The sequence below is a fragment of the Lynx canadensis genome, chromosome B2 (assembly GCF_007474595.2).
Source record: "Lynx canadensis isolate LIC74 chromosome B2, mLynCan4.pri.v2, whole genome shotgun sequence".
In the NCBI taxonomy this organism is placed as follows: Eukaryota; Metazoa; Chordata; class Mammalia; order Carnivora; family Felidae; genus Lynx; species Lynx canadensis.
This window is the reverse complement of record NC_044307.1, coordinates 55660967-55805145: the sequence shown is the minus strand read 5'-3', so window position 1 is coordinate 55805145 and position 144179 is coordinate 55660967.

Genomic DNA, 144179 nt, shown 5'->3' with positions numbered 1-144179 from the left:
GGTTAAAATTTTTACTCCTATGCTGGTGTGTGAAAGCACATGAATACCATTATTTCCCTCGGTAATAAACTGACACTTTTATTTCTTGTTCCATCAACTATAGACAGTATCTCTCATAATGATGTGCTGCCTGCCTTTCACCTTTTCCCCACTTTCCATCTCACCCCTTCTGCCACCTATACTTTTACTTTATCAGGGATGACAATATTTATGTCCTGTTTTATAACTACAATCAATTATTTTACATTTTGTGTTTACTGAGGAACAATAGTGTTTGTGTTATTATGTGCTTTGTAATTACAGACTCTGCTGTGAACAATAATTCAAACGCCAAAACTGCAAACGCTGTATTATCGTTCTTCCTGGAGTAACTAATACCTTTTTAAATTGCCTCCTTTTCCCCTACTTATCCTTTGTTTCCTGTGAAAACAGTCCTTCACATCAAGGGTTTTAGAAACCCTCTTCCACCCCTCCCCACACAGAATTCAACTCCCTGTTGGCATCTTTAGAACTTGCACTCGACCCTGAGCAGATATTTTCTGGATGTGCCAAACCACGCTTTACCTGGAAATTCAGGTCTCTGCTCTTATGGGTTATATCTCTCTCCTCTTTCTGGGTGTCCTATCTTTCCCTTTCTTCCTTACTTTTTGTTATATGTCTTCATTTAACTTCCTAAGAAAAGGTGCTTAGGAAGTAAAGTTAATGATTCCTTGAATTTATTCTTTGGGTATACTTTTTCATGTATTTTTTCATTCCTTCATAATTTTGAAAGCAATTTTATTGAGAAACTGAATCTACAAAAGGACAATGGCCACATCATATATAAAAATAGAACTCTGACCAACAATCTGCAGCAACCAGACTAGGAAACCAACTTATTATCTACAGTAATCATTCCAAGAAGCCAATCTACGTGTAGGAAGTCAGATCACAATCTCCAACAAACAATAAACCCTGAAAAAATTGGCCCCGAATGGCCAAAACTTGATTAGTAACTGACGGCTTCTTTAATTTTTGTTATCCCTTTCAGTTTAGTACCAACCAGAGAAAGCCAAATATACACTCCCAACCATTTAGCCTACCTACACCTTCCCTATACCAATAGCCTCCAATCAGAGAACACCTAAAGCCTCTCCTTTTTTCCACTATAGAACTTTCCTTTGCCTGCCTTTGAGTTTCTGCCAAGATCAGGTGATAGTGGCTAACTCCCTTCTTATAAAAAGCTCTGTATAAATACTATTTGCATATTCTCATCTGGGTGGTCTTTGTTTTTTTCCACATTGTATACAGACTTCTAGAATCCAATGCTGCTAAGGGGCCTGATGAGAATATGCCTTTAAAAAAATTAGCTTTATTGGGATATAATTTGCACATAACATACAATTCATCCACCTAGAGTGTACAAGTTGATGGCTTTTAGTATAGTCACAGAGCAATGCAAGCATCTCCATAAAACTGTAGAATATTTTCATATCCTATACCTACTAAACAGTCACTCCTCATTTTCCCCCAACCCCACATCCCTATGCAACCACTAATCTACTTTCTATCTCTATAGATATGCTTATTCTGGTCACATCTGGTTATATCATTTAAAAGGATTTTTTTTCTTTTTTATATATAGAGAGAGCACACAAGCAGGAGAGAGGGACAGAGGAGAGAGAGAGAAAATCTAAAGCAGGCACCATGCAGTGTGGAGCCCGACACAGAGCTTGATCTCATTACTGTAAGATCATGACCTGAGCCAAAATCAAGAGTCGGGACTCTCAATTTACTGAGGCACCTATTATCTAGGCACCTAGGCACCTATTATCTAGTTGCCCCTAAAAGATCAAATATGTGATCTTCTGTGACTGACTTCTTCCACTTAGCATGCTATTGCCAAACTTCATCCATATTGGGACATGTATCAGTCCTTCATTCCTTTTCATGGCCAGGTAATATTTCATTGTATGCATATACTACATTTTATCCATTTATCAGTTGGTTTGTTTCCACTTTGGGGTTATTACGAACAGTATCATTATGAACATTTATACAAAATGTTTTGTGTAGATATTTTTTTTCATTTCTCTTGACTACATACCTAGGAGTGGAAATGTTGGGTCATATATATGATAACTCTGTTTAACCTTTTGAGAAACTATCAGACTGTTTTCTAAAGTGGTATACTATTCCACACTCCCACCAGCAACATATGAGGGTTTCAGGTCATCCATATTCTCACCAACACTTGTTATTATCTGTCTTTTTGATCACAGACATATGCTGAGTATCTTCTCATGTTCTTGTTGGTCATTTGTTTATCTTTTTGGGAGGTTTGCACAAATCCTTTGTCCATTTTTTATTTGGGTTGTCTTATTGTTGAATTGTAAGGTAACCTTTGTTGTTTTCTTTTCTGAAACTTTAGCATCTTCTTTTTATCTTTGGTATTCTGAATTTCCACAATAACACATCTAAACAATTATCTTTTCTTCATTTTGAGGGGCACATGGAAAATCCTTCCAACATGAAGACACATAATTTGCACAAGTTGCCTCCTTTATTATTTCTTTGATCATATATTGTCCTCTGTTTTCTCTTTCAGGAACTTCCACTATTTAGGTAGCAAACCTTGGATTGATCCTAATGTCTTTAATTTTTATTCTCATATTTCCCTTTCCTGTTTTCTATTCTTTTTATTCTATTTCCAAGAGATTTACTTGTTTTTTTTTTTCTTTATCCTATACCGATTTTTTTCATTGGTTACATGACGTTCCTTCTTTCATAGCATACTGTTATTAAGTTAATAAATGTAACATCCTCTAAAATATCTCTAAAGATACTAGGAAAAAAGACAATTTTAAATTATAGTAGTTATTCTGTTACCTGGAATAACTATTCCCTCTCTGGCCATTGTTGCAAATTATTAATCTGGCTCTTTCTCTTTGACATTCTTCATTTGTCTGGTCCTCCTCAACTGTCTGCCTGAATTTAAGGTTAAGACAACAGAAGATCTAGCTGAGTACCCTGTATTGATGATCAAGTGTGCTAACTTGAGGATTTCATCTCATGTGGAGCCAGTGGCATATCAACCACTATGAATGGCTGAAGTGTTGAAGACTTCACTCTAGGATGCCAATTCCCACAGAAACTATCCTAGTTTCAGTGGTCTTCTTCATTTCTATAGATAAGACATCTCCTTTCTTTTTTTTTACTATAGTAAATATACACACCATAAAATTTACAGTTTTAACCATTTCTAACTGTACAGTTCAGCGGTATTAAGTACATTCACACTGTTGTACAACCATCACCACTATCCATCTACAAAACTTTTTCATCATCCCATACCAAAACTCTGTACCCATTAACAATAAGCTCCCATCCTCCCATCTCTCAAGCCCCTGTTAACCACTGTTTCATTTTCTGGGTCCATTTTTATTTAATTTTTACCTTTAGTTTAAAGGTAATTTTTGGCTTTGAGTTTTGTGTCCAAAGGAAAGGAAAATGTGTAAGAAGTATTATCCAGCTATAAGCTTTCCAATACAATTTACCCCCTTCTTTTCAAGGTTACACTCACTTTTGACTACTCTACCTGTAGATTACAAATTGCATACAGCTCCCAGGGTTTGTAAGGTACCCCTCTTTGGGCATTTTCTAAGCTGTGGTTTCATCTACCCTTTTGAACCAGTATCTTTCACCCATTCTCTACTTTTCATTAGATTTGATAAAACTTTCACAAACCATTGACTTTCCCTCCCTATTTCCACATTTTTATTCCTATTACTATGAGTTTTGGAGCAAAGTAGTAGATATCAGCATATATTCAACCTACCATATTAAAACATAATCCTGTACTAAAATTTCTAACCTCTTAAATATACCAGGTATACTTAACAGAAATGTAACAGTTTTATAACTGAAATCAGTACCAAAAGTCAAAGAAGTATTTTAAAAATAAGAGAAAAATTCTAAGAAGTATTAAGAATCAGTATATGAAACATATTTTAATGTAGATTTCACAAATAAATTTAAATCCTAAATGATTATACATAGTCTTTATAGCACAGATTCAAGTTAGTTTAAAATTATCTATTTTTGTGACCACCACATTTAATTCTTTAGTGATTTTTTATTATTAAGGTATCAGCAGAGTAACATCTTGTCATTAAATGGGCATTTGCTATGTATTCATGAAAGATAACGAAAAACTGGATTTCCTTGCTCATGGTGATCACATATCCAGTCCAAGACAGTGATCATATAGAGCAGTGACTGGAATACAGTCTATGAAGTTCAGAAGACCCATTTTTAAGTCCAGGTTTGGGCATCTATTAACTTGAATAATTTTCTCAGCATCTCAAGCTCTTCTTCACCTACAAAATGGGTTTAAAATAGTATCTATTCTTAGGACATCTGTGAAGAATAGATGAAGCAAGTATAATTCTGGGCTCATCAGAGATGTTAAATAAAAATTAGCTGTTACTATCCAAAGTTGGAGTCCAGTGTCACTCTATATGAGTCAGGATCCTGGGTCTAACACCAACTTCCTAACCTTGGCCATGCTACTCAACCTCTCTGTGCCTTGTTCCCTTATCTTGAAAATGGAGATGATAGTGAGCCTACACTGAAGGGTCACTTTAAGGATTAAATTCAACAATACAGATATAGGGTTTAAAACAGTACTCTTATTATCAGCACCTGCATCATCGTTATATAATTGCTCTCTCTAAAGCAGACTATATTATTGAACCTAATGCCTACAGAGTCACTGTGAGAAGCTGGATATAAACATCATTTTTTTATTGTGCCACCTTTTCCTACATTCTCTTCCCTAGCTTCTCTTTTCTCCATCCCACCTCAAAATATTTGAAATCACTTTTATCTTTACTTTTTGAACTAATATTGTATGTAGAATATTCCACGCTTGAATCATCACCAATGACACACAGAATCAATAGGTAGACTTGTCATCCTTAAAAACTGCAATCTATAAAAAAAAAGTTTCGGGGCGCCTGGGTGGCTTGGTCTGTTAAGCGTCCGACTTCGGCTCAGGTCATGATCTCACAGTCTGTGAGTTCGAGCCCCGTGTCGGGCTCTGTGCTGACAGCTCAGAGCCTGGAGCCTGTTTCAGATTCTGTGTCTCCTTCTCTCTCTGCCCCTCCCCTGTTCACGCTCTGTCTCTCTCTGTCTCAAAAATAAATAAATGTTAAAAAAAAAATTAAAAAAAAAGTTTCAATTTTAACTTCTACTGCTTCTACATTTTACTGAATTTTAAGCATGGCTTTTCTAAATTGCTGCCATATTATTTTTTTTCCTTCAGTAAGAAGTAAAGTGTTAAACTTCACTGCAATTGCCTTTAAGAGCTTTCTAACATTTAATCTTAACAACTTGATCTAAAAAAAATCTTTATTTCCACTATAGGGTTTTCTTACAAGTGGAAGCACAGTTCAGTTTAACAGAAATTGAGTTATCTAGTGTAAGTTGCACTGGCTCTCAGCCAAAATGGACAAACAACTCAAATTTTACCAAGCCAGGATTTTTTTTTCAATTCGCTTGTTTGGAAAGTCAATTTTGATTATAATATAAATGCTAGCTATCATACGAGATGATACTCTTACTTTCCTTTTCAAAGTACGTGTCTTTGTACCTGCAGTTCCTTCTTCCTGGGCTGCCTTTCCCACTTCATCTACTTTAAGGCCCCCACTCATTCTCCAGATCCAGTTGCCACCTCTACTGTTTTCTCTTTAATTAACTGAATCCCACTTAGTTACACACTCCTCTCGGCTCCCTCAGAACTTCACTGTTTCCTCACCATAGTCCTTTCCACTATATGTAGCAATGGTTAAAGATAATCCCATCTACTGGACTGAGCCTAAGATGTGGAAGTCAGCATGGGGTCCCCTCTGTATCTCCAATACTTTATGATTAATAAATATCAGTTGAAAGAAGGACATCAGCTATTTTCTTTTGCTCAGCATCACCTCCTTTGGGGGAACCATTCCCAGACTAACACATATCTTCACATACCCATAGGGTGATACAAACCTTGGTTCCAAAGTTGGATGTACGGCCCAGGAACTGACAAATTGAGCACTCCCTGTATTTCATCCCACTGGTCACTGTGATGAAATCAAGAATAGGAGTGTGACTCAGTCTGGGCCAAGGAAGGTCATCCCTAGGACTCTTGGATGGAGAATTTAGAGAATTTAGAGAAATGCGCTTTCTTTTCTCCTGGACTACAAGATGTAAGAATGATATAAGCTTAGATTTGATGCTAGCCACTTTGTCACCACATAGGAAATGCTTACCAGAATGAAGCTAATCCAGAAAAACAGAAAAAAAAATCAGAGCGAAGTGATGGTTAGAGACAAACTTCTGCTGATACCATTTGAGCCTCAGCTCCAGACATGCCTAGAGTTCATTCTTATCCTTTCCAGTTACCTGAAGTTTTGTTTTCTAGTTGAGTGTTATAATTTATGTCACTGGCTATTGTCTGTATACGTATACATATAAAAGTCCTGGGAAAACACAGCTATTTCTTCACACAAGGGCATGAATTTTTTAAATCATGGAACAAAACAACACTATTATTGACCACATAGGTATACAACTTATATCTTTGAATTAAGTAGCATGGTGTTGTGGATAATAAGCTAATCCACCACCAACTTTTTTACAGGAACAATGAAAAATTTTTCCTTCTTTCTGAAATCCTCTGGCACAGTTCTCCTATTATATTAAAATAATATGAACATATGCAAAAATGAGTATGTTATGGTTTCTCTTACAGTTAAGTTTATGAATTAAACTAAGCAATGGAGAAGACTACATCAAGAAAAGTATTTTTAAAAATGTTTCTAATGTTTATTTTATCATTGAGAAAGAGAGACACAGCATGAGCAGGGGAGGGGCAGAGAGAGAGAGAGAGGGAGATACAGAATCCGAAGCAGGCTCCAGACTCTGAGCTGTCAGCACAGAGCCCGATGTGGGGCTAGACCCCACGAACTGTGAGATCATGACCTGAGCCAAAATCGGACGCGTCACTGACTAAATCACCCAGGCACCCCAAGTAATGTATTTTTATAACATGTATTGGCAAGGATGTGGAGAAAAAGACATGCTATGTGCTATTTGTAGGAATGCCAGTTGGTATAGCCACTGTGGAAGACAGTATCAAGGTACATTAAAAACAGAATTACCATATGATCCAGTAATTTTATTGCTGGATATTTACCCAAAGTAAACAAAAACACTAATTTGACAAGAAATATGTACCCCTATGTTTATTGCAATATTATTCACAATTGTCAAGATAAGGAAGCAACATAACTGTCCATCAATAGATGAATGGATAAGGAAGATGTGGCATAAACACACACACAAACACACACACACACACACACACACACACACACACACAGTGAGATATTATGCAGCCATAGAAAGGATGAGATCATGCCATTTGCAACAACATGGATTGAGCTTGACAGTATTATGTTAAGTAAAATAAGTCAGAGAAGGACAAATACCATATGATTTCACTCATGTGTGAAATCTAAAAAACAAAACAAATGAATAAACAAAAGGCGGAATCAGACCTATAAATACAGAGAACAAACTGATAATTGCCAGAGGTGAGGGGGAGAGGAAATGGACAAATGGGTAAAAGGGAGTAGGAGACACAGGCTTTCAGTTATGGAATGAACAAGTCACAGAAATAAAAGGCACAGCGTTGGGACATAGGCACTGATATTGTAACAGCATTCTATGGTGACAGATGGTAGCTTAGGCTTGTGGTGAGCATAGCATAATGTAAAGAGAATTTGAATCACTATGCTGCAAACCTGAAACTAATGTAACATTGTATGTCAACTGTACCTAAATTTTAATTTTTTTTAAATGAAAAATTTTTAAAGAAAAAGATTGCTAGAGGATAAGTATTCTTGTCAAAGTTTTGCCCCAGGTATTGCACAAGAAGAGGAGGGTTTGCGTGTGTGTGTGTGTGTGTGTGTGTGTGTGTTTGATATTTGATAGTATGAAAATAAACCACGTTTATGTACTAAAACCCATCACGAAGATCTACTGAATACATCCTTGAACTTTAATATGCACAGGAATCACGTAAATGTGTTTGTGAAATATAAGGACTCAAAGGGTACATCCCAAAGATTCCAATCAGTCATGCCAGAGTAAGATAGGAATCCCATTTTGTTTTTAATGTTTGTTTATTTTTGAAGGAGAGAGAGACAGAGTGTGAGTGGGGGAGGGACATAGAAAAAGGGAAACACAGAATCCAAAGAAGGCTCCAGCCTCTGAGCTGTCAGCACAGAGCCTGACATGGGGCTTGAACACGTGAGCTATCAGATCATGACCTGAGCCAAAGTCAGACACCGACTGAGCCACCCAGGCACCCTAGCAATCCAAATTCTAAACAAGTACCACAGGTTAGTCTGAATTAAATGTTGCCTTGATCTCTGAGGTAAAGCAATCATAAAAGATGGTAAGCCTCAGAGCTGACTCCTTCTTTGCAAGGTAAGAAATTAAACTAGCGGGGCGCCTGGGTGGCGCAGTCGGTTAAGCGTCCGACTTCAGCCAGGTCACGATCTCGCGGTCTGGGAGTTCGAGCCCCGCATCAGGCTCTGGGCTGATGGCTCAGAGCCTGGAGCCTGTTTCCGATTCTGTGTCTCCCTCTCTCTCTGCCCCTCCCCCGTTCATGCTCTGTCTCTCTCTGTCCCAAAAATAAATAAACGTTGAAAAAAAAAATTAAAAAAAAAAAAAAAGAAATTAAACTAGCTTTCACAAAAGGAAATATTAAAAAGAGAAAGTGTTAAAATTTAGTGCATTATTTTCTTAGGTTCCATAGAACAAAATATATTGAAGGCCTCTTTTATCCAGAAAAACATAAGGTCTCAGTTCTATTCCTTTCTTATTCCAGAACTAGTTTGTTTCTTTAGTTTTTACTAAGTGGGACATGAGAAACTGCCTAGAAATAATATGGCTTCCTGAACCTTATATCTAAAGCATAAAATCTGGTACATTCTTAAAAACATAAAATGTTAGATTTCAGAGGAACCTTACAGGTCATTTAACCCAACCATTATTAGTTGTTGGACTCTTTTCTGTACTACTCCCTAAAAGTGGTCATTCAATCTCTGCTTGAACACCTCCAATGACCCAAAACTCATTACTTCATGAAAAAGCAATTTTTTTCTCTTGTGGTAAAATTTTGTGTTTACTTGTTGGCTGGCAGCTGATTGACTGGTTTTCCCTTCGACCAAGCTAAAATCTACCTTCTCGTTTAGGATTTTCATTAATCTTAGGTCTGCTTGCTCTGTTGACACACACAAAATATATAGATGTCCTATATGAAGGTTTTATAATTTGAAAAGTTATCAAGACACCCCCTAAGTCCTCTCTTTTCCAGATTAAACAACCAGTTTATTCAGCTATTTCTTTTCTGTCACAGTTTCTAGAGATGTTCTCTACCCAATAACCCTCTGTCCCTTCTTCTCCTACTTGTTCAATCTGGCCCCTGAATTAGAAGATTTAAAGAATGGGGTAAAAAGTTTATTTAATCAATCCATGAGGATTAAAGTTACTCATAAAGAGCGCTCTTAGTACATGATACTCTCAATAGAGAATGAAGCAAGCTCTGTTTAACTGAGAGCAATAAACAAAAGGGAAAACAATAATCCTAGTTGTTCCTCCCCTAAACTTTAGGTTTAAACTCTACTGCTGGGTGTTCTCTCATTTGAGGTGATAATGTGTGTGCTCTTACTAACTCCCCTTGACACACAATTTGTCTCCTCTTGGGCCTGACTTCCAGGAGCTTGCTTAAAAGGCAGAAGCAAGGAGGTGGAGCTGAGTGCTGACACATTCATAGTCCCATAGTCAGGGCCCATTCCTCTTGCATGCATTGTTACCCTTGCCCACCACTGCAATCTCAAGCACATTCCACCTATTCCTCATTGCTGAAGGCTCACCAAGATGATGGCTCCAGAAGTACTTACTTCCCACTAGCTTATTCAATTTCTCATTTCACGTGGGTCTGTATCAATTCGTATCTTGCCAGGGAATATCATTTTTTTAATAATAGGAAGAGAGCATTTGGGGGATCCACAGTTGCTATCTTGAAACTAGGTTGTTTTTGTTTTGCTTTGTTTAGTACTTGTCATACGAAAGCCTATTTGACATTTTGTTATCCTTTATTCATCCCCCAAGTTACAGAACTTAGAAAGAATCCCTGACTCACTTATATTAACAATTCATGCCTTAGATTTGCTTTACAGGCTGCAAAGAACTTCCATGAGCCTTAGAGTAGACCCTCAGGCAAAATTGATAGCATCTAGTATATAAATATAGTTTGGCCTTTACCACCAAAAACATATACAGGATATAAAGTGATAAGTGCTACAAGAAAAATACAAAGAAAGTATTTGGGAAGTACAAAAAAAAAAAAAAAGAATAAACTGTTTCAGAATAAAGTAATTAAGGAAATGTTTAAGGTTACAGAGAAGAAAGGGCAGGACACGCCAGGAAAAGGGGACTCAGTGAGAGAAAAATGGGGTAAGGAAACTCAGTTTTGGTGGCTTTATTCATGAATTAATAATAGAGATCAAAAAATAAAGTATCAGAGCTAAAATAAAATTAGTCAAGAAATAGTCCACAGATCCTGAATATTCTGTTTTCTAAAACGACTACCTAGCAATACTGTTAAAATATGTAATTAACTATTTTTATTCTTTGTGATAAAATCAATGAAATAAGTTCATAATGCAAATGAGCCTTTTTTTTCAACTTAAGGGATCTAAAAAGAAAAATACTACTGCACTACTTTTAGGAGCCATATAATGCTACCACTAACTTGATCTTACCAAAACAGTCTGATTTTGAGTAGGCAGATAAAATGCCAAAAAAATATAAAACTACCAAGTACATATTATATGACTCCAATAAAGTTTACAAGCACAGGCTTATGACTTAATTACTAATATTTCTCAAATTTTATTTTATGTGAAAAATTCTTGAGAATATTATGTATATAATCATTATCATCACTTACTACACTGCTGGCTTAGTAACCAAATATATGTCTGTACTTTTATGTACATGTACAGGTGTGAACCCATACAATATATATGTAGAATATTTGACTAACTGATAAGAGCATGATAATGCCTAGTGGAATAATTGCTAACAAACTAGACATTGGTTGTTTAAGATTTACTGGTCTAAAAATAATGATTTACTTTTTCTTACCATATCTCCATTCAAAGTTCCTTGCATTAGTTCCAATAATGGATAGAAAATCACAGACTTGTTTTTTCTTGTGCTTTTCCATCTACTCTTTTCTTTATTGTGGCCATAAAATTCACTGACTTGAAATCTAGGACTTAATATGAAATAAGATTGTGGGCCACAGGTAATGGTAAGAGTTAACCTTTATTGAATACTAACTATGTGCAAGGCACTGTTCAAGGTAATGTTTTTACTCATTAGTCCTCTTAATAATTTTTTTAATGTCTATTTATTTTGGGGAGACAGAGAGACAGAGTTGGGGAGGGGCATAGAGAGAGGGAGACACAGAATCTGAAGCAAGCTCCAGACTCTGAGCTGTCAGCACAGAGCACGATGCGGGACTCGAACCCACAAAGCACAGGATCATGACCTGGGTCGAAGTCAGATGCTCAACTGACTGAGCCACCCAGGTGCCCCACTCATTAGTCCTCTTAACAGTCCTTCAAGGTAGGCATTTTTATTATCCCTATTTTGGGGGAAACTGAAATATGGAAAGTCCAGTCAATTTTCACACAGTCATGTAGCTAGTAAGTGTTAAAGAATTAGGCTATATAATAGTAACTATTATATTATGCTGCTATCAATATATGTATGTATAAAGTAATAAAATAGGTTAGGATTAGTAATTCTGATCAGTACTATATATCTGCCATCAATAAGATCCAGAAACAAAATCATACTAAAGAGAAGACATTTTAGAATGATTTACATTTTTGAGGGACACCACTATTGAGTTCTTCATTACTTAGGAATTGCAAAAATAATCTTTCATCTTTTTATCGCCAACATTGAGCATAAGCATGGGCACATAGTTAGCACTCATTAAATGCATGTTGAGGGGCACCTGGGTGACTCCGTTGGCTAAGCTTCCAACTCTTGATTTCAGCTCAGGTCATGATCTCACGGCTTGTGGGCTCCAGCCCCGCATAGGGCTCTGCAACGAGAGTAGGGAGCCTGTTTGGGATCCTCTCTCCCTTTCTGCACTCCACCCTGCTCACATACTCTGTCTCTTTGTCTCTCAAAGTAAATTAAAAAAAATACTTTAAATATGTGTTGAATAAATGAAAGATAATGAAATCAGATCCAGAGAATACTCACTTAAATTGCTGTTATCTCAAACTGGGAACACCATAGTTTATGTCCTGGCTGGAAGAAGGCCATATAATACAGCAAAAACAGCATGGGCTATAGAATCAGACTTAAATTTGAAATCCACATACAAATACCTGAGGCAACTCATTTAAACTCTTTAAACAGCTTTATCCTTAATATTGTAATAATGACAACTGTCACAAACATGTTGTTTAGGGCATTAAATTTTGGTAAAGCACTTAGGAGATTCTGGCATACAGGAAACAGTTTAACAAACAGTGGTTCTCATTCCCCTTGGTCACTGGCTTAACATGAAAATCATCTTAGAATTTTCCTTTTCTAATTCTATACCCTCTATTTAACTAATATCACTATTTATATAGCCTATTTCTGCCAGTTTTTCCATTGGTCCCCTTCTTGTCTTTCTCACTGTCACCATTCAGCTTCCTCCCATTCTCTGTTCAAAGACTGTTTGAATTGTTCATTAGACAGTCTCCCTGTCTTCACACTGTATCCTGAAAGACAATTCTTAAAGATTATTAGCCACGTCCAGATCAAGTTTGAAGGGTATGAGACCTATACAATTGCATAGGACATGTTGCTGAGAAGGGCCATATTTTGTTTAATTTTCTGCGGTCACCCTCTTGAAATTCTTAACTTATAAACAAGGAGTTACACACGTTTATTTTTCAGTGAACTCCACAAATTATGTAGACAGTCCTAACCATATGCTCCCTTGTTTGGAAAATGAACAGCACATTTTCATTTTCTATTAATCCAATGATACTCATTCTAGACCAGCATTCAGGGTTTTTTGGCCTCCACATGCTTCTCTAGACATGGCTACCGTGGCACATTCAATAAATCTTTAAACTTTCATTTCTTCATCCATTCAACAAATCTTGATAAAATATTATGACGGCCTACCTAGATATGCAGTATACTTGTATATATATGTAGTATAGTTCTGCCTGCCTCTTTAACTCTCTTAAGTCCCTGCCCTAATTGCTCCAGCCAAACAAGTCAATATTCATTTCCTATAATCTCCCTTAAAACGTTCTGCCTTGTGGCATTTACTCCTCGATTCTTTATACTGAATCACTCTCCCTCCCCTGCCCCACAGCAATTATTTGCATGGCTTGGTTTCTTATCTTATATCAAGTTAATAAATACCACTTTAGCAGAAAAACTTTTTTTTTTAACTCCTGTATTTAAAGTTGACAGTCCCTATTATTATTTGTAATACACTTTGTTTACTTATTTCTTAATAATATTTTTTAAATGATCATGAAAGTAATAATGGTAGGACACCAGGTACTTTACATATATTAGCACATATAATCTATACAACAACTCTATAAGATCAGCATTATTCCTTCACAGAGCATGAGGTACAAAGTGCACTCATTTTGTGTGTTTACTCCTTTGGTGTACTTTGTGTGATAGTGAGTTTGGTAAGAGCAGTGACCATGTTATTTTGGTTCACTGTTACATCCATCAATTCTTCTACACGGTAGTGACTAAATAATTCCTTACCGAATGATTGCCTACTCTATGTAAGACACACTGATTTTTTTATGTTGTGCATTTTCCAAGTGATCAAGAAACCTGGATATCCCTCTCTTTCCTGAATATGTTTGTGGTTTATTACTGCTTTTATTTTTCCCTCAGACTGGAATACACTACCTTCTGTTAAAAACCTATCCATCTATGTCCATCAACTGATGAACAGATAAAGAAATTGTGGTTTATATACACAATGGAGTACTACGTGGCAATGAGAAAGAATGAAATATGGCCTTTTGTAGCAACACGGATGGAACTGGAGAGTGTTAGGCTAAGTGAAATAAGCCATACAGAGAAAGACAGATACCATATGTTTTCACTCTTATGTGGATCCTGAGAAACTTCACAGAAACCCATGGGGGAGGGGAAGAAAAAAAAAAAGGAGGTTAGAGTGGGAGAGAGCCAAAGCATAAGAGACTCTTAAAAACTGAGAACAAACTGAGGGCTGATGGGGGGTGGGAGGGAGGGAAGGGTGGGTGATGGGTATTGAGGAGGGCACCTTTTGGGATGAGCACTGGGCGTTGTATGGAAACCAATTTGACAATAAACTTCATATATTTAAAAGAAAAACCTATCCATCTAAAAAAGCTTATTTCAAAATCTTCTCTACAAAGCCTTTCATAAATATTCTTCTTCTATTCTCCATCCTATCCTTTGGTGACCCTTGCTTATCCCCTCCTTCTTTAATTTCCATAGCATATTATGCTTTTCTTATACTGCTTGTATCTTTTTTCCATTATGATTATTTTTATATTTATCTTTCTTTTAAAAAATGACAAAGATTATATCTTGCTCATCTTTGTACTTAGTATAGCACCTGGTATAATGTTTCACCCATAGGAAGTATTTGATACATACTGATTAATTAGGGCATCTGTAACAATATTTACATTTTGAGGGGATCTGGACAGTCATCTCGAAATCTAAAATAAGTCTAAACCAGGGTGGCTCAGTTGGTTAAGCTTCTGACTCTTGATTTTGGCCGAGGTCATTTCACAGCTGTGAGATCAAGCCCTGTGTCCAGCTCTGTGCCGAGCATGGAGCCTGCTTAGGATTGTCTCCCTCCTTCTCTCTCTGCTCCTCCCCCAAGCACGCATGTGCTCTCGTGCTCTCTTTCTCTCTCAAAATAAATAAATATTTAAAAAAAATAAAAACTAAAAAAATAATTCTAAACCATCGTGATGCAACAATGCATCCAACTATATTCTAACTGTCCTTAATCTACCTGAGGAATTGAAATTTGTGTGAAGGTGATCAAGGGTTTTTGCTTTGCTTTCTCTTTCCCACTTGGAGAAATCTGTGCTGATGCAACATATATTTCTTAAAGGGTTCCCAGAGGCAAATTTAGTTACTAATATAAGAACAGCATAAGAACCTGTGAGGCAGAGTGAATGAGCATGGTATTTAGAATCAGGGACTCCTAAATTTGTAAATATCACCCACCACTACCAGAGAAAGAAACCTGAGCAAATTATATAACCTATCCATTCCCCAGTTTCCACATCTAATATCTGAGGAAAATATTTCAGAGTTGTTCTGAGGTTTAAAGATAAAAATATAAAACAATATACTACTCGTTAAATATTAATAGTAAAATCTTAAAATTTAAGTGTTTAAAAATCTAGATAGAGATTTGGGGTTCAAGATGGATGAATAAATATATATGTTTATTTCTTCTTTCCTGCCCAAAATGATAGTAAATGATTTTTTTTAAGGCTGAAACTCCCAAGAGAAAATAAGATGAGAGGGGAGTTGTCAGTTTTGAGGTTTCTAAATATAGAAAGTAAATGGAAGAAGATTGACAGAATAAGCTGAAGAGAGGAAACTATGGGCTATTTGTAACACACAAAGAAGAGGATAAGGGTGGGGAGGAGGGTGGAGCCAGCTTCACCTACAGATCCTTACAGAGGGCTTAGATTCAGAGGAAAGAAATGATGAAGGGTAAAGGGGGCGGGGACAGGGTGAGCAATGGAGAGATTCTGTCCACATTTTGAGGGAGGATGCTTCTGGCTTTCAAATCCCTTTAGCTACTGAATCTATTTAGTGCAACTTAAACTAAAGACATTTTCAAATACACATGACTTCAGAATTCCTTTTGATGAAGTTCTTGAGAATGCCCTCAGGCAAAACAAGGAAGTGAAACATAAGAGGAAAATATGGGATTCAGAAAACAGAGGAGGCAAACTAGATGAGCAGCAAAGGACAGAACCGAAATGACAGCTAGCAGCACCATGGTCCAGACAAGGGCATGAAAGCAAAAGACTCTGGAGGAAGATGTGCAAAAAGGGGAAAACGAAGATTATATGGTATGAATGATAACGTGGAAACTGAAAGATATTTTAAAAAGCACGAAATGCTAGGGGAAAAACTCAATTATGAGAAAACCAAACACTGAAATAAAATTACATCTGAAAGAGGTATCTGGGTGGCTCAGTCTGTTAAACATCATGACTCTTGATTTCACTCAGGTTATGATCTCACGGTGAGTTTGAGCCCCGCGTCAGGCTCTGTGCTGACAGCTCAGAGCCTGGAGCCTGCTTCTGATTCTGTGTCACCTTCTCTCTCTGCTCCTCCAGAGCTCACTCTCTCTCTCTCTCTCAAAAATAAATAAACATCAAAAAAAATTATAAAATTACATTTGAAATATGAAGCAGCAGTTAATACAAATTCCAAGAAAATCAATGTGTTTCACGAATAAAATTGCCCTGGATTTTAAGCAAGAGCCAAAATGAGCAAGAAACTGAAGGCATTAAGTTTTGGTGAACAGAACTTATAAACCCCAGCCTAGGCTTCCAGGGCAAAAGGGACTGTAAAAGTAGACACAGTCCACATACTGGGTAAACTATAATGTGGAATGGTGCATGGAGTATGGAAAAGATCCCATCTGAACAATCATCTTTAAGTGAAACAGAAGTCACAATACCAGAACCATATAAGAAACTAAAGGAAACCTAGCACACCACTTGGTTTTGCAATGAGGAATATTCTCATAGTCATAATAAGATAAATGTCCACTACCAGCTTTCAACTTTGAGAAGCAACCAACAACAAAACATGGAAATATTAATGGTGATTCCAAAACAGCAAATGTTTTCAAACTTGTCAATTTAAAAATAAAACTAGATTGACAGGAGTGGAAAGTGGAAGGAGGAAAACAGGCCAAAGTACAGGTAAAGGCACTAATTTTCTCTTCCAACAAACTGAGGAGTCAATAGTTAATGGAACAAAAGATTGAAGTTAAGTGTATATTATATGTATTATTGATTGCACAGGTAAACAACTGAGGAACTAGCATTACAATATTAAGCAAGGTAGATAAATAAAGTTGGAGGGATTGGAAAATGAACTAAATCTAATGTATTATTATAGGAAGATGACAATGTCTATAGCTGATAAGAAAGAATGGTGTGAGTAAACTACATGGGGAACAGGGGAAATCAAGTCTTTGACTCCTTGGGAGAAGACCTAGATGGGAATGGGTGGAAATGGGTATATTCAGGAATTACTGATGTTCATAACCAACCCTTCTGTGTTCTGTTAAAAAGCCTACATGTCTCATTTAGGTGCCTACGTGGCTCATTTGGTTAAGCACCTGACTTTGGCTCAGGTCATGATCTCACAGTTCATGGGTTTGAACCCCATGTCGGGCTCTGTGCTGACAGCTCAGAGTCTGGAGCCTGCTTGGGATTCTGTGTCTCCCTCTCTCTCTGCCCCTCCCCCCACTCATGCTCTGTCTCTCTCCCTCAAAAATAAATAAACAGGTGCATCTGGGTGGCCTCTGACTTTGGCTCAGATCATGATCTTGCAGCTGGAGAGTTCGAGCCCCACATAGGGCTCTGTGCTGACAGCTCAGAGCCTGGAGCCTGCCTCTCCCTCACTCATGCTGGCATGCATGAGCTCTCTCTCTCTCAAAAATAAACATTAAAAAATTTAAAAAAATTAAAAAGCACACCATTCATGTGATTTTTAATTTAGATAAAAGAATGAACATAAATAATGAAGGCAGTGAAATGTGCTATGTGGATCCAATGTTTCTTAGGAACAAAAGTAAAATGATTTATAAAATTGTTTACATTGCTGAAAATAGCAACAAACGCACAAGCTAATGTTTTGTGCATTTCCGATTTATTTTTTAAAGCATTCTTCAAGTGTGGCTGTTTTTCCCCTGGAAGTTTGGATCTGAATAAAATATAAAATGGATTTAATAGCCATAGTTGAGGTAAAGAGGTTATGTCTCAAGGGGTCCATGGTTTCTTGATTTTTTTTTTTTAACTGTTCAGTCTTGGCTTAACATCAGTCTTTTTTCTGATGGGTTGTCACTGGAATAGATTCACAGAATAGCTATGCTTATAAAAGTACCTAAGGGAAGTTACCTGGTTACAAAGAAGAAAGATAACTGTTCCAAACAAGCAATGTACAGAAAAGAATGCACAAAAGTGAGATTAGGGCATTCCAAAGGGAAATTCCTGCTAGGTGTCTGGAATAAGCAAAAGCAAAGATGATTTCTGTTATCAAGCTGAACAGAGAACCACACTTAAGATTGGTTGAGCATTAAAAAAGGAGTCTTAATGCTTCTTACCTCTGATTTTTATTCTTTTTTGGCTCAAGCCACTGAAGCAAGTAGACTTTAGAAGCTTAAAATCTGTTTCACCTCAGTTACTGCACACAGATTTTCTTTAAAACACTGGACTTTCCACAAAAGCCCCTTTTCACTTCTTTCCATATTAAACCATTCTTTAAATAAAGCCATTATACTTTACAATACTCTAGTTTTCTGTATATATGTACACAATGTAAGCACTGAAGCAAGTATCCAATAAACTGTCACTAAATGCCAGTATTCACATGAATTTACCTTAGTAATTTAAAAAGAAACATTTGAGGGTTCCAATTTTCAGGATATTTGAATCAATTTTTCATTTTAAATGATATATGCAATTATGCAACTAAAGTCAGAATCACAGTTGAATTTTAAAATCTATAATGATTTTCCCCGTTGGATAATATTACCTCATTTTATCAGAGATAATTTAGTCATCTCTACAGTTATGGATTTGCTTCCCAGTCTTTCTTAACAGGAATCTCATTATGAATAAGGATCTAGCCATTTAGTTGGTATAATTAGCAGGTAAGGTTAAGCAGGCTGGAGAAACTACTTCCTTCTACCTACACCAATGTGACCAAATATATTTGTCCTCAGTCAACTGCTCATAAAATCTGCAAACTCTCAGAATGTTCCACAGTCCTTATGATTTTTGTTACATATATTTTCTTTTTAGGATACAGCTTTTATGGTGACTGTGTGTTTATGAGAAATACTAATGCACTGAATAATACAATAATATCAGTTGTTAGAAAAATATCTCCAAATATATGTAATAGAGAAATAAATGAGAATTGACACCTGAGATAATGAACAGAAAAGTGGACTGGCAGAGTCTGAGCAATTATTTTTGTAAAATGGTGCCAGACTCTTATTCTTGTATGGGAATTTTCATTTCAATATTTTATAGATATCACTTTATTCAAAATTATATTATCTTTATCAGCACAGTATGAGATTCCAAATTTTCATTTTAAGCATTTTTTCATTATCGTATAGTATAGTAACCAGTTGGAAGATAATCTCCATCTCATTTTGAAGTTGTCTATTCTTTTAACTTAGTAATGGAAGCATACTTAGCTTAAATTACATACCTTTGTCCTTGGCAGAGATATTGTTAGTTCAACTTGGTTTAGCAAACATTCATCCTTAGCTACTGCAAATCAGAGCTATATAAGTGTGGAAGTTTCAAACATGAAGCAAAGAAATGAAAGAAAGTTGAGAAATATTTTTCTCATCCATACTGATGGGAACTTTACATCAAAGTCTCTCAGGAGGACAAATTTGAGGTTATGTATTAAAAACCTTAATACCCTTTGATCCAGCAATTCCACAAGTCTAGCTAAGATAAGCTTGAGTTTAGCTTAATAGGAAGGGCAATGCATGCACAAAATATTCACTATATGGCACATTTTTAATTTCTCCTTTAAATGCACATATCAATATATATATTTTTACTTTGTTACTCTTTTCACTTTGGAGTCATATACATACCATGGCCATGAAACAAATTTACTGAGGGACAGTGTGGTTTAGAGGACTATTTGAAAGAGGCCCTCAGAAAATCACTGGGGAGAAATTCTGAAAGTCTCTATAAAGGAAAGGAAAAAGTCATAGAAGAAAAGAAGAAAATATCACTATCATTAGAAAATAAGAACAGAAGTCTTCCCCATATCCTCTACTGACAGATGAACTCTAGGATTCACAGTATATAAGAACCACACGCATCTGAGGTAGCTATGTCTGAATTGCAACTCACAGGTCACTAAATCACATAAAATATAGCAGCTTCAGGGATACTATAAACATTAAGAAGAAATGCTACTGTTTCCAACAAATCCAAAGGAAAGCCTCCACATATTCAAGACTAATAATCAAGTTTTAAGTTCACAGCTGGGATCTTTATGTCTACCAAGGAACATTTTATTTTCATATTGAGTATAATGCTATGAAATTTGTAAGAACACCTATCCATTTACTTCAAATATTCTCAAAAGTGTTGGGTAGGGTAAGGAAGGGTAATAGGTAGGAGGAAAAAGGATGGGAATAAGACAACTCCACAAACCAAGTATGTTTGTCAAAACCCACAAAACTGTATACAAAAAGGGTGAATTTTGTAGTTCATAAGTTATACTTCAATAAACCTGACTTACAAAATAAAAGAAATAAACTGTCCAAGAAAAATTTGGTTTAAAAATCCATCAAATTCCTTAAAATTCCGGTTGTTCAAATGACTAAGATTTAAGTTAAATTCACAGTAAGTGTGATGGAAATATTTTAAACTTTGATTTTGAAAATCCAAATTTCTAACCAAAATATTCTATTTTGGATTATGGGGTATGTTGAGCTAAAGCTTAACTTTAGCTTACATTTAGATTATAAATGTCAATTGTTAAATGTTACGAAGGCAAACTTGATCACTGGAGTCAGTCAACTAATTAAGCACTGCATAATAATTAATTTAAACAAGTACCTAGACTGAAAGGCAAAAGAAGAAGAGTTCTTCCATCCAAGAATAACGTGAAAAAATTGTGTCACTAGTATTCAAGAGAAATATTAGACATAACTTTGGTGGTGGTGGTGGTTTGTTAGTTTTTTTTACTCTCACAAAAGCAACATGCACTCCCCCATTCACTTTTCTTTCTTCCTCATACAAAAGACATTAGAAGCCCATCTGGTGGGATAGAACTGAAATAGACAATACCTTTATAAACTAAAGAAGAAGTGACTGAGAGAACAATTCCTTAGCTGAAAATTCCACTGCCATAATTGAGAGATAAGAAAATATCAGCTGCTTTGACACTTTGTGAATCTTGGTAGTCTAGGCACAAAAAATTTACAAAAGAAAATTCTATTGAATATAGTATTAAAATATACTTTTAAAGGAAAAGTTAAAAATTTGTAAGAATAATACTTAATTTTATTCTAGAGTTTATTCTAGAGTTTTATCTAGAGTTGTTTCCCTTTAAAAACGTCCATAAAGTACCAATTCCTTGAAAGACAAAATTGTTAAAACTCAAGATGAAATACATAATACAAATAGTCATATATCTATTAAAAAATTAAATATGTAGTTAAAAATCTTACATCAAATAAAACTCTAGGCTAAGATGGCTTCACTGGTGAATTCTACCACATATTTAAGGAAGAAATGGCTTCAATTCTACATTCTTTTCCCGAAAACTACAAGTGGATGTAAGATTCATTTTCTGAGGTCAATATTACTCTAATACCAAAACCAGACACATTATAAGAAAAGAAAAATATAGACTACTATCTCTCAAGAGACAAAAACATGTATCATGAACATATTCCAGAATCATTAAACATTCTTCAAAAGTTCAGTTTTAGTAACTGCATAATAATCTATTATATTAGGTATACCTTAATCCTTTTTCCTACTATTGGAGGAAACTATTGACGTCTTGTCCTAAAGACATCACTCATTTCCTCTTCTTTTCCATTCAGAAGTCTATGTACTCCTTGTGTAGTAAGGCAGATCCCAATTTGATCCTCTCTCCAGGGAATTTGTAACTGAGAGACTAAGAAAAATAAATTACTTACCTTGGTTGCTAGGCCTTTCAGGAGCCTTAGGGAGCAGCCATTTTAGAGCTCCATGTGCTGATAAGCAAAGGTGCAGAGAGAACCTGGAGAATGGATCAAAAAAGGTCTTAAGTTTTTAATATCCATATTTATTGATATTACTTTGAATACACATACAAGTTTGTGGAGCAGAGTAGTAAAATTATCATTTCCTTTACAACAAATAACCTTGTGATTCTTTGTGCCTCAATTTCTTACAGCAATGCAATAGAAGCTAGACATTATCCAACACAAACATGAGGTATATATCATAGGCAAGAAAGCCAAAAAAAATGAGTCCAAGTGTTAAAACACACTATCCCTTTCCCTTCAGTAGAAAAAAAAGACTTGCTTCTTGGGAAGGATCCTGGGTTCCCATTCTAAAGTTCTGGAATGCAAATACATTTATTTAGAGGAAAGATAAAAACCATTGTCCTCAGCTTTACAATCTAAGGATGTCTCCACATTCCAGATCTCACCTCATGCCCTGAAATCCAAATGTGTATCTCTGAGGTAGTAAATCTCTCTGAAGTTCTCACAGTTTTAAATTACCTTCTACTTTTGTAGCCAGGTCCCAGGTTACCGTCCACTTTTTTAGCCAGGTCCCAGCTTTCAGTAAAATTTGTTCAGAAAAATCCTTAATTGTAGAAACACAAAAAATATTTTCGCTACAGCCCCACAAAAACCAAGCATAGACAAGAGATCATGAAGCATCAAAGACCAAAATAAAGAACATAGCTGTCCTGGATACTGATGGCTTTTTTTTTTTTTTTTTTTTTTTTAGTTTTCTGTTTGGGCTTTCATGGAAGCAGTTGCACTTCCTACTCTTAGGTCCATAAAATACCTGTGAATGCCTGTTCAAATCACGTTTCCCCATTTCTTCAGCTAGCTGCAGTGGGTTTAAGATGCATGAAGCAAAATGACCCAAAATGAGAAGAGATATTTAGGTTGTTTCTAATTTTTCATTCACCTAAAAATATATGTAATGTATATATGTGTGTGTGTGTGTGTGTGTGTGTGTGTGTGTGTGTGTGTGTATGAGGATGGACTATACATTAAGCGTATATATTCTTTAAAGTTCTTGATATCTATTAATAAATGGATTTCCAGGAAGGTTAAAAAAATTATAACCATATATAATGTAGAAGTGCTCATTTTACCACATCATCTCTTAACATCAGTTACAAAAGTCATACCTCATTGTATGAGTTTGTAGTTCTACAACTAAAAGTAGCTAGATATTATCACACAGTGATTTTTTACATATGCTAGAATCTGTTCCTTGCCTATTGTGAGCCGTGAATCTGTTTATTTTTGTGCCCACACACATCATTTCTTACTGTAGTTTATAACATACTTTCCTATATAATACTGCATCCTGCTCATTACTTTTTTCTAGCTTCAAAAAACATACTAATGAAGCTCAGAGTGTAATTACATTAAACATACAAATTAAATTGGTAGTAATTCAGTTGTGTTTTAGAAACAGCTCTTATCAACTTGGGAAAAGCCAATTATTTAATAATTTAAGAATTTTTCCAGGTGGTTTTAAACTCTTGGTATCTTGAAATCAGACATGGTGGGGTTTTTTACACCATAGAAATCAGCAAATGCTACAAATCATGGCTCCCACACTCTGACTTCACAGAAAGTCAATTTGCCAGTGTACCACTGGAATAATTTATGATATTTAGTCATGCCATCCAATATTATGTATTTTATATCTTCCTTTTTAAAAATACCAGCAGAGTTGTGTAGCTGAATTTATTTTGACCTTATATATTATTCTTAGGTAGTTTATGATTTATTAGCTATTGGGATAGCTTTTTTCCTTCCATTAAAATTGCCAAATAACAAATTGAACTTTTTTAGTTTTTTCCTATCTGGGTAATGTATTCATCTTTCTTATTACTTCTAACAGGTTTTCCAATAATTCTCTTGGGTTTCCTAGATAGATTATTTAATCATATGAAAATTATGACAATTAAATGTTTCTTTTCCAAAAGATATACTTCTTTGTGTAATGGTTTCATTTCTTATTCAATTGCCTAGAATTTATGGAAGTGTGTAAAATAATATGAGTAGAGGCATTACTTGCCCTTATTTTGGTGTTTCATCGCTTACCAAAATGTTCACTTTTAGGTTGAAAGAGATCCTCTTAAATATGATAAATTTCTACTCTGAATTTTATGTTGTGGTATGTAGTGAGTGGTGGTGGGATTCATTGGTAATGGTTGTTGTTTTATGATTTTCATAGTTGTTTTTAATCAGAAATAAGTTCTATGAATCTGTATGCCAGTGAATAAGAGCACAGTTCTAGAGTCGTATCTCCCGGGTTCATGTTCTGGCTTTGCTATTTCTTAGTTGTGCAGTCTTGGGTAAGTTATTTAAAGTATCTATGCCTTGATTTTCTTTTTTGTCAAACTGGTAAAATGAGATAACAGTTCTTATTTTTTTGTAGGTTTGAGAATTCAGTGAGGTAAGGTGTACAGAGAACTTGGAACAGTGGTGGCAGTTTAAGCATTCAATATTTAGAAATTATTATAACTTAATAAGGCTAGTAATTATTATTAATATCTTCAAGAAAACCTTTTAAAATTATAATTTTTATTTCTTTTAACATATTCAAATATATATTTTTTAGTACTTGCATTCCTGGGACAAAACATACTAAGTTGTGTCCATTTCTTTTAATAGCTAGTTGAAGTTAATTTGCTAGTAAGCTTTTAGTCTTCTTTGCAAACATAGATTATTCTATAGTTGGGGGAAGGTCTATAGGAGATATTAGTATTAGTATTCTTTTGTCATTATAAAATGTATCTGGATAACTTATAGACTTGTTTATACTCTGAAACCACTTACATGGCATACATCTTTTTCATTCTAATATTCTATAATTTTTTATAATATTTAAAATTTTGTCCTTTTTCTTGATCAAACATATTAAAGTTGTATGCTATAGGATTCACTCCAAGTAAAAATATCTTTAAATTATTTATTATTTCTACTATTTTGTATTTCCCAACTTATTAATGTCTATGTTTGTTTTTATCATCCCTTTTTTTCATCTTTCTATTGGCTTGTGTATTTCTCTATTTCTAATTTCTTTACCTGAGTGTTCAGTTCCTTTATTTTCATACTTCCTTATTTAGTAACAAAGGATGATTTATTGCATCTTTAAAATGCATACTAAATGACCTGAGTCATTTTTCATTTATAATTTAAAATATTAAATACACCCAGTGATAGATAGTATATTATGACAAGTCCTGTCATATCTTCAACTTAGCACCTATAAATGTGAACATTCACTATTAACCTTTCAAAATCAGGATACACCCAAAACTGGAAGCAACCAGGATGGCCTTCAATGGACAAATGAATAAACATACTGTGGCACATTCATACTATGGAATATTGTTACTATGGAATAAATTGTTAATCTACGTGACAACATGAATAAATGTTATATGCTATTGCTTAAACAGATGCTGTCTAAAAGAAAGCAGGAAGTTTCAGAAAGATATATACTATATGATATCATGTCTATGAAATTCTGACAAAGACAAAAGTATGAAGGCAGAAAACATCAGTGGTTGTCATGGCTTGAGGAGGTGGGAAGTTAAACAGGTGAAGCACGGGGGACTTTTTAGGGCTACAAAACTTTTGTGTATGGTACTATAGTGAGGGATACATGACACTGTTTATCTATCAAACCTAGAAGTTTACAGTACAAAGAATAACTGTGACAAAAGAATCTAGCTGTATTAGCACTTCACTGAGCTGGAAGTTTGACACATGTATCTTTCAAATCAAACAAACATCATTCACAATCCCTATGTTATTGAGTTTTTTTTGCTTCCTCTATAAAAGGGAGTGAAAGAAGGCAAAATGCAGATTAGAACCCCAGACACCAGAATCAGATAAACCTGCATTTGAAATCTAATTCTACTACATACTTCCTAGTTATTTAACCTCTGGAACATTACTTAAAATATCTAACACCGTTTGCTTCCATATAAAATGAGGGAAAATAGTATCTGCCTCAGCATTGTTGTAGGATTAAATATTAATGCATATAAAACTCTTAGCCTGGACTATAGTTGTACGATCAAAAAAGCTACATGTTGTTTTCCACAAAAACTGTGTTTTCTATTTCTCCTTTTATATATATATTTTAGACATATGCACCTTTTCCTGTGCATATAAATACACGATCATGGCTTTATTATGTATTATGCTCTTCCTAAATATTATATTTTAACTCTATTTTGTTTGAAATTAATAGTATCATAAAATTGCTTTTTTGTTTGTTTGATTTTCTAATGTATCTTTGCCTGTCTTTACTTTTAATCTTACAATTTTTTTTTTTTTACTGTTTTTGAGTTTTACTCTAGGGATCATTCAACTTTTCACCAAGAGGTATCCAGAAATAGTAAATAGAATAAAAGGAAAAAATAGGAAAAGGCTAAAGGAAGAGATGATAAAAGAGTTAAAGACCTGCCATCTACAAGTTTTAGACTCAAAACTCTCCAGAGCAATTAATGATCTTATATGACTAGATATGACCATATCTAGTCCTTATAACAATTTTGAACCTCAAAGATAAAGTTCTAAATGTTTTCAAGAAGGAAAAAAAAAGCTGTGACAAAGAAATGGGCATCATTTTAACATAATGTATCTCAGTAAACTGCATCTCAGAAAGCAATGGAAAAATAGTTTTCAAGTTCTGAGAGAAAATATATTGGAACCTAAAATTCAATATGCAGGTATATCCATGAAAATTAAGCGAAAAATAAAAACATCTCAAGTATTTATAAACTCCAGAATGTTAACCTTCTCCTCTAATCCCCATCCTCATCCTTTCTTAGGCAACTACTTGAAGTCTTTAGAAGCCAAGGAAGGAGTAAAGCAAAAAAACAGTAGAAGTGCAATTCAGGAAAGGGTAAACTCAATGCTGGGAGCAGCAAGTAGAAGTTCTGAACGACCAGAAGCCAGGGAACCACACAGACTGAGCATGAGATTAAAAGGCCCTGGTGAGGCGTCTGCAAAAATCAAAAGGGGCATCCTTGCAATTGCCAGTATGACTGAAATGGTTAAAAGAACTAGGGTTTAAATATACTTGAAAGTTGCTGAGTAGATACAGGCATTACCACACACAAACACAAAAGGAGTTAACTATGGGGGCACCTGGGTGGCTCAGTCAGTTAAACATCTCACTATGGACTTTGGCTCAGGTCATGATCTAACAGTTTGTCAGTTTGAGCTTGAGATTCTCTCTCTCCTCTCTCTGAGCTCCCACCACTTCAACATGAATCAATAAACTTAAAAAAAAGAATAAACTATGTTAATTATGTGAGGTGACAGATGTATTAATTACCTTGATCTCAGTAATCATTGTACAATATAAACAGGTATTGAAACATCTCACTATAGGGGCGCCTGGGTGGCGCAGTCGGTTAGGCGTCCGACTTCAGCCAGGTCACGATCTCGCGGTCCGTGAGTTCGAGCCCCGCGTCGGGCTCTGGGCTGATGGCTCAGAGCCTGGAGCCTGTTTCCGGTTCTGTGTCTCCCTCTCTCTCTGCCCCTCCCCCATTCGTGCTCTGTCTCTCTCTGTCCCAAAAATAAATAAACGTTGAAAAAAAAAAAATTTAAAAAAAAAAAAAAAAAAAAAGAAAGAAACATCTCACTATACGCTTTAAATATACAAAATTATATTCGTCAATTATTACTCAGTAAAGTTTATAAAACAATGAAAAATCTAAATAAATAAAATAAAAGTCTTTGAGAATATAATGAAGGCTCATTTTACCTCCATGCGAGCAATGTTATTCTTCAAGGGTTAGGACGTGAGTCACTTTAAGAAGAAAAATAGTTCTCCAGTAAATAATATTTACTGTCTACATACTGTAGTAACTGTTTACTGTTATCAGCTTTTAAAAATAAGTCTATGAGTAAAGTGTAGTAGACTTATTTTCAACATTATCTCTTTTAGATTCCTACTGGATAGATAAAAGACTGCCTGGATCAGCCACTGTGTGATCTGTTTTGTTTCACTTTTATTGTCGCTGTCTTTTTGCTCTACTTTCTGGGAGAATTCTTCCAACCTCACTGCCCAGCCCTTCAAATGAACTGTTTTCTTTTTTAAGTTTTATTTATTTATTTTGAGAGAGAAAGTGAGAATGTGCACACAAGCAGGGGAGGAGCAGAGAGGGAGAGAGAGAGAATCCCAAGCAGGCCCTGAACTGTTTCTACTCAATTATATTTTTTCAATTCCTAAAAGACAGAGGAGAGCTCACTGACAAAGTAAAAATGTAGCTAACAAGCTGGAAGGTGAAAGTGGAGAGATAAGGTAGAGGGAAGGTTGTGACACTCAGATTCTCATCTCTTCTAAAAGGGTATGGAATATTTGCCTACATATATTGGAACAGAAAATAGAAGTACAGTAAAACCTTGGTTTGTGAGCATAATTTGTTCCAGAAACATGCTTGTAATCCAAAGCACTTGTACATCAAAGTGAATTTCCCCATAAGACATAATGGAAACTCAGATGATTCATTCTACAACCCCAAAATATTCATATAAAAATGATTACAACACTGTAATGTAATACAAAATAATAAATAAAATACAAAAAAGAAAGAAAAGTAAACAAATGAACCTGAATTCACCTTTGAAAACCTTCATGGCTGGTATGAGGGAAATGAGAGAGGAGGGTTGTTGTGTAGATGACTTTCACTATCACTAATGGAATCACTGTGATCTACTAGCTCAATGGAATCTTTTTCTGAATGGGGGCCATTGTATACACTCACACAGATGTTGACTACAGTACAGTATTAATAAACTCTTGTCATATACTGGATTTAATGTAATTGGCAATACAGCAGCAGAGTAAAGGGTCTATATCTGCAGGCAGCCTGACCTAGAATGAAACAAAGCATTCCTAAGCTTACTCTTGTATGGAAAAGCAAAGGACTGTCCAGAGATGCTTTGAAGTGACAAAAAATACACTAGTACCAGTTGTGGGCACCTTCTAATGTTCTGAAAAATCACTTATTTCTGCCAAACACTGCAGCCTGAGACTGAGTGTGGGAGATGATCACCCATAATCCCACAGCGAGAGACAGAAAAGAACCATTGGCTCAGTTGTGATCATGTGACATTCGGCATCATGTATTAGTCATATTGCAAGACATTGTAAAACTCAAATTGCAATTACCAAGTTAAAACTTATTAGAAATGTTTGCTTGTCTTATGGAACACTCTCAGAAGAAGTTACTCACAATCCAAGGTTTTACTGTATAAGCAAATGATTTAAAATTGGGAAGTTAACAATCTGCATCTTTCACAGTATATGACCAATAAATAAAGCCTAAGGTTGATTAATCAATCCATGGACTTCAAGGCACATTATTAAGCTATATGAAGGCAACAACCTAAGAACCTAAAAGCAAAATAGTTCAAAAAGTGCCTTCTGAGCATAGAGCTGCAGGGTACATATGCAGGTTGGAGGACTGTCCCATTTCAGTATAACTTACATTGGATTCAAAATTATTTCTACAATATTCATTATTACTTTGATATAAGTGAGAATGAAAAATTGAAAACTTTGATTCTTTCACTTAGTAATATGAATTTAAGATTTGTCCATGTACTCTCATGGCTTGATAGATCATTTCTTTTTAACACTAAATAATATTCCATCACCTAGATGTACCATAGTTTATACATTTGCCCGTTGTAGGACAACTTGGTTGCCTCTAAGTTTTAGCAATTGTGAATAAAACTGCTATAAACATCCATGTGCAGGTGTACATTAGTTTTCAACACCTTTGGGTAAATATTAGGGAGTGCAATTGCTGAAATGGTTAATTACTATATGATTCCGCTCGTAGCACAGTGAATTTTTAGGACCTGTGAAAAACTCTGCATGCTACTATAATGAAAGTTATGTGTCATTACACATTTGTTCAAATCCATAGAATGTACAACACTAAGAGTGAACCCTAATATAAACTATGGGCTTTGGAAGATTGCAATGTGTCAAAATAGGTTCATCAATTGTGACAAATGTACCACTGTGGCGGAGGATGTTCATTAAAGCCATACTTGTGAGGGCACAGAGAATATATAAGAAATCTTTGTATCTGCTTAATTTTTCTATAACCTAAAACTGCTCTAAAAACATTGTCTTTTTTTTTTAATTTGAGTATAGTTGACATACAATGTTACATTAGTTTCAGGTGTACATAAAAATAAATTCTTTAAAAACCTCAGCTACATAAAGTTGTAAAGATTAAATAAAATATGTGTAAAATACCTTATCCTAACAAACGTTTAAATAATAACAACTATTATTGTACCTTTGTTAAACTCTAAGGAAAATAGAGATGAGTTAGGAAGATTGACACTAACAAGTAATTAAAATGTGGCAATAGTAAGAGCTGTAATATAGGCATATACAACATACATCAGAAACACAAAATTGGGAGCCTTACAGAAAAGGTTACATTTCAAAAGAGTTCCCAAGAGCATGAGAAAGAAACAGCAATCCAGAAGTAGTCATGACAGATACTAAGATAAGATAAAGAATGTAAAAGTCTTCCTATGCCTTAATGATAATTTAATACCAGCAAAAATTAAGCTATTATATATCTATTTCGTAGTAATGCTGAACCTCTATGGTACAGTTAAAATGCATAATTCTATATTTTATGAGACACAGATACACTTACATGTATATCCTCAAAAATAAAAAGCTTTTGACTTCTGGGGAAGATGGCAGAGTAGGAGGATCCTAGGTTCACTGCATCTCATAGATACACCTAGATAACACCTGTATCAGTGTAAAAAAACTCAGAACATGACACAAAGACTGGCATAAGAGACTCTCCAGAGCTAATAGTACAGAAGAGGCCACATCAAAGGGGGTAGGAAGGGTAGGGACACAGTCAGGAGCCAAACAGACCCCAAGACTGTCATACAAATGAAGGGCACTGCAGGTGAGAAGAGGAAGAAAAGCAGACCCCATGCCAGTTACCCCAGGCATGGAGGAACCCACACTGGGAAGATGAATCCCTGTAACACTTGGTTTGAAAACCAGAGGGCCTAACTTTGTGAGTTCTTACAATCAGTAGGGCTAAATACCTAGAAATTTAAATATCAGCATTGGCTCTGGGAGATCTGAAGGGCAATAGAAAACCGAGTCCCTGCCCCTAAAGAAACAACCCCAATGAGAAACAGAAGCAGCAGTTTCAAAACCACCTGGGGTGTATGGAAAGATCTATTTACTAATCTCAGTACATGTGCTTGAGGGGCAAGTATCTTTGGGAGACTTCTCCCAGACCAGAAGAGATAAATGGTACCATTTCCCTCCCCTGCCTCCCAACATAGATACATGGACACCTATTGGAACCAGCACAGCACCAACACTCTCCATCTAGCTTGCTACCCATGTGCCCTTCTGCAAAGCTCGCACTCCACCTGATACTCAGCAAGAGTGTTCCACCTCGCTTGTGAACATCTCATACCTCACCCAGGCATTGTCCCGCTAAACCCACTACCTCCAACCCGGCCTTCACAGGAGTTAAGCCAAAGTGGCAGTCACAAGTTTGGCAGTGTTCAAGTAGCTCTGACGGAGGTCAGCACCACTCCAAAGTGTCTCTGGCCTCTGGGAAAAGAAAATCACACACACCCATCCAATTGTGGCCCCAGCAGTGGGCTGAGGGCATAAATCTGGTCTGACTGCAGGTCCCATACAACAACGAAAGCTTTTCAGAGGAGAACACAAGGAAAGAACTCTATAATTTGGTGCTACCACAGCTGTGGCAAATTCCTGGTCTGGCCGGATACAAGCCAAAAGTGGTCCAAGATTGGCTCACCAACAAGACAGGAACCAAAAACTCTGGCCACAGCAGGCAAAGGAGCCATTGCAGATGACAGGACTGAAGGTAAATGTGGCTCAGTGACAACAGCAGGGTGCATGCAACACACATAGGAGACATTCCTGAAGCACCAGATTTTGATGAACAGGGGACACTGCACTGCAGGTTATTATAGGACCTCTTCTTCATAAGGCCACTACTTTTCAGAGCAGGAGTCATAGCTGACTTTCCTAACACATACAAACAGACACAGATTGGGTGGGGGGGGGAGAGTCTCTTATGTTTGGCCCCCTCCCTGTTTTTATATTATTTTTGCTTCCCTTCCCCTCTTTTCATCTGTTTTGTATCTTAAATTCCACATATGAGTGAAGTCATGATATTTGTCTTTCTCTGACTAATTTCACTTAGCATAATTCCCTCTAATTCCATCCATGTTGTTTTGCAAATGGCTACATATTCTTTCCAAGTGCACATGGAAAATTCTCCAGAACAGATGGAATTTAAGTATATGCTACTAAACAATGAATGAGTCAATGAAGAAATCAAAGACGAAATGAAAAAATACACAGAGACCAATGAAAATGAAAACACAACAAACCAAAATTTTCAGGATGCAGCAAAAACTGTTCTAAGAGGGAAGTTTATAGCAATGCAGGCTTACCTCAAGAAGCAAGAAACATCTTCAAAAACCACCTAAACTTAAACCTAGAGGAGTTGGAAAGAGAACAAATGAAAACCAAAAGCAGTAGAAGGAAGAAAATAATAAAGATAAGAATAGAAATAAATGAAATAGAATCTAAAAGAAACAACAGAACAGATCAATGAAACCAGGAGCTGGTTCTTTGAAAAGATCAACAAAATTTATGACACTTTAGCCAGATCATCAATAAAGAGACAGAGAGAGAGAGAGAGAGAGAGAGAGAGAGAGAGAGAGAGACATACAGAGAAAAAGAGAAAGAATGAGGACTCAAATAAAATTAGAAATGAAAGAGAATAAATCACAACCACACCACAGAAATATAAAGGATCATAAGGGAATATTATGAAAAATTATATGCCAACAAACTGGACAACCTAGGAGAAATGGATAAATTCCCAGAAACATAACCTCCCACAAGTGAACCAGGAAAAAATAGAAATTTTGAACACACTGGTTATCAGCAATGAAATTTAATCAATAATCAAAAAATTCCCAAGAAGCAAAAGTCCATGACCAGATGGATTCACAGGTAAATTCTACCAAACATTTAAAGAAGAATTAAGACCTATGCTTATCAAACTATTCCAAAAAATAGAAGAGGAAGGAATACTTCCAAATTTATTCTATAAGGTCAGCATTACCATGATAAAACAAGATAAAGACACTACAAAAAACAAGAACTACAGGCCAATATCTCTGATGAACATAAGTGCAAAAATCATCAACAAAATTAGCAAACTGAATCCAACAACATACTTAAAAAATCATTCATCACAATCAAGTGGCATTTATTCCTGGGATACAAGGGTGGTTCAGTATTCACAAATCAAAGTGATACATCATATCAACAAGAGAAAGATGAAAACCATATGATCATTTCCATAGATGAAGAAAACGCATTTGACAAAGTACATCATCCATTCATAATAAAAACCCTCAAAAAAAGTAGTTTTACAAGGACATATCTTAACATAGTAAAGACCATATATAAAAAAATCTACAGTTAATAGCATACTTAATGATAAAATTGAGAGATTTTCCCCAAAGGTCAGGAATAAGACAAGGATTTCCACTCTCACCAATTTCATTCAACATACTACTAGAAGTCCTAACCGCAACTATCAGACAACAAAAAGAAAGGGCATCCAAATCTGTCAGGAAGAAGTAAAACTCTCACCATTTGTAGTTGACATGATACTATATATAAAAAAACCTAAAGGCTCCACCAGAAAAGTATTAGAACTGATAAATGAATTCAGTAAGGTCGCAGGATACATTTAGGATGTAATCCACTACTGGATGGATACATACATACATACATACATACATACATACATATATACATACATACGCAAGCTTCACTTTGGCATTATAAGAAAGCCCAAATATCTTCTACCATCTTTCCCAAATCCACTTTCCCTACTGTTGTATGATTCTTATATATAAACAACCAAGGCACTCACCCGTTTCTTCCAAAATACATCTCATATTTTTCCTACAAATAAAAATTTTCTTCATCATTCTCCCACACGTTTAGAGACTTCGTTTTATTTTCAATGAAGTCTATGGGGCGCCTGGGTGGCGCAGTTGGTTAAGCGTCCGACTTCAGCCAGGTCACGATCTCGCGGTCGTGAGTTTGAGCCCCGCGTCAGGCTCTGGGCTGATGGCTCAGAGCCTGGAGCCTGCTTCCGATTCTGTGTCTCCCTCTCTCTCTGCCCCTCCCCCGTTCATGCTCTATCTCTCTCTGTCCCAAAAATAAATAAACGTTGAAAAAAAATTAAAAAAAAAATGAAGTCTACATATCCTTCTAATTCTGTTTTAATCTGTTTCCTACAAAATCTCCTCCATCCAAGATCTACATGATCTCAAAAAAAAATGTGCTCTTTTTAATTACTCAGTGGATAATCAGAGACTTGATCATTTGAACATATTGCTATTCAAATTGCTACTTTACCTTTGTATTTGTAACTTACTATGCATTTAATAACACGGATTACATTTGTTTTTCATGGCTTCAATAACAAATCATTATAAACTTTACAGCTTAAAACAACACAAATTTCTTATTTTATAGTCCTATCATTCAGAAGTATGACACAGGTCTCATAAGGCAAAAATCAAAGTGTTACCAGGGCTGTATTCTCTTGTGTACACTATGGAGAAGAACCTATTTCCTCGTTCATTAAGTTGGTTGACAGAATTCATTTCCTCGTTGGTTGTGGGACTGAAATCCTTGCTATCTTTCAGGTGAAGCCCATTCTCCATTTCTAGAGGCCACCTACATTCCTTGACTCAGCCTCCTTACTCCATCTTCAAACCAGCCATGATGAGTTGAATCTCTCTCATGCTTCAAACTCTCCTATCTCATCTCTCTGATCCAACCACAGAAGTTTTCTCCTTTAAAGTACAGATTTAATTAGACTGGGCCCACCCAAATAATTTGGGATAGCTCCCCATCTCAAATTTCATACTCTTAATCACATCTACAAAGTCCCTTTTGCAATGTAAGGTAATATATTCCTATGTTCCAGGAATTAGAGTTTTAATTTACTATAGTGAGGACATGGGTGTTATCATTCTATCACATAAAACATACTATAGGGGCGCCTGGGTGGCGCAGTCGGTTGAGCGTCCGACTTCAGCCAGGTCACGATCTCACGGTCCGTGAGTTCGAGCCCCGCGTCGGGCTCTGGGCTGATGGCTCAGAGCCTGGAGCCTGTTTCCGATTCTGTGTCTCCCTCTCTCTCTGCCCCTCCCCCATTCATGCTCTGTCTCTCTCTGTCCCACAAATAAATAAACGTTGAAAAAAAAAAATAAAAAAAAAAAAAAACATACTATATTTATAGATGAGAGTATACTATAGACTCAAGCCATCCAGTAATCCATGGGTCTTATACTTTGTACAAAACCTATTACATCACACATTGTGTACAGACTATACCATAGAGTATACTATTCTCTACTATAGACTCTTCAAGGTCCATGTAGTTATTAACACAGAGTCAAAAACGTTGTGAACGTTAACATTTATCTATTATTTAGCATGTTATCATGAAAAAATTCTTCATCATCTTTTTAGGTCAAATATTCCCCATTGTTTTTCTCATTGTCTCTGGCAAAAATACTATTGACATTAGAGAAAATGTAAATAGTCCTGTAATTGTTACAGCACTTGTCAATCTGATATTGTCACAACTCCTCTAACCCTCTATAGTTTGCCATTTAAAAATCACTTCTTCTTCTTGCTTTCTACTTTTTCTGCTTGGAGCAATATTTGCAGTCTCTTCTTCAGTTTCTTTTTCTAATAAAATTATTATCCTTGTCATTCATCCTCCTCATTACCCTTTAGAACTTACCCTTTATAAGAGATCTCAATTCCTTGTAGAAAAATCATACGGATTGCAAGGAGTTAAAAATGCAGTACCATTTGCTGTATCACTTTCATCAGAAATGCGAGGATAATGTTCCCAGCTGTGGCATCTGGCTCCTTGGCAATTTCATCAGACAGTGCCAGCCATTATTGTAGTGTTCTGGGCTTGTCACAAGGATTAAGCTGGTATGCAGCTGTTTCTTCTATCTCAGTGCTATATAGTACAAGTTGTCTTTCAATTTTTCCTCTGAGTAATTCCTGTTTTCTCTGTATTCATATTTTGCTTAAATACCTAGGAGATTTGTGTCTAGATAGTCTGCATTCCAATGCATGCCTTCAGAGATGGTAAACAAGTACCATATTCACATTCAATAGAATTTCAATATGATTTCAACATAATTTCTTCTGCAGGTAAAAGTAAAATTTAAAATTTTTAGTGCTTTTGTTCTAAGCATTTTTGTTTATGTGCAAGCATAGCTTTTTAATAATAGCAAGGAAATGAAATCTATAATCAGTGCATTCCTCTGTTAAATAACTTTTTTTAAATACACGAGTTACTTCTTTAAGTAACTTTTCTCATCTATTGTTACTGTCAGCACATAAAACAGAAAGTGTTTCTTAATAGAGTGTATTTGGTGAATGTTCTCTTTATCTTTTTCACGAATTCATTTGCTAACTATGGTTGTTAAATTGCTAACTAACCATCAGTGTCAAATGGATTGATCTAGAGTGCTCATTTTCAACTTAATTCTAATGTTCTCTGAGCAGCTTCATTCCTTTTTGACAGTATTATGGCTCAGAATAAGAAATACCATAGAATCACAGATTTTACAATTGTGATGGAACTTAGAAACTACATGGTACTTCCATTCATTTTACAGATGACAAAATGGAAAACCAGTAAAGTTAAAAGATATACCTAAAGTCATATAAATAATTTGTCACAAGACCAAGCCCAGAACTAGGTCCTTGGGTCCCAGTCCAGTGCATCTTCTGAAATCCTACAGTGCTCACCCTAGTACAAGTCTACAGTCCATGATTCTTGCTTCTACTCGTGTCTGAAACTGACCTTTTATCTGTGACCCACTCCCACCTCCAATCCTCTACCTCCCCAAGCCACCTTCTTTACCAAGACTTGCACTTCCTCTATCCTATTTCTGTCTCTTAGCCTTCAGTTCCCCTACCTGACTCTACGAGAACTCTACAGACACATTGCAGAGTGCTCTCCTGTCATTGGGGAGCTGAAACAAGTAACAGATGTCCACCTACTAATAATGAGAAAAAAAGCCCTTATAGGTCCCAGAAAGTTCAGGAATTATGATAAAATTTAGTGTTTTAGACCATTGCATCTTGAGACACAGGCTCTCTTAAAACAAAGAAAGGATGAAATATATATAGAATTTCTCATCCCTTTCTGCATCCCACACAGGAAAAGCTGTATATGAAAAACTTCTCACACTATTCTCCATTCCACCCTGATGATTCAAGTCCAGCTTTACTCTGAATGCCAGCTTGATTCCTCTCTTTGAAACATTATTATCACCAATGCCTACGCAATGAGTTTGACTACATCTATACCTCACTCCCTTTCCTACTCAGGATATAGCACCCATAACTTCTATTTCTTCAGCCTTGTTAATTGAAAGTTTTGCATTTGATTGGAAAGGTGATTAAATGTTTCATTAGGTAGCTGCACTCAAAGAAAAAGAACAAAAATATTTCTCTGAAAATTGGTCGTCACTGAAGAAATCAGAACAAACTTCATCAAAGTGTGGCACAGCCCCACAAACGGGATATACACACTGATAAACTTATTATGTTATGAAATTTCAGGGCAACGGTATTCATATTCTTCAATTCTCTCAGGCACTGAGTTGTAAGGTAAGGACTGTGCACTTCTGAAGGAGAGGAATGGTATTTCTTGAGATGACTATAAACAAAGAAGCTAACAACCAAAAGGCAAACTGAGAGAGAATTCTGCTGAAGAAAATGAAGCAGTGTCCTTGCTACTGGAGAAAATATTTGTCTTTGCCTAAGAATGAAAAAAGAGAGGGCAAATACTGATAAAATCAGAATTCTCCAAAAATTAAGTGCAAGAAAAAATGTTTTCCTTTTGAATCCTACTTGTTTCCTATTATACATAATCTGATATATTAAGGAGATTAAAAAGAAAATAATGCATCTGAGTAAACAAAATTATGTTAATGGGTAAAAATAGTCAACATATATTAAGGTTTAATCACATGGCACTTGACAAAAGTTAACCACACCTTACACCACCCTTGCTTGCAAAGTGTTTATGATCTAAAATAATAGCGCCAAAGGCATAAACTTTAAAAAGTCTGATTTTTGCAAGGGAGATTTTTTTTGTAATAGTTTTGTTAGTTTACTATTTGGGAATATTTTCAAGTCACAATACAGTGCTATTGAATGCCCTTAGGGAAAGAGAGTGTAAAGGAGAGGACAATTGGGAGTAACAAGTTATACACCGATCAGATTCCAAAAAAAGAAAAGGACAGAAAGTCAATCATGATACTGTATCTTTCTTAGAGTTAAGGCCTAACAAAATAAGGCAAATACATCCAAGAATGCAGGCCTTGAGGCCAATTCAAAACTTTCTCCCTCCTGAACCTGTATCACACTCTTACAACTGAGGCTAAAATGTGAGGCCAGTATAAAATCCCCATGTGTCCCACGAGGCATAAACCAGAAGAGGTCTAACAGCCCAAACTGGTCCATATATTCTCAGACTCCCAAATATCTCACAAATATGGACTCCTTCTGGGCCAGATCTGCTCTCTGTAATTTAAACCAAAATCAGTCTAATTTTCTGGAGGCCAAGGACAGAGCAATTTTTACCTTACAATAAGGTTTCTCTATAAATTTCTACAGAGGGACTTGTTTTATCCATATTTTAGTATCAAGAAAGAATAAAAGACAATGAAATTTTGTAGCCTGAATATAAACATATACTTAATTGCTTTTTATTAAATCAAACTTTACTAGGATTTTAAAAATTATGGTGAACCTCTCGTTCCAGTCAATACATCTGCATCTATCAGGCAGCACTAAACTGTGATGATCAGATAACTGGGCCCTCACCTGTCAGCATACAGGCTGCATTTCATAAAAGTCTACTTTTATATGAAAACAAATAAGAACACAATGTTAGGAAGGCTGACCTAGAAATTGTTAAATAAATGCAAGAAACCTACAACTGAAAAGAAAATGGAAAAAAATGGAAACTCCTCTACTGAAAAGGACAAAATTTAAGCCAAGATATATCAATGTCCTCTTTTTTCTTCCTGTATAAAGTATTAAAGAAAATAAAATACCACTTTTGCTTTGTTACTTGTGGCTGAAGAATGAATTTTTTTTAAGAATGACCTTTTAACAAATATACAAGCCACCCTTAGGTTTTTATTTTCTTTCTAGCAAATCCAATCCTTTTTTTTTCCTTTTTACAAATGCAAGGTATTTAAATTGTACATTGTAATGATTTGATACATACATACATGTGAAAGAATTCCCACTATTTGGTTGATTAACATCCTCTACCTCACATATTTTATCTTTTATTTTTGTGAAACAGAATTTAAGTTGTATTCTTTAAGCAAATTTCAATTATATAACACAGTGTTAATTGCATTTTACATCAAATCTTCAGACCTTATTCATTTTATAGCTGAATATTACCAATGTCTTTACCAACCTCTCTCTTACCCACTCACCCCCAGTCTCTGGCAGCCACTTTTCTACTCTGTTTCTACTGAACATTGTTTTTCAGATTCCACATATAATTGATACCATGCAGTATTTGTTTTTCTCTGACTCATTTCACTTAGTATAATGCCCTCCAGGTCCATTCATGTTGTTGCAAATGGCAGGATTTCCTTCTTTGTCATGGCTAAATAATATTCCTGTGTGTGTGTGTGTGTGTGTGTGTGTGTGTGTGTGTGTGTGTATCACATCTTCTTTATCCATTCATCTACTGATGGACACTTAGGTTGTTTTTATAGTTTGGCTACTGTGAATAATGCTACAATGAACATGGGAGTGCAGAATTCCTTCAAAATCCCCTTTTCATTTCCTTTAGATATATCCCCAGAAGTAAGACTGCTGAATAATATAGTAGTTTTAGTTTTAATTTTTTGAGAAACTTCCATACTCTTTTTCATAATGGATGCACCAATTTCCCCTGCCCCTGATGGTACACACAAGGCTTTCCTCTCCATATCCTCGTAACACTTGTTGTCTCTCGTCTTTTTGATGATAGCTGTTCTAACAGGTATGAGGTGATTATCTCATTGTGGTTTTGATTTGCATTTCTCTGATGAGTAGTAATATTGCATATCTTTTCATGTACCAGTTAGCCATTTGTACAACTTCTTTGGAAAAGTGTCTATTCAGATCCTCTGTCCATTTTTTAACTGGATTGTTTCTGTTTGCTTGTTTGTTTGTTTTGGGGGTGTGTGTGTGTGTTACGGAATTATAGCAGTTCTCGATATAGTTTGGATATTAACCCCTTATGAGACAAATGATTTGTAAATATCTTCTGCTATTCAGTTAGGGTGCCTTTTCATTTTATCAGTTGTTTCCTTTGCTGTGCAGAAGGTTTTTAGTTTGATGTAGTCCCATTTGTGTTTATATTTGTTTTTGTTACTTTGCTTTTAAGGTCACTCCAAAAAAAATCACCACCAAGATCAATATCAATGAGCTTACTACTCAAGTTTTCTTCTAGGAATTTTAAGGTTTCAGGTCTTATGCTAAAGTCTTTAATCCATTTGGAGTTGTGTTTTGTGCAAGGTGTTAGGTAGTGGTCTGGTTTCATTCTTTTGTGTGTGGTTGTCCAGTTTTCCCAACATTCTTTTTTGAAGAGACTATCCCTTCCCTATTGTATATGTTTGGTTCTTTTGTTATAAATTAATTAGGTTTACTTACGGGCATTCTATTTTGTTCTATTGATCTGTATGTCTGTTTTTATGCAGATACTAGCTGATTTAACTACTATAGCTTTGTAGTAGACTTTGAAATCAGGAAGCATGATGCCTCCAGCTTTGTTTTTTCTTAAGATTGCTTTGGCTACTTGGGGTCTTTTGTGGTTCCATACAAATTTTAGAATTGTTTATTTTATTTCTGTGAAAAATGCTGTTGGAAGTTCTAAAGGGATTGCACTGAATCTGTAAACTTCTTTGGGTAGAATGGACATTTTAACAATGGTAATTCTTCCAATCCATGGGTATGAAATGTTTCCATTTTTTGACTCTTACATTTCTTTTGACAACGTCTTATAGTTTTAAGTGTAGAGGTCTTCTATCTCTTTGGTTAAATTTATTCCTAAATATTTCATTCTTTTTGATGTAATTATAAATGAGTTTTTATTAATTTCTCTTTCTGCTGCTTCATTATTGGTGTATAGAAATTCAACTGACCTTGGTACATTAATTTTGTATCCTGCAACTTTACTGAATTTATTAGTTCTAACAGTGTTTTGGCAGAGTTTGTAGGGTTTTCTATATATAATACCATATCATCTGCAGATAGAACATTTTCACTTCTTTCTTTCCAATTTGGATGTCTTTTATTCTTTTTCTTGCCTAATTGTTCTGGCTAGGACTTCCAGTTCTATGTTGAGTAACAGTGGTGAGAGTGGGCATTTGTGTCTTATAAATCCAATCCTTCTTAAACTGAATATCCATCCCACTTTAACTCATCTGATAGGCCTACTCCCTGAATATGAAATACTCTCAGAATATGAAAATACACACAGTATTTGAGTAATGGACAGTCTAGACAGCAACTAACAACAGATCCTCTGAGTAACACAAACAAATGCTTATGAGACCAAAACAGAAATATACCATAACTTCTAGTGGGTCCTAGGGAGTTATGTACATTCTCTACTTAGTGTTTTTCAAGAGTCACAACACTACAAAAATACATCCTTGCAATATGAACTTCATAAAATGAATTATTTTTGGGCTAAGAGTCAAAGCCATTTGCTTAGGTTGAGCAAAACTATTTCATGAGCCAAGAGACAGTTTGTCCAACCATTTTCAGAAGCACATTTAAATGCCCTAATGTCCCTATGGATTTTTTTCCCCTCCAGTGAATTAGATCCAAGTTAATGGGAACCATTAAATCTACTTTAGTCAAATCTCTTAACTGAGTTTCTTCAAGCTGTTTCTTTTTCAGATGTCTTTTGAGATTTTTTTTTGTTCCACCAGAGTCACTTTGAATTAAAACCTTTGCTGCCCTATGAATGTGTGATAAACCAAAAACACTTAACAATATTTAGAGATTAAATGGATATGATCTGTGGGCTGACCGTGTACAGCATTGTATGAAAATACAGCTTGATGCAATGTCTAATCTGCTGTGACATTCAAGTTTTAAGTGATGCTCAAGGAGATGGAAGGATTGGCTCTACATATATCCCAATGTACACTGGTCTTCTGTCTGTTAACTTGCTAATGAACCATGATTGAGTAAAGTAATGAAGAGTTTACAGAGAGCCCCAGGAAACCAATTTCCAATTTTGCAACCAGCAGGCTTTAACTTCACTGCAGCCTTTGCTAATTCTGTCTAGAAGTGGACTTGGATACTAAATGCCATCTCTGCCTTGTGATTCAGGCAGACTTTTCTAATCCCCATATACTTGCTCATTAATGATTGTTTCTTCATTAGATTCATTTTATTTCTCTCATTGATTATTATAAATAGGTTGAGTAGTTAAAAATTATTACACTGAAATATGAAATTTTAACCACTTTGAAATTTAGAAACACTGAAAAGAACTGATCTCCTGTCTGGTCTATGTAAGGCAGGAAAACAAATGTAAGAGAATTATCTCAAATTAATTTATGACAAAATTAAGCAAAAACTGTAAAACAATTATGTAGTGTTTGTTTCTATTTTTAAAGGAGATTATTTTAAATTTCTTTTAACGTGTACCAATTCACTCATTATAATTTTTTACTTGTAGTAAGCAACAATCTAATTATGTTAAAAAAATACATTTTATGAGGTTAGAGTGGGAGAGAGCCAAAGCACAAGAAACTCTTAAAAACTGAGAACAAACTGAGGGTGGATGGGGGGGGGGGGGGGGGGAGTGAGGGAAGGGTAGGTGATGGGCATTGAAGAGGGCATCTTTTGGGATGAGCACTGGGTGTTGTATGGAAACCAATTTGACAATAAATTTCATATATTAAAAAAATACATTTTATATATTCATCAAGTCTTCTGATAAATATACATGAAAATTTGTACAAATCGGAGCTGCTGACAAGCAAAATTGTGTAACTGATAGTAATGCCTTCACACGGTGACACAGACAGGAGTACCTGGCCATGATTTCAGATAAAGTGGATATGCTTATAGGTCACTGACTAGTATTAATCTATTTAAGAATCATTAGGTTCCATATAAATATTGGTAAATGTGAGCACATCTCTCTTTAATTCCAAGGACACTGTCCCATTTTTTTTTCTTTTGGTTATTAGAGAAATACCAAAGTACAATTTATTTCTACACACACTCCTCAAAATCGACTATGCTTTTATTTAAAGTAGAGTGGGAGAAAACCCTTTTAGATCTGACTTTAATGACTCAAAGAAGGAAGTATTCTCAAGATAAAGAAAAAACAGGACACGTTAATGCTGGTGTGGTAAAGATGTAAGTCAGTATTCATCGATAATCACCAGGCAGGTGAATGAGGCAGGTTTCCTTCCGACAAGACTAAAAATCTTTTAACTGGAAGACACAGTAAAGAATAGGAATAATTTCTCCCTTTATTCTCACTTCCATTATCTCCTGCCTTTAAAAGTACCTGTAAATGATCGCTCATCATCAAGAGCTCCTTCTGGTTAAATATATCAGAGAAATTGGAGTCTGTCAATAGCTTTTCAAGATGTGAGCTATGCTACTCAGTTACAAAAAAAAAAAAAAAGAAAGAAAGAAAAAAAAGAACGAGGCTCTTTTTTCTATTTTAAAGATGTAGAAGGTAAAATGCATCATCCAGATGAAAATGACTCTAGACATTCTAGCTATAACATTGTTATCTCTGAGATCCTTTTCCACTTGTTCCAGCTGAGTGAAGACTGCAGACCTCTTGGGGATAAAAATCTAAATGCTTCAATGACACTAAAAGATCCAGACGTTCATCAGCATTAGCAAAGCTGGACATTTCTTTTGCATTTTCCTTGTTTGGGTACAGATGCCTATTTTAAATTATAATATACAAGAAGGCAAGGAATGTAAATCTAAAACCTATATAGTTTCAATAACCTTTCTCAAATTTTAAATTCTTTTTTGCTTTCACAGTTCCATGCTTGTCCAGAGTCTAGCCTAATAAATGCTGACACTCTTGGCTCAGTTTAATTAACAATGAGCAAGCTTTGTGAAAACACAGTGGGAGCACTGAAGCAGGGCCATGTAGTGCTCCAAGCATGCTACTGCCAATCAAGGATCTGAGTCCAGCTTTCAAAGAAGCTCTGGGTAAAGATATTCTGGCAAAGTCCCTGCTGGCATGACATTTTCATTGAAAGTGCTTTTCATTTGCTCCGTAGTAATACCTGCCTACATATTTTATAATAATTCCAACATTTTAAATTTACGAGCCTCTCTAGAGTTTACAAATGCTTTCATGAATTATCTCACACAAGTTGCCTATTTTTGACATAAGGAGAAATTGAGGCTCAAGAAAGAAAATGGGATTAATCAAAACTATAAAGCCATAAAGAGTCAAAGCCTAGATTTGAACTCAAGTTTCCTAGCTCCAAGCCTACATCTCCTCCTCATTAACGAGAACTGCCTAGAAAGTTCAAGCACAGGTACACATGATTGTGACCATGTACATGAAGGTGGTAGCCACAGGGCACACTTAAACTTTGGCAGCTCTAGCCATGGTTTTATCATCTTACACAAAACTTAAGCAGCACAAAGAAATGTTATAATAAGTTTTTACTGAATGAACTAAAGTCTATGAATACAGCAAACTGTCTTCATATTATATAACATTCTTTCTCACATCATGCAACATGAAACTCCAAATAGATGTCAATGAAAACATTTCATTTCTACTCTTAACTGTTCTCTAACTTGCCCACATATAACCATAAATGCATTGTGTACAACTTAGTTTTCCTAAAGGAGGCTGATTGGGTGCTAACAATCAATACTGCTTATTACAAAACATTATTGCAGTCCAAAAAAAATAAAGGAATGATCTCTAAATGAAAAGTGACCCCAAAATAGAACAATATACTAAGAGTGATGATGCTAATTCAGCGATATTTCCTGCTGAGGACAAATTCAACCCCCAATAAGAATGCCATAGCTTTTTCCATCAATTCCATAAGACTGTATCTCCATCTCTCATTCCACAAAACATGGATAAGTAAGGAAGAGATGTTGATCTAGTTCAGTAATAAAAATGGCAGTGGAATCAAGGGGATTCTTACACTTTTACTAGCAACAACAACATGCACACTGTGTGGCTGGTGCTCTTTTAGAATTTCTTGCATGAAGACAAGCAAAGAGAGTTGAATTCAAAACATGTGGTGTTCAAAACACATTTAACAAGCATTGACAAGCACATTCCCTATGCCAGCCAGGAGGGGAGAATGAAGATTCATGAAGAATGACTATAATCACCTGAAGACACTATCTTATATGATTTCCAAAGTTAAGCATAGTTGTGTTCATGGCAAAATAGGGAGTGAAAGAAATATATGGTGAATGAAAACATGATCCTTTGTCCTGTCTTTCTGCAACACTGATACAGAAGTTCAGTGTCAGGTTGAAATAGTGGCATCTTGAGTTATAGCCCTCCTCCACATATCCATGGAATGTATATGCTTAGGGCAAGTATTAAAAGTCTTTTCACTTTTACTCAATTAAAGCACCAAAAATACAAGTTCTTGCAAGAGGTCACATGATGATTCAGTCATGGAGAGGGAATACAGCCACGGTTTCTTTCTTAACTCTGAGTGAAGAATTACTTTAAAAAATTATTATGCTAATACAGGATTAGGAAAATCATTTCAATCAATGCTCTCAGATATTTGCATATAAAATATGTTTAACTCATCGGTAAAATTAACAGAAATTACTTTTAAAATGTATCCTATGGTAAGCGAAAGGTCAAGTAACTGAGAGGTACAGTGCATTTCTATGTAAACACAAAATATTATAAGAAAGTGAAGTTTGTAATAGCAAGTTGACACAAACATTTGGCCCACTAAACTTGAACAAAAATACAAATATTCATGATTTTAGGCTTTCATTTTTTTCATATGATGGTTTATTTTTTATGTAATTTTTAAAAGAGCATGTTTTGTACACAAATCCTCTGCTACTAATTGAAAATGTATTTTGAAGGAAATGCATCAGTGAAACACTTTATTCATTTTCAGTAACACATTCAATGACATTTGTAGAAATAGTTCTCCATTATCTACATTGTATTACTTGGTAAATTTAGCAGAAAGAAGGGGACAGAAAAATATGAAAACACGAAATGTGAAAATAATGAAACTTTAATGTAGCACAAAAACTGTGACAGATGTAAAGCCACAAAGAGTCATTAAATTCTTCCCAGTCCATCTCTTTTTATCTCCCTCATCCCTTCACTATCAATTATTCTTAATGTTTTTCCTTTTTGCTGCTAAACTTGTAGGAGCAATAATAACTTAAGCAACTTGCTTGTTATCTCTCCACCTAAACCAATCTCTGGCACTATAAGTATAACCCCAAAATCACATGGCATGGGATTTCTCTAAGTGAAGAAAATTACAGTAATTCTATCAGAGATCTTTTTAGTCATTATAGGAGCTATAGTGTTCATTGTTACATTCATCACAAAAAAGGGCTAATGTATTTTGCTATAGTTAGGTAACTGACTCATCATAAATTTGTCTATTGTTTCTCAGACTCACAACATATTGCAGTAAGAGCTGTATTGGTCTTTTTAGGATGGATCAATGCATATGAAAAGAGCCTTAAGCTATACTCATTTGTCACTGTCAACTATAGATAGCCACCTAAACATACTTAAAATAAAATTATACTAGAATCATCTGATGCTATCAGCTTCATTTAAAGTAATAAGAACTATTGGGTCTTTAGGGCCCAATTTTAAATTGTGATAGCTGACAGAGGTGGTCATTCACCTACAGTAATACTTAAAGCCATTACTTAGTATATAAAGAAGCAAATATCTTCCAGTGGAGGCCTATTTTCTTTGGAAGATTCTCCATGCCAATATCCTGCATTATAAGATCTCAGATATGACTCCTAATCCTACAAAATCACAAGAAAAGTCCAGGCAGGGGCAGTAAAGATGGGTTATTGGTGGGTGCATGCTACTAAATAATAGTAATATCCAAGCATTTTAACCTCTCTTGTGGGCTTGGGCCTGAAAATGGGCAGAGCTAGGTAGAAGATGAACATCTAGAAGGAGTAAGGGATGTAGATAAGGAGTATGATTTTGTTTTGTACATCTCACTAGTTGCAAAATGTACCTCCTGGAAGAGTTAAGCTTGGCACCTCTGAATTTTAGCATCACCTCAGGAAGCAGAACAGCAGAGTAGCTGAGAACATTTGTCTTGGAACTGATCTCAGTTCTGACATACATCTACTATGACTTTAGGAGAATTACTAAATTTTCTCTGATAATACATACAGTGGACGGAGTAAGAGTGTAAATCAGAGGCAAAAATTCCTGACTGTAAAAATTACTCTTGGAAATCCCTGGGTAGTTTTCGATTCATGCTTTATAAATTATTGCTCAAAGATGCTGAAGAAGCATTACTGGCCTAGGAAGTAATCATGTTTTACTTTTTGTCATTGGATAAGAATTCCTAAAATTACACATGCTTTTCATATCTTATGCTGCTGATGATTTTCAATGCTTTAACAAGGTGTATATATTCAGACTTGTACAATTTCATAGGAAAAGAATTCCACCACCATGACCATCACTTTTTTCCCTACATAAGGCCACAGATTGGAATTACCTCCTTAGTAGAGTAGAGGTTCTTTGGTTGCAAAGAACAAAAGCTCACACAAACTACTTCAACAAAGTAAAAATTTTTATAAGGACACAAGAAAATCTTATGAAACTCCTTGATAAGTGGTTCTCATGAGGGTCTGGAACTAGCAACTGAAAAGTATTAGAAAACAAAATTTCTCTCTTTGATTTATAGGGACGTCATGAACTTGAGCTTGCTTCTCTCTGCATAATCTGTCCACTGTTTCTCCCTCTCTGAAAAAATATCTCTTTTTAAGGATGTTATAGACCAGTGCTTCCCCAAAATGAAACACTCAGCCAATGAAGACTGCAACTGGCTACTGGCTCAGAAACTCAAATAATTGGAAAGAGAATCTTATTAGCGGAAACTTGATTCAGAGGGTGGGGATCATGTGATAAAAAATGGCTGTTAAGTGTTCAATCACATAGAGAAGGAAGATTTTTCAAAGAAAAAATTGTGGGTGAGGCATGTGGCCCCTATAACTATACAATGGTTCTTTCAATATACCATCAATAGCAGGTACTTGTATATGGAATACATAGGAATGCTTAGAAGAACTTCTCTAGGATTCATTAGCAAAGAGAAGGTAAACCAGATGATCACAAGGGGCACACTGTGAGGTTCTTACAAATTAAGGGATTAAGATTTAGCTTTAAGATTCTTTTAAAAATAATAACCCAAGGGCAATTAAACTTTATATGTAGAATATCAGACATCAGAGAAAAAAATACATTTTAAATTACTTAAATGACTTCTTGAGAAACTTCTTCTGAGGTGCTGTTCAAATATGGCTTGATTTTTGTTTTTGCTTATGTAACCTGGTATGCTTCTTTGCTAATGACAATATTGGTTTTAAAACCCAAAGCAGTCAGTCAGAAATAATAGTCTTTTGGAAAACAAAATATGAATCTTTAAAATCCCCAAATGTATAATAATAAGTTGCTTATCGTGCCTACAGAAAAATATTTCATTTTGATAAATAGTCACAAAAATGTAAAATTGCATTTTTGGGGGGATTTATGACAACAGTTTTTTACCCTCAAAATGGGCTGCTGAATGTCTAGAAATTACATTTTCATATAAATTGCACTTTTCAAAAAAATTACATGATTTCTCCCATTTGAACAAATCAAGGAAATACTAGGATATTCTATTTAATGTATGCATTAGTTTTATTCCCTCTAGTCACTAGCTTTTGCTGAATTTGCCTAAACAGTTAATATTTTCCCAGGAATAAACTATATCTGAATATAAGAAAAGGTCATACAATATGCCATTAACACTTCTCCATCCAAGGCTATCATAGTGGGGAGAATACTGAAAATGTTTTAATAGGGTGGATAATCTTTCATTGAAGTTTATAATGATGCTTTAGTGGTGAATTTCAAAATAATGTTTTCCCTAAAATTGTCTATCTCTGAGAATCTTAGTTTTGTAGAACATTCACTATATTTGTATAATTGGCATAATACTCTACAAAAATTTTTCATTCTTTTGTTTCTGTCTGTGATGAAAACTAAATAAAGATCATAAATAATCTGAAAAGCCTCCTAATAAGAGCAGTTGCTACAACTTTTTATTTATTATGTGCCACTCACTGTACCAAGTCCTTTATATTTATGAGATCATTTCTTCCCCTCAATAATTGTATGACATAAATAGTATTATTACCCCCTTTTTATTTTTTTTATTTTTTTAATAATTTTTTTAATGTTTTATTTTTCATTTTTTTTAATATATGAAATTTATTGTCAAATTGGTTTCCATACAACACCCAGTGCTCATCCCAAAAGATGCCCTCTTAAATGCCCATCACCTACCCCCCCTTCCTCCCACCCCCCATCAACCCTCAGTTTGTTCTCAGTTTTTAAGAGTCTCTTATGCTTTGGCTTTCTCCCACTCTAACCTCTTTTTTTTTTTACTTCCCCTCCCCCATGGGTTTCTGTTAAGTTTCTCAGGATCCACATAAGAGTGAAACCATATGGTATCTGTCTTTCTCTGTATGGCTTATTTCACTTAGCATCACACTCTCCAGTTCCATCCACGTTGCTACAAAGGGCCATATTTCATTCTTTCTCATTGCCACACAGTACTCCATTGTGTATATAAACCACAATTTCTTTATCCATTCATCAGTTGATGGACATTTAGGCTCTTTCCACAATTTGGCTATTGTTGAGAGTGCTGCTATGAACATTGGGGTACAAGTGCCCCTATGCATCAGTACTCCTGTATCCCTTGGGTAATTTCCTAGCAGTGCTATTCCTGGGTCATAGGGTAGGTCTATTTTTAATTTTTTGAGGAACCGCCACACTCTTTTCCAGAGTGGCTGCACCAGTTTGCTTTCCCACCAACAGTGCAAGAGGGTTCTACTTTCTCCACATCCTCTCCAGCATCTATAGTCTCCTGATTTGTTCATTTTGGCCACTCTGACTGGAGTGAGGTGATATCTGAGTGTGGTTTTGATTTGTATTTCCCTGATGAGGAGCAATGTTGAGCATCTTTTCATGTGCCTGTTGGCCATCTGGATGTCTTCTTTAGAGAAGTGTCCATTTGTGTTTTCCATCCATTTCTTCACTGGATTATTTGTTTTTTGGGTGTGGAGTTTGGTGAGCTCTTTATAGATTTTGGATACTAGCCCTTTGTCTGATATGTCATTTGCAATTATCTTTTCCCATTCTGTTGGTTGCCTTTTAGTTTTGTTGATCGTTTCCTTTACCATGCATAAGCTTTTTATCTTCATGAGGTCCCAATAGTTCATTTTTGCTTTTAATTCCCTTGCCTTTGGGGATGTGTCAAGTAAGAAATTGCTGTGGCCGAGGTCAGAGAGGTCTTTTCCTGCTTTCTCCTCTAGGGTTTTGATGGTTTCCTGTCTCACATTCAGGTCCTTTATCCATTTTGAGTTTATTTTTGTGAATGGTGTAAGAAAGTGGTCTAGTTTCATTCTTCTGCATGCTGCTGTCCAGTTCTCCCAGCACCATTTGTTAAAGAGACTGTCTTTTTTCCATTGGATGTTCTTTCCTGCTTTGTCAAAGATTAGTTGGCCATACTTTTGTGAGTCCACTTCTGGAGTCTCTATTCTATTCCGTTGGTCTATGTGTCTGTTTTTGTGCCAATACCATGCTGTCTTGATGAATACAGCCTTGTAGTAGAGGCTAAAGTCTGGGATTATGATACCTCCTGCTTTGGTTTTCTTCTTCAACTTGACTTTGGCTATTCGGGGTCTTTTGTGGTTCCATACAAATTTTAGGATTACTTGTTCTAGCTTTGAGAAGAATGCTGGTGCAATTTTGATTGGGATTGCATTGAATGTGTAGATAGCTTTGGGTAGTATTGACATTTTAACAATATTTATTCTTCCAATCCATGAGCATGGAATCCATAATCCTTCATAAGTTTTCTATAGTTTTCAGCATACAGATCTTTTACATCTTTGGTTAGGTTTATTCCTAGGTATTTTATGATTCTTGGTGCAATTGTGAATGGGATCAGCTTCTTTATTTGTCTTTCTGTTGCTTCATTATTAGTGTATAAGAATGCAACTGATTTCTGTACATTGATTTTGTATCCTGTGACTTTGCTGAATTCATGTATCAGTTCTAGCAGACTTTTGGTGGAGTCTATCGGATTTTCCATGTATAATATCATGTCATCTGCAAAAAGTGAAAGCTTGACTTCATCTTTGCCAATTTTGATGCCTTTGATTTCCTTTTGTTGTCTGATAGCTGATGCTAGCACTTCCAACACTATGTTAAACAACAGCGATGAGAGTGGACATCCCTGTCCTGTTCCTGATCTCAGCGGGAAAGCTCTCAGTTTTTCCCGATTGAGGATGATATTAGCTGTGGGCTTCTCATAAATGGCTTTTATGATGTTTAAGTATGTTCCTTCTATCCCAACTTTCTCGAGGGTTTTTATTAAGAAAGGATGCTGACTTTTGTCAAATGCTTTTTCTGCATCGATTCATAGGATCATATGGTTCTTATATTTTCTTTTATTAATGTGATGTATCACGTTAATTGATTTGTGAATGTTGAACGAGCCCTGCATCCCAGGAATGAATCCCACTTGATCATGGTGAATAATTTTTTTTATAAGCTGTTGAATTCGATTTGCTAGCATCTTATTGAGAATTTTTGCATCCATATTCATCAGGGAAATTGTCCTGTAGTTCTCTTTTCTTACTGGGTCTCTGTCTGGTTTAGGAATCAAAGTAATACTGGCTTCATTGAATGAGTATGGAAGTTTTCCTTCCCTTTCTGTGTTTTGGAGTAGCTTGAGAAGGATAGGTATTTATCTCTGCTTTAAATGTGTGGTAGAATTCCCCAGGGAAGCCATCTGGTCCTGGACTCTTATTTGTTGGGAGATTTTTGATAACTGATTCAATTTCTTCACTGTTGATGGGTCTGTTCAAGCTTTCTATTTCCTCCTGATTGAGTTTTGGAAGTGTGTAGGTGTTTAGGAATTTGTCCATTTCTTCCAGGTTGTCCAGTTTGTTGGCATATAAGTTTTTATAGTATTCCCTGATAATTGCTTGTATTTCTGAGGGATTGGTTGTCATAATTCCATTTTCATTCATGATTTTATCTATTTGGGGCATCTCCCTTTTCTTTTTGAGAAGCATGGCTAGAGGTTTATCAATTTTGTTTATTTTTTTCAAAAAACCAACTCTTGGTTTCACTGATCTGCTCTACAGTTTTTTTTTTTTTTTTAGATTTTATATTGTTTATTTCTGCTCTGATCTTTATTATTTCTCTTCTTCTGCTGGGTTTGGGGTGTCTTTGATGCTCTGCTTCTATTTCCTTTAGGTGTGCTGTTAGATTTTGTATTTGGGATTTTTCTTGTTTCTGGAGATAGGCCTGGATTGCAATGTATTTTCCTCTCAGGACTGCCTTTGCTGCATCCCAAAGCGTTTGGATTGTTGTATTGTCATTTTCATTTGTTTCCATATATTTTTTAATTTCTTCTCTAATTGCCTGGTTGACCCATTCATCCTTTAGTAGGGTGTTCTTTAACCTCCATGCTTTTGGAGGTTGTCCAGACTTTTTCCTGTGGTTGATTTCAAGCTTCATAGCATTGTGGTCCAAAAGTATGCATGGTATGATCTCAATTCTTGTATATTTAGGAAAGTCTGTTTTGTGACCCAGTATGTGATCTATCTTGGAGAATGCTCCATGTGCACTCAAGAAGAAAGTATATTCTGTTGCTTTGGGATGCAAAGGTCTAAATATATCTGTCAAGTCCATCTGATCCAATGTATCACTCAGGGCCCTTGTTTCCTTATTGATCCTGTGTCTAGATGATCTATCCATTGTTGTAAGTGGGGTATTAAAGTCCCCTGCAATTACCACATCTTGTCAATAGGGTTGCTTATGTTTGTGAGTAATTGTTTTATATATTTGGGAGCTCCCGTATTCGGTGCATAGACATTTATAATTGTTAGTTCTTCTTGATGGATAGACCCTGTAATTATTATATAATGCCCTTCTTCATCTCTTGTTACAACCTTTAATTTAAAGTCTAGTTTGTCTGATATAAGTATGGCTACTCCAGCTTTCTTTTGACTTCCAGTGGCATGATAAATAGTTCTCCATCCCCTCATTTCAATCTGAAAGTGTTTTCAGGTCTAAAATGAGTCTCTTGTAGACAGCAAATAGATGGGTCTTGTTTTTTTATCCGTTCTGATACCCTATGTCTTTTGGTTGGTGCATTTAGTCCATTTACATTCAGTGTTATTATAGAAAGATATGGGTTTAGAGTCATTGTGATGTCTGTAGGTTTCATGCTTGTAGCGATGTCTCTGGTACTTTGTCTCACAGGATCCCCCTTAGGATCTCTTGTAGGGCTGGTTTAGTGGTGACGAATTCCTTCAGTTTTTGCTTGTTTGGGAAGACCTTTATCTCTCCTTACATTCTAAATGACAGATTTGCTGGATAGAGGATTCTCGGCTGCATATTTTTTTGTTCATCAAATTGAAGATCTCCTGCCATTCCTTTCTGGCCTGCCAAGGTTCAGTAGAGAGATCCGTCACTAGTCTTATCGGTCTCCCTTTATATGTTAGAGCGAGCACGTTTATCCCTAGCTGCTTTCAGAATTTTCTCTTTATCCCTGTATTTTGCCACTTTCACTATGATATGTTGTGCAGAAGATCAATTCAAGTTACGTCTGAAGGGAGTTCTCTGTGCCTCTTGGATTTCAATGCCTTTTTCCTTTCCCAGATCAGGGAAGTTCTCAGCTATGATTTCTTCAAGTACACCTTCAACACCTTTCCCTCTCTCTTCCTCCTCTGGAATCCCAATTATGCGTAGATTATTTCTCTTTAGTGCGTCACTTAGTTCTCTAATTTTCCCCTCATACTCCTGGATTTTTTTATCTCTCTTTTTCTCAGCTTCTTCTTTTTCCATAATTTTATCTTCTAGTTAACCTGTTCTCTCCTCTGCCTCTTCAATCCAAGCTGTGGTCGTCTCCATTTTATTTTGCAGCTCATTAATAGCATTTTTTAGCTCTCCTGCTGTTCTTTAGTCCCTTGATCTCTGTAGCAAGAGATTCTCTGCTGTCCTTTATACTGTTTTCAAGCCCAGCGATTAATTTTATGACTATTATTCTAAATTCACTTTCTGTTATATTGTTTAAATCATTTTTGATCAGTTTGTTAGCTGTTGTTATTTCCTGGAGGTTTTTTTGAGGGGAATTCTTCCGTTTTGTCATTTTGGATAGTCCCTGGAGTGGTGCGGAAGTACAGGGTACTTCCCCTGTGCTGTCTTGAATAACTCGTGTTGGTGGGTGGGGCCGCAGTCAGACCTGTTGTCTGCCCCCAGCCCACTGCTGGGGCCACAGTCAGAATGGTGTGTACCTTCTCTTCTCTGTCCTAGGGGCAGGATTCACTGTGGGGTGGCGTGGCCCGTCTGGACTACTTGCACACTGCCAGGCTTGTGGTGCTGAGGATCTGGTGTATTAGCTGGGGTGGATCAGCAAGGTGCACAGGGGTGGGAGGGGCAGGCTCAGCTCACTTTTCCTTTGGAGATCCATTTCAGGAGGGGCCCTGCGGCACCGGGAGGGAGTCAGACGCGCTGGAGGGATGTATCTGCAGAAGCATAGCCTTGGGTGTTTGCGCAGTGCAAGCAAGTTCCCTGATAGGAACTGGTTCCCTTTGGGATTTTGACTGGGAGATGGGCGAGGGAGATGGCGCTGGCGAGCGCCTTTATTCCCCGCCAAGCTGCACCCTGTTGTCTGGGGCTTAAAAACTCCCTCCCGTTGTCCTCCAGCCCTCCTGTTCTCCAAGCAGATCTGTTAACTTATAACCTTCCAGATGATAAGTCCCACTTGCTGTCCAAACACACTCCATCTGGCCCCTCCATTTTTGCAAGCCAGACTCGGGGATCTGTTTTGCCGGTGGGCTGCCCCTCCGTCCCGGCTCCCTCCTGCCAGTCCGTGTAGCACGCACCACCTCTCTGTCCTTCCTACCCTCTTCCGTGGACCTCTTGTCTACGCTTGGCTCCAGAGACTCCGTTCTGCTAGTCTTCTGGCAATTTTCTGGGTTATTTAGGCAGGTGTGGGTGGAATCTAAGTGATCCGCAGGATGTGGTGAGCCCAGCATCCTCCTACGCCATCTTCCCCTTTCTCCCCCCCCCTTTTTAGAGATAAGAAAATACACGCCTAGACAAGTTAAGTACTTTGACCAAGGTCTCATGGCAAATTAACTGGTGGAACCAGGATCTGACCCATATGTGTAGGACTCCAAAACATGTATATTAATCTATGACATTACAATTTTGTGGGTCCTACAAATGGGTTTTAGTAAGAGGAATAATTATTCTTGAATAACTGGACCCCAGAAATAATGCCCTGGGTATTATTTGCCAAGTTATCTCCTTTCTCAACAAGGTTAGAGGAATTCCACTGTGAAGCACAGAATTTGTACTGGGTGAGGCAAAGTGGCTCTTTAATCAATAAAAATCTATGTCATCAGATTATCCTTTCACTTCAGGTTATGCTTTTTTTGGGGGGTGGTTCTTATTTTATTTTTTTTATTTGATCATTTTCCTAATTTAAATACAAGTTAGTTAACATAGTGTAATAATGGTTTCAGGACTTTAGGACTAGAATGTAGTGATTCATCACTTATATATAACACCCGGCGCTCATCCCAACAAGTGCCCTCCTTAATGCCCTTCACCCATTTAGCCCATCCCCCCACCTACCAGCCCTCCAAAAACCCTCAGTTTGTTCTCTGTATTTAAAAGTCTCTTATGGTTTGCCTCTCTCTGTGTTTTTATCTTATTTTCCCTTCCCTTCTCCTATGTTTATCTGCTCACCAAATGGTGCTGGGAAAACTGGACAGCAACACGCAGAAGAATGAAAATAGACCAGTTTCTTACACCATACACAAAAATAAATGATCAAAGACCTAACACTAAGGCTAAAACCCAAGATTAGGATGAAACACCTAAATGTAAGACAGGAAACCATCAGGGACACCTGGATGGCTCAGTAGGTTAAGTGTCCAACTTCGGTTCAGGTCATGATCTCACAGTTCACAATTGGAGCCCCGCCTCGGGGTCTGTGCTGACAGCTCAGAGCCTGGAGCCTGCTTCGGATTCTGTCTCTCCCTCACTCTCTGCCCCTCCCCGACTCATGCTCTCTCCCTCTTTTTGTCTCTCTCTTAAGAATTAATAAACGTTAAAAGAATTTAAAACAAAAAGATAGGAAACCATCAAAATCCTAGAGAAGAATACAGGAAGCAACCACTTTGACCTCAGCCAGAGCAACTTCTTACTAGATATGTCTCTGGAGGCAATGGAAATAAAAGCAAAAATCAACTATTGGAACCTCAATAAGACAAAAAAAATTCTCTGCACAGTGAACAAAACAATTAACAAAGATAAAAGGCAACTGACATAATGGGAGAAGATATTTGCAAATGACATACTGGATTAAGGAGTTATTATCCAAAATTTATAAAGAACTTATCAAGCTCAAGACCCAAAAAACAAATATTCCAGTGAAGAAATGGGCAGAAGACATGAACAGAGACTTTTCCAAAGAAGACATCCAGATGGCTAACAGACGCATGAAAAGATGCTCAAAATCACTCATGAATAGGGAAATACAAGTCAAAACCACAATGAAATACCACCTCACACCTGTCAGAATGGCTAAAATGAATAACTCAGGAAACAACAGATGTTGACAAGGATGTGGAGAAGGGAATACTTTTGCACTGTTGGTGGGAATGCAAACTGGTGCAGCTCCTCTGGAAAACCGTATGGAGATTCCTCAAAAGATTAAAAATAGAGTTACCCTACAACCCAGCAATTGCACTACTTGGTATTTATCCAAAGTATACAAAAATGCTAATTCAAAGGGACTCATGCACTCCAATGTTTATAGCAGCACTATCAACAATAGCCAAATTATGGAAACAGCCCACATGACTGTCGACTGATAAATGGATAGAGAAGATGTGTTGTGTGTGTGTGTGTGTGTGTGTGTGTATGTGTATATATATATATATATATATATATATATATATATATATAAAATGGAATATTACTTGGTGATCAAAGAATGAAATCTTGCCATTTACAAGGATGTGGATGGAACTAGAATGTATTATGCTAGGTGAAATAAAGCAGTCAGAGAAAGACAAGTATCATATGATTTCACTCATATGTGGAATTTAAGAAACAAAGGTTGTGTTTTTAATCTTTTATTCTAGAACCTAAAATCTACTTCTCCAGGTAAATAAACTTAGGCTCTGTATCTGATCTCTGAAAATAATTTTTTTTTCAAAAAGAAAAATACTAGTTTCCTGTAGAAGCCAATTAATGCAGGCCCTTGCTGTGCTGCTGCAATAGATTTGGCCTTCATTGAGAGGGGATACACTAGAGCTTTTGACTGAGACACCCAGACCTCATTAAGCCCAACTCATGAAATCAACTGAGAACATTTTCAAAGTCTCAATGCCTCAACTTTATTTTAACTCATAATATTTTAAATACTTTTGGTGTAAATTTGAGAGAATTTACAGCAGAAATATTTACTTCACATTATTGTGGCTATTAGTTCAACTCCTGGATGGACATCAAGCACTTGCAATTTAGAATGTCTCTTTGTAATTCCTGGATTTCTTTTTCTAAAGCCTGACATATTTAGAATATCTTCATTTTAATAGAATATTTGAGTCTTAATGAAGCAGTTAGAATGACCTCTTCTTATAAGCTCAGACAAAATATTCACACCATATTGTCAAGTGACCTAGTTATCATCTTCTTATCCTTCAAAGACTAATTTCCTGCCAATTTGGATTAAATTTCTATTGCATAATTACCAAGAACCTCAGGAATCTCAATACCCTTTGCAGTCTTAATCAGACCTTTAATTTTGCTTAATAACTTTCTGGTCCACAAGGATTAAAATATGGGATGTCTGCCCTATATCCCTAGAACTCCTCTAACTTCTTTCCCTAATGCACAAATGAATGATTTGTTATATTTAGAACATTTTGATCTCTGTATTTTCATGATGCTATAAAACTTTCAAGTTTTTCAAATTGAGCATGTGAATCAGTGATAAACAACAAACAAACAGCATAGCGTCTTCGAGTTTTTCTCCTACACCAAGCCATAGCTGAATTTATTCATTCATAAATCTTTTACTGTTCTTTAAGCAAATATATAGTGATCCAAGCACAATGCTGAAAAACAGAAAAGGACAAAATCAAAGAATATGGAAGAAGAGAATGACTCATTTTCATCTCTATTTTTACAGTAGTCTTCTCACATCCATTCTTACTTTCCTATAAACTCATCTCTACACAGTATAGTATCCTTTTTAAAACATAAACCTGATCACATATACTTTTGCTTAGAGTATCCAATAATTTCCTATAATTTTCTGGCAAGATTAAATCTCTAACACGCCTAAAACACATCATCTGATTCTAACCTATCCTACCAATAGTACTGCACACGACATGACTTCCTATTTCAACTTCATTGGTCTTACTTAAATCCCTTCAACATGCCATACTCCCCCTTACCATAGGACATATGCACATGTGCTTTTGCATAGAATGTTCTCTCCTCATCCCCACCATCCCATGCTGCTAATTTCCCATTCATTCCTCAATACCAATAAAATATATTGCTAGTTGGTAGAAACCTTCTTTGAGTGCCTCCCTTCAACTAGGTTGAGTAACTAGTTACATGCTCTAACTTTTCCTAGAATAGGTCTTTTATCATTCAAAATGACCTACCAAAGGTGACTTGTTTTTCACAGTCAGCATGTTGAGTATTTCTTGCCACTCCTTTCTGGCCTGCCAAGTTTCTGTAGACAGATCTGCAGTGAACCTAATCTGCCTTACCTTGTAAGTTAAGTACTTTTCCCCTTTTTCAGGATTCTTTCCTTATCTGTTTATTTTGTGATTTAACTATGATATGTCTTGGAGATGGCTAGTTTTTGTTGAAGTTGATGGGAGTTCTCTGTGCTTCTTGGATTATGATGTCTCTGTATCTTTCCCCAAATTAGGGGAGTTTTTAGCTATAATTTGGTTACATAAACCTTCTTCCCCTTTTTCTCTCCACTTCTGGGACTCCTATGATATGAATGTCATTATGTTTTAATAAGTCACTGAGTTCTCTAAATCTGCCTTCATGATCCATGACCTGTGATTCCCTCTTCTTTTCAGCTTCATTATTTTCCATGATTTTATTTTCTATATCCCTAATTGGCTCCTCTGTCTCCTCCATCCTTGTTTTCATGGCCTCCATTTCAGTTTCCATCTTGGTTATAGCATTTTTAAATTCAGTCTGACTGGATTTTAGTTCTTTTACCTCTGCAGAAAGGGATTCTGTTGTGTCTTCTATGCTTTTTTCAAGTCTAGCTAGTATCCTTATAATCACTGTTTTAAATTCTGGTTCAGACATCTTACTTATATCTGTATTGATTAAATCTTTGGCTGTCATTTTTTCTTGTTCTTTCTTTTGAGGTGAATTCATCTGTCTTGTCATTTTGGAGGAAGAACAAAATAATAATAATAGTAATAATAATAATAATAATAATAATAATAAAATGAAATAAAAATTAAAAATAAGAAAAAATCAGGGGCACCTGGGTGGCTCAGTTGGTTAAGCATCCGACTTTAGCTCAGGTCTTAAGCTCACAGTTCATGAGTTCAAGCCCTGCGTCAGACTCTGTGCTGACAGCTCAGAGACTGGATCCTGCTTCGAATTCTGTGACTCCCTCTCTCTCTGTCCCTCCCCTGCTCATGCACTCTCTCTCTCAAAACTAAATAGACATTAAAAAATTTTTGTTTTTAAAATAAATAAAAATCAAAAAAAGGATTATAGGTGTGTTTTGGTCTACTTGTTAAGAGAAGCTTGACAGAATAAAGGGAAAAGAAAAAAATTAAAAACTAAAAATAAATTAATAAAATAAAAATTTTTGCTTTTTCTGTAGCCAAGAAACAAAACAACAACAAAAATTAGAAGTGAAAGAAAACAAACAAACAAACAACAAAACACCTAAATGAAGCTAGAGTCAGTTTCTCCTAGAACTGAAACTTTGCACCACTCTATGATCAGTAGACTAAGTGAGTGGAAGGGATTCGTGCTGCTCCTCTGTGAGAAGGGCTTGCTGCTGTGATTTTCAAGCCAACTTGCCTTGGTGGAGATGTGCCTGGAGGGCCCAGGTAGGGGGGCTTGGTGTAACAGCTCTATTCTCCACTTGGTGGCACTTTTTAGCTCACTGAGGCCAATCGGTGTTGAGCTAATGGTGAAAATGGCTTCACCCTGCACTGTAGTCTCAGGAGTTTGAAGTTTGCACACTCACAGATGTATGATCAGTCACCTCCCCTGTGTCTCCCACTTCTGTCAGCTCCCCACCTTCCCCAAGTCTGAGCTGTCTATCTTCCAGGCACCACCTCCCTCCAGAGTTTTATCTCAGATGGGGCTGTGTTTCAAGGCCTCACTCTTCAGAAATCCCTGAAGGTTAGACCCATACTGATCCTCTGAGTTAGGGTCTTAACTCAGTGTGGCTGGTGCCAATTTGTCCTAGAAAGTGGTTGTGTGACCAGCCGGTGGCAGTGGATCAGAGTACGGTAAATCTCAATACACAGGTAGTGCCAGGGTTGCTGCCCTTAGCCAGCATCTTTGTCCTGTATGGATGGAACCTGATGGCTTGATGGTGTCCAGCAGGTCTTCTCTTTGGCAGAGTCTGTGTTGGATCTACCAAATGCACTCCATGCAGGGGAACCACTTCTCCCTGTGTGACCCAGGGAGTCCTCAGACCATGCTGGTCACTCCCTGGGGCTCCACCCTGCATCCTTGCTGGAGCACTGCCAGCCAATGAGCTCTGAAACTTCGGATTCTGTACTCCACTATTTATACAAAATTGGTATTGAAATCTTCTTTTTCTCTGTCAGTGGTTTTAGACAACAGTTTTCTTGTGCAGTCCCCTGCACATGTGTTCACTCTTTTTCTCTAGCTGCTTTCAGGGGGTAGTGCTTTCTTGTGCAAACCATACACACTGCTCAATCTTTGTCTCTTTCTCCTCTCTGTGAAAACAGCTCCCTTTCCTCTGTGGCACTGTGGCTCTTCTCCCCCAGTTCACCTCTCTGCACTGTGTACCTGCTGCATTCTCTCCCTCAAATTATGCAGATTGTTCTGTTAATCCTCAGATCAATTTTGCAGGTGTTCAAAATGGTTTGATGTTGATCTAGCTATTTTCAAGGGATGAGACAAACCCAGGGTCCTCTTACTGTTCTGCCATCTTAACTCCTCCCTGCATGTTTCATTTCTAATTGTGTTTTGATACTCTGGTTCATAAGCTAAGTTGTTCCCATATTTGCCACTTTAAATTCTCTATATTCTTAGAGAAAAATATTGCTAATTCCTGAAAACCATTGTTAGTAATTTATATCATGTTATTTATGTATTAAATATTAAATATCCTGGTAACACTTAAGTGACAGGCTGAATAATGGATTCCCAAAAGACATCTGCATTTTAATCCTTAGAACCTGTGTTATATGACAAAAAGGGGGGGGGGGTCTGAAAATGTGAACAAGTTAAAGATCTTGAGATGGGGAAATTATCTTGGATTATTAGAGTGGGTCATAAACGCAATAATTATATTCTTATGAGAGAGAAGCAAAGGGAGATTTTACTAAACGCAGAAGAGAAGGCAGTGGGACCAAAGAGGTAGAGATGGGAATGATGCAGCCACAAACCAAGGAATGCCAGCAGCTACCAGAAATTGGATTCCAAGGCAAGATATAGACTCTCCCCTGGAGCCTCATGAGGAAGTACAGCCCTGATTTGACCATATGAAACTCATCTCAGACTTCTGTCCTTCAGTAATATGAGGGAATAAATTTATGTTGTTTTAAATCACAAATTTGTGTTGATTTTTATAGCAACCACAGGAAGCTACTGCAACTTATTAAAGTTGTACTATAATTCCCCATGAGGCAAGAATCACCCAGTTGCATTTAGGCCACCAGTTTTTTAAATACAAAGGAAAGCATTCTCTCTTTTAGGCAATGAGTCAACTTCCTCAGAAACCTAGGTCAGGACACCTAAGAAATCTTTGTATGTTTATTCATACTTTTGTATTAAGTTTCATTAAACAACAATAACAATTATTTGAGAGGTCAAACCATCCTTTCAAGAAAGTATTTATATACTATGATTTAAAGCAAACTATTGCCCAAATTGTCTAATAGTATATTATAATACAGCATGCTCATTCATCAGAGTACCTGAGAAACCATGAGTATAAAAAATATAAAGGGATTTTAAGTTTTCCACAAACATTTCATAAACAGATATTAGGACCAAAAAGGCCAATTAAAGATAAGTCCCCTGCTCTCACATTAATAGAAGTGAATGGGAAACAATAGGCCTGTGAGGCACTAGCCCTACTGAGGTAAATGGCATCTGTGGGGAGACATAATGAAAGGCTTGAACACTCTTCACAGACTGATGCTGCTGGTATTGTGTTACATATATCTTGTACTTGATATATGTATGACTTGATGACTTGAAATTCAATCCTATTCCTATCCTCAGGATGGAAGTGATGATCCATAGTCTTGAAAATCATTGTCACTAAAAGTTAGATCCATCAGAATAAATAAAACCTACATTGAAAGACATCTTCCCTGGACCCACAGTTGGAAAGGGGAATCAGCAAATTGGTATCACCTCATTCACTGATTTTTACAAGACAAATAGGCCTTGTCTTCTTTAAAGTGCCTAATATAAAGCTTGTTCCATTTAATTTCAAAGTAATGGTTTACTAAGAACAACTAAGTTGATCCAGAAACCAATCTGTGACATCAAAATATCTTACCACCTAAGGTATCCTGGTTGCTTCCAGGACTGGAAGCTGTAATATCACATCCTTCTCTTCATTATTTTCACTTTGACAGCCTATTGTTCAAAGTAATACTTACCACAGATCTGTCCACAGAAACTTGGCAGGCCAGAAAGAAATGGTAGAAAATACTCAACATGCTGAATGGGAAAAAATATGCAGCTAAGAACACTGTATCCAGCAAGGCTTCCATTCAAAATAGAAGGAGAGATAAAGAGTTTCCCAGACAAATAAAAATTAAAGGAGTTTGTGACCACTAAACCAGACCTACAAGAAATTTGAATGGGGGGAAAAAAAGACCAAAAGCAACAAAGAGTAGGAAGAACCAGAGAGCATCACCAGAAACACCAACTCTACAGGTAACACAATGGCACTAAATTCATGTCTTTCAATAATCACTCTGAAGGTAAATGGACTAAATGCTCCACCCAAAACACACAGGGTATCAGAATACATTAAAAAACAAGATCCATCTATGCTGCCTACAAGAGACTCTTTAGACCTAAAGACACTTGCAAATTGAAAGTGAGAAGATAGAGAACCATCTATCATGCTAATGGACATCAAAGAAAGCCAGAATAGCCATACTTTTATCATACAAACTAGATTTTAAAACAAAGACTGTAACAAGAGATGAAGAAAGGCATTATATCATAATGAAGGGGTCTATCCACACAGAAGATCTAGCCATTGCAAATATTTATGCTCCCAACCCATAAATCATTTAACAAAAAACATAAACTTATTGATAATAATACAATAATGATAGTAGGGACTTTAACACTCCACAACCAATGGACAAATCATTTAAGCAGAAAATCAACAAGGAAATAATAGCTTTGAATGACACATTGGGCCAGATGGATAGACTTAACAGATATATTCATAACATTTCATTCTAAAGCAGCAGAGTAGACATTCTTTTCAAGTGCACATGGAACATTCTCCAGAATAAATCACACACTGGTTCACAAATCAGCTCTCAGCTAGTACAAAAAGATCAACATCATACCATGCATATTTTCAGATCACAATGCTATGAAACTTGAGGTCAACCACAAAACAAAATTTGGAAAGCCCTCAAATACATGGAGATGAGGAAATATCCTACTAAAGAATGAATGGCTTAACCAAGAAATTAAAAAGCAAATAAAAAAAATACATGGAAGCCAATGAAAATGAAAACATGACATTCCAAAGCCTTTGGAATACAGCAACGGCAATCCTAAGAGGGAAATACACTGCAATCCAGGCCTATCTCAAGAAGAAAGAAAGGTCTCAAATACACAACCTTGTACCTAAAGGAGCAAGAAAAATAACACCAAGTAAAGCCTAAAGCCAGCAGAATAAGGAAAATAATAAGGATTAGAGCAGAAATAAACTAGACAGAAACAAAACAAACAAACAAAAACCCAGTAGAACAGATCAAGTGCAACTAAGAGCTGGTCCTTTGAAAGAATAAACAAAATTGATAACTCCCTAGTCAGACTTATCAACAAGAAAAGAGAAAGGATCCATATAGATAAAATCATGAATGAAAGAGGAGAGATCACAACCAACATCACAGAAGTACAATTATAACAGAATACTATGAAAAATTATATGCCATCAAACTGAGCAATATGGAAGAAATGGACAAATTCTTAGAAACACACAAACCACCGAAACTGAAACAGGAAGAAATAGAAAATATGAACAGACCCATAACGAGCAAAGGAAGTGAATCAGTAATCAAAAATCTCCCAACAAATAAGAGGCCTGGGCTGGAAGGCTTCCCAGGGGAATTCTACGAGACATTTAAAGAAGAGCTAATACCTATTCTTCTCAAAGTGTTAAAAAAATAGAAATGGAAGGAAAGCTTCCAAACTAATTCTATGAACCAGCATTAACTTGATTCCAAAACCAGACAAAGACCCCACTAAAATGGAGAATTACAGGACACTATTCCTGATGAAACTATATGTAAAAACTCTCAACAAGATATTAGCAAATCAAATTCAACAGTACACTGAAAGAATTATTCACATGATTGAGTGGGATTTATTCCTGGGATGCAGGGCTGGTTCAATATTTGCAAATCAATCAACATGATACAACATATTCACAAAAGAAAGGATAGGAACCATATGATCTTGTCAATAGATGCAGAAAAAGCATCTGACAAAATAACAGCATCCATTCTTTATCAAAACCCTCAACAAAGTAGAGATAGAGGGAACATACCTCAATATCATAAAGTTCATATACAAAAGATCCACAGCTAATACCATCATCAATGGGGAAAAAAAACAGAGGCTTTCCTTATGGTCAGGAGCAAGACAAGAATGTCTGCTCTCACCATTACAATTTAACATAGTACTGGAAATCTCAGCCTCAGCAGTCAGACAACAAAAAGAAAATAAAAGGCACCCAAATTGTCAAGGAAGAAGTCATACTTTCACTGTTTGCAGATGATATGATACCCTATCTAGAAAACCCAAAGACCCCCACCAAAAAATTTGTAGAACTAATACATGAATTCAGCAAAGTCACGGGATATAAAGTCAATGTGCAGAAATCTGTTGCATTTCAATACACCCATAATGAAGCAGCAGAAACAGAAATCAAGGAATTGATCTCACTTGCAATCACACCAAAGACAATAAGATAACTAGGAATAAACCTAACTAAAGAGGTGATGGTCTGTACTCTGAAAACTACAGAACACTTATGAAAGAAATTGAGGAGAACACAAAGAAATGGAAAATCATTCCATGCTCATGGATTCAAAGAACAAATATTATTAAAATGTTGATACTACCCAAAACAATCTACACATTTAATGCAATCCCTAACAAAATACTGCCAACATTTTTTCACAGAGCTAGAACAAAAAATCCTAAAATCTGTATAGAACCACAACAGACTCTGGATAGCTGAAGCAATCCTAAAAAAGTAAAACAAAACTGGAGGCATCATGATTCCAGATTTCAAGCTGTATTACAAAGCTGTAGTCATCAAGATAATCTGGTACTGGCACGAACACAGACACATAGATCAATGGAACAGGATAGAAACCAGAAATGGACTCACAATTATAGCGTCAACTAATCTTTGACAAAGCAGGAAAGAATATCCAATGGAAAAATACAGTCTCTTCAATAAATGGTGTTGGGAAAACTGGATGCGACATGCAGAAGAATGAAACTGGACCGCTTATACACAAAAATAAATTCATAATGGATGAAAGACCTAAATGTGTGACAGGAAACAATCAAAATTCTAGAGGAGAACACAGGAAGCAACCTCTTTGACCTCAACTGGAGCAGCTTTACGAGACACATCACTGAAGGCAAGGGGGAATAAAGCAAACCTGAATTATTGGGACTTCATCAAGATAAAAAGTGAAGGAAACAATCAACAAAAGTAAAAGGCAGCCTACAGTATGGGAGAAGATATTTGCAAATGACATATCAGATAAAAGGTTAGTATCCAAAATCCATAAAGAGCTTATCAAACTCAACACCGAGAACACAAGCAACCCAGTTAAGAAATGGGCAGAATATATGAATAAATACTTTTCCAAAGAAGGTATCCAGATGGCTAACAGACACATGAAAAGATGGTCAACATCACTCAACATCAGGGAAATACAAATCAAAACCACCTCACACCTATCAAAATGGCTAAAATCAACAACACAGGGAACAACAGGTGTTGGCGAGGATGCAGAGAAAGGAGAACACTCTCACACTGTTGGTGGGAATGCAAACTAGTACAGTCACTCTGGATAACAGTATGGAGGTTCCCCAAAAATCTAAAAATAGAACTACCCTATCATCCAGCAATTGCACTATTAGGTATTTACCCAAAGGATAAAAATACAGATTCAAAAGGGTACATGCATCCCAATGTTTATAAGCAGAACTATCAACAATAGCCAAATTATGGAGAGAGCCTAAATGTCCATCAACTGGTGAATGGATAAAGAAGATGTGATAGATACACATACACACACACACACACATACGGAATATATATATATATACACACACACACACACACACACACACAAATAATGGAATATTACTTGGCTCATCAAAAGAATGAAATCTTGCCATTTGAAATGACGTGGATGGAGCTAGAATATACTATGCTAAGCAAAATAAATCAGTTGGAGAAAGACATATACCATATGATTTAATTCATATGTGAAATTTAAGAAACAAAACAGATGAACATATGGGAAGCAGGGAGGAAGAGGAGAAAATGAAACAAACCACAAGAGACTCAACAATAAAGAATAAACTGAGGGTTGACAGAGGGCGCTGAGTGGGAGATGGGCTATATAGGTGATGGCTATTCAGAAAGGCACTTGTGATGAGCACTGGGTGTTGTACATAAGTGATGAATCACTAAATTCTACTCCTGAAAACAATATTGCACTGTATGTTAACTAAAATTTAAATTAAAAACACAAAGTAATGCTCACCATGAAACATCTTTTCCAAATTCCTACCATAGCTAACACATTCCTCAACTCAAAAGACAAGGCAGTGACTATTAAGGTAACTGATATCCAATACCTACTTTTCACCAGTAGAAGTAAGTTCAAAAAAGGCTTAGAAAGGCAAGGACAATGTATGTCTGGCAGAGTTGAAACCCTAATACCCAACATAGTTCTTCCTTGTATATAATTACTTCAGATCAAACACAGTATAATTAACAGCAAAATCACTTCTTCTTGGTCCCTTTTGCTTCCCCTCCAAATAGCTGCATCTAGTTATTCTGATAGATGACTCATCAATTGTTTCATTTTTTTCTCCTTCTTGCTAAAGTGATAGCAAGAACCAGTGGAAATTACAACTTGAATTACTTACAAGCTATCAGCAGGAAAAAATATCCTTCAAAGCAGCTGAAAACTCTTCTTCAAAGTTTATTAGCACTAGGGCAAGGACATTTTACTGGTTGCCTATTCATCCAAATATTCAACTTGTTTCAAAAGGCAATAATAAAACAATTCTTGAACATGAGAAATGTTTCCAAGGAGAAATACCATAGCTGACTATTAATCTTACTTATCAAGAACATAAAACACATGAGAATTTATTTATACACCTATTACTAGCCTCTCTGTGTTATAGTCTATATTCAGGTTTAGGCCTAACAAGGAAATTATTTTAAATTTAACTGTTATAGATACAATGGCTGTGGAACTGCAAAATCTAGTTTGGCTATTTCTTTTTTTTTTTTTTTTTTTAATTTTTTTTTTCAACGTTTATTTATTTTTGGGACAGAGAGAGACAGAGCATGAACAGGGGAGGGGCAGAGAGAGAGGGAGACACAGAATCGGAAACAGGCTCCAGGCTCTGAGCCATCAGCCCAGAGCCCGACGCAGGGCTCGAACTCACGGACCGCGAGATCGTGACCTGGCTGAAGTCGGACGCTTAACCGACTGCGCCACCCAGGCGCCCCTAGTTTGGCTATTTCATTAGTAGGTTAAAGGCTTCATTCACATACTCTTGTCCAATGAAGGTCCTCCTCTGTGACAAAAGACCATCCTTCTTTGAGTGAACTGTTTCAGGTAAGACATGAATGGTATAAAGAAGAAAAAAAACCTACCCCAACAATCAGGTTAGTAGAAAGAATGGAATCTGGAGCCCTGTGAGGTGATATATGTCAGTAGCATTTTAGCACTTGTAAACATGGCGAGCATCACAGTTATAATGATAATTCTAGTTACCATTTATTTTGTTTAAAATGTATCAGGGCCTAGTGGATCCAAAGCATCAAAGGGAAACACACCTTTGAATATAAACTACTAATAATTGAAGTCTGGAGCACTGATGACAGACCAGGGAAGGTGGATCTTCCTACTGATTGAAGAGTTCTGCTGTGGCAAAGGCAAGAGAAATTGAAACTCCTTAATTAGAGCTGGTATTAGAGACAGATAACAACAAAAGAAAACTACAAAACGAACTGAGGTGATGGTTAACAATTAAACTGGCTGAGGGCACCTGAGTGGCTCAGTCAGTGAAGCATCATTTCAGCTCAGGTCACAATCCCATAGTTTTTGGGTTCGAGCCCAGAATCAGACTCTGTGCTGATGGTATACAGCCTGCTTGGGATTCTCTCTCTCCCTCTCTCTCTGCACCTCCCCTGCTTGTACTCTGTCTCTCTCAAAATAAATAAATGAATATTTAAAAAAAAGAATTAAACTGCCTGAGAGAAGGTTCTAGCTAAGGGAATACCCATTTACAGCAGTTCTGTCTCTGTGTCAAACATTACTTGTATAAGAAGCAGTTGTACAGTGTTGTGAAAGCAGGTCTTGGGGAAATTGTTAAAACAGAAGAATCAGGACAACTATTTTGGTTCAGATACTTATGGCTTATATAACAGTGAAGAGATCTCTGTAAACCAAAAGACCAGGTATATAAAAGCTCTTATGGTCTGCGGCCAAGATCAGCTTCACCACACCCCACCCCCCTACCCATACATACATATTTTGCAGCAGAATAAGAAGCCTGGACAGAGGTTCAAATACTAACAAAAGGGAAGAATGACAGAATACATGTTTGTATTAGAAAGAAAGCCTATTAAAAGTTCTGCTTCATTCATTGTCTTTTATTTCTCATGACCACACTATGAGATTATTATAATGCTCATTTTACAAAGTAAAAACCACAAATGACGTGCCCAAGTTCACCTACGCAATGATCTGCTACTAGGCTCTGAATCTAGGTCTAGGATACTGCATGTGACTCCTCAGCAAGGACACACTATGATTAAGCTTGCCATATTTTTTGACATCACTGCCATATTTAGTTTACACAGTTAATGGTAAATGGGTTCCACAAAACCTATTTCTGGGTTAGAATAGCTCTAACCTGTCTCTGTCCTAGAATAGCTGAATGCTGGCATAGGATTTCTCACTCTTAATTTGCTAAGAAGATTTAAATTTAAAATATCAAGACCCTATTATCAATTATCAGGCTGAAAATTAAAAGAATTGTATTAGTGAGAATTTTTTACTTTCACGTGCTAAACAACTCAATACAGCTTACGCCTAAACAGAATATCTGCAGGGTACAAAGACAAGGAGTGGATCTGGCTTCATGCAGTGGCTCCAAGGACCGAAATTCCATTCAGATGTTCTATCTTCCTCTATAAATTTCATCTCTGCTTCTCTTGGGACCAGCTGTCACCAGGGGACCAAGAAGTATGACTGAAGGCAGCTCTAAGCTAACATCTTACTGCTATTGTTAAGGGAAATTAAAAAAAAAAAAACAACTAAAAGTTATTTCTCATGTTTGCAAAGTTCCCAGGCAAGAATGATCTGATTTGGATGTTATCACTACCTCTTGGATAGTATAATTACTTGTGGGCCATGAGGATGCACTGTGATTGGCCTAAGTTGATTAACTGTAGCCAGGAGTAGAGTCTATAACCTGAACAAAACAGCAGCATATTCATGACCACCTGGGAAGTTACCATGAGCAAGGCAACCAAAATAAGTTGGGTCTACCACAAAGACATTTAATAATAGCATTATTTTGGAAATGCATACCAGATATGCTAATGGGGGTTCAGAGACCAGGGCTCAGTAAATAAATATGGATGTATCTGGAAGAAGAGCAAGTATGATGACTTTTAAAAAATAAATAACTCAAAAGTAGTCCATGAAAGAACTGGTTGGAGGATGCCTTTTTTTTTTAAATATTTTTTAAAGTTTATTTATTTATTTTAAGAGAGAACATAAGCAGGGTAGGATCAGAGAGAGAATCCCAAGCAGGCTCCACACCATCAACACAGAGCCTGTGAGATCATGAGCAGAGCCAAAATCAAGAGCTGATGCCTAACCGACTAAGCCACTCAGGTGCTCCTGGAGGATGTCTCTTGTAAAGCTACTTTGGTGAAAATAAAAGATGAGTGTACTTGTGAGAGTATTTGAGACACTTTGCATGTGAAAGTCAGAAGAAAAGAATTGCTGGACAACTGAAAATCCAGCCTGTGCGTTTGTCTCCACTTCCATCTCTTTTTTTTTTTTTTTTTTTTAAACGTTTATTTATTTTTGGGACAGAGAGAGACAGAGCATGAACGGGGGAGGGGCAGAGAGAGAGGGAGACACAGAATCAGAAACAGGCTCCAGGCTCCGAGCCATCAGCCCAGAGCCTGACGCGGGGCTCGAACTCCCGGACCGCGAGATCGTGACCTGGCTGAAGTCGGACGCCCAACCGACTGCGCCACCCAGGCGCCCCACCACTTCCATCTCTTAACAAAAATAGGATCAACAAAATAACTGAAACACAAAACACATCTGCACAACGTCATCAAATTAAGAATCCACTGGTAGTAAGTTCTCTGAAAGGTCAAGTAATTCACTGGAACCAATAAATCCAGAAAACAGCTATCATACACCAGATTGTGAAAAGAGTAAGAAAATACTGCAGCAAATAGCCGTCGAAAATGTTTGCAATAATACCTAAGGGGATATTAAACAACTATATTTTGAAGTTAAGTGAAATCATAAAGGAAAATTATTAAGCTTGAATATAATTAATAGCCATCATTATTCCACAAACTGTGCTAAATGCTGTCCATATACTTTCTTACTTAATCCTCAAAATTACCTTCTGAGGTTGATGCTGTTATTATTCCCCACTTTAGAAGCAATATTTAGAGGGGCTTCAGACTACAACGAGGCTACTCTGTTCAAGGTCACACTGTAAGTAAGGGGCACAGCCAGGAATTGAAACTAGGCTGCCTAAGTGTACACTTTCAACACTATCCTACAGAGAAGTATAATTAATTAAAAATTTAAGGAGACAGTAGGGGCACCTGGGAGGCTCAGTCGGTTAAGCAACTGACTTTGTCTCAGGTCATGATCTCATGGCTTGTGGGTTCAAGCCCCGTGTCAGGCTCTGTGCTGACAGCTCAGAGCCTGGAGCCAGCTTCAGATTCTGTCTCCCTCTCTCTCTGCTCCTCCCCTGCTCATGCTGTCTCTGTCTCTCAAAATAAATAAACATTAAATTTTTTTTTAATTTAAGGATATAGTAAAATGAGCAAAAACGTATTACTCTTCACTTTCCACAGAATGCGTCTACCACTCACCCTTGATTCTGAAAAGACTAAAACCTTGTTGAGTCTGATATTCTAAGTGATTTCTTTTAGCCTGAACTAGCACATGCTGGAAGTCTAGCCAACCTAATAAAGAAGTCAGACCACATATTTCTCTCTTCCCTGAGATAACTCCCAACATGAAGTTAGAACCACAGTTCTAACAACAGCTCCCTAAACCAACCACAGGATATGCTGGGATCATCCATTCTGGATGGCCTGGCTACCCCAGAATTCCCCCCACAGTAATGCTTCCTTCCTTACTGAAGATGTATTCTTCCTCAAACAGGCCAGAATCTTTAAGCTTTGTACACCTTCTCATCATTAAAACTTGCTCTCCTGAAAGTACAGACCAACTCATACTAACACGCAATGGAATAACAGGCTTAAGTTTTTAGTAAAAAAATTCTAGTTAAATAAATGATTGCAAGGCAACAAAATAATCACACTCATGAGCTGCTAAGAGAAGTGTTTAGAGACTGGTGAAGAGAAGGAAAAATGAGGGTGGGGCAGGAAGGAAGTCAGAGACCTTTATAATACTCCTAATATCTATCTAATTGCTGTGAATGTGTGGTTCACTCCAGTGATACAGCTACACAGAAGGACTTAGGCAAAGAATTAGGACTGAAATAACATTTGTACAGACTTCCAAAAAGCATGTAAAAAGCCAAGGACTGAAATATTTGAATACAAACCTAGCAGTATATATGGCAATAGAAGAGACTTATATTTAGGCAAGTGTTCAAGCATATTTGTTGAGTAGAAGAATGAAGACAAATTAAATCTTAGAGATATAATACTGCTGAGGACATTGCTAAATGGCAAGGAGCTGAAGGGGGATAACTGGTGGTCACAATTTCCCAAGCTTTCCTGACACACCCAGAGTTGCAGCAAATAAAAACTGACCCCTCTGTAGAGGGTACAGTGCATCCCTGGCAAGGACTCATTGAGGTGGAATTCACAGAAGCTCTGATAGATATGGAGCCATTTCACTTCGTGTACATGTATCAACAGAATTAAAAGCTCTGTAATCACCTTCTGTAAGTATGGGTGCTCTCTACTGGGCTCTTGCACTAGTGATACACACACACACACACACACACACACACGAATACATACATATATCTCACTCGTGTATACTAGGAATCTACTCTGCCTGGGAAAAAATAACAAGAAATACAGTGGAGCTTGCATACAAACCTACACAGAGCAATAAATAATGATGCACTAATTTTGAGAACTACCAATAAAAAGCCATTAGAACTTAACAACAATGCCAACGTGTTTTGAGAGAGGAATGATAAGAATGTGATTCTGAGGTTGCCTATAAAAACAGAAGTAGAGAAAAATCTAATCTTTTAGATGAGCTGTATTTTCCACATGTAAGAGAAGCAGAGAGCAAATGGATGGAAAGCAGGTATCTCAGAAGTCTGTGAGACATGACAGCTATCTCAACATTAAAGTTGGAGTAGAGGCTATGATTTCAGGGGATGCTGAAGAACTGTGGAGTTGTGAGAGAATTTATAAAAATGCTAATACAACTGAATTTAGAAGCCTATGTGAATTTCAGAGGAAAAATATATTTGGATACTAACTTTTCACACAAATCCCTCATGATTCACCTATGATTGCTTTGAACTATTCTACAAGTAGGACTTTCTGATATTTTTCAAACTTGAGATCTTTGAAGTATTCCTTTGATTCTCCTAAGCTGAAGCAGGGTGAGGTGTTTTGAGACCTTTAAACTCTCAGCAAGAAGTCCCAACATACTTCAAAATTTTGGAATGGAATTTGCATTATTATAACAAAGGGAATTTTAAGAACAACTAATGTTTTTCAGTTATTAATGGTCTTTAAGTATCCTGTATCATTCAACTGAGTGTGTGTGGTGGGGGCTGTACTCAAATTGCTGATTGACACAGAAATCAAAGCCAGTTTTCCCAAGAACCTTAATACTTAAATGAAGCAGAAGATTTGTAGAAGAGCACTGTATTAAGAGTTAGGAAGTAAGGTTCAAACCTCATCTCTTCAAATAACCAGCTGCAAAATTTGTATAGATTTACATAGCAATCACAGCTCTCTGGGCTGCAACCCTCTCCATAAAAAGGGGCTAGACACGGGGCACCTGGGTGGCTCAGTTGGTTAAGCATCTGATTTTGGCTCAGGTCATGATCTCGCAGTTCATGAGTTTGAGCCCCACACCGGGCTCTGTGCTGACAGCTCAGAGTCTGGAGCCCCCATTGAGTTCTGTGTCTCCCTCTCTCTCTCTCCCGCATTCACACTCTGTCTCTCTCTCTCCGCCCCCCTCAAAAATAAACAAACATTTAAAAAAGGGAGGGCTAGACTGAAAAACTGAGTCATGGTTCTCAAACAGAGGCAACACTTCTCCCAGAGCACATCTGGAAAACCTATGGGGAGTGTTTCAGTTGACATCATGATTGTCAAGTATTACTGCCATTTGGACAAGCAGGGATACTAGATAGCCCACAATGCTCAGAACAGTTCTACATGATAAGCAGTATTTCCACATCCTACAAGATTTTCAAATGCCCACCAGGAATTCACATAGGAGTAAAACCTGTTTGCTTGTGATCATGTTTATTGAATCCTAGAAATTGTTTCATATAATAGTAATAATACATATATACATGGGTGTGTGTGTGTGTGTGTGTGTGTGTGTGTGTGTGTTGGGCATGGTTCTCTGGTAAAGTTCTACATCTTTTCTTCTATTTTCTTGATTTAATTATTTTATTTTAAAATGTGTGTCTAATATCTGTATCACTTATAAGTATGTTTCCATTGTTTATTTTTTCTTTTGGTTCCATTTGTCAGTATGCCAGGTAATTTTTTATTGAATGTTGGACATTAGGTTGAAAGTTTGTAGAAACTCAGAATATTATTTTTCTTCAGAGAGAATTTATTTTAGCATTTGGCTGGGATTTAAATTAGGTATTCAGTTACTTCAAAGCTGAGTTTCACTTCTTTATAAGATCTGGTGTATTTCTGTTATTTCTCTCCAATAGTGCTTCAGGGTCTCAGCTGAGGGCCTGCAGAACTCCAATTTTTGTCCCTCAATTACCATAAGAATCCCCAAAATCCTGCTTAGTTCCCCAAATCCCCCAAATCCTACCTCAGCCTGTTGGTAGCCAGTTTGTGCTCAGCTTTGTAGCCTCTCACTCTTCTCTGCTCATGAGTTAACCAGTAATATCTTAAGGGGGAAGATGGTGCAGAGTGTGTTCTCTTCTCTCCAGGATCTTGGCTCCTTCAGTTCTGGCTCCCTTGGTGACTTCTGAGATGGTTTTGAACAGTTTTTTTCTCATTATCTGGCTTTTGGTAGGAGATGTCAACTGCCACAATTCAATCAACCATAGCTGGACGTAAAAATCTGACATGGTTTTGAAATGTACCTAATTTTCTAGGAATGCAACTCTTATGTAAATGAAGAATCACCACACTTTGTTTTGTTCAGAAATTTATTAAAATAGAAAAATCATATTACTGATGACATCAGCAGTACTGGAGTCACCACTACAAAACCTTTTTGCATCAGTCTGCATTTACTACTTGTGTATTTGTAATGATTCTGTGTGTACGTGTATAAATACTTAATCAGTGTTCATTTCTAAATGCTAAATAGAAAGAAAATTTTCCTCCCTTAAATCCAAAGTCATCCATTGTAAATAGGTGTCAGTATCTAAACACATTGTTTTATATTCTAGCATATTAGTGCCTAAGCCACTATGAATTCAAAAGGAGATGACATCCTAAACCCCTTCTTCCCACCCTCTCTGCCCCCAGCTCATGTGCTTATTCAGATATAAAAACTCAGAGGTTCATATAATGTTAGTACTGAATCTGAATATTAAGGAGAATTCTCTTGAGACCTTCACCTACATTTTCTCACCTAAAAAAAGCAGGGCAACTCTAATTGTGATAGCAAATATTAAAGACAGAGCTAGAGCAGCATACACTCCATGTCCAAGATTAGGATGAAAGGACAAAGGTTCTGAGTTTCCTTTGTGGCTGAGAGAAACTATCTGTGCTTCAGACTTTTGAATACTACTAGGCTCAGGGAAACCACCTACCAGGACAAGGATGTACAGAGTATACAAGGAGCAAGAATTGAGGGGTGTATGTTCACTCAGGACAGCCAGAACATATGCCATCCACCTCAGAGAACTACAGAGCTGAGGTCCCAGGAGAAGGTTGGGGGAGGGTGGTGGGAGGGACTCCATAAAGTCCACCAAAGCATCCTTTAAGAAGAATCAGTGTTCAAATATCTGCCACAGTAAGGGCCTTGATGTCAGATTCTAATGGTAATAATCAATTAGGATCTTGCCCTTTTTTTCTAGCTCCTCCCCACTGCCCACCCACAGAACCAGAAGCAATAGTTAATAAGTGGAGAGAAAAGCAGAACAAACTCAGTGATGAAACAGGCTATGCCTTGCCCCCTACTCCCACTGCTGCAGGCTATAGAACCTGGGTTATACTTGAACTGGGGTTGGTGGGTACCAGAGTGAACACAAGGGGAGAAGACTTAAATTGTAAACAAAATGAATTTTTTAAAATTTGGATTACATAGGATTACTTAGTATCTAAAAAAGAGATTATTCTGTATTTCGAACTGACTGAAAAGCTAAGAAATTCACCAGAGTATCACTTAGGACCTTGAAAGGGAGACACAACCATGTGGATCTAAAGACAGCAGTAGGAAAAATAAAGCTATTTCCCATTGCATACTACTGAGTAGAGCCCCAACACAACAGCTAGAATTTGCCTGATTATTTTGAAAAGTAACATTTGTTAGCAACATAAGTTCCCCATGTTATTCATTATATGAGATGAGATCAATGGGCTTGGGAATTGAGAGGATCTTGAACATACACATTTTTTTAAAATAATTGACATAAGATAAACGTAATATTCTAAGAATTAAAGTTTAAGCAGTTGGTTAAATATTTATTCTCTCCCCTATGTATTAAAAATATGTAAGATGCTTATATATGCTTAAGAAATTATAATAAATTACAGAAATTACAAGAATGGCACAATAGTCTTAAAATTTTAACTATAAGAGAATCATTCTTATAATGCAAAGCAAAGCAAATAAGCAATTATAAGGTGAATGTTGAATTATTCCAACCTCTGAAGGAATTGGAATTGTCAATGACAATATTTTCATGATAAGACATAAAAATTTCCTATACATGGAGAGTCATGGATACATAAGTATCAACTCATGTGATAAATATCTCAAAATACCAGTTTTGCTACAAGCACACTACAGAAATTCCTATTGTCTCTCTCAAGTAATACAAGATAACCATTGGAATGATCTTGCTTGTTCATTATGTAATAAAACTTTTAAATTCAAACATTCAATGAAATGCCAAGTGAAATATAACTTTCACACTAAGTCAAGAGCTCAAATGCATGTATCTTTTTAACTGAATGATGACTCTGACATCCCATCATAACATTCTGTAAAAATACTAGGGTGTTTGGATGGCTCATTAGGTTAAACATCCGACTCCTGATTTCAGCTCAGGTCATGATCTTAAAGTTTGTGAGTTTGAGCCCAGGGACCAGATCTGCGCTGACAGCATGGAGCCTGCTTGGGATTCTCTCTCTCCCCCTCCTCTCTCTACCCCTACCCAGCTCACACATACACTCACTCTCTCTTAAAAATGAAAATAAATATTTTTTAAAAAATACAATAAATGCCATTAGAGAGTAACTTGCTATTCCATAGATTCAGTTTTTTCTCCAGATCTCATCACATCCCTTATGTGCTCAAGGATACAGAGGGCATCACAGTCACCATAAACACAGAAAACTCTGTGAGGTATCATCACCACTATTGACCCCAGCAACAGTGGTGAACTAGTTCACCCCTGCAGGAGACTGGACATAGCTGGTAATAAACAGTGAAAATACAGAATGAAAAAAGTAAAAGATATTTAAAAAGGAAAAGAGTCACTAACAATAATCCCCTAATCTAAAATTAAAATTAAAATAAATACATAAGCTCCAAACTTCTTACCAAATAGCAACAGCCCAAAACTTTGGGAAAATCTGCCAGAGCAGGAAAACCTTGGTACAAAAGATTCTATCAGTGACTGAAAATCCCACTATATATTTGTTTATATGAGAACAGTTTTTTTTTATTAATTAAATTCTGAACAATAATGGCATTTGTGCTTAATATGCTAGTATTAGCAGGGAATTAAACATAATGGAATTGTGAAGTTGGGGAAACTGATACGGTAATTATATTCAAAGAGCTTTTTGTATTTATTTCCAATATGCTGTAGTTTCTCTTTATACGGTGACATGGAATGATTTAGAATCATAAACTTTATAAGCTTGAAGGAAACATAAAAATAAGTTGGGGAATTTCCTCCAATCTTATTATTTTTTAAATAAGAAACTTAAGCTCCAAATGCGACTTTCTGGGTCACACAATTAATGGCATTTATTCATTAGTTTATTTATTCATCACATATCTGAGTGCCTACTAAGTTTAAGGCAATACCTTAAAGAGTCCAGAGAACACCAAAATGATAAAAACACAGCCCAATCTTCTAAGACTTAGGTACAAAAAGCAGAGATAAGACATTTGCCCACATAACTATAATAACAATTTTTGTATTATAAGATCAACTAGAATGTGTACAGTACCTCAAAGGAGTTTACAGCTATGGAAAAATCAGAAACAGGGGCAAAAGTTTCGGAAAAGTCAAACATATAGTTGGGTGGTAAAGGCTAGGAGGGCTAGGAGAGAAAAAAAGGACCATAAGCAGTGGGTAGAGCAGATTAATCTGCCTTGGTTTGGTTGCATCGACAAGGTACATAACAAAACTGGGAGTTAAGCTGAGAGCCTATCATGAAAAGTCTAGTGCATCCTGCAAAGATTGATTTTATTTTGTCAAAACTGAGGACCCAGTGAAGACTGTCAAGCACAGGAGAAACAGTTTCATAAGGAACAGTGCTTTAAGAAAATTATTCTAGCAGCAGAATATCAGATGGTTTAGAAAGTCAAAATCTGGAATGGAAGGTTACTGCAAAAGCCCATGTGAAATAACAGTGCACGATGAGGGTCCTCATGAGGCACTTTAGCTCCACCTGGATAGGGCTCAATTCAGGAAATGAGAGGAAAGTCACAGTTGGTACTTCTGACTGAAAGAAGGTCCATGAGAGAAAAAGTGAATCTGTGGGAGAAGAGGAGGACTCCAATCTGGAATATACCCATAGCGGAGTCCCTATCTGAACTGATCTCTAAAGCTCAGTTCTCTTTCCTCTGTATCACACTGTCTTTCCTAAAAGTTAATTAGGAAATAATCCATTGCCTAACAGTTAACCACAACTAATTCATTCTCTAGTTCTCTTAGAAATTTGGGGTGCCTGGGTGGCTCAGTCGGTTGATCGGCCGACTTCGGCTCAGGTCATGATCTCGCAGTCCTGAGTTCAAGCCCCGCATCGGACTCTGTGCCAACAGCTCGGAGCCTGCAGCCTGCTTCGGATTCTGTGTCTCCCTCTCTCTGGCCCTCCCCCGTTCATGCTATGTCTCTCTCTGTCTCAAAAATAAATAAACATTAAAAAAAAAAAAGAAATTAGACCTTGCCTATTTTTCATGGTCTTTAGTAACAGTAAACCTTTATATTTTTATTTAATAAAAATTCATTCATTTTATAAACAAGAGTAATTTTACTATTTTTATATAAGAACAAGCATTTATACAGCGTTTATAATGTCCCACATATCGTTCTAGGTACAATTTTCATAGAAATCTAGTATTATTCCCACTAGTATTATTCCCACTTTACAGACCAATAAACTGAGGCCCAGGAAGATTAAATACTCTATCTAAGGACATACAGCTAGCACTTGAGAGTTGGGTTCATGACCTGATGCAGTCTGGATAGAGACTCCATGCTTTCCACCACTGCATATACTGCCTCTCAGAGCCATATACAGCCCCTTTACTCCCGGCTCTAGTCCAACCTCTCCTATCTTTTCTTTTTTTTTTATTTATTTTTATTTTTATTATTATTTTTTACGTTTATTTATTGTTGGGACAGAGAGAGACAGAGCATGAACTGGGGAGGGGCAGAGAGAGAGGGAGACACAGAATCGGAAGCAGGCTCCAGGCTCTCAGCCATCAGCCCAGAGCCTGACGCGGGGCTCGAACTCACGGACCGTGACATCGTGACCTGAGCTGAAGTCGGGCGCCCAACCAACTGAGCCACCCAGGCGCCCCTCTCCTATCTTTTCTAATAGCCTAAGGAGGTTGTGGTGTTGCTCTCTTTACTCTAGCAAAGTGGCAGAAAGTTAATTAGACTTTAATTCTCTCTCCCTTCCTCCCTCTTCTATTCCCATTGCCCCCTTTCCTCTTCCCTCTCCTTTCTTCTCTCCCTCTCCAATTCCCTCTCCCTCTCCAGAGTCCATCTCTTCTTTTTTTTTTAACGTTAATTTATTTTTGAGAGAGAGACATAACACAAGCAGACGAGGGGCAGAGAGAGAGGAAGACAGAATCCAAAGCAAGCTCCAGGCTCTTAGGTGTCAGCACAGAGCCCTACGTAGAGCTCGAACCCACCAACCATGAGATCACGACCTGAGCTGAAGCCGAACGCTTAACCGACTGAGCCACCCAGGTGCCCCAAGAGTCCATCTCTTCTAATGCTTCACACAGAATCAGAACTTTCCTCAGGCTTGGGCCAGCACAAACATACAAAGTCATTTTTCACTGGCTTAATCATCACTGGCTTACCCACCGCTTTCCCCCCCGTCAAATTGTACACGGCAAAGAGGTAGCGTAATAAAGGGCTAAAGGAATATGGTGAAGTTTCTATGCTCTACATCATACTTTTAATTTCATCATCCTCTCTCCTACCAGTATTCAACAGATCTTTACTTAAAAGTAATACTGTCAAGTGCTTTTTATTAATTCCATACCAACTCTGGAATGAGTGCTATGGATTTAAATTTCACCATGTTCCTTTGTGGTTTGCATAGCAGGGGTGGGGCTGCTAAACACAGCAAGCTTATTAACAAAGATATATTATTTAAAATCTATTGAAAACCATACTGACATGATTAACTATGGATTATTCAATTTTACATACTGTATACGTCAGATAGCTTCTTAAATCATCTCTAGAGTTAGTCTTAATTCCTTAATGGAGAAGAGCCTGATCCTCCAGGGACAGGAGTAATTGCTTTTCTCCCTTTCAAATATCCATGCTACAACAGGAGATTAAATTGAACTTTTGGAACAAGTAGACCAAACAGACTTATCAGTGGTTGAGCCCTATTCCCAGGTTTTTTTTCCTACACGGCACAAGCTCATACTTCTTATGTTGGTATGGTGACACATGATTAATAGTGTGAGCAATTTGCTATCTGGTATTTCTAATCTCCCTTTTTCTCCTGAAAAGGTTTCCTTAGCTATCTTGCCCTGTTTTTCTTAGGTACCAAAGTTTAAGAAGTCACAATGGTAGATTACATTTGTAAATGCTGTAAAGTACTAAAACCCATCCATGATATAATTATAAATACTCATGGGGGAGTGGAGATAAATGAGAGAACATCATCCCGAACCTCTTGCCTCATGATAGATTCACTGACTGCAGATCATCTGCAAAGGAGACCCACAAAGCATAATAATTAGAAGTTTAAAGCACTTTAGATTCACTAATTATTTAATCCAATCACCTCCCTCTGGAGAATATTTAATAACTTGCTGACCTTAACATAAGAAGATTGTCCTGCTGAGCCCTATCCGCCTCCCCCAGGTGTATGCCATGAGTTGCTTTGTTAATAACAGAAAAGAAGTTGAGCCTCTCTTTTTCACCCAAGCCCCCTGTGACAAACAACAGCATCCTCATTGGTTGATAAACCAGAGGACTACAGACACAGGCCTTGGCTAGAGATAAGGCCAGGACAATGGACAGTCTTAGGAAGGGAGACAATGCTATTGATTTCATTAGTTCTGTGCACTAATCTGCTTAGCTAATACCACAAAAGACAAATGTGGATGCTCTTCTGTAATAAGTAAAGCTATAAAATTAGTATTACACATTTAAAAAATCTGGTTAAGAGTCACGTGCCTGCTAATCTCACCTTCTCAAACTTTTCTAGCATTGATTGAATATGACAAATTATAACTGGCATTAATTAATAGACACGGAAGAAACCAATCCTGTGGCAGCCTACTAAAGTTCACAGACATTGATTAAATGAATAGGTACATGCAGGAGGAGAAAGAAGGAAAGAAAGTACACAATCACAAACAGAAGAAGAGATAAGAGCAACAAACCAAAGAAGAGTGGAGACAAAACTACAAGTGTGATGAGAAATATCCACATTCACCTGGAGAGGAAAACGAGAAGATTATTTTGAGCTAGATATTGGAAAAAATAGCTTAAATCTGGCAAACTCCTGTACAGATAGAATGTTCATATCACCTAGACTTTTACAAGAAAAAGGAGACACTATTAATAGGAGCACATTAATAGGAATCTATTAACCTGGGTAACTAAGACAAATGTTCTTTCTACATGTAGCTATGAGAAATGGCTGAACACAGAAATGAAGAAACATTACTCATATATAGAAACACTACTTATGATGGTTAATTTTATGTGTCAGTTTGACTGAGCCACAGGGTGCCCAGATATTTAACCAATCATTATCTTGAGTGTTTCTGTGAGGGTGTTATTGGATGAGATTACCATTTAAATTGGTTGACTGAGTAAAGCAGATTGCCTTCCTTAATGTATGTAGGCTTCATTCAATTGGTTGAAGACCTGCATAGAAGAAAATGGGAACTCCTCCTGCCTGGCTGCCTTGAGCAGGAAATCAGTCTTTTCCAATCTTTGGACTCAAACTGAGACATCAGCTCTTCCTGGGTTTCAAGCCTGCCAGCCTTTGAACTGGAACTTAGAACATTGGCTCTCCTGATTCACAGGTCTTCAGACTCAGACTGGAACTAAACCATCAGCTCTCCTGAGTTTCTAGCTTGCTTAACTCACCCTGCAGATCTTAGGCTTGCCAGCCTCCAAAATCACATGAGCTAATTCCTTATAAGCAATCTCTTTACAAAAAGAGATTGTATATATAAAGTGATGTACATATACATTCTATTGGTTCCATTTCTCTGGAGAACCCTAATACATCAGTAAATAATGTCTGAAGTCATTTTTATAAGGTTAATCTTTCTATAGAGGACTCTTTTTTTCCTCCTGTGCTGGAAGAAGCCTTCATTAAAGGTTATTGTGAATTGTCCAATGTAACCAAAGCCTCAGATTTGCTGAACAACATAGAGAAAAACAAATAAAGACAGATTCCCAAGTTATAAATTCTTATATATCATACTTCCTCCTTGGATACTGAAGTGTTGAATTTCATCAATAAGAACAAACAACTAATGCAAAAGCGTCTTCTATACCCTGAGTTTCACCCTCAGAATTTCTGAAGTCTCAGAAGTCAGGTGAGAGGGGGTAATTAAACCAGAGGGGCACAATTTGGGGCATGGGTTACCCCAGGTGAGTAATAACCTAAGAGAATGAAAAGAAATAGGGAATGTGGAGGAATCAAAACCGTAACAATGAAGGCTTGCTGCAAATTTAAAAGAAGGCCAAGGCTGAGGTAAAGTCAGCATGAATGGCCATAAGGTAGCATGCAAAGCAGCTCCTTAAGGCCTGGGCTAGAAGAATGGCTCTCATGTGCAGGCAAATTGTTAGTTGTAGAGTATAAGTGTGTGGGAGACTAGGAACTCTTCCTTGTCTTCCTAACAAGGAATTTCCTGCAATCTAGCTGCCAGAGATTGGGGGTGCTCAACAGCTTGGGAGTTAACAGGACGTGGGTACAAATTCTGGTTCTGCAACTTTCTGTGTGATCTCCATTAAGTGGTTTATTCTCCATCAAGCTCAATTTCCTAATATGCAAAATGGGTTTACTGCTATTAGTTGTTGTTTGTCTCTTTTGAGGAAAGCATTGCCTGCTCTTTTAAAAGGCCAGTATCCCTGGAATGGATGAGGAGGAATGGATGCCACTTAGAGTCACCAACTCCTTAAGTCAGCTCTAGTATTCTATTAATTCCATTATAGGAGAGAGCAGAGAAAATGAGAGTACTTGTGTGTATGCGTATGGGGGAAGAAGGGTGAATTAAAAAGGAGGAAAAAGATAAAACTATTGAGAGGGGCATACTAATTTCAACTATTACTAACAAGCAATTTTCCTTGGATCCAGCCCTATTTGCCAAACACTCTGTGGGCAATAAACATTGACCAATTGACTTGTACAAACTTTTTGCGAACAAGAAGTCCTTTCTGGAGTCAAGAACAATGTGTCTGATGGAAGAAATAAACCTAATGGTGAACTGCTGACCCTTCACCTTCATGCCTGGGTCTCCTCACAGAGTCCTACAACTAAAACAACCCATCACTTTAATGCACTAGACCATCCTCACGAAAGGCATAGAGCCATGTTTTCTTGCCTGCAGGACTATAGTTCTGTATTGCTTCAGGATATCCTTCTTCCTAAAGAGTATTTTCATATTATCATTTTTGTATTTTATCATGTGCCAGCAAGGACAACAGCCTTTAAAATCAATTTGCACTCTTTAGCTCTTAATAAAGATTTTTATTTACAGTAATACCCTTCAAAATTTTGGCACACTTACCCCTTTATTGAAAGGCCAATCTGAATCTATTATTTTATGACTATAAGTGGTTTCATTTCCCTGAAGTAGAATGACGCTTGCTTTAAATGTACAGTTGAACATGTGAGGCACTTAGAAAATTTAATTTAAAAGCCTTAGGTAAATGGTCTCTGGAATGAGCTATTTGTATCCTGAACTGTCATTAAAGACAACCTGTCATAAGTTCATCCCATATTTCATTTTATAACATAAGTTCTATTAAATTTTCATAACAAACTGATAAGCACTGCTAATATCACTTCCCTTTCAAAAGTGTACCTAAGCCACAAGCAGTTTTCTTCTTAAGAAGCCTTACTCAAAAGTAGATTTTCTATCAGTGTCCACCATAGAATCCAGGCCTGTTTATGAACCTAAATGCAAAAGTAACAGAAGAATTATCCTACCAGGTAAGGACCTTGGTCCATCCTATTTCATATTCAGTCACTGATAATGGAGCCAAACAATGAGTAATTCAGAAAGGCCTGACCTACCTAACCTAACAATGCTTACCAGAGACATGAGCTCAATAAGTTACTCACTAGGTAAATTTTTTATTTCATTTTATTGGTCCTACACTTTCCTTGAGTTTCAAGGATTTCCTGTAGTACCAACATGCAATTTGGCAAATGAGTCTACATCAACCCATCCAATCCTTAGTCATATCTCTATCTATCCCTGCCTACCATGGTTATATTTTTTCTTTTTAATTTTATTTATTTATTTATTTATTTATTTTTTAATTTTTTTTTTTCAACGTTTATTTATTTTTGGGACAGAGAGAGACAGAGCATGAACGGGGAAGGGGCAGAGAGAGAGGGAGACACAGAATCGGAAGCAGGCTCCAGGCTCTGAGCCATCAGCCCAGAGCCTGATGCGGGGCTCGAACTCACGGACCGTGAGATCGTGACCTGGCTGAAGTCGGACGCTTAACCGACTGCGCCACCCAGGCGCCCCTTTTTTTTTTTTTTTTTTTTTAATTTTTTTTTTCAACGTTTATTTATTTTTGGGACAGAGAGAGACAGAGCATGAACGGGGAAGGGGCAGAGAGAGAGGGAGACACAGAATCGGATTTTTAATTTTATTTAAATTCATGCTAGTTAACATATAGTAATATACTTTCAGAAGTAGAATTTAGTGATTCATCACTAACATATAACACCAAGTGGTCATCCCAACAAGTGCCCTCGTTAATGCCCACTGCCCATTTAGTCTATCGCCCTACCCAACATCCCTCCACCAAACCTCAGTTTTTTCTCTGTATTTGAGAGTCTCCTATGGATTGCCTCCCTCTCTGTTTTTATCTTATTTTTGTTTCCCTTCCCCCATGTTCATCTATTTTGTATCTTAAATTCCTCATATGAGTGAAGTCATATGATATTTATCTTTCTCTGACTTATTTCACTTAGCATAATATACTCTAGTCCCATCCATGTCGTTACAAATGGCAAGATTTCATTCTTTTCAATCACCAAGAATACCCACTGTGTATATATATACCACATCTTCTTTATCCATTCGTTGATGGACATTTGGACTCCTTCCATGATTTGGCTATTGTTGATAGTGCTGCTATAAAGTTGGGGTGCATGTGTCCTTTTGAATCATCATTTTTGTATCCTTTGGGTAAATACCTAGTAGTGAAATTTCTGGGTAATAGAGCAGTTCTATTTTTAAGTTTTTGAGGAAACTCCATATCGTTTTGAGAATGGCTGCACCAGTTTGCATTCCCACCAGCAGTGGAAAAGTGTTCCCCCTTCTGTGCATTCTCACCAACATCTGTTGTTTCCTGAGTTGTTTCTTGTTTTAATTTTTTTAATGTTTATTTACTTTTGAGAGAGAAAGGAGTGGGGGGGGGAATGCAGAGAGAGAGGTAGACACAGAATCCAAAGCAGGCTCCAGGCTCTGAGTTATCAGCACAGAGCCTGATGTAGGACTCAAACTCGCAAACCATGAGATCATGACCTGAGCCGAAGTCAGACACTTAACGGACTGAGCCACCCATGCAACCCCTGAGTTGTTAATTTTAGCCATTATGACCTGTGTGAGGTGATATTTCATTGTAGTTTTGATTTGTATTTCCCTAATGATGTATGATGTTGACCATCTTTTCATGTGTCTGTTAGCCATCTGGATGTCTTCTTTGGGAAAGTGTCTATTCATGTCTTCTGCCTATTTCTTCACTGTATTATTTGTTTTTTGTGTGTTGAGACTGATAAATTCTTTACAGATTGTGGAGACTAATCCTTTATCCAATATGTCATTAGAAAATATCTTCTCCCATTCCACTGGTTGCCTTTTAGTTTGGTTGATTATTTTGTTTGCCGTGCAGAAGCTTTTCATCTTGATGAAGTCCAAATAGTTCATTTTTGCTTTTGTTTGCCTTGCCTCCAGAGACATGTCTAGTAAGAAGTCACTGTGGCCAAAATCAAAGAGGTTGTTGCCTGTATTCTCCTCTAGGATTTTGATGGTTTCCTGTTTTACATTTAGGTCTTTCATCCATTTTGAGTTTATATTTTAAAGTGAAATTATAACAAAATAAGCTGTTGATTAAAATTAATTATTACTTATATAATAAGCCACCATACTAATTTAAACTTTTAAAATATAAGGAAAATAATCCAAAGAAGGTACATACTCTGTTTTCATATAATTCCTATACAAACCTCCTTTAGAACCTGAAAAAAATACAGTATTTTAATTATCTCTGTCAGTAGTCTAGATGTTAGAACATATCAAATCCAGTCATCCATTTGGGTTCAAAGAAAGCTCAAAGCTATGTAGGATTAAACAAAATAACCTCTCTAGCCATATTTGGACATATGGACTCAATGAAAGGGCTCATTGTTCATGGTAATGGGGAAAGCATACAAGTTTGATAAAGACCAAGATTTCCTTGGAAATCTATGTCCATAAGCAGTCTACCTACTTGGAAGCTGGCATGTGGATTCTATGTACTTCTTAATAAAAATCTAAACTAGAGAACTTGCAATGTCTATCATGAGAAAAGTACTACTTGGCTCACAGTAACAGATGTTCCCAAGTACATAAGAAGCCTAACCTGGGCTCTTTGTGGTAGCTATATATTTAAATAAATACAGTAAAATATAAAGTATTTTTTTACCTAAAATTCAGATGAGATGGAAATTATTTCATTTTCTTAGATTAATTTTGACTGCATTTTTTAAATTTCTGACTTGGAAATTATGTCAATAAGGGAAAGGGGAAATTTGAAGACGAAAAAAAGAATGAACTAAATGGGAAAAAGTTCAAAGAAAATATCAAAGAAAGAAAATAGTAAGAGGGGCACCTAGGTGGCTCAGTTGGTTGAACACCCAACTTCAGCTCAGGTCATGAGCTCGTGGTTCATGAGTTCGAGCCCCACGTTGGGCTCTGTGCTGACAACTCAAAGCCTGGAGCCTGCTTCAGAGTCTGTGTCTCCCTCTCTCTCTGCCCCCCCCCCCAATTGCACTCTGTCTCTCTCCCTCTCAAAAATAGATATACATTAAAATTTTTTAAAAAAAGAAAATAGTATGTAAGAACATTGGTAGAAGAGGTAAATACTACTATGGACTATGGAAAATGCCCTGCATTCTCTTTCAGAAGACTTGGTACTGCTTTCACCTTGAGAACAGTGGTTAAATGACAACAAATTATATTACTGTCAGTCACAAAATGTAGGCTTTGAATCAGATCAACTTCCAAAGGTAAAAATAACTGTATGAATGTGTGTGTGTGTATGTGTGTGTGTGTGTATGAAGTGTGTGTATAAATACATATGTTATATACATTAAAATGTTTTAAAACATTATTATTGCTGGTTTTCTATTTTGAAACTTCAGAAAAATTTATGTAAATGATAAAGAAAAGACTATATAAAACAGATCATACAGCTTCTCACTCAAAAAAGAATTTTATGATTTCAATAATCACCAACTTTTCTCCATACCAACATGTAAGTGAAAACAAAAGAGACACTAAGAAGGATCTAAAAGTCACATAGAATTTAATATTTTTGATCTGTATTTGTAGCAATGCCACCTGTCAGGATTTACAGGATGACTTTCAAAGCACTTTCATTTACTTTCTCATTTTTCTTTCCAACATTCCTGTGATAATTTTAGAGGATAAGATTAAAAACGTGTTTTTATTTTATAATTGGAGAAATAAGACAGAGTTTTAAGGATTTATCCAGTCATAACCAGCTAGTGCAAGATAAGAGTTAGATTTGGCTTCCAATTTGTAGTACAGTGCTCTATTTTATAAATGGTAATAAAAACTTAGTATTTCTCTATGGATTATCATGCAATTAACTCTATACAATTCTTACAGCATTAGTTGAAATGTTTATCTAAAGTGCCTGGAACAAGTTCACACAACCATTAAGTGGATGAGATAAGATCTAAACAGATATCTTCTCATTTTAAGACTAATGCTCAATTATTCCAGAAAGTATTTTATCTCTATGGTTGAATTAGGCCCAATATACTACTTTTTGTCTTTTGCCTTTATTAAATATATCTCTTCCAAATGAGACAGATTATTTTATATAAAGGGATAGAATACTCCATATTAGTTAAAAACGTGGGCTCTAGAACCAGATGGCATCACTTACTAGCAATGTATGCCTGGTTTAATAATTTAACTTATTTGTACCTTGGTTTTCTCATCTGCAAGTGGGGATAATTTTACTACCTACCTCATAGTGTTGTTAATGTAAATAAATTGCTAAGAACAATTTCTGGCATATATAAAGTTCTTGATAAGTGAGTTACATCAAATCCATTACCAGTGTATAAACACTAGAAGGCAATAACAATGCATGCCACATACACCCACTGCTTATGACGAACCTGTCCATTTCAGGTACTGTGGTAAATCTAGCTATAGATTACCCTCAAGAAGCAGTTCACTTCTCCCTTTCTTGCTACTTAATGAAATCATGAATAGCTCAGCTTTTAGAGAAGATTCCCAACATTCCCTGAAGATAAACTATATTAACAGTAACTAATAGAATGTACACAATTTAGAAGTATACTATATCCACATTTCTCCTGAGTTAGAGCAAGAATTTTTTAATGTTTATTTATTTATTTTGAGAGAGAGAGAGTGCACAAGCAGGGGAGGGGGAAAGAGAGGGAGAGAGAGAATCCCAAGCAGGCTCCATGCTCAGTGCCAAGCCCAATGTGGGGCTTGATCTCACAAACCATGAGATCATGACCTGATCCGAAATCAAGAATTAGATGTTTAACTGACTGAGCTACGCAGGCACCCCAGAGCAAGAATTTTGACAACCCACCATAGAGATATTGGTGAAGCATTACTTAGGGTAAAAAATTTGCATTCTGCCAGGGGTCATGGATGATAAGAATTCCAGACTGGCATCAAATACTAAAGGCTTAAATCATTTGAGTGGCTTGGTGCTTCTTTTCCCTTAAACACAGGAGATACAGAAGATAAGAATATTTAAGAAGCATTATGTTAATAATAGCAAAAAATGGTTATAAACAAATACTGAATTGGTTGAGTAGTGTTTAGGTTGCATATGTGCACAGTTATAGCTATATCTTTGTTACTGAAATGTACTACTGGAAATCTGAAACTGAAACTACAGTTTATAAATGCAATCTTCTACATACTTGCCCCTATTAATTATGTAATTTATTATTTCACAAGTTTTCCTAAAAATGTAATTATCAGAAAGAAAAGAAATAACAAAAGTTGGCAAGAATGTGGAGAAAAGGAGCCCTCATACACTGTTGGTGAAAATATAAATTGGTACAAACACTGTGGAACACAATATGAAGGTTCCTCAAAGGATTAAAAATAGAAACACTATATGATCCAATCATTCCACTACTGGGTATTTACACAAAGAAAACAAAAACACTAACTCGAAAAGATATGTTCACCCCCATGTTTATTGTAGCATTATCTATAATAGCCAAGATATGGAAGCAAACTTCATGTCCACTGATAGATAGTATTTATCCATATCTTGGCAATTATACAGATAATGCTATGATAAACATGGGGGTGCACATATCTTTCCAAATTAGTGTTTTTGTTTTCCTTGTGTAAATATCCAGTAACGGAATGACTGTATCATATATACATATATATGATACATATATACATACACACATACATATACATATATACATGCAACAGAACATTATGCAGCCATAAGAAGGAGGAGGTCTTGCTATTTGTGATAACATGGAAGGACTTGGAGGGTATTATGCAAAGTGAAATAAATTAGACTGAGAAAGACAAACACCATATGGTTTCACCTATATGTGGAATGTAAAAAAATAAACAAAAAACAGAATCAGACTTATAAATACAGAGAACAAACTGCTGGTTGCCAGAGGGCAGGGATATGAGGGGATGGGCAAAATGTCTAAAGTAGAGTAGGAGATAAAGGTTTCCAGTCACAGGATGAGTGAGTCATAGGAATAAAAGGCACACCACAAGGAATACAGTCAATGATATTGTAATAGTGCTGTATAGTGACAGATGTTAGCCACATTTGTGGTGAGCACAGCATAATATACAGAAAAGTTGAACCACAATGCTGTATATCTGAAACTAATGTAACACTGTGTCAACTACACTCAAAAAACATTTTTTTAAAATAAAAACAATCAGGGTGTAACACTACAGACTGTATAGGATTAAACAGTAAAAAAAGAAATGGTAGGTACTTAGAAGGCATTATAAAAACAGATAAACAAATGGCAAAAATATCTAGAGTATTTCTACAAGAACTTGATTTGTTGTAGAAGAAAGAATGAAAGAAAAGAGAGACAGAGAGAGGGAAGGAAAGGGAAGGAATAAGAGAAAAGAAAGAGACAGGGAGAGAAAGAGGGAGGAAAAAAGTAGAAAAAAAATCAGACCCCATATTTTATTTTCTAATACTGGTATATTTAATATCTAGCTATTAATTAATTATATCTACTCATTTAAAATACAGACAGTAGAAAAGTAACTTAAATTATAGTAAGCCCATAAAATGGAACATTAACATTAATATAATGGTTTTGGAGTATATTTAATGAATACTGTTTTTAATTTATTTTTAACTTTAGTATGGTTGACATATATTAGTATCATGTGTATGACAAAGAGAATCAACAATTATATACATTACACCATGCTCACCATGATAAATGTAGTTACCATCTGTATCCATACAAAGATATTATAATATTATTGACGATATTCCCTCTGCTATACTTTTCACCCATATGACTTATTTTATAACTGGAAGTTTGTACCTTTTAATCCCCTTAACCCATTTTGTTTATCCTCCACATCCTTCCCCTCTGGCAACCACCAGTTTGGTCTCTGCATTTATGAGTCTGTTTCCATTTTTTTGTTTATTTCTTCATTTGTTTTATTTTTTAGATTCCACATAAGTGAAAGTATGCTTTTGGCTTTCTCTATCTGATTTATTTCACTTAGCATCATATCCTCCAGGTCCATCCCTATTGTCACGGATGGCAAGATCTCATTCTTTTTATGGTTGAGTAGTATGCCATTGTGTATATACACCACATCTTCTTTATCCATCTATCTATTGATGGACACTTGCGTTGCTTCCATATCTTGGCTATTGCAAATAATTCCTCAATAAACATAGGGGTGCTTATCTTTTCAAATTAGTATTTTTATTTTCTTTGAGTAAATACCTAGAAGTGGAATGACTGAATGATATGGTATCTCTATTTTTAAATTTTTGAGGAACTTCCATACTGTTTTCCATAGCAGATGCACCAGTTAACATTCTCACCAACAGTGCGTGAGGGTTACCTTTTCTCCATATCCCCTCCAACACCTGTTACTTGTTATCTTTTTAATATTAGCCATTCTGGGGGCGCCTGGGTGGCGCAGTCGGTTAAGCGTCCGACTTCAGCCAGGTCATGATCTCGCGGTCCGTGAGTTCGAGCCCCGCGTCAGGCTCTGGGCTGATGGCTCAGAGCCTGGAGCCTGTTTCTGATTCTGTGTCTCCCTCTCTCTCTGCCCCTCCCCCGTTCATGCTCTGTCTCTCTCTGTCCCAAAAATAAATAAACGTTGAAAAAAAAAATTAAAAAAGAAAAAAAAAATATTAGCCATTCTGACTGGTGTGAGGTAGTATGTATTTGTGGTTTTGATATGCAATTCCATGATGATGAGTGATGTTGAGCATCTTTTCATTATCTCTGGCCATCTGTATATCTTTGCAAAAATGTCTATTCAGGTCCTCTGCCCATTTATTAAATCAGATTTTTTTGGTGTTGAGTTGTAGAAGTTCTTTATAGATTTTGGACATTGACCTTTTGTCAGAGTATTTGCAAAAATCTTCTCCCATTTAACAGGTTGCCTTTTCATTCTACTGACAGCTTCCTTTGCTGTGCAACATCTTTTTATTTTGATGTAGTCCCAAATATTTATTTTTGCTTTTGTTGCCCTTTCCTAAACAGATCCAGAAACATACTGGTAAGGTCAATGTCCAAGAGATTACTGCCTATGTTTTCTTTCAGAATTTGTATGATTTCATGTCTTACATTTAGCTCTTTAATCCATTTTCAGTTTATTTTTATATATGATGTAAGAAAATGGTATAGTTTCATTCTTTTGCATGCAGCTATCCAATTTTCCCAACAAAATTTATTTGAGAGATTGTCTTTTTCCATGGTATATTCTTGCCTCCTTTGCTGTAGATTAATTGACCATATAAGTATGAATTCATTTCTGGGCTATTATGTTCCATTAATCTATGTGTCTATTTTTATGCAAGTACCACACTGTTTTGATTACTATAATGTTGTAATAAAGATTGAATTCTGGGATTATGATACCTCTCCAGCTTTGTTCTTGTCAAGATTATTTTGGGTATTCAGGTTTTTTTGTGGTTGCACACAGTTTTAGGATTATGTGTTCTAGTTCTGTGAAAAATACTATTGGCATTTTGAAAGGCATTGCACTGAATCTGTAGGTTGCATTAGGTAGTATGGACATTTTAGCAATATTAATTCTTCCAATCCATAAATATGTTATATCATTCTGTTTTTGTGTCATCTTTAATTACTTTCATTAATGTCATAGTTTTTAGAGTACAGGTATTTTACCTCCTTGGTTAAATTTGTTCCTAGGTATTTTATTCTTTTTGATGTAGTTACAAATGGGATTGTTTCCTTACTTCTCTTTCTGATAGTTCATTATTAGTATGTAAATTGCAACAAACTTCTGTATATTGATTTTGTATCCTATGACTCTATTGAATTCATTTATTAGTTCTAACAGTATTTTGGTGGGGTCTTTAGGGTTTTCTCTATATAGTATTGTCATCTGTAAATAGTAAGTTTTATATCTTCCTCGTATTTATTTTTCCTATCTGATTGCTGTGGCTAGACTTCCAATACTGTGTTGAATAAAAGTAGGGAGAATGGTCATCTTGTCTTGTTCCTGGTTTTAGACAAAAACTTTCAGCCTTTCACAACTGAGTATGATGTTTGCTTTGTGTCTGTCATATATGGCCTTTATTACATTAAGATATGTTCACTTGATACCCACTTTGTTAATGGCTTATGTTATGAATGGATGCTCAATTTTGTCAAATGCTTTTTCTGCATCCATTGACATGATGATGTAACTTTTGTCCTTCAACTAATTAATGTAGTGTATCATATAGACTGATTTATAGATATTGAACCATCCTTATATCCCTGAAATAAATCCCACTTGGTCATGGTGAATGTCATTTTTCATGTATTGTTGAATTCAGTTTGCTAATATTTTGATGAGGTTTTTGCATCTATATTCATCAGGAATATTGATATACAATTTTCTTTTTTTATATTGCCTATGTCTGGTTTTGTTATCAGGGTAATGCTGGTCCTATAGAGTCAATTTGAAAGTTTTCTTTCATCTGTTTTTCAGAATAGTTTGAAAGACTGTGTATTAATTTTCTTTAAATTTTTAATTGATTAAGTTCACCTGTGAATCCATCTGGTTATGGATTTTTGTTTGCTTGGAGTTTTTTGGATTACCAATTCAATTTCATTACTAGTAATCAGTCTGCTAGAATTTTATATTTCTTTTTTATTCCATCTTGGAGGATTGCATGTTTCTAGGAATTTATCCATTTCCTGTAGGTTGTCCAATTCATTATTGTATAATTTTCTGTAGTAGTCTCACAATCCTTTGTATTTCTGTGGTGTCAATTGTAACTTCTCTTTCATTTCTGACTTTGAGTCCTCTTTTTTTCTTGATGGGTTTAGTTATAGGTGTGTTTATTTTGTTGATTTCTTCCAAGAATCAGCTGTTAATTTCATTGTTCTTTCCTATTGATTTTTAATCTCTGTTTCATTTATTTATACTCTGATATTTATTATTTCCATCCTTCTACTAACTTAGGGCATTGTTCTTTTTCCAGTTCCTTTAGGTGTAAGGTTAGATTATTTGTTTGAGATTTTTTTTGTTTCTTGAGTTAAACCTGCATTACTGAGCTTTGTCTTAGAGATGCTTTTCCTGTATCCTAAAGATTTTAAACTGTTGTTTTCATTTTCATTTATCTCAAGGGTTTTTTTTATTTCCTCTTTGATTAAAATCAAGTTTACCCATTGGTCTTTAGTAGCATGTTGCTTAGCCTCGATGTGTTTGTGTTTTTTCTTTGTATTTGGCTTCTAGTTTCCTATCTTTGTGGTCAGAACAGATGCTTAGTATATTTTTAATCTTCTTAAATTTATTGAGACAGGTTTTATGGCCTAGCATTTGTTTTATCTTGGAGAATGTTCTATGTGCACTTGAAAAAAATGTGTATTCTGCTGTTTTTGTATGGAATGTTCTCTCTCTCTCTATCCATATATATATATATATATATATATATATACATACACATATACACACACACACACACACACACACACACATATATATATATATATGTACTTAGCTTAAACACAAGCTAAGTACATCTGGTCTAATGTGTCATTCAAAGTCACTATTTCCTTATAGATTTCTGTCTGGATGATCTACCCATTAGGTAAGTGGGGTGTTAAATTCCCTTACTATTATTTTATTATCATCAATTTTTTCATTTATACCTGGTAATGTTTGTTTTATATATTTATGTGGTTCTATGTTGGGTGCATAGATATTTAAAATAATCATATCCTCCTGGTGGATGGATCCGTTTATCATTATGTAATGATACATTTTTTTCCTTGTTACAGTCTTTGGTTTAAAGTTTATTTTGCCTGATATAAATATTGTCATCCAGCTTTTTTTTTTTTTTTACTTCCATTTGATGGTGTATCTTTTTCCACCCCTTCACTTTGTCTGCATGTGTCTTTAGGTCTGAAATGAGTCTCTTGTAGACAGCATAGAAAGGGATCTTATTTTTTTTATCCATTCACTCCCCCTGTGTCTTTGGATTAGAGCATTTAGTCCATTTACATTTAAAGTAAATATTGATAGTTATGTATAGCTGCCATCTTGCTAATTGTTTCCTGGTTGTTTTTGTAGTTCTCTGTTCCTTTCTTCTGCTTTTGCTCTTACCCTTAGGATTTGATGACTTTTAGTGTTATCTTGAATTACTTTCTCTTTATTTTTTGTGTATGTGTAACAGGTTTTTAACTTGTGGTTACTATTGGGCCCATATATAACATCTTATGTGTATAGCAGTCTATATTAAGTTGATGGTGACTTAAGTTCTAATACATTCTAAAAGCACTAAATTTTTACTCCCCCTCCACCATATATGTGTATATTCATATTTAACATATTTTGTGTATCCCTTGATATGTTTGTAGATATAAGTGATTTTACTGCTTTTGTGTTTTAGCCTCTATACTGGCTTTATAAATAATTAATGTACTATATTTACTATGTATTTGCTTTTACCTATGATATTTATGCCTTTCATAACTTTCTTACTTATGGCCCTTTCTTTCTACTTAAAAAAGTCCCTTAAACATTTATTGTAAGGCTGCTTTAGGGGTAATAAACTCCTTTAGCTTTTATTTGTTTGGAAAAGTCTTTATCCTTTTCTGAATGATAACCTTATGGGTAGAGTATTTTTGGTTGCAGGTTTTTTTCTTGTAGCACTCTAATATGTCCTGTCACCCCTTTCTGGCCTACAAAGTTTCTGCTCAAAAATTGGCTGATAGCCTTATACGGTTTCCTTTGTATGTAACTGTTTTCTTTTCTCTTGTTGCTTTCAAAACTATTTATCATAACTTCTTGCCTTTTTAATTATTATGTATTATGGTGTGGACTTCTTTGGGTTCATCTTGTTAGGGGCTCTCTCTACTTCCTAAACCTTGATGTCTATCTCCTTCTAGATTGGGAAGTTTTCAACTCTTATTTCTTCACATAAGCTTTCTTCCCCCTTCTCTCACTCTTCTCCTTCTGGGATCCCTATAATTTGAATGTTTTTATGCTTGATGATAATGCAGAATTCCCTTAATTTTTTTTTCTTTTTTGCTGTCCAGCTTGGTTGCTTTCCACAACACTGTCTTCCATATTACTGATCCCTTCCACATCCTCTGATTTGCTGCTGATTCCCTCTAGTGTTTTTTTCATTTGGTTATTATATTTTTCATATCTGGTTCTTTTTTATAATTTCTATCTCTTTGTTGAAGTTCTCACAGATTTCATCCACTCTTCTCTCAAGTCCAATGAGTATCTTTATAATGATTACTTTGAACTCCTTATTGGCAGATTTCTTATCTCTATTTCATTTAATTTTTTTTCTGAGGTTTTTTTTTTTCTTTTGGAACATATTCCTCTGTCTCCTCACTTTGCCTGATCCTGTGTTTGTTTCTATATATTAGGGAGGTCAGCTACATGGCCTGGCCTTGAAAGTAGTTGCCTTATGTAGAAGGTGTTCTGTGGGGCTTAGTAGTACAATATCCTCCAGTTACCAGAACCAGGTGTTCCAAGGGTGTTCCCTTGTGGGCTGCATGCACCCTTCTGTTATGACTAGAATGCAAACGCTGCAGGTAACCTGGTGGGTGGGACTGGCCCTGAGCCCATAATGCAGGAGCACTGGTGTGCCAGACTGGCTCCCAGTGCAGCTGACTGAAAGGCCCCACTGTAGCTACTGACAGCTTGCTGGTGGGTAGGCTTTGCTCCTGGTGCAGCTGGCTGGGAGGCCAGGTGGTAACTACTACAGGCATGCTGGTGGGTAGGATTAGCTCCAGCATAACTGGCTGAGAGGCCCAGCCACAACTGCTGTAGGTGTGCTGTTGGGTATAGCAGGTTCCCTCCTCTTCAGGGCTGGAGTCACTTGGAAGGAACACCATTCTTAGCCACTGCTGCCCACCAGGTGTGGCGGGATGGTAGCTGCTCTGGAGAGTTGCCTACCATGTGTGGCAGATGGGAGCCACTTTGGAGAGGCACCTGCCAGGATGGGAAGATATGCAGCAGAATGTCAGGCAGGGTGAATGGTGCTAGCAAGGTAAATGAAGAGTGTCAGAACTAGTGTCAGTGAAGTAGAGTGAGGAGGAAAAACGGTATCTAACTAGCACTTCCATTCCTGGAGAAAGTTCCTACAGGTACCTGATCCTCTAGCACATAACCTAAAATTAGTCAATATTCTCCTTTACATTTAACCCAGGTGCTTTTTAAACTGCTGCTTCAGTAGTAGATAGGACCCAGTGATATACCATGCTGCCCCTTTAATAGAGTCTGTTTCCCATAGTGCTCCAGCTCTTCTGCAATTAAACCCTTCTGATTTTGAAAGCCAGAAATTGTGGAGGCTGGTCTCCCCAGTGCAGATCTCCCAGGTCAGGGGTGCCTGATGTGGAGTCTTATCCTTTCACTCAGGGAGGATCTCTGTGCCTGTGATATCCCTTGCATCTGTGGGTTACCACATCAGAGATTTGATTCCCAACTTCATCTCTGACCCTTCTACTCTTCTTGATATGGCCTTCTTTTTATGTTTAAAAATGTGGAAGATCTATTCTGGTCATCTTTTATATTTTTTTTTCAGAGTAAGCATTATATGTAAATATATATATATATTTTTTTTTTCAGAGTAAACATTATATGTAAATATATATATCTGTAACATATATATCTGTAAAAGCATATATACATCTGTAAATATATATATCTGTAAATATATATATCTGTAAAAACATATATATCTGTAAATATATATATATATATCTGTAAAAACATATATATATATCTGTAAAAACAGATAAATATATATTCCTTTTGATTTTATATATTATAAGCTCATATATATAGTTCATATATATATGAAATTAAGTGCCAGCATCTAAGAAATGGAAATGCATTTGAACACTAGCACTACATTGACTCTGTGGGGCTAAAGCAAACTATAGTGTCTATAAATTCCTATGAGGGTGGGGGCAAAAGATAAGGGAATTTCAAGGATTTTATACTCTATATTTCACATCATACAAAAGCAAGGAAAGGCCGATAATTGAAGAAAGGGCCTTTGGGAACTTCTTTGGCTTTGCATGTTATTCTTAACGTGTGCTGCTCCTTTATTCTTTCCACCAAGAGGTTTAATTTTTCAATTTGTGGCACTATTGGTATAAAGCATGCCTCATTAGCTTGTGGGTGGTAGCTAGTCTTCATTAATTCAGTTCTCACATCATTTGCTTTGCACACAGTCATAATTAGCTTCCAAATAACTTAGGTAACTTCCATAGATTTATGACTACAATTTTACTCTATATGTGCTTTTTTTTTTTACTACATTCTTCCTTTTTTTTTTGACATTGTATAGAAATTAAAGTTTAAAAGGACAAATCTACTTTGGGGAGTGACCTAATGTTAAAATTTTTGTCATTCAATTGTCTTATATGATCAATGCACAGTGATTTTGGTATTTTAGTAATTTTCATACCCTAAAGAATCTGACAAAAAGGTGAGCAATTGATTTAAACAAACAAACAAGTAAACAAACAATGTGTTGGGGCACCTGGGTGGTTCAGTCAGTTAAGTGTCCAACTCTTGATTTCAGCTCAGGTCATGATCTCACAGTTCATGAGTTCAAGCCCCACATCGGGCTCTGTGCTGACAGTGTGGAGACTGCTTGGGATTGATTCTCTGTCTCCCTCTGTCTCTGCCCCTCCCCTCCTCAAAAATAAATAAATAAACTTTAAAAAGAACCTACTGAAAAATACTTTAAACTATAAATTCAAAGAAGATATTCAAGCCTCATGCCATTTCAGATCCTGTATGTATGTCTTCAATCTATGTTTAAAACATATTAATGTCATATTTTGAAGATATGGTTTTCACATGGGGCTTATACCACACCAACAAAACAAGGTCATGTGTTGATAGTGACATCGTGGTAGAGTGAAAGCAAAAAAATTATCATAGTAAGTTGCAGCTCCTTCCATGTAGTGATAGAATCTAGTTCTCTTTCTCCTGAATCTGGGCTTAGCCATGTGACTTCTCTGGCCAAAAACCCTTAGTAAATATGAGACAGACATGAAGAAAGCTTGCACACTGAAGCCTGCCCTTTCCTGTTGCTTTTGGAACCCTGAGAAGAAATCTGGACTAGCCTGCTAGAGGGTAGATAAGTGACCCAGTAACTTTGGTACCCAACCCACATGCTACACTTGTGAGTAAAGTCATCTGGAACCAATCAGATCCGGGCCTACCTAGCAGTTGACTACACCCAAGGGATGAACTCAGGTGAAAGCACCAGAAAAACTGCCCAGTTGAGCCTATTCCAAATTGCCAACCCATAAAAACATCAGTGAATGAGCTAATGATGTCTTTTTAAACCTCTAAGTTTTATGATTATCTGTAACACAGTGAAGCCTATTGATAAATTGAGATTTATTTTAAAGCATCATAAATTTCAAGGCCTTTCCTTAAATAATGACCATAATTTTAGAATCAATTAATCAATGAAAAAAATGGTTAAAATCACCATGGAAACTGTCCTGTGATACAACCTGAATGAACCAACCACAAAGCAACTAAAATACATTCATTAGATAACTACTGACTATTCAACATGATAGAGTAATAGAGATTAAATAAACAACCAAATATAGTTGCTACACTTGAGAAGCTTACCCTGCAAAATCTCACTTCTAGAGAAAAAGAAAAAGAAGAAATCTTACCTAGCCTCATCAACAAGAAACAAAAGTAAGCTATATGTTTGACATTGTGAATTCTATACAATAAAGTTTCTTCTCTTTACCCATAGATGAGTCTCTTAGGCCTTCATGAGAAACTATTTAGTCTAAATTTATGCACAATTGCAAAAAATTGAATCATCTAGTTTCCAAGAGAAAAATCAGAGTAAGACATCAAGTTAAAAAAAAAAAGCTGCATATAGATAGGCATGCTGACACCAAAGAGAACAGCTGTTATAAACAAAGGAATTGGTAGAAAACATAAACAACATTTCCAATAACTTAATAAGCTAGGTATCTGGGCCACTGGAAAGCCCTATCCTCCTCAACGGTTTCACAGTGCATCATACACTCAGAGCATTAGTCATGTTCCCTGTGATGACTTAAGTCTTCATAAATCTTTTAATTTTTTTTTAATATATGCTGTTTAAAAGGCCCTCATCAATAAATAATAATAATAATCCAATTCAAAACCAAAGGACGTGAATTTCTCCAAAGACGATATAAAAATGGCCAAACATAATTGACTTCACAATCATTAGGGAAATATAAATCAAAACCACAATGAGATACAACTTCAAACCCGTTAGGCTGGCTATTATCCAAAAAAAACAGAAAATAACAAGTGTTGGCAAGAATTTCGAGAAACTGGAACTCTTGTATATTGATGCTGGGAGTGTAAAATGGAACAACCACCAGAGAAGACAGAATGATAATTACTCAATAAATTAAGCATAGAATGATCCACAGTACCACTATTGGATAGTCACAAAAAATAACTGAAAGCAAGGACTCAAACAGATGTCTGAATACCAATGTTTATGGATGCATTATTCACAACAGCCAAAATGTAGAAACAAGCTATTTGTCTATAAAAAGATAAAGAGATAAACAAAATGCAGTCTATGCATACAATGGAGTACTATTCAGCCTTAAAAAGGAATGAAATTCTATACATGCTACAACATGAACAAACTTTGAATATCTTATGCTGAGAGAAATGAGCCACTCCCCAAAATACAAGTATTGCATAATTCCACTTAAATGTGGTACCTAGAGTAGTCAAATTCATAAAGAAAAAAGTAGAATGGTAGTCACCAGGGACTGAGGGAGAAAGCAGTAAGGAGTTATTGCTTGATAGGTACAGAGTTTCAGTTCAGGATAATGAAAACTTTCTGGACATGGACAGTGGTGATGGCTGCATAATAATATGAATGTACCTATTGCCACTGAAATGTACACTTAAAAATCATAAATGGTAAATTTTATCTTAGGTATGTTTTACCAAAATATTAAAAAAGGTCAAGGGCCAGTTAGTTGTATGTATAAAAATCACTGGTAAAGAAGTCCAAGAGACATAATTATTTGGCAAGTTATCATATGACTTGGATTGAAAGCTTCAAGGACAAAGAAAAACCTGAAAGATCCCTGAAGGATGGGTGAAGAAGGAGAGAAGGATGAAGGATAAGATGAGTGGTGTAAACAAAACAAAGGCAGAGAGGCCCAAATAAACCACCACAAGAAAAAAAATTCCTCTTTCCAGGAATAAAGGGAATATGCAAAGAGGGCTACTAGGATTGGGGAGGGGATGTTCTTGTTATTAAAAGCCATCAGGGGCACCTGGGTGGCTCAGTCGGTTAAGCGTCTGACTTCAGCTCAGGTCATGATCTCATGGTTCATGGGTTCAAGCCCCGCATCAGGCTCTGTGCTGACAGCTCAGAGCCTGGAGCCTGCTTCTAATTCTGTGTCTCCCTTGCTCTCTGCCCCTCCCCCACTCACGCTCACGCCCTGTCTCTCTCTCTCTCTCTCTCTCTCTCTCTCTGTCAAAAATAAACTTTAAAAAAAATTTTTTAAAAGCCATCAAAGCTAAGAAAGAAATTGGACATGATATACTTTAAATATTTATCAACCTGCTAACATTTTATTTTGTTCATGAGGGGAATAGTACAATTTTTAAGAAAAGTAACTCTAGTAATATAATTCACATCATATGAAGGGGGGTAAATCTGCTGTGAGAGACACCTGCCAGGTGTTGCTCAGTAATCCTTGCAGGAAGTGATTAGGATCCAAACTAGAAATGTGCTGTTAGAAAGGTAAGAGAAATGAAAAATGTAAAACACATTTCAAAGGAAATAATGGATTTGGAGATTTACCGAAATTAAAAATAAATAGGGGTGCATGGGTGGCTCAGTCCATTTAGCATCTGACTCTTGATTTCAGCTCAGGTCATGATCCCAGAGTCACAAGATCAAGCCCACAATGGGCTCCACACTGAGCGTGGAGCCTGCTTAAGATTCTCTTTCTCTCTCTCTCTCTCTCTCTGTCTTTCTTCCTCTGCCCTTCCCCCACTCACGCTCTCACTCTCTCTCTAAAATAAAATAAAAAATGAAGAAACAAAAACTAAAAATATACTTTGCCATATTATTAACAGTGGCAAGTCTAAGTATACAGAAGTATGATGTGAAGACAACAGAATTACAAGCCTAGAACTCTGGGTAGAAAAAAGACTACAAGCTGGAATTTGAGACCAAGACTTGGCTGTTTATAAGAAGTGCATTGCAAGAAGGAAGGAAAATGCCCAACAACCAGACGCTGGGATGCACCATACTTCAGTTCCTGAACACATCATTATTAGGGCTTCTTTTATCCACCCTTTTCAGGGTAAGACAAAACTGAGACAAAAAGAAAATAAATCACTTGTTGAGTATCGTTCAGTCAATAAGTAGAAGAGCATGCTGTTGCTTCAGCAGTGAAAGAATGCAAATAAAATAAATAGCTCTTTAACAATTTTTGGACAACAATGGAAATTTTTCTCAGCTACACAGCCCAAATCATTACAAAATAAGCAGAAGCATGAAACAAAAATAAATAAATGTACTAATATTGAATCACAACATCCCATAGTACAGCAATAGTATTCCCCAATCTGAAGCTTTTTGAACTTCTAGAGTGAAATAATTTAGCATAGGGTATGTTAAAAACCAATCAGTGTCTAGCTAACACATCTCCATTTTTCTAGCATAGCATACTAAAATAAAGTATGCTTTAGTTTAATGCCATGTTCTTTTTTTAGAAGTTTATTTATTTATTTTGAAAGAGAGAGAAAGTATGAGTAGGAGAGGGGCAGACAGAGAGGGAGAGACAATCCCAAGCATGCTCCACGCTCCATACGGACATGAAGCTCAAACCCATGAACCGTGAGATCATGACCTGAGCCAAAATCAAGAGCCAGATGCTGAACTGACTGAGCCACCCAAGCACCCTTTTAATGCTATGTTCTAACACTAAATAAATAGAATTGTAATCTTAATTTTACTATCAAATAAGTTAGCTGATATTTAGTATGTAATTCTTAAATTCTCAAACTGAGAATACAATCTTTTCAACAAATATAGACACAATTTACAGATTGTATTTTAATAACGTTGACTAAGTGCTTCTGAACATGTTCTCCCTCATTCCTCATCTAATTATTAAATTCATTAATATGCACAAAGACAATTGAGAAGTTTTGTAATGAACTCAGACTGTAGAAGCAAAACTATGTTAGTGAATATCAGTCAGGTGTTGTGGAGGTATATTTAATTACCTTTCATTTAAATATGATACATAAAAAAGATACATTTTTCATTAAAAACAATAATCACAGAAATTTTGAAATACCATAAAGACAATGTGGATGTCTCCAGCAGATACTGGTACATTAGCAGTAGAAGACATCTAAAATTCACTGGGTCAATATCACTACTGACTCATAAAGGAAAGACTCCAGTCCCTGGAAGGATCCCCTGCCCAGTATTTCTGGGAGTCCCTAGAAGGCAAAGAATAAATCTGCCATTATATGTCCCAACTTCTCCTTCTGGAGGTTCCTGTCCAGCATGAAAATTGCTATTCACTGCCATTGTTTCATGTACCCTGTGAAATATCTGTGCCCAAGCCAAAGTGCCCATTACTGAGGATGGGAAAAGTTCCTCTCACATACTCTATCACTGTCCTCGGAGCAGCCTAGACCCTCTCACAAATATCATGCAAGTATCATGGCATTTCTCATGAAAGCAGCTCCTTCAGCTTTTTCCTCTACCACACTCAGGGCTCAAAACTCCAAATGGGCTGTAGCCATTCTGCTTCCTCCATTGTTGATATTTCTCCCATCTCAGCCTGAGATGCTCCCGCAATTAAAAAAAAATTCTTTCTGCTTTTACCTAAAACAATTTTTTTAGGCATATCAATGTATGCTAATAGATGTCCTTACAGGTCACCAGCACACTGGCTCAGCAAACAGTAAGATGCTTATTGTCAATTTAAGCTCAGCTAGGATCCACTTTAAATGGTTAGGGACTGAAATTATTTTTATAATTTAAATGTAACAAAACAAATACTTGAACCATAAATAGAAGCATAGTTATACAACATGGTGGTACATGCCAGCATCTAGAGATTAAATATTAGCTAGAAATACTTCTCTATTTATTCATTCTTATTAACTAAAAGAAAATGAACCACTGTTTGGAATCACCTAAAGGAGGGCCACTGGCTATTTCAAAAGCACAGTCTCGAAGTGATGAGCTGACATATTTTAATAAACCTTTTTATTCTGTGAATTTGGAAATTCACTCCCTGCTTGGTTAGTTGGTCTCATATAAATCCTCTTTGGATTTACTTTCTGAGTAAATGCTTCCTACTTTGTGTGAGAATCCTAAAGCTTTTGTATGAGCTTTGAGGACAAAATACAATTTAAAAAATCATATTTTCCTGATATCCTTTCTTAAAAGACCAAGGTAATTTGTTTAAAACAGAAAGAGGTATTTTACTATGAGGCAAATTATGAAATTATTAAAGTGAGTTGTACTGTAAACATGCATATCTGGCTGTATGGAAACAACCAAAGTCTAAAATATAAACTTTTCAAAAAATTTTAGTAACTTCACGTGTGTGTGTATGTGTGTGTGTGCGTGTGTCTAACACACTGAAGGAAACTAGTGTTTTCTTACCCCTTATGGATTATAATGTATGTACATATATATTCAAATTCACCAGGGATAAGAGGAGGTTTTCTTCAGTGTGTCTTTTTCAATACTACAGTTTACATATAATTCCAAAATTAAAGACAGTCCCTTTTTTTCTCATTTGGATTAATGGACTCCCCTTTAATACATTCAAAATGCAACATTTCCCACTAATTGGGGCCATTCAATATGTAAATATGCATTTGCTACACAGGTTTAATAATCTATCCTCCAAATGAAAACAGTTGCAAAAGAAAGATATCTTAGAAAGTAACTAAATAATTTCCTGGGGAAAAAAACAGGAAGGATTATTTTTATTTATTTTGTATTTTTTTAAGTAGACTCCATGTCCAGTATGGAGCCCAAAGTGGGGCTTGAACTCACAACCCTAATATCAAGACCTGAGCTGAGATCAAGTGTCAGACCTTAAACAACTGAGATACCCAGACACCCCAGAGAAGATTAGTTTTAAGCAAAAAAATTAGTAAGATTCAAGATATTCATAATATAACAAAAGCAGACTGTGGGCCTATTTTATCTAAGATGAGTTTCAAGGAACTGGGAAAAATTATTATGATTTGTAAAGTCCAAAGTTCTAGAAACAAAAAGAAATGGAGCTTGTGGTCATGTTGCATCAAAATGCTATATCTAAAAAATAAGATGACAGTATTCAATGAACCATTTTTCAGGGAATTTATTATCAGAGGTAGAAGTCGATAAAACTGTTTAGGACATGTGAATGAACATCACATAAGACAGCAAAATCTGTTGTCAAGAAAGTATTAAACATTAAAGAAATTTTAAGTGTGTGTTAAAAATACACATCATCCTAAAAATCCTAAACCAAAAAACAAACAGAAAATGTTTAGGGCAAGTGACAGAAATATCCCACCTGTCCTTTCCCAGAAAAGAGTGATAATCCATTGCAGGGCCACACCAGGACAGAGTTGATAAGTAGGTATAGGTCCCACTATCGCCAATAAATTCTAGAAGATGGCACAAATAATTATTCACATTCTACTTGGAAAAATTAAGGCATGTCCAACAAACAAAAGTGTATTAAAAGCATGCCAATCTCTATTCTGTCTCCTGAGAAAAGGCCAAAGGATAACATACTTTACTAATGAACAGCAAACCTCTGTGTTAATCCTCTCACCATCACTGCCCCCACCTATACCCTTCCAATGCACAGTTCTCACTTCTTGAAACAATCAACAAAACTAAAAGGCAACCTATGGGATGAGAGAAGATATTTACAAATGACATATCTGATAAAGGGTTAGTATCCAAAATACATAAGAATCTATAAAACTTAACACTCCAAAACCCAAATAATCCAATGGGCTGACAACATGAACAGAATTTCTCCCAAGAAGACATATAGATGGCCAATAGACAGATGAAAAGATGCTCATCATCACTTATCATTAGGGATATGAAAATCAAAACTACAATGAGATATCACCTCACACCTGTCAGAATGGCTAAAATCAACAACATAAAAGACAACAGGTGTTGGCAAGGATGCAGAGAAAGGGGAACACTCTTACACTGCTTGTGGAAATGCAAACTGGTGCAGACACTCTGGAAACCAGTACAGAGGTTCCCCAAAATTAAAAATAGAATGACCAGGGTGCCTATGTGGCTCATTCAGTTGAGCGTCCGACTTTGGCTCAGCTCATGATCTCACAGCTTGCAAGTTAGAGCCCCACATCAGGCTCTCCACTGTCATCTGTCAGCATGAAGCCCACTTTGGATCCTCTGTCCCCCTGTCTCTACCCCTCCCCTGCTCAGTCTCTCTGTTTCTCTCAAAATAAATACCCTTTAAAATTTTTTTTTTAAAATAGAATGACCATACGATCCAACATTCACACTACTGGGTATTTATCCAAAGAATACAAAAACACTAATTCAAAGGGATACAAGCACCCCTATGTTTATAGCAGAATTATTTACAAGAGCCAAGATATGGAAGCAGCCCAAGTGTCCATCAATTGATGGATGGATACATTAGATCCATGGTATATATACAATGGAATATTATTTAGCTATTAAAAAAAAGAAAGAAACCTTGCAACTTGCAAGGACATGGATGGAGCTAGAGAGTACAATGCTAAGCAAAGTCGGTCAGTGACAGAAAGACACATACCATATGATTTCACTCACGTGGAATTTAAGAAACAAAACAAATGAGGAAAGGGAAAAAAGAGAGAGAGAGACAAACTAAGAAACAGACTCATAACTATAGAGAGTAAACTGATGGTTACTGGAGGGAGGTGAATGGGGGGATGGGTAAAATAGGTGATGAGAATTAAGCAGCGCACTTGGCATGATGAGCATCAGGTGATTAAAATAAAAGCTTAAAAAATCTTAAAACCATTACCTCAATATTTTTATAGAGAATAATTTTTAAATGAGTCAAGACAGATAGGAATATTTAGCCTATAAGTACACTGGCTTTTTAGGGACTGTCATTTGCTGAACATCCATTCTCCACAATTCAGCTGGTTTAACAATGCAGCCTCTTGATGTGCCTGCAGCCAGGTGTCTCTCTCAGCCATTGTTTGTGAGACAAGTCTTTGCTGCCTGGGGTGCCTTGATTTGTAGAAGCCACTTATTCTCTTTTAAATGTGAGGAGCTCAGCAGGTTGAAACATAAACATTTTTTTTCAACCAAGTTCAAAGAACATGAACAATCTACAAAGGACATAATCAAATGTCATCCAAATTGCAAAGCCATAGGTTCCAGACCTTGCCAGATTGCGGTTTTGTGAATATTTCATCAACCATTTGAACAAGAGAGAGCAGCTGACCTACCTGCCTTAGTTATCAAAGGGATCTGTTGTTATCCTGTAATGACAAAAGTAGGTCTGCATGACAATTTAACAGCAAAAGCCATTTCTTTCAATTTTATCCTTTAAAAAACCGCCAGGTAATTAACTTCACAGCAGTTTTGTTGGCAAAGTAATACTACAGATAAAATGAAACTTTCATTAATAATTGACCGTGAAAACTGTAGTTAAATGCTGTTGAGCTAATGTAATCACTAACAGAAGTAGATAGAGCAGAATGGTTGTGAGCGGCTGGGCAGAAGCAATCAAGGGTTTTCCAGCTCCGAAGGGCTAACTAATGAAAGAAAACGGGAGATCAAAAACAAGAGGTAAACTATTATTTCCAATACCTGTATTTTCACATATTTATGGGCTAACCAATTGATTACAGTGTTCAAAGTCCAACTTGAATTCCCCTTTCAAAGATACTTACCCAGAGGTCTTTCTTTCATTTGTATGAAGACTCAGATAAGTGAGAATACACAAACATGATAAATAACCTACAGCCCATCACAGCACATGATGAAATACCCAATTAAGCTACTGATAACTGTTCATCAAAGCAAGCACTTTATTACCACTTTAAGGCCCATGTTTTGTCCATTTTACTGTCCTCTAGCTAAGTGCTATTGACAATGACTACTTTTCACTTACAGTGTGACTGTTTTTCCCCATACACAACCTTCTGAGCAACTTCAGCAAGAAAGTTTGAGTTCAAAGGAATCCTTAGATAAATAAAACCTTTCATCTACAAAATATCTGCAATTCCTTTTATGCAGAAAATGAAACAAAAGGCAAAGGAAATAATTTCCTTTCCCTCAAAGGGATGTATATCTCAGCTTCAGTATCTAGGTTACCCATGCAATTTGAGCAAAATCATCAAGAGTAGGGAGGCTAACCTCACACTAAAGATAATTTCTTAGCTTTTATACTTGTGTGCTGTTAAAATGATGGGTGTTTATACTGCTTTGATCAGAAGATTGCTAAATAGCATCAAATCTTTCCTACTAATAATTAAGTACCTTTAAGAATAAGGAATAAACTTTTTTTTTTTTTTTTTTTTTTTGTAACGGTGAGACCCGGATACTGAACTTACTACTAAATTGCTATGGGCAAAGATCAGAAATAAAAATGTAATTTTCCACTTTTGTTAACCTGTTCTAAGCAGCAGACCAAATTATACCCTAGGGATTTATTTTTAATAAATTGTTAAAAAGGAAAAAAGCAATGATGTTCAGAAAAGGGATACAGGGCATGGATATAGTCATAAACAAAAATCTCTATTACAAAGGACTTTTGTTGCACCTATGGTAACATTAGAATATCAACAATCTGTTTTGAACTGGCCCATAATTTTTGGTGCAATTCAGAAATAATTGCTAATGTGCTTCTTAACTTGCAATTTTCAGAGTCATAAACCTTAAAATTCACTCTGGAAATACTGGGGCTCTTTATTTTAAAATTTGAGAAAGGAAATGCCTGATGTCTTTTCTGAATATTCTTATTCAAAGACAAGCAGCTCTCTGGATCTATAACAGAGAGGTATGATTTGGTCCATTACACAAAGAACCAAGAGAGTGAAAAAAAAAGGGGGGGGAGGAGGTAAATCGAGACAAGTGCTTAGCTGCCACTGATCAAATTAATAAACAAAAAACTATGCTTTTCTGATTCAAATATTTTAATCACTCAATTTTTAAATAACATGAACATGATTTAAATCAAACATAGCCCAGTTATTTGACTCTAAAGTAAGAAAAGTCATCTTATTCTTTAAGCCAAAACACTATTTATAAAGAAAGATTTCAGATGCATACCTTAATACCCAAATCCTGGAAAATATTATGGATAGTTTGTGAGATTTCTTTTAAAGAACTCTAACAAAATACATTATTGAACATTCTTTTTTCCCATTTAACAATCTTGAAGTCCTTTTTACAAATCTAAAGTGATTTTGGCTATGATTATGCAGTTACATACAAAGTGTGGAAAAATCATACTAATTAAATTTAAAATAAATTTCTAGGGGCACCTGGGTAGCTCAGTCAGTTAAACATCCGACTTCGGCTCAGGTCATGATCTTAGGGTCCATGAGTTCAAGCTCCGCGTCGGGCTCTGTGCTGACAGCTCGGAACCTGGAGCCTGTTTCAGATTCTGTGTCTCCCTCTCTTTCTCTGACCCTCCCCCATTCATGCTCTGTCTCTCTCTGTCTCAAAAATAAACATTTAAAAAAATTTTTTTTAATAAAATTTTAAAATAAATACTGAAAGTAAAATATTTTACAAATCCATTTCCAGTCTAATCATCTGTCTTCTCTTCCAACGGACTGAACAAGCACACTGCTAAATCATCCCTCAACCACAATTACAAACCATTTACCTCCCTGGGGATTCAAGGCTCCATCAACTCTGGGCTCCTTCAAACTCTAGGTTGGCTGATGGCTGACAGTACTGGAAAATGACATTCTCACTTCCCATCTTCATGCTACAGCTACACATGGGAACATAGGAAGCATCTATACAAGAATACCCCAATTATAAAGACTCTTTAATCTGAGACATCTTCCTCCAAACATACATACACATACCACACACACAAGATCCATGTTGTTCTGTCCCTGTAAATGGCTCAAGAACACTTCCTGCCTCTCCTGTTACGAGCATTTCCTATCAGAGTAAAGAATCTGGGCTTTTTGACCACATACCTTTAGTTAAATACAAACCCCCAAAAGGCAGGGAGGTCTCCCTGATGAGTCGACCCTGCTTCACTATCCATTAGCAGCAAGATCTACCTCAAAATAGGCTCCCTGACAGGTTTGTGTCTAAATAGATACTTACATGTAGGAACGTTCATGGACATGTCTATTGTCTTGTGTAGACCAGAAGACAAAGGTCTCCAGCTTTATCATTTTTATAATGTAAGAATCTTTACAAGTATTTACATTAGTTTATAAATGATTTTCTTGAAAGATCCCTAAATATTGCTTTACTTTGGGTCATTTATCTACTCCAAGGCTGAATAATATCACTATTTAACAAAGATTATCCATACTACTCTGTTCCTAAAATTATTTAATAAGGCCCTTAACTTCAGCTAAGTATTATTTCAGATTATGGGTGCACCCTTCAAATTAGTATATTTGTAGAAAATCTGTTAATGCATGTTAGTGATTTGAAAATCTAGCTTTTGCTATTGGGACACCTGGTCATTTTGGCTCAGGTCATGATCTCATGGTTTGTAAGTTCAAGCCCTGCATGGGGCACTGTGCTGATGGCTCAGAGCCTGGAGCCTGCTTCAGATTTTCTCTCTCTCTCTCTCTCTCTCTCTCTCTCTCTCTCTCTCTCTCTCTCTCTTCTCCTGCTCACATTCTGTCTCTCTCTCTCTCAAGAATAAATAACATTAAAAAAGTAAAAAATTTAGCTTTTGCTCTAAACCTATACAATAAACTCAAATATTGTCTCTTTGAATCATTTAGGTAACTCAGCTGAATTACAGGTTATGCACTGATTTCTTAAAAACTAGCTTACAGGGGTGCCTGGGTGGCTCAGTCGGTTAAGCATCCGACTTCGGCTCAGGTCATGATCTCACAGACCATGAGTTTGAGCCCCGCGTCGGGCTCTGTGTTGACAGCTCAGAGCCTGGAGCCTGCTTCAGATTCTGTGTCTCCCTCTCTCTCTGCCCCTTCCCTATTCATGATCTGTCTCTCTCTGTCTCAAAAATAAATAAACGTTAAAAAAAATTAAAAAAAAAAACTAGCTTACAAAAGAGTATACATTTCTTGAAAGTTTTCATGTGATTTAAATAATTTATAAAAAAAGATTTTTCTATTCCATTGAATTAAAGTTTGAGATATATTCTACATCAAATAATTGAAATAAATCAATTATAAGTTATTAGTGGATTCAAGTGGCCAAGATCTTCAGTTAGTGTATTTTTTCCCACTATAATATGCTGTCCAATAGGTTACAAATGCTTTTTATATTTTTAAGTTTATTTATTTATTTTGAGAGAGACAGAGAAAGCATGTGCACAAGGGGGAGGGGCAGAGAGAGAGAGAGAGAGGGAGAGAATCCCAAGTAGGCTCCACACTGTCATCACAGAACCTGAGATGGGGCTCTATCTAATAACCCATGAGATCATGACCTGAGCTGAAATCAAGAGGTGGACGCTTAACTGACTAAGCCACCCAAGCACCCCTACAAATGCTTTTTAAATTAGATATTCTATGAAACAGAGAAAGGGCAAATGACTATTTTTAAGGCCTTGTGACAGTTTGGTTTGCTCTTTTGTGCTCCAATAAAATTTTATTTACAAAATTAGGTGCTGAGCTGGATTTGGCCATTAAATGTAGTTTGCCCACCCCTGCTGTATAAGACTGTTTTACCTGGAATATCTGGGACCTTATTCTCAATTAGGAATTGCAAATGCATACTTTAAAACAGTTGTTACATGCCAAAGTGTATTACAACTAAGGATTTTCACAACACGGAAAGATCATCAATGATCCTGCAATCATGCCTGGAGATTATTATTTAAGAATTCTTTTTTATGTTTTTACTTGAGTATAGTCCACACACAATATTACATTATTTTCAGGTGTAAAACAAAGTTATTCCATGACTCTACATTTTATACTATGATCACCACAAGTGTAGCTACCAACTGTCACCATACAATACTATTATGATACCAAAAACTGTATTCCCTATACTGTACCTTTTATTCCTGTACCTTTTATTCCATTCCATAACTGGAAGCCTGTATCTCTCACTCCGCTTCACCCATTTTTCCCATCCCCCTAACCACCTCCCCTCTGTATTTGTTCTCTGTATTTATAGGTCTAATTCTGCATTTTTATTCATTTTATCTTTTAGATTCCACATATAAGTGAAATCATACCGTATTTTGCCTCTCTCTTAGTTCACTTAGAAAAACACCCTCTAGGTACACTCATGTCATTAAAAATGGCAGATTTCCTCCTTTGTGTGGCTGCTTAATATTCCATTGTGTGTGTATGTATATGTATATATATGTATGTGTGTGTATGTGTATATATATGTATGTGTGTGTGTGTATGTGTGTGTGTGTGTGTTGCATCTTCCTTATCAATTCATCTACCAGTGGACACATAGGTTGCTTCCATATCTTGGCTATTACAAATAATGCTGTAATATTAATGTAAAGGTGCATATATTTTTTTGAATTAGTGTTTTCACTGCATAAACACCTAGTAAAACACCTAGTAATGGAATTATTGGATCACACGGTAGTTCTTTCTTTTATTTTATGAGGACCCTCCATACAGTTTTCCATAGTGGCTGTACCAATTTACACTCTTACCAATAGTGCATAGAGGTTACTTTTTCTCCACATCCTCACCAACACTTGTTATATCTTGTCTTTTTGATTTTAGTCACTCTGACAGGTATTAGGTGATATTTCATTGTGGTCTTGATTTGCATTTTCCTGATGCTTAGTGATGTTGAGCATCTGGTCATGTGTCTGTTGGCCATCTCTGTGTCTTCTTTGGAGAAATGTATATTCATGTCTTCTGCCCATTTTTAATTAGATTATTTGGGTTTCTGGTATTGAGTTGTAGTTCTTTATATATTTTGGAGGTATATATATATATATATGTATAACTTATATAAAATATATCTTTTTATGTTATATTTTATATAAATATACATTATATACATATGTGACACCTCTTATTGAATATATAATTTGCAAGTATCTTCTCCCATTCAGTGGGTTGCCTTTTTGTTTTGTTTAATGGGTTTCCTTCACTGTGCAAAAGTTTTTTTTTATTATTATATAGTCCCAATAGCTTATTTTTGCTTTTGTTTTCCTTGCCTCAGGAGACATTTCTAGAAAATGCTGCTATGGCCAATGGTAATAAAGTTATTGCCCATGTTCTAGGAGTTTTATGGTTTCAAGTCTCACATTTAGGTCTTTAATCCATTTTGAGTTTATGTTTGTGTACGATGTAAGGTGATCCAGTTTCATTCTTTTACATATAGGTGTCCAGTTTTCCCAACACCATTTGTTGAAGAGATTAGCTTTTCCCAATTATATACTCCTGTCTCCTTCATCATAGATTAGTTAACCATATATGCAGGAGTTTATTACTGGGATCTCTATTCTGTTCTATTTATCTATGTGTCTGTTCTTGTACCTGTACCATACTGTTATTACTATGAGCTTTGTAGTATATTTTGAAATCTAGAACTGTGATACCTCCAGCTTTGCTCTTGTTTCTCAAAAGCACTTTGGCTATTTGGGATCTTCTGTGGTTCCACCCAAATTACAGTATTATGTGCTCTAAGTGTATGAAAAATACTGCTGGTATTTTGAAAGGGATTGCATTGCATCTGTAGATAGTTTTGGGTAGTATGGATTGTTAACAATATTAATTCTTCCAATCTATGAGAATAAAATATCTTTCCATTTATTTGTGTCATCTTTAATTATTTTTGTCAATGTTCTACAGTTTTCAGAATACAGGTCTTTCACCTCCTTGGTTGTTTATTCCTATGTATTTTATTCAATTTGGTCCAAATGTAAATGGAATCGCTTTCTTAATTTCTCTTTCTACTAGTTTGTTTTTAGGGTATAGAAACTCTACCAGTTTCTGGGTATTCATTCTGTACCCTGCAACTTTGCTACATTTATCAATTACTTTTAATAGTTTTTTTGTGCGGTCTTTAGGGGTTTCTATGAATAGTATCATGCCACCTGCAAGTAGTGACAGTTTAATTTCTTCCTTACCAGTATAGATTCCTAATATTTATTTTTCTTGTCTAATTTCTGTGACTGGGACTTCTAGTACTCTGTTGAATAAAAGTGGTCAGAGTGAACATCCTTGTCTTATTCCTGATCTTAGTGGAAAAGGTCTCAATTTTTCACCACTGAGTGTAATGTTAGCTGTGGGTTTATTGTATAAGGCTTTATAACATTGAAGCATGTTCATTCCCTCTAAACTCACTTTGAGACTTTTTGTCATGAACATATGTTAAATTTTGTCAAATTCTTTTCCTGCATCTACTGAGATGATCACATGATTTTATCTTTATTTTGTTAATAGGTATATCATGGTAATTGATTTGCAAATATTGAACCGTCCTTGCATCCCCAGAATAAATCCAACTTGATCAACTGAATGATCCTTTTGGGCCTTAGGATATTTTTTAACTTGCTAGGGAAACAGGCAACTGACTTTTATGGCCTGGCCAAGATAAAATGATAAATAGAAAAAAGAATTCCTATTTCCACACCTGTACAGAGTTCTGTATAATTTACCTACACATAGCCCAAGTATAAAATCATGTTACCTCTGTAAAGGTTTAATGAAAATTAGAGTTTTATCTGATACTTACAGTCTAAAAATAATGTGATCTAGTAAGTAAACCAAATATTTTAATCAGAGTTATATGCTGTGGGTTTACAAACAAATTATATATGCATGGTAGGACAACACTATATTTATTTCTGTATCCCCGAAGCCTACAATGTTTATGATATATGAAGTTACTCAATGAATATACACTGAATTGATATTAAACACATATAAGATAGCAGGAGGAAGAAAAAGAATGAGAGGAGAAAAAGAGGCCCTTGTTGGCCAGTTATGTGTACTCATGCACCAAGTAGTAATAATATACATACAGAAATATATTTTTAGGTATAAAAAGTGAAAACTGTTCTTAAAGTTTCCAATAAGCCAAAAATACATATTTTTTCAAACATTCACATGGAAAGCCTGTTTTAGGTAATAAATACAGCCTGATCATCCTCAGGAAGGAATGTATAATGAAAGGATGGCAGAACCTAGGGTGCTGATTTACTGCTTTCTTGGGTGCCTTTCCTTGATGATTTATTGAGGTACCATGAAAATTTCCTTGGAAGAAGCCTGTACCCTTTTTCAGGGAAGAGTTATTCCTCTGACACTCAGCCATGAAGCACAGAGAGCAAAATATAGAAATTAAGATGAAGAAATTTAATTTTGAAGTAATTATGTATTTTTCTTCATGCACCATTAGTTTTTACAAATCATTAATATTTGAACAACAGCAGGTTATATGGAATTATGTATAAACTTTCACTACCAAAAATAGTACCTGTCAGTGTTGGTAAAGTCATTAGATTCTGACCTTATTCCAAATAAATTTTAGGTGACAAAATACTGCAAAATAGTCCCAGTAAAGAGGAGAAGAAAATCATTAATTGCTCCTACTTTTTCGTTCTTGTTAAGTAAGAAATATAGATTTTTTCTTATTAATAAGTGGTCTGTGATTCCTAACATAAAATCTACAATACTTATACTGGCAATAACAAACATAAACGTCCAGTGTTAGGACTGTATGAAATTCTAGGAAGGTGGAAGTTCCTGTTTCCCTCTCCTCCTGAGTGAGGCCAATACAACTACTAACTTTAGCCCCTAGTGGAGCTGGTGCACTTTCCTCCTCACTACCTCCCCATTGCCCATAACACACGCCAGCAGCCAGAGAAAGACCAAAGAGACATGCGCCACCTTGTGAAACAGTGCTGCCAGAGGAAAAGATGACTACTGAACCAAAAAACAACAAACAGACATAAGAAGATTGAAATTCAGCATGACAAAATACACAAAAATTTAAAATTCAGTACATGAATTTCATAAAAAGACGGACTTTTTTTATTTTTTAATCTCTTGAGCCACTAATTAGGTTTCCAAAAGGATGAGTCTCTAAAAACAAATATCTTATCTTCAGGGAAATGTTAAGGGACTTCAAGTGCAGATCACAAAGGATAGGTGGTTCAGAAAAGCAAAAATGAAATGTGATAATGATACAGATAATAGATAAAATTTCTCTAAGCTGAAGAAAAACCTGAGTCTCCTACTTAAAAGAGCTCACCAAATTCCATAAATTATGACATACATTTAACCACATCCTGCTACAATTATCAATTACCTTTTTATGAATGATTCAAATTTTCAAAAATGAAGGAAAAAACTCTTACAACCTCCTAGGCAGAGAGTAGATGACAACTTATCATACAAAGTAAGACACCCAAATCAGAATAGATACTTCAAGGGAGCGGAAGATGAAGAGCACAGGAAACAATAGTGAGGGTAGGGGAACATATACATATATAATATATAACAATATAATAATAGCTATTATTATATGTATACAATATAATTATTAAATTGAGAGACAAATAGTAGTAAGACACTAAAAATACTAAGTAATCTCATTAAAACTTAGAAGTTATATGTGCAAGTATATCCCTTTCTAAAATACATGGAATTGTAGTGCTGAGTTTACACCACGTGCATGGACTAACCATAATACTGGTATAATGTTATCCTTCATCCGGTGTTGAGATCTGTACACTCTGAACCATTTTGAAGGTACTGATTCCATGCCAGGATATGCTAAAATGGAGAGTCAACGAAAGAAAGACAAACCTCAGTTTCTCTATATTCTCTGACACTGAGATTAAGTACATCTCTTTGTTGGTATGAAATTGAGATACCACTGTTATACACATTGTATTATTATTGAACATTTAGAGCATCTGTTGGCCCTGGATATACCTCACCTTTTTAAAGATGGGGAAAGAGGGGAGTAAATAAAAATGTTTGGTAATATAAAATAAAAAGATAAGCATGTCATAGAACAGAAGCATATGTCTTCTTCATGACCTCAATTTTTTCAAATTGTAAATGACTGCAAAAAGAGAGGAGACCAAAGATTAATTGATTAGAAAAAAAAAAAAAAGTCCAAACTGAAAGGCTATCTTGCTGACAGGCAGAAGAGCTAGATGAGATAAAGATTTTAAAAACACAAAATCAGTCATTAAATTTAAACTGAATGTCTTAAAAGTGCTGAAGATCATAATCAACACTGCAGAAAATGTATTTAGAAAAAAGCTTTAGAATTTTACCTATATGCAGAAAGAATTAAGAGATAAAAAAAAATCATAAAGAGAAAATAGTAGATATGTAGGAAAGCGACTCACCAGTACATATAATCAGAGCTACTGATGAAGGGAAAAGAAGAAATGGAAGGAAAATAGTACAAAAAGTTGTAATACAAGAAAACTTTCCTAAACTTAAAGAAAACATATATAAATCTACATATTTGAAATAACTCATCATGATTAAAACAAAAACAATGAATATAGGCCAACATCTGAACACACCTTGAAAAACTTTTCACTTTTAAGAATAAATAATGATTCGGGGCGCCTGGGTGGCGCAGTCGGTTGAGCGTCCGACTTCAGCCAGGTCACGATCTCGCCGTCCGTGAGTTCGAGCCCCGCGTCAGGCTCCGGGCTGATGGCTCGGAGCCTGGAGCCTGTTTCCGATTCTGTGTCTCCCTCTCACTCTGCCCCTCCCCCGTTCATGCTCTGTCTCTCTCTGTCCCAAAAATAAATAAACATTGAAAAAAAAAAAAAAAGAATAAATAATGATTCATGTATACCCAATGAGAAAAAAAGAATAGATTTGATGTGAAAAACAAAAAAGGGAAAATCAGGCCATCTTCATTAAAGAGTAAGACACAATGAAGCAAAGCCTACAGAATTTTGGATGAAAAAGATGAACCCAGAGGTCTTTACTTAATCCTGCTAGCATTCATTCATACATGAAGTCAACAGAAATGTATTCTTTAGTCATACCATGGACTCAAGAAATATTCTTGTACATACACCACAATGAATTTCCAGTATATTAAAAAATAAAATGTACAACAATGAAATAAAAAAGTACTACAAGAAAATATTAGTTACAATGATTCTGATCTCATGATAAGAAAGACTTTTTAAAGCATAAATACAAAGGCAGAAAACATAATTAAAGAAGATAATAGATTTTGCTTGCAAAAAGTAACTTGCACACATAAATATCAAAAGCCAAAAAAGCATATAAACTGAAAACATTAAGGCCAAGACAGCTAGAGGGCTATTCTTCTTCTTTATTTATTTATTTTTGAGAGAGAGAGAAAGAGAGAGCACACATGCAAGCACAGGAGGACCTAGAGAGAGAGACAGAGAGGGAGGGAGGGAGGGAGGGAGGGAGGGAGAGAGAATCCTAAGCAGGTTCAGCACTGTCAGCACAGAGCCTGAGTTGGGGCTTGAACTCACAAACCATGAGATCACGACCTGAACTGAAATCAAGAATCAGTCACTTAACTGACTGAGCCACCCAGGCACCTTTGGAGGGCTATTATTATTCTTAATATTACAGGAAATTTCACACAGTATGGTGAAGAATAAGTCAATAAAAAAATAGGTAAAAAATATGATCAAGTAAATCACTGAAAGAAAATTTTAAATGCATTAAACATGAAAAAATAAAAATGATCAACCCTGTTTTTACACACACACACACACACACACACACACACACACACACGGGCAAATTTTTTTTTAATTGACAATGTTGACTAGAGTAATGAGAAATGGATACTTTCATACACCATTTCATACAATATAACTTAATACAACTTTCCAGGAGAGCTTTCTGGCAACATATGTGATTATCTTGAAAATATGTGTACACCTTAACAGTTAAGAAGAATTCCAATTTCAGAAAATCACTCAGCAATATTCATGGTGGCCCAAAGTATGATCACTGAAAATAACCAACAGTACTTGATGATTTCACCACGCTTCCAGAAAATGGAATACCACATAGCTACTAAAAATGTGGTAGAAGAATATCTAAACCCCTGATGACTTTTTTTTAAATTTTTTAATGTTTATTTTTGAGACGGAGAGAGACAGAGCATGAACGGGGGAGGGTCAAAGAGAGAGGGAGACACAGAATCCGAAGCAGGCTTCAGGCTCTGAGCTGTCAGCACAGAGCCCAACGTGGGGCCCGAACTCACGGACCCTGAGATCATGACCTGAACCAAAGTCCGACGCTCAACCGACTGAGCCACCCAGGCGCCCCCCATGATGACTTTTAATAAATATTTAGTAAACTAATGAATAAATGATTAATTGCTTCAGTGAAAAACAGAATATAGCATATCACATTACTAATTTCATTTAAATTATTAATATATGTATAGAATATATATTGAAAAAGTAATGAAAAGATCTATGCTAAAATATTTATCATGACTATCTTTGAGTAATGGAGCTATTGGTGATTTTGTGGTCTCCAATATACTTGGATGAAAATTTCCAGAATTATTACAATAAGTTTGATATACTACATATATCATGTCTCTATACATATCATATTAGAGTCAGTATGATATACTATACATATCATATAACTGATATAATAGAAAAAAGTACAAAAATTTTATGTAAAGTACTGAGCACAGAGTAAAAATCAATAAATTATAGGTATTTTTAAGCATTAAATAATCATTTCTTTCTTTAATGAAAAGCAGTTCATCAATCTAAAGGACAACTAGTAACACAAAAAATATTTACTGAGAACCTACTTTTAAATTAAAACATAATATTATTTTAGAATCCTTTCCCTCTTGTATAGAATTATCACATTATATATGAGAATTGTTAGTGCCTAGTATTTAAAATCACCATTCTAGAGTTTCTCAAGAGCTTAGATGCCAGTTCATTCATGGGGTATTTCCACGGCATAGTTACAGGACCTCTGGTTCATAATATATAGAGGCGATTAATAAATGTTATTTTAACAGAATTAATCTAAATTCATCACAGTCATATGATAGCACAGGAACTGACTTTTATATAAACTATCACCTTAAACCAAAAGCAGTGAAGTTTTTATTATAGAAAATTTTTTAAGCTATGAGCCAGAGATTAGGAGAGAACTTCCCAGCTTTCCATGAATAGCTGAATACCTTTAAAACTCATGCTTTCTGTGTGCTATGATCATTTCTTCTCTATATAGACACTATTTCCTAAGGGTAAGCCTGCAATTGTACCATTCATGTGTGTTCTGTGGGTTGTAATCCAACATCCTAGGCAGAACTGGTATAAAAATAATTAGTTTACAGAGCAAGGAAGATCTACTACTAAAATTATGTAGTGGCAATAATAGTAATCACAGTGATCACAAAAGCAAGCATGCATCAGACCCAAAATAAAACATAAAGTCATCCCCACCTTGACATAATTATTTAAGCTTCACAGACAAGACAAATGAAAGGGAAAAGTAAGGAAAAATTATAAGTAGGAACTGAATATCCATCACAGAAAAAAATCTAGAAATAGGTATACACGGTTAAAATAGATAATGAACTTTCAGTACCACAAAACATCCCTTATCTTCTTATTCATGAACTCATACCATTACATCAAAACTGATATAATCTGTGTTCTCCCATCCAAGGTTGAAGTCTCTATATACTGTACTGCTAGCCTGGAGACATTGCAGGTACTGCGGGGAGGAGAAGGGATGTCAGACAAGATGAATGTGTCTGTCAAGAAAGAAAGAAAAAAATCCCAGTTTCTCCCCATCTCTTGAGCTTTAAAGTAAGTGGATTTCTTCATTCAACTGTGTTTGAGACATCATTACTATATGTACTGCATTATCCTATACGTGTATATTTACAGATAAACACTTAACCCAGCATACAACCTGTGACCTGAAACAGTGACATACAAACATAAATTTTTTTTTTTAATTTTTTCAACGTTTATTTATTTTTGGGACAGAGAGAGACAGAGCATGAACGGGGGAGGGGCAGAGAGAGAGGGAGACACAGAATCAGAAACAGGCTCCAGGCTCCGAGCCATCAGCCCAGAGCCTGACGCGGGGCTCGAACTCACGGACCGCGAGATCGTGACCTGGCTGAAGTCGGACGCTTAACCGACTGCGCCACCCAGGCGTCCCACAAACATAAAATTTTTAAAGTAACAATCAAAATGTCAATCTGTATAAGCACATCATACAAAAGTCGAGAATATTTATACTCATTTCTCTGCTATAAATTATGAATTGTGATCCTTTTATAAAAATATTAAAGCTTACAAAAAGTATATTTTAAAATAAACTCAAGATACTTTAAAGTACTTTTGTAGTATTTAAGCAATGTGATTTTAAGTATGAGGTAGGTGTTACTATCAATAATTATCTCTCAATTTTAGATGAAAATGTAATATCACTGTAATATGCCACCCCTTTTCTGTGTACCCTAAGTGAGCTACTATTTTCCAAATTAGATAACTTTGGATAACACAAGAAGTCTTGTATTTGTAAGTAATTTTTTTGCAATTTTAAAAATTAAATCAATCTCCAAATGCTAAAAACATTCAAATTTCAACAATATATAAAAATAAAATAAGTATGCATTCAATAAAAAGCAGAAAAGAAATATCCCCCCAACTCTAATTGTTAATATGTAAGAGTAATGGAATTATAGTTGGTTTGTTCTCCTTTTCAAAGTTAATTTGCTGTCATTTTACTGTTTTGTGAGTAGCATTAACAATGATAATAATAATCAGGTAATTTTGAACATTTTGTAAGGAGAGATAAAATGGGTAGAGGCCTCATAAAGACAGTTGAAAAGAATCCCAAAATTCATCTGCCTCAGAACAAGGAAGATAAAATTTGATTCAATGTAGCATGCAAATATTTTAACGAATACAACAACATATGAAATATAAGTGAGTGGTATATTTATTGGAAAAATAACTCCTTATTTTAATTGTTTCAAAAGTTCCAGCCAAAGCAACAAAGCTGGAAACTCTTCACTTTTGAAAAAGACAAAATGACCACTATTTTTAAATTTTTGCTATTCTATCCAGATAGTATATGAAAATTAACTGGAAGATTACTGGAATTCATAAATTATTAAATACAAATACTTGAATTGTAATAGTTTTCATATATTATTACAATAACTAAATTAGAAAGCAAGATAGAAAAAGATCCCACTAACAGAAAGATATATAAAACTAATAAGAAATCCCCAGAACTTATATAAAGAACACTACAAAACTTTATTGGGAGAGATAGATAAATTGAACAAATGGACAGACACCATGTTCTTGAATGAAAAAGAAAACATTATGAAGATTTCATATCTCCCTAAATTAATGTACAAACTTAGAACTTCACAAAATGATTTTGAAGCTTAGCTTAAAGATTATAAATGACCCAGAAAAAAAAAACAGCCAAGACCAATTTGAACACAAAAATGATCAAAAGCAAATTAATGAAATATCCTAAAAGGTTCTCAATTTCCTATCACTGGAAGTATTCAACTAAGAGCTGTAATAGAAAGGATACATAGAATCTTATTGGGCCATAAGCTTCTCTACATCATTTTTTTAAGCTTATTTATTTTTAAGAGAGAGAGCATATGCACGAGCAGGGGAGGGACAGAGAGAGAGGAAGAGAGAGAATCCCAAGCAGGCTCTGCACTGATAGCACAGACAACACAGGTCTTGATTTCAAGAACCAGAAGATCATGACCTGAGCCAAAATAAAGAGTCCGACCCTTAACAGACTGAGTCACCCAGGCACCCCTGTTCTACATCATTTCTAAGTTTCTTTCAATTCTAGAATTCTGTGCCTCGATGCATTAACAATGATACATCAGATATCTCTGAAATATATATTGTTTTGTAGTGAGAATTTCATGATTTACTTTGAATCATAGTAAGTACACACCTGCTGAGTCTGCCTGCTTATAACCAGGGTGCCCCAGCATAGCACAAAATGCAACCTACACATCCCCAGATGGTGACCCACCTAGTAACAGAAGGAGGTCCAGAAGCCCAGTCTGTCCCTCCCTCATTCTCATCACCTCTCTATTAGAGCGCAGGGGTCTCTTATTGTTCACAAATATCTTGGTAACAAGGTAGGAGTCAGGCCTCGCAAGTTTAATCCAGTTCCTTTCTGACTGAATGCTCTGAGTGTTTGGAAAGAGCTTAGCAAACCCTGCCTGAAGCTTAGAATCTGGACAAGGTCTTGAGCTCATCTGGCAGGAATAGGTGCTGAGATGCTGCCCATCCTCACAGTCAAGCATCTTTGAGGGTAGCGCCCAAGCCCCTCTGTTACAGTTCATTCTGTTCTGTCATCTAACACGTATGAGCAAGCAACAACAGGGACTGCCCTAAAAGATATAAGCTCCATGGAGGTGAGATCCTACCACACCATAAAGCCGTTACTGAAGACTGAGTCCAGTACAAAATAGCAGAGGCTGTGTCCTCTGCTCTAGAGCCACCCTGGTTGCTGATACAGCACTTCAGGCTGGCAGCACTTCAGGCAAAGGCACACGCCCACTGTCATGCTCGGAAACAACCCTCTCACCCTTCCAGACTGAAGCACAAGGTGCTATACTACCAATGTTAGCCTTTCAGTTTATTTCCCAGACATATTTGGGGGTGCAAGCCCACTCCCAAAGCCCTGGGTCCAGACACCCTCTGACACCTTCCACCCCAGAGTTTTGAATTAGGAAATACTACATAATTTCAACTATACTTTCTATTTCTGTGGCTTCAGCAAGAACACCTTATCCAACTTGAAAGAAGAGGAAGGAACAGAAAGACAAACAGCAGAACTGATGGCAGTGATGATGGATATAACTATTAGAAAAAGAAACAGCAGATTATGGGAATTCCCTGCCATACAAAAAAGCAAGTTAGCAACAAGAAGAAAGAAAAGCAGATGTATCCATAAACTGTAGGGGCAAACTAATACCTTGTAGCTCAACCCCTTCACTCTTAACAAGCAGAGAAAAAAAACTGCATCTCCTACTCCTACCTCCATGCACACTCTCCTCATTAATTCATCCACTTAGGTTATGCCAGGCGTTGTTTCACATTCTGCTTACTCAACAGTAAGTAAAACAGACAAGGTCACTATCATTATGGAACTTGCTTATCTAGTAGGGAAGATCAGCACTAAACAAGCAAACATACATGATTTAGAAAGTACAATAACTTCTAAAAGGAAAGAAATGGATATGATAAAAGAGAATAATGGGAAGGTACAAGAGAAGGTACTTCTTCCATGAAGAAGTGACATTACCTTTAAACACAGTTGTTAGACTGATGAACTAGGTAGGGAATGTGGCAGCAGGGGCTCCAGGTGTTACAGAAGAGTGATGCAGGCAGCAAGTAAAGCAAGTGGAAAGACCGTGAGGTGGAAATAAGCGTAGTGCCTTTGTGTTTGCAAAGTGGACAAAGTAGTTGGAGAAAATGCATAAGGGGAAGAATGAAGAGAGATCGTGTTGAATAAATACACACAGATCAAATCATGCAAGGCCTTAAGGCCACTGTCAAGCTATTTAGTTTTATTTTATGTACCACTGGAAGTCACTGATAGGTTTTAAGACAGAGTGGTTAATCTTTTTCTTTTTTAAAGATCACTCCAGTTGCTATGTGGAAAATAAATGGAGGTAGCCAAGGAAGGAAATAAGGTGAGCATTCTAGGCAAGGGATGGTGGTGGTTTTTGTAAGGGTATTTTCTTGTGTGAAAAGCTGAGAAGGGAGATGGTACCAATTACTAAATGGAAAGACAGCATGTTTGAGAGATGGAACTCAGGGGTTCAGTCTTGAACACATTACATGTGGGATGTTTCTTTAAGATATGAAAAATGTAGGCAATGTAATATAAACTTCAGAAGCATGGAACTAAGAACTGAGCTGGAGATGAGAATTTGAGTTATTTGCCTAGAAGCAGTACTGAAAGCTATAAAAATGCATGAGATGACCAAAGGAGAGTGCAGAATAACAGAAAGGAAGAAAGGAAGGAAGGGAGAGAGGGAGGCAGGGAGGGAGGGAGGGAGGGAGGGAGGGAGGGAGGGAGGGAGGGAGGAAGGAAGGAAGGAAGGAAGGAAGGAAGGAAGGAAGGAAGGAAGGAAAGGAAGGAAAGCTGGCTGAGATGGAACCTTGGTAATTCCAACATTAGAAGTCTGTGAACAAATAGCCACTTCTAGGGGCACCTGGGTGGCTCAGTCAGTTAAGCATCTGACGCTTGATTTCAGCTCAGGCCATGATCTCACATTTCATGGGAAAGAGCCCTATACAAGGCTCTACACTGATAGCACGGAGGCTGCTTGGGATTCTCTCTCTCCTTTTCTCTCTACCCCTCCCCCAGCAGGTGCATGTGCTCTCTCTCTCTCTCTCTCTCTCTCTCAAAAATAAATAAACTTAAAAAAAATAGCCACTTCTGTATTACTAGTCCCAAAGAAATTACAACATTGAGCAACACCAATTGCATCAACTAGATGAGAAGATTGACAGCCCCTACCTATTACAGGACAAACTCTAAACCCTTCAGTTATATGTCCAATACTATCAATAGATACATTTACAGCTCTGCATGCATCATAGTCCAATAAATGTTGTTCAAGAAGTTAGCAGTTACTGACAGATTATCCTGTATCAAACATTATACTAGGTCATTTGCACACATTAGGAGAAGTCACTGGGCTTTGGAGAATAATGGCTAAGAGAATAAGAGTACAAAGTTCAAAAAGACCTATAATCTCAGTGCTAGGCAGCAGCACACCACCTTTGAGAAACAAAGACAGCAGGGGATGTCAGATTCCAAATCTCTCTCTGTTCAGCATGTGGAAGATTAATTCCTCCCTTTTCCCACTCAGTGAACTAAATAAGATCCCAGGGTTCCTTGGCAGGCTCAAGAAAAAGATGCTAGATTTTGGCTAATAGGACAGGAGGGTGCTCAAATGAGATGTTATAATAGACATATCCAGATCTGACAGAGTGAGTCATATGAGCTAAATATATATAACTAGTGTTAAATAAGCTTATTCAGTAGGGTACGACCTAAAAATAGTCTTTTTTTCCCCTCCTTACTGTTATCTTTCAATCTGTTCGTTGTATCTCCCATCCCTGTTGGTGGGTACAATGGAAACAAGCTCCTATTTTACAGACAGTCTCCTAATGGCCAGGGCTGACATGCAGGAGGTACAGACAGAACCATTTAAAACCAGTATGTCAGGATGAGGTCACAGCACCAGGGACAATCTGTATGGGTTGCACTGAAACAAGAAGTCAGGGTCATGCCTTCTAAGGTAACAAACCCCTTTAAATAAATCTTTTATTCTGATCAGGATAGCCTACAGATCTTTTCTTTATATGTGGCCTTTGTGTCTCAAGATGCCTTTGGCCACTTCTTAGCAAATCATCCTATTTAGAATGTTTAGGATCTTGTCCCCTATTTAGCATTGAGGATCCATCCAAGACTCCTAAACATCAAAACTGTAACCCATGAAACAAATCCTTTGTCACAAATGATGGTATCCCCTTTTGCCCAATGAGAAAACTGATACTCAGAACTAAGTGACTTGCCCAAAGCACAGAGAGATAGAGTGGGATCTGCTCCAAGTCCTGTCAAACAACTAATTTTTTTTTAAATGCACTGCAATGATACATGGTTGAGAAATCAAACCACATGTAATATAATTTAGAACCTACTCACCATATTAATTAAGTAGTTAATCTATATATAACAAATTAAATTAAAGTAGTGATTTTGTTTGTTTGTTTTGCAACTAGGGCATGGATTAAAACCACTTTTTAAAACTGTAGATGCCAAAATCCCAAACCCAGAACTCTGATTTAAAAGTCTGAGACAGTTTGTTCATCTATATCTATTTTCGTTTTTAATAGGGAAGCACCTGTGTTAGACTTTCAGCTTTTATTTAATATGTTATTTGAAATTGTCTTAGAGCCTACTGGAATATCTAGTGAATAAACCTGTTAAGAAATCTTCAAACCTAGGAATGGAAGCAAATAAAGGATATTTGTTTCAAGTAAATTGAAGAAGCAAATTATATTGTTGGGGTATACATCACTCAGGCACACAAAGAATAAGGAGGGCTCCTTCTATATGCAAATTATAAAACCAGCACAAAGGCAAGTAAAGCAGTGATTATTAACTAACCTGCCATCTGCCTGAATTCTGTCTCAATTTGATCAAAGTATAGCACAGGTAAATCCCTAATTTACCTTGCTCATACATCTCTTCAAAAGCATAGGAACAAACCAGAATTTCTTACTTAAAATGGCATCTGTTAACATACCCTAATGTTGCCTCTACTAATTTTTTACTAAAGTACTTATAAAAAGACACAGGAACAGATGAAAAACCACCACCTAAATGTTAGGATTGACAGACAACTTCAAGTAAACATCTGCAAAGAATCTCCACAAAGCACAGGAGAGATTAATCAGTTTGCCCTCAAATGGAAGACTGAGTATGTTTTTTTCTCAAATTGACATCCAAGTAAAAATCTGAGAAGTGGATTCAGTGATGACAAAAATGAACAGAGACTAAGAAGACAACCTAATATCTTGTCTGTTGAAAAATATAGCCTAGATAAACAGCACCTTTTTCAAAAGGTTAATAAGTAGAAGACAGCAAAAATGAAACCTATGAAATATTATTTCTTTTTTTTTTTACATTTTTATTTATTTTTGAGAGACAGAGCACAAGTGGGGGAGGGCCAGAGAGAGAATAAGACACAGAATCCAAAGCAGGCTCCAGGCTTTAAGCTGTCAGCACACACCCCGATGTGGGGCTCGAACTCACAAACTGTGAGATCATGACCTGAGCCGAAGTCAGACACTTAACCGACTAAGCCACCCAGGCGCTCCATATGAAATACTGTTTCTTAATAAACTGATTTAAGATCATAAATTCTTTCTCTGAATACCACATTATCTGTACCCCACAAGTTGTGATATGTACTTTTCTTATTGTTCCATTCTAAAAAGTTTGTAAACCAGGAGTTATTTGACAATTCATACATTTCTTAGTTTCCAAACACGGGTATTGTTTTATGCCATTTTCCTTTTATTGTTAATTTCTAGTCAGGCTGTTTTAAAATAACAGAAAATGATCCATACAGTACATATTTTTTTACATTTGTTGGGACTACTTGTGAGCCTATACATATACATGGCAAATGTATAATTGAAAAGAATATGTCTTATCTTGTGTGCACAATTTTTGTGATTTTACCTTAGATCAATATTACCTGAGCTACAACCAATCCAGAGATGATACTAAGCAGAAAAATTACAGAATCTCTCATTACTAATAATGAGCAGAAAAGTCAAACCATGGGCCAGATAAACTCGGTCTTTGCACACAGACTGAGCCTATTTTGGTAATTGCCAGCCACATAAGACCAATGTTATTATATTCTAAATCTAATAGATGCTTCTAATAACTAAAATCTTCTCCTACAACACAATTAGATGAGATTCTAGAAATAAAGACCTATATAGTTTCTTTTCTAATAAATGCTAATATTTTATATCTAGGGGAAAAAAAACAAGTTTTTAAATGGTTACAGGTTATGCTTAGTGAGAAGCAAATGTCCTGTCAGCCAGTCCAGACTTTGATGTTGACCACTTCTGGATGCACAAATGAATGATTAATTGTCCACATACAGAATAACAATATTAGACAAACAATGATGTCTGCTTCCTGAAAGCAGGAAGAAACAGCTCAAGTTTTGATATATTTGTAGTGACTGCCATTTTTCACCAGAAAGGCAAAGTTTCTGCACTAATCATTGCTGGCTGGCAGTATTATCCTGGACTAAGTTCATCTGGAAATAAGACACATGCTCAGGTTTTTACCTGAATAGGAGATTGACATGGGTTGAACTGTGTCCCCCTCAAAATTCATATGCTGAAATCCTAACTCCCAGTAGGAGTTATGACCTACTTTGAATGTTATGACTATTCTTTGAAACAGAATAATTACAGATGTAATAAGTTAAGACGAGGTCATACTGGAGTGGGATGGGCCCAATTCAATATGACTAGAGTTCTTTAAAAAAAAAAAAAAGAATACCATGTGAAAAGACAGAGACATGGGAAGACTGCCATGGGAAGATGAAGAATTAGAATGATGCATCTACAAGCCAAGGAACACCAAAGATTGCCAGAAAACCACCAGAATCTAGGAACAGGAAAGAAAGGATTCTCCTACAGATTGTAGAGAGAACATGGTCTGCTAATAACTTAGGATTTAGGACTTCCAGCTCCTAGAACTAGACAATAGATGTCTGTTGTTCTAAGCTACCCAGCTTGTGGCACTTTGTTGCATCAGCCATGGAAATTTAATATAGAAATGTCTGCAGATCTTTCTTAGTGAACCTAGTGAGGAGTTCCTAACAGGATCACAATGTAGGACAATTCAAAATAATATTTTTTTAATTAAAGAAGGATAAAAATCTAACTGGAAACACTGAATGAATACCAGAATAAAACTGTTGTAAATCCAGAATCTATTTGCACTCATTTCCAATGCTCATCCCTGAAAAGTCAATGTCTAAAACAATATTTCAGCATTTTTAAGCTCCTAAATTAAATACAGAATGAAAATTTAGCAAACCATTAGTCTTTGTCTGATATGTGCCTGTCGTAAATGTTCTTCAAAATTTCTAGTAATGCGTTAAGCATGTGTTGTGCTCTTATTAAATCTTAAATAACCTGATGAGACAATATATATGTAAATCACATGAACCTTTAGGAAGGTTAACCAAACTTTTCCTTTGAAAATCAAGCCTATGATTTATTTTATTCCATCCAGTAATGAGGTTGAGCGAGGGATAATTACTAGTATGGAAGATTTCAGCAATCACTTTTTTCAAAGAAAGAAAATAAAATTTAAAAATAGGAAATGACTATTACAACACACTGAGAAATAACAATCCTTTTTAGTAGTGTATAAAAACATGCACATCATTAACCCATGCTATGATAACATTTCAATGAATTGAACTCATCTCTTTGGACTAATCTTTTAAGATTATGGACTTCCCATTATCAGCTTGGTGGTTTTTTAAAATGTTTAATTACATATGCTCATAATGACAGAGTTCAAATGTTATCAGTTTAGTCTTATTTTTGCTCTCTTGTCTATTGAATGGTAGTAAAGAAACTTTACTGTTTTCAAATACAAAATTTTAAATGGCAATTTCATTCTATACAGTAAATTAATTCATACAAGTTAAAATTCTTTACAATACACACAAAAATAGTATATAACATATTTTGTGAACTTGGTTGTGTTCTAGGACACCCCCTCCCACTACTACCACCAGCCTCTGCCCAATCCAGCCATCCTACCAAGGCAGCCTAGGTGCCATGTGCCTGGAAATACCCTGGCTTGCACCTGATCCAGAAGTCCTACCAACATATCTATGGTGTGGTGTGCCCCAGGACCCCAACAGGCTGCACACAATCCAGCTACCCCACCAAGGCAACCAAGGGTTGCACACCTGGGACCCCCTTCATAGCCCAACCTACACCTGCTCCAGATGCAGCTATCCAGCCATGGAGGTGATGGCATGGTTTATTCTAAGACCCCTGGCTATTGCTTGCTCTAGCTCCAACTGTTCTGCAAAAGCTCCCAGGCACATGCAGTCTACACAAGGGATGCTCCTACACAAGGCCACCGTTTCAACACCAGAAGAGGAGATTGTTCTACTTGAGTCATAGAAACACAAAAAGTCAAACAAAATTAAGATATCGAGGAATATGTTCCAAATGAAAGAATAAGATATAACAGGGGGGAAAAAACATGATGAAAAAAGATAAGTAATTTCCTGGTAAATAGTTCAAAGTTAGAGTCATAAAAGATGCTTACTGAACTTGGGAATAAAATAGATGAACATAGCAAGAACCTCAACAGGAGCTTAAAACTAAGAAAAAACAATCAGAGCTGAAGAATACAAAAACTGAAATGAAAAACACACTGGAAGGAATCAATACCAGATTAGATATTACAGAATGAATCAGTTATCTGGATACCAGAATAGTGGAAATAACCCAATCAGAACATCAAAAAGAAAAAAAAACACAATTTTTAAAATTGAGGACAGGTGAAGTGACCTCTGGGACAACATCAAGCATGCCAACGTTCCTAATCTGGGGAAGGAAACAAATATCACGTCCAGGTAGCACAGAGTCCTGAACAAGATGAACCTAAAGAGATCTGCACAAAGACATTATAATTAAAATGGCAAAAAAAGAAAGATAAAGAGAGAATCTTAAAGGCAACAAGAGACAGTCACACCCAAGGGATATCTCATAGCCTATAAGCTAATTTTTCAGCAATTTTTTTTCAGACCAGAAAGGAGTGGCAGGATATATTTAAAGTGCTAAAAGGCAAAAACTTAACACCAAGAATGCTCTACCTGTCAAGGTTATTATTCAGAATTAAAGGAGAGAGAGAGTTTCTCAAACATGCAAAAACTAACGGAGTACATCATCCCGCTAAACTGGCCTTACAAAAAATGTTAAAGCATTTTCTTTAAGCATAAAAGAAAAGTCCCTAACTAAAAATAAGGAAATAGATAAAATCCCACTGGTAAAGGCAAATGTTTAATAAAGGCAGTGGATTGGCTAATTAAAAAACTAGGGGCGCCTGGGTGGCGCAGTCGGTTAAGCGTCCGACTTCAGCCAGGTCACGATCTCGCGGTCCGTGAGTTCGAGCCCCGAGTCGGGCTCTGGGCTGATGGCTCAGAGCCTGGAGCCTGTTTCGGATTCTGTGTCTCCCTCTCTCTCTGCCCCTCCCCCGTTCATGCTCTGTCTCTCTCTGTTCCAAAAATAAATAAACGTTGAAAAAAAAAAAAACAAAAAAAAAAACTAGAACGAAGGTTAAAAGACAAAAATGTTAAAATCAACTAACTACAATAAGTAGTTAGGGATACCCAAAATTAAAAGATGTAAAATATGACATCACAGACATAAAATGTGGAGGAGGAGAATAAAGCTGTAGTGCTTTTAGAATGCAGTCAAACTTAAGTCACTGTTGGCTTGAGGTAGACTGTTACATACATAGGTTGATAGATGTGAACTTAATGGTAACCACAAACTAAACCTACAATACACAAAAAATAGAGAAAGGAACCCAAACATAACAGTAAAGAAAACCATCAAACCAGAAGAGAAGAGACCAAGAGTAGAAGAAAGGAACAGAAAAGAACTAAAAGAACAGTTAACAAAATGCCAGTAAGTACATTCCTATCAGTAAGTACTTTATATATAAACAGACCAAATACTCCCATCAGGAGATACTGGGTGGCTGAAGAAATTTAAAAAAAAAAAAAAAAAAAAAAAAAAGGCTTATCTATTTGCTGCCTACAAGAGACTCACTTCATATCTAAAGGTATACACAGACTAAAATTGAAGACATGAAAAAATTATTCCATGCAAATAGAAACAAAAAGGGAACTGGAGAAACAATACTCTTATCAGACAAAACAGACTTTAAAATAGACTGTAACACAAGACAAAGGAGAGCATTACATAACAAAAAGATCAAACAAGAAGATCTAGCACTCATAAATATGTATACACACAACACAGGAGCTCTGAAATAAAGCAATTATTAAAAGATATAAAGAAATAAATTGACAATACAGTAAGAGCAGGGAACTTTATACCACACTTATATCAATGGTTAGGTCATTCAGACAGAAAATCAATAAGGAAACAGACGGACTTAATAAATATATACAAAACATTCCATCCCCAAACTGAAGAATACACATTCTTTCAAGTACACTTAGAACATTCTCTAGGATAGATCATAAGTTAGGCCACAAACAAGTCTCAGTAAATTTAAGAAGACTGAAATCATATCAAGCATATTTTCCAACTACAAAGATATGAAACTAGAAATCAATTACAAGAAGAAAATCAGGAAAAAAAAAAACCACAACAAACACAGGGGGACTGAACAACATGTTACTAAACTTCAATGGGTCAATGAACAAATCAGAGGAAATAAAAAATACCTTGAGACAAATGAAAATGGAAACACAACTTTCCAAAATCTGTGGGATGCAAGAAAAGTAATTCTAAGAGAGAAGTTCATAGCAATACAGGTCTACTTCAAGAAGCAAGAAAAATCCCAAATAAAGAGTTTAACTTTACACCTAAAAGAACCAGAAAAAGAATAAACAAACCCAAAGTTAGTGGAAGGAAGGAAATAATAAAGATCAAAGAAGAAATAAATGAAATAGAGATTAAACAAATAATAGAAAAAAGATCAATGAGACTAAAAGCTGGTTCTTTGAAAAGATAAACAAAATAAACCTCTAGACAGACTTATCAAGAAAAAGAGAGGGCCCAAATAAACAAAATCCAAAATGAAACAAATGTCACAACTAACATCACAGAAATATAAAGGATCAAAAAGACTACTATAAATAATTACATGCCAACAAATTGGAAAAACTAGAAGAAATGGATATATATATCCATTATATATATAAGCCATATATAAGATTGAGGCAGGAAGCTAGAAAATTCAAATAAATCAAAGACAAGAAATGAAATTGAATCAGTAATTTGAAAACTTCCAAAAAATAAAAGTCCATGACCAGATGACTTCACAGATGAAATCTCCCAAATATTTATAGAAGAGTTACTACTTTTCTTTCTCAAATTATGCCCAAAAATTGAAGAGGAAGGAATGTTCCAAATTCATTTTATAAAACCAGATTACACTTACATCAAAATCAGACAAAGACACTAAAAAAAAAAAAAAAAAAAGATAATTACAGCCAATATCCCTGATGAATGTAGATGCAAAAACTTCAACAAAATATCAGGAAACCAAATTCAACAATGTAGTAAAAGAATCATTCACTATGATCAAGTGGGATTTACTCTAGGGATACAAGGATACTTCAACATCCACAAATCAACCAACTTGATACACCACATTAACAAAGCAAAGGATAAAAATTATATGACTACTTCAATAGATGCAGAAAAAGCCAATGATATAATTCAACATCCATTTATGATTTAAAAAGAAAACTTTCAACAAAGTAGGTATAGAAGGAAGTACCTCAGCATAATAAAAGCCATATATGAAAAACCCACAGCTAACATCATACTCAATGGTGAAAGATGAAAGCTTTTCCTTTAAGTTTAGGAATAGAACAAGGATGTCCATTCTTGCAACTTATATCCAACATAGTATTGGAAGCCATAGACATAGTAATTAGGCAAGAAAAAGAAATAAAAGGTATATAAATGGTAAAAAAAAAAAAAGAAGAAAATCTGCCACTACATGCAGATGAGATGATAATATATATAAAGAACCCTATAACTCCACCAAAAAAAAAAAAAAAAACTACTGGGACTACTAAATTAATTTAGTATGGTAACAGGATACAAAATCAACATACAGAAATGCACTACATTTCTATACACTAATAATAAAGCAACAGAAAAGAGAAAGAAAGCAATCCCATTTACAACTGCACCAAAAATAATAAAACATCTAGTAATATCATCATGTATTGGAAGAATTAATGTTAAAATATCCATACTGCCCAAAGCAATTTACAGATGCAATATAATCCCCATCAAAATACCAATGGCATTTTTCACAGAACTAGAACAAAGAGTCCTAAAATCTGTACGGAACCACAAAACACACTGAATAGCCAAAGCAATCTTGAGAAGAAAAAACAAAGTGAGAAGTGTCACTCTTGCTGATTTCAAACTATACTACAAAGCTACAGTAATTAAAACAGTATGGTACTGGCACAAAAACACACAAATGGATCAATGGAATCAATTCATTAGAAAAACAGACCAAAAATAAACTCATGCATATATGGTCAATTAATCTATGACAAAGAGTCAAAACATACAACAGAAAGAAGACAGTCTCTTCAATAAATCTTGTTAAAGCTGAGCAGCTACATGCAAAAGAATGAAACTGGACCACTATCTTACACCATGTACAAAATGGATTAAAGACATGAAGACCTCAAACCATAAAACTGTTAGAGAAAACATAGACAGTAAGCTCTTTGACATTAGTCTTAGCAATATTTTTTTGGATTAGTCTCCTCAGGCAAGAGCAACAAAAGCTACAATAAACAAAAGAGATTATATCAAACTAACAAACTTTTCCACAGTGAAGGAAACTATCAACAAAACAAAAAGTCAACCTACTGAATAGGAGAAGGTATTTGCAAATCATACATTTGATAAGAAGTTAATATCAAAAATACAGAGAACTTACAACTTAATATAAAAAAAACAACCTGATAAAAAAAATGGACAGATAACTTGAACAGACTTTTTCCAAAGACATACAGAGGGCCAAAAGGCATATGAAAAGATGTTCAGCATCACTAATCATCAGAAAAATGCAACTCAAAACCACAATGAGACATCAACACATACTTGGCAGGTGCAATAATTGGCTACTACCAAAAGACAAAAAATAACAAGTATTAGTAAGGATATTAAGAAAAGGGAACCTTCATAAACCATTGGTGGGAATATAAAGTGATGTAGTCACTATGGAAAACAGTATGGTGGTTCCTCACAAAATTAAAAAAAGAACTACCATATGATCGAGTAATTCCACTACTAAGTATTTACCCAAAGAATACAGAAACACTAATTTGAAGGGATATATGCACCCCTATGTTTACTGCAGCATTATTTACAATAGCCAAATTATGGAAGCAGCCCAAGCATCCATCATAGATGAAAATATAAAGAAGATGTGGTGTGTGTATGTATATGTACATGTATGTATATATAAAATCAAATATTAGTCATAAAAAATAATGAGATCTTGCCATCTGCAGTAACATGGATGGAGCTGGAGGATATTATGCTAAGTGAAAGAAGTCAGACCAAGAAAGACAAATACCACATGATTTCACCTATATATGGAATCTAAAAAACAAAACAGACAGTCGAAACAGAAACGGACTGATAGATATAGGAAAAAAATTTGGTTACCAGAGGGGGAATGGTTTGGGAAGCATGGGTGGGCTTGCAAAATAGTTGAAAGGGATTAAGAGGTACAAACTTCTACTTATAAGATAAATAAGTCATGGGGACATAATGTATAGCACATAGAATATAATCACTAATATTGTAATAAATTTGTATGGTGACAGATGGTGGTAACTAGACTTATTGTGGGGATCATTTTGTAACATATAAAAATATCAAATCACTATCATGCACAGCTGAAATTAATAGGATATGTGTCAACCATACTTCAATAAAAATATACTGCACAAATAGTTATGAGAAAGTCAAATTTCTTTTTCTCATTAAAAGTGAGGAGAAACAAAACATAACACTGGTATCTTGGTATCCACGGTATCATGGCTTTACTGTCACTCATACAACATTGAGATGATTAAAAATTAATTCCAAGAACATTTCAATTGAGCTATTCTTCAAATAATTTTTCTATTTAAAAAAAATGTTTAATGGTTATTTATTTTTGAAAGAGAGAGACAGAGACAGAGCATAAGCGGGGAAGGGCAGGGCGGGTGGGGCGGGGAGACAGAATCTGAAGCAGGATCCAGGCTCTGACCTGTCAACACAGAGCCCAATGCGGGCCTTGAACTCATAAGCAGTGAGATCATGACCTGAGCTAAAGTCAGACATTCAACCTGCCTGAGACACCCAGGCACCCCTAAATATTTTTAATATTACTTTGAAGCTACATGTCAATGCTACCAGTCATTTTTTTAATAGGAGCCTATAATGATGAATTTCATCCACATCTGTCATGTGCTGTTTAAAGCTCACCAGGACTCAGCTCTAAGCCTCTGTTTGTCTTTCTCCCTGGAATGTCTGTATCTCTCTGGAAAATACCTACACACCTCTTTCAGGATTTAATACAAATATCACCTTCATGTAAGCTTTCCATGTTTATTTCTTATCCTAAGAGCTCCCCATTAGGGAATGAATAAAATAATTGTAAATTATAGAGAGAATGGAATATTATGCAACCATTTGAGTGAATAAGTATATCAAGAATAAATTTCAAAACCCAATTTAAGAGTAATGCAAAACAAATGTATTTCTATGTATTTTTAAATACCCAAAAAATAAAATCTACTTCATTCACATATACATGCATTTGTAAACAGTAGAAAACATGCATGGGAACAATATACATCAACTTCAGAAGTATCATGACCCCTATGGAAAAAGGAAGGAGCGAAAGAGAATGTATGAAGCTTTAGCTATGGTTGCAATGTTTTTATCAAGAGTGGTGGTGATGATGATAAAGAAGAAAAAGAGGAGGAGGAAGAAAAGGAAAGAGAGAGGAAAAAGAGGGGGAAGGTGAAGAGGGAAGACTAGAGCAGAGAGAGGGAGGCAGGAGAGGAAGAAAAAGGAAGGAGAAATGAGGAAGCAAATAGGGACAAACTGTCAATATATGTTTAATTTCAGTAGTATATAAATAAGTGTCTGTAATATTGTTTTCCCTATGTTTCATTATGATTTGAACATTGTTCTTTAAAGTTTTAATTTTAGGGGCACCTGAGTGGCTCAGTCAGTTGAGCCTACGACTTCTGCTCAGGACATGATTTCATGGTTCCTGAGTTTGAGTACCGCCTCAGGCTCTGTGCTGACAGCTCAGAGGCTGGAGCCTGCTTCCGATTCTGTGTGTCTCTCTCTGCCCCTCCCCCACTTGCGCTGTGTCTCTCTTTTTCAAAAATAAATAAAAATAAATATAAAAATAAAAAATAAAGTTTAATTTAAAAAATAACTTAAATCCCTCTGTTAAATCTTAAGAGAAAAAAATCTTTATTGACTTGACGTATTGATGTACAGTGGTAATATTTAATAGTTCCTACTAATTTTATCCAATATATACTGACAATGGCATCATAAAAATTATCAAAACATGCACTGTATTTATATCTTATGTATTCCGTTTTACAGAAATCTTCATGTGGTAGGAACCCGGGATATCCTTGGTTAGATAATTCCAAGATCCCATCTAATGAATAAGATTAAAGTAAAATGCAGCAGAAAATATAGATAAAAAGGTGAAGGAAAAATCCCTGGTAATAATAAATAGGTATAAATGGGTAAGTGTGTGGATGGATGGGTAGAGGGATGGGCAGATGGATGAAGAGACAGAACAAATTGAAGGAAAAAGCCACATCCTGTTATAAGGGTATATTTCACATGCCTAGAAATTATTTTCACCTGAGATATATAGGCTGATATATATTCACTTATTAAATGGCTCAATGTATAAACCTTGTACATAATAAAATTATAGTGTCCAGAAAAATATTCCCCACAGTATTGTCAAGTCACTCATTCATTCAGTCAGTCACATGACCATTGCCTACTAAAAGCTTAGATTATGGATTAATTTTGAACACAATTTCCAAATGCAAAAGTTAATTCTATTCAAGTGACTTAAGGAAGATTTATCATCTACCAATGATGATGCTATTTTGGGAAAAATATTTCTATATTGTTTTTACTGAAGTTTATTGACTCACCATAGGTGGTAGCATACTAAATGAGAAGGATACTCTTCCTAAACATTTTTACATGCTCCATTAACAAGGTCTCTGAACGACAATAATTTCCATCAAAATAAACTTAAGTTGACAAACTAAACTTCTATTTGGGAAATATTCATCAATAAACTACTATATGCTAGTCACTGTTAGAAACCGAACTAAAAAAAAATTGAAGCCAGTCCATCCCCCAGAGAACTTCACTGTCATTTTCACCAAATCTAAATTAATGGAATTTCCTCTGTTCTCTTCAAACTAGAAATCAAAAGTTAGATTAAACAGGTAATTGAACTATTCATAAAAAATGATGCCAACACAAATGCCTTTGACCTCAGAAGAATGTCTATACCATAGTCATTCTCACTGTAATCACTTGTGGAGCATTAAAATACATATAAAAAAGCTGGATCCCACCCTCACAGTTTCTGATTTAACTGTTCTTAGGTGCAGTTTGGGAATGGAGTAAGAAGAAGCTCTCACATACCAACACTGAAAACCACTACCAGGATTCAACAGCCTAGTAGCCTTTTCTTCCTGCCTGAGGGCACAGAGCCTTTCATAATCATGGGGCTAAAAGCAAAGAATGTTAAAAAAAATTAATAAATGAGGATACTCACTAGACAAAATGTATTTTGTCATGTTTCACCCTTTCTTATTCAACTGGAAAATAAGATCTTTTTGTTTTAATCCTTACTCTGATACAATACCAATTCCAGCATCATAAACAGTCAACACATTTGTCCTTCCATTATCTCATCCAGTCAGCCCAACATCCTAGAAACCTAGAAACCTCAAACGTCTCCCTCATCTAGAAAAAATCCAGCATTTCTTCTTTCATCACAAGATAGGCAGTTAATTATAAAAACTTTCTTCCTTTAGCATTTTCATATGCCAAAATGGTAAGAAGGAAAATGGTGCACTTTTCAAATTGCCCCTAGGTAGAAAGGGGAAAAAAAAGTGAAATTGGCCTTGTACAGGCTTAAAAGGCTTGGAGAATTCACACAATAGGCCACAGTTCTTTGATTTCCACTTTCCTCTATAGGAATAAATATTAGGTAGGATAATAAGTATGTCAAGGTCATGTTTACCTAATTCTAATGAAGTGAAGCATAAATTTCAAAATGTTAACCAATTGCAGGGAATGGAGTGGATCTATTTTTTTTTCCAGAAGCCAAGTAATTAAAATGGAAAATGTGTTTAGTGTTAAAAAGAAACTAGAATGTTACTATATTAGATAAGGGAGCAGTCCATGACCACATAATGTCATTAAAGTGATCAGAAATTATGTGGTCCTTTAAATTGCTTTATTTCCCTCAGCAGAATATTAATTTCAGGTGAGTAATTTAAATTGCATTAACAGCAGACTCCTTAAGATGACACTTCATTTAGTCTTGAAAGTTGCTGTTGTTTAAGATATCCCCCCAGCCTGCCATTTCACACTGGTGCTAACTCGTGCCAGATTGTATATTGTTTTTCCAAAATACCATGGGGGTGTCAAATGCTTTATTGCAAACCTGCTGCTTTATGGGAATATGCAATGTAAATAAACCAGAGAGACACTTCTGTAAATTGCCCTATTTTAGATGGAAAACATTTCAATTAGACATATGAAATCAACTGACAGTTTTATGAACCAAATCATTTTGGAAATATCCTTCACATACACTGGATATCATCATATTTTCAGAGACCATATGGTAAAGTAGATCCACAAGCTCTTCAAGGACAGGCAAACTTAGCAAGAATCTCGATTCCAGTGCCTGTGTCTCCTTCACTAACAAATATCCAGGTAAGACAATTTTCAAAGTTGCTAATTTGGTGAAAGTATCAAAAAATGTTTGTAATAAATTAGTTACCATGGCTATTTTCCTTAAAAAACAAGATAAATTCACATACCTCTGCATATCTATGGACCACAGATTCAGTATCCCCAATAGAGACAATAAGAGCCTGGACCAAACAGATAACAAGGGCTACAGGGTAAAGGATGAGTTTGTATAATCATTGCTTTGTTAGGACCCTTAAACATCAGCTTGTAACATGAATAATCATTTGTGTAAGAATCAAATTTTCATGGATGACTGAATAACATTATTAAAAGGTTCAAGATACTTTAACCTAGTAGCAAATATATTATACAATTTGAACTTACCTTTGACCTCCCAAGCCCTTCTCAAGAAAAGGAAATGTCACAAATTGGATATGACAAAGTCATTGGTTCATTCCCCCATCTTTTATTAGATAACTCTTCCTCTTTCTATGCCTTCTTTTCTTTTATTACAGAAGGCTTACAAGTGTCTTCAAAGAAATGTAACACTTTTTTATAACACAGGGTCTTTGCTTTCTCAACCATAACTCCTGTGACTTGCTTTTCTTTTCCCTTATAAATTTCCTGTTCTAATTGGCAACACCTCTCTCCTATTGCTTGTGCATGTACTCATGGATTTGCTTTCTGGATGCTGCTTTCCTTGCTATCACTGCTTTTTTCTTCTGAGTTATTCCTATGCTGTTCAACTCAGTTGCCATAATATTTCACTATCCCTGATTGTTAACTGCCTCCTGAATCAAATTCACACATTCCAAGGCCATCTTCCCAATAAGGGAATTTCAGGCCATGGATTCACCCCAGCAATCACTGATTTGACTAAGCACATCTCTCTAATTCTCATTTTCTTTCAGATGGAACAGATTCTCCAGAAACCCTAGGTTTTAGAAAGAAAAAAAACAAAAACAAAAACAAAAAAACCCCAGCCTTCCAAGAAGAAGAACAGCAGAAGTAACATTCCAAACTCTGACATTACCATGCTTCATGTCTACTTCCCTGAGAATTAGCCCTGCCACCACTGTGGAACCACCCAGCCGTAAGAGGTAGCAAAGCTGCCTGCCCCCTCAAGGGGTTATAAGGGATAAATGTGCATTATCTGACACACTCAGATGGAGAAATTTGAAAACTCTCAAGTAAATGATGACAAAGAAGGATTTAAGTTATACAACATGAGACCAATATCCAAGCAAATTATAAACAGCTTCCTCCCCCTTCCCACATAAATTTCCCTTTATGAAGCTGTCTTCCCCTCCCCTTTCCCTTACAAGAAGGAAGACATGACTCTTATTCTGGTGATAGCACTGACTTGAGTCTGCATAAACAAACATTACTAAAGTAACCCTTATCTTTCATTAGTTTCCTCCACATATTTTTTACTGTCCCTAGATTTCCAAATCCCTTTTCCTTTATCTTGTCACTTTTCCACAATTCATCATCTTATTTTAAAATGGTATATAAGGGGCGCCTGGGTGGCGCAGTCGGTTAAGCGTCCCACTTCAGCCAGGTCACGATCTCGCGGTCCGTGGGTTCGAGCCCCGCGTCAGGCTCTGGGCTGATGGCTCAGAGCCTGGAGCCTGTTTCCGATTCTGTGTCTCCCTCTCTCTCTGCCCCTCCCCCGTTCATGCTCTGTCTCTCTCTGTCCCAAAAATAAATAAAAATTAAAAAAAAAAATGGTATATAAGTCCTCAGCCTAATCATATTTTTAGAGTTTTCACTTTTCTGTGACACTCCTATGTGCATGCATAACAAACTGTTTCTCCCATGAAATTGTCATTTGTTGGTTTCACAGATCTCACTCACTAAACTTAAGAGGGTATTAGAAATTTCTTTTCCTTTCCTACAC